Source organism: Vigna angularis, chromosome 4, assembly GCF_016808095.1.
Source record: "Vigna angularis cultivar LongXiaoDou No.4 chromosome 4, ASM1680809v1, whole genome shotgun sequence".
In the NCBI taxonomy this organism is placed as follows: domain Eukaryota; kingdom Viridiplantae; phylum Streptophyta; class Magnoliopsida; order Fabales; family Fabaceae; genus Vigna; species Vigna angularis.
The window spans coordinates 34,965,400-35,066,958 of NC_068973.1; the positions used below are offsets into that span (position 1 = coordinate 34,965,400).

Here is a 101,559-nt window from a genome sequence, read left to right on the forward strand (position 1 = left end):
CAATTGATGTTCTTCCTCTCCAACAAATGTTCGAAGGTTGTTCTTTCTTTACATATGAATATATTTCGTGCTTTTGAAAAGAAACCAAATTCATTTATATAATAAAAACATAATACTGACAATTTTAATCCATTAGAAAAAACTTAATAAATTAAAACAGAGAGTTAACTTCCTGATTTGCAATTTTAATAAATTTAACAATATTGATAATTTTAATCAATTAAAAAAATATGTTAATAAATTAAAACATGGTTTATTGATTTGAATATTTAACAAATTTAACAATCAGAATACATGCATTTTAACAGTTAAGAAACATTTAAACATCATCAAAAACAAATTAATCAGGAGCATCACGAAAAATGTTTAGCTCATTCGGTTATACTATATAAGTAAATAAAAACACATTTTATTAAGAAAAGAATCTATATTAAAATAAATCGTAAAATAAAATTTATATTTATATTTATAAATATATAATATTAATAAAATAATAAATAAAAATATTTAATCATATTAACATATAAACAATATTGTATGATAATAAATAATTAAATAAATAAACGCAACTTGGAAAATAGGATAAACTAGTTCCCACCATTTTGTTCTATGACAAATTATATAGGTTGGATCTAAATGAATTTACAAATTTAAATGTTTAGTTTACAATACACTTATTTACATCATTCTACATATTAGACTATGTTTTTGCATATAATAACTAAAATATAATTGTCCGTCATGGGTTATATATTGAGTTGTATTTGTCTTTTTTAATAGAAAGTGTATAACAAAAATATTGTCTATATATTTTAAAAAACATGTTAGAAAATATAAATAGTTATAGCCAACAATTATTAAAACATTAGATCATATTTTTTAAAATTTTGGACAGGGTAGTTTACACCATATATTTAAGGTTGTGGATAAAACTTCATTAATAATTTGATTCTATATTTAGACTTATAATTTAATTTAGTTTTATACATTTTTTACTCACTTGATTTTAATATTTTTTATTTTATTAAGTCTCAATATTAGTTAAATAGAATCAATAGGTGAGTGTTCTTGGAAATTAAATTGTGGTGTTTGAATTATTATATTTTAAATTATAAATAATTATATTCTGATCACCAATTATAGTTTTTAAACACTTCAAATTTGGTTCTAGTAAAAGTAATTATGTTATGGTTTTTTTAATCTTTGTTTACAACATTTATTTTTTTATAGACAAGTTGCATGATTTTATCAAAATTATGTTCTTATTTTGATGTGTCTAGTAAGAACGAAACGATGAGGTTGACATAGAAAGAATATTTAAACAAGAGCAAAAAAATTTTCCTACAATAATATTCACAAGGTAGGTGATGGAGGTTTTGGCTATAATGTATAATCCAAATCAAGAACTTTTTAATTCATTTTGGTTCATGTTTTTTTTCAAGTTCGATTCAAACACAATTCTCTCTTCCAAATTAATGGTTGGATGCAATGACTTAATATTTTTATAGTATTTGGTTTTTCCCTTTTGTGAAAATTCTAAAAAATAAAAATGTCTATTGTATTTTATGTGTTTGTGAATAGTGAAATTTGGATTTTGGGATTGTTTTAGGAAAGGAATTGGATGATGGTGTGACGAAGGAAAAACAAGGAAACAAAGAAATAAATAAAACTTAGAAAAAAATAAATAACTAAAAAATAAAATACTCACACCCAACAAACAAGGTCGATTTAATAGAAAAGTCAATATTGTATGATTTTAACCAAAATTAAAACATAATTAAGTAAAAAATATAAAAAATAATTAAATATTTATCATTAATATTAGAATCAAAATACTAATTAAAAAAAATTATAAATTTAATTTCTTAAATAATTTATTTAAAGTTTTGAAGTAGTTTTAGGCATTCAATAATTATTGTTTATTTGGTTTAAAAAATGTAAGATTCATGAAAAAAAAAAAAGATATATATATATATATATATAGTAGTAAATTTTAGTATTTTATTATTAATAATAATTTTAATGGATAGAAAATTGTAAATTTTGGATATAAAATTATAGTAATTTTAGAAGGAGAGGTTCAAATTTTTGGTAACTTATTTAGTAAATTTTTTTAAATTGAATAGTAAAAAGTAAATAGTAAATAGTAAAAAGTAAATAGTAAAAATAAATTTTCAGCATTAAGATTTCTTAGCATGGAAGAAAGTAGTAGGTAGAAATTAGGATCAGATTTGGTGAGAAAATGATTGAAATATTATTTTTAAATAATATTAAAATAATAAATAATATTAAAATATTAATGAATAGTAAAATTTTTTTACTATAAATAGCCATGGGAGGGAAGGGTATTCTGCACCAAGAGAAGAGAAATCAAGTGAGAGAAAGTTAGAGAGAAATTTTTAGTTGCAAGAAGGGTAGAGGTTCTGAAAGGTTTCGGAGAAATAAATTCAGAGCAAGAGACGCCTGGAATAGAGGTAGGGGAGCTAACCTTTCTATGTTTTTTTTTTTATGATTTAATAGTTCTATGCTTTTATATTATGATTTAGTATTATTTTATTACTATTCATATATTGAAATTCTGTGTGAATATTGTTAATGTTTACTGTATGTTTATCTATGTTGAAATTCGGTATAAATATTATATGCTGTTGTTTTGAATCTGTAAATAAGAAATTTGTTAAAAACTAGTTGAGGAACACTTTGGCTAAGGAAAGACTTGGTACTTAAGTTGTCCATTGTGACGCACCTCTCTTTCCTGGAAGTCTACTCGACAAGTTTTTAACTTAAATCCTATTGAACAGATTGAGTACTGTTAAATTATTATGCAATATATTGAGTTTGTGTGATTATGTGATGATTGTATTTTATTATATTGCATTTGAATTTATGCATCTGAACATGTTATGAGTATTATGGGGAGATTTTGTAGGGGTATAATGTGAGTTGAGGAATATGAGTATGGCATGAGTCTCGTGGAGAGATTCAGTAATATTATGGTATTTGTGTATATGTTGATGTTGAGGGTCCCGTAGTTGGAGGTTATCCTGATACTCTAATAATCATCTAGTCTCAAGTAGAGAGGGATGAATTATGTGGTGAGAGGAGCAGGAGGTCCTGGTCTATGTGCCGGTTTTGGACATAGTGAGGGGACTAACCTTGTGAATGGTATGAAGTATTTTGGAAGTGTATTTGTAAGAAGAAGTAGAAGTCATTCCAAGTGCATAACCTCCCGTGACCGCTCATCAACGTATCATCCGGATGAGTGTCTATTGGGTATTGTGGCGTCTATTGGGTATTGTGAGACGAGTGTCTAATAGGAATTGTGGTATGAGGGTGTCGAACATAATTATTATATGATGTTTATATCAAGGTAATTATACATGTTTTAAATGATTTGTTGCATGTTAACTCACCCTACTTGTTTGTGTTTGTTTTGTGTTTGGGTATGTGCGATGATCGTATAATTCGTTATACGGGAGCAGATGAAGGATTGTCGTCTGATCCAATGCCAATGAAGAGAGAGACAGAAGAATAAGTTAGAAGAATTCGAATTATATTTATGAGTTTATAGTTGAAATCTGAGTTTAAAACATGTGTAGATATATATTAACTATGAATTTATAAGTGTGAGATTACGGGATATTACCGTAAATGTAATGTTACAATATATAAATTATGAATTATCCAGCGTGAGATATTGAGATGTTACAAAAAAACACACTTTTTTTTTTAAATAAAAGAAAGAGTGAAGAAAAAAAAAAGGTTATTTGGGTAGGATGAAGTAGTATGAGAATATTTACTTGTATGTGTTATCTTTTATGTTTTTTTGTGAACGAAAACTAGACGGACAGTGTTTATCCATAATCTTACTCATTTGTTATTTTTTTAAAATATATTTATAAATATTTTAAAACATACATAAATATATTTATAAACCAAAAATAGTTTCAAATCGTTTGTATAAACACACAATTTAGTTCATTCAATTTATGTCATCGATTCAACAGTAATCAAAATATTTTTTTTACTTAATTTAAACACATAACCCATTAATGACCCAAGACCGACTCCATCAAACACCTATATATAGGTAAACATAAGACTATAAAAAAGGGACCAAAACACAAATAATTGCTCATAAATAGGCCAACTTGACACAAAATCTAGTCAATAACTGGGTACATAGGAAGACAGGGCTAATGTGAGAAATTAGAGAAAAACCAAAATTCTTGGACTTTCTAAATAATTAATATTAAAATAAGTACGCATTTCTTTTAGAAGAGTAACACTATCTTCACATCCACTTTTAAAATATTTTCATTTGATATCATTGCTTTTATAATATTTAATAAAGTTATCGGTAAATTTAGAATCTCAGTGTGTAAATGTTGTCACCTCTGTGTCAAAATAATACTCCCCTTTTACAAATAGATATACGTGATTATTATTATTATATTATTATTGTTTGATTAAAACATATAACTTAAGGTATTTATATTATAAGAAAAAATAGTATCTTATATATAAAAGAAAATTTCCTTACTTTCATCAATATATTTTTTTTTCAATTTTATTCTTTAAAATAAACTATTTTAAATTAAAATAAATATTTTATCAATTTTATTCTTTAAGTTATCATTTCTTTAAATTTAATCGATTTTTAAAATTTTGACTGCTTTTAAACTTAATCATTATTTTAGATTATAAAACTACCTACAAAATAAATAAAAATTATTTATATTTAATTTTATAATTATAACAATATACAATAGCAATAATAATAATTTTATTATCATAAAAAAATAACACACACATATATATTTTTAATATATCAAAATATTCAACAAGACCTTAATTATACAGTTTTCAACTCAAAATCTTAAAATATTTTTTTGAAATTTTTTTAACTTTTTTTATTTTTATTTAATGTAAAATTTAGACTCTACTCATACTTTTTTTCTTTCATTGTTGAATCTCTTTCATATCAGTAAACTCGTTATCAAATTAAAACATTTTCAACAATAACTTTCTTATACTACTGTTTTAAACTCCAAAGATTTTTAAACCTTTAATCTTAAATTTAAATGCGAGTCAATAATATCATAATTCTACTAGGAGAGATTTATTTATTTCAAACGAATTATTATAATATATATATTTTTTCTTCTTTCTTTTTGGTAACTTTTTTAAAAAGAAACACTTATGAATTGGTTGGAATTACTAAACTATAAAATTAATAATGAATAGTTTTATCAAATAATAGTAATGTTTTAAATTATATTGTGGTCCATTACTTTTTTTTACGATCAGTTTTTTACCGAACAGCCCAAACAATTAGTTTTAATAAAAAATAAATATATTTTCTATCTAGAAAATCCAAATTGTAAGAATCCATCTATAAAGTATGGAAGTCTAGTTTCTTTCAATGTATTTAATCAATTATATTGTTACACGCACATTTACTAACTATGTAGCCATCACAAATTGACACATAACCCCCATTGTTCCTCTATTAAATTTCGGTGCAGTTGTTTGTTATCTGATATATCTTAATACTATCATTTAAAGTCAACACAATCCAATCACGTGTTTCAATATGTGGCATCGGATCAAATTTAAATACTTTTTACTTTCAAAAAATATATTTAAAAAAAATGTATACTAATTAATAAATATTTTATCACATAAATTTAGTAAAAACACTTCCAACTTTTCCTAATTATTTTTATGCTTTTTCATTATATATAGTTTTATATTACTTCTCTTAACTATATGTAAGCATATAGCTGGAAAAATAGTTTTAAAAACTAAAAGAAAAACATTGCCTTGAGATGAATATAGTAAGTTTTCTTAATTGTTACTACAATTAATCATCTTCAAAGACATAAATTTTCAAGCGTATAATTTCATAATAAGAAATGATATCAGGGATAGCAAATAAATTTGCACCAGCAGATATTTGGGATAAAATCTGCGACGGACAGTTGGTACCCACGAATATTTATTATCCATGGATTACGGATAGCGAGTTTTCTAATATCTGCTTATAAACGGGTTGGGTGTGGATAGTATATTATCCGTACCTGCGTTACTACTGCACAAAATAAAAATTTAATTTATATTTTATTAAGTTAAATTTAATTAAAATTAACATTAATTTATATTTTATAAGGTTAAATATAATTAAAATTAAATTTTAATTAATATTTAATTTAATATATATTATATTTTATATACCTTTTGTAATTTTATTTAAGTTTTATTATAATATTTTATAAAAATATATATTTTTTAAATATTTGTGGGTATCTACGGGTATTCATGGATATCGACGAATATTTTTTAAACGGATATCCGTGCGAATAGCGGGTCGGATAGCGGGTGAATTTTTTTTTCAGGTCAAATTGTGGGTAAACATTATTCGTACTGGACCCGACCCGACCCGTTTTCATCCTAGACATTACCATTCTTGCTAAAAGCTTGTTTTAAACTAAAATTAAAATTATAAATATGAGCATATACGACAAATGCAAATTAAAATAAAAATAAAAATATAAAATAGATGAGTTTTACAAAAAACAACTGTTGCATATATCAAGTTACAAAATAGGTACACATCACATTTATGGTGGTCTTTGTTGGTGTCTTCAATTTGCACCATTATTTGTTTATAGGGCAAAAGATGGCTATCATAAAATTCAAACACACGTGACATCGAGTAAATTAATAGATAATTTTCTAAAAATTTCAGCACTATAAAAGAAATATCAAAGTTTTCAGATTTCATCTCATCAAATACTCAACTTCATATTTCATTTTAGTTAATTTCCAATTTATTTATAATAGTCACAAAAGTATCACATAATATATGCATTCAAATGAAAATAAAAGAGACTGGAACAATTTGTAAACGATTAAATATATTGTTATTCTTTAGATTTGAATTCTTTAAATTTTAAAAATAAATTAATATAACCTTTTTAACTTATTAACGCTTATTTTTTTTTGAGTTTATTAAAAAATATTTTAGATTCAAATTTAACTTAAAATATATCAAAATAATTTAAACAACTTAAACATCATCTTATAATTTGTTTAATATGTAAAAATTTTTTAGAAAAATTATATTAAAATAACTATATTCATTAATTTTTAAAGTTAAATTTAAAAACTAAAATGTATCAAATTTTATATCTAAATTTAAAAATTAAAAATATATTTAACCCAATCATAAATATTAAAATCATCCTAAAGTTATCATTTTTGTTTTTGGTGATCAAAATTTTTTATATATGATTTTTTTTACTTGCACCTAATTAAAATAATTCATTGAATGCATGATGTATTCAACTTTGTACATACAAATATTTAATCTACGTGAAATCAAATCATGTACAATGAAAATAAGTAGAACTATAAGTATTGAGTTAAAACTCAACATTTATAGAAATGTTTTAAAAAATAAATAGAGAAAATGCAGAAATAAAAAGAGAAGTTATTATGATTCAGTTGTAATTAACTTTTCAACTTGTGTTAGAAAATAACATACCACCCAAACGTTGTAAAGGATACAATTAATGAAAAATCCGGAACTTTGCTTTTCTAAGAATGGACCATATGAAAACTTCTTTTTTTGTTAAAACTTATTTATCTGAAGTAATTTCATACACCATAATCATCAAAACATACTACTAAAGATTTTGATATTAATTACACATATCCCTACGAAACACCTTAGGAAATAATTAATATTCCACCAATAGGGTTACTTTTCTAAGAATGAACCATATCAAAACGTTTTTTTAAAACTTATTTATTTTAAGTAATTTCATAGACCATAACCAAAACATACTATTAAAGATATCGATATAGCTTAATTACACATGTCCTTAATATTCCACTAATACTTATATATTAGCTGTATTTTAAAAAATTACAATCGGGAAAAAAGTAGTAAATACCACATTACTTCTGGCTCAGAGTAAAATCGACTTTTAATAAATATTTCGTAAATTAATAAATTGTAAAAAGTTCCTCTATTAATTTTTTTCAGGCTAACTTTTTGTTGTTGTTGTTGTATGTATAAATATATTTTATCTTATGAAAAATTACTTATTTATAATTTTATCTCGAAAAATACTAATAATATATCTTATTTGTATATAACATGATGAACTTATGTTAATTATAATTATGCTGAAACCATGAAAGTATACATGAATACACATACATAGTAGTATGATTAGGTCAAGTGTAGCACAGAAAAAATTGAAAAGAGTCCTACAGGGTACCCATATTCTTCCATCTACTTCTTTAAAGACACATTGTGACAGTCCACACCATGGAAGCAGGGGCAGTTGAAGTACATTAAATATTGCATGATAATGTTGGTGGTAAGTTCATATTTAAGGAACCCTTTCTAGAACCTATTCTTAATTAATTACTATAACTGTGTATTTATGCATATAAATATACTCTTAGCCAACCCTCTCCAAACAACACACTTCTCTCCATCTTTGCTTACATTCACCACAGTTTTTCTCTTTCAGATACCAAGCTCAACATGGAAAATCTTCTCCTTCCCGTTTTTGCTTTACTCAGTGTAAGCTTCAACATCCAAATATATATATATAACTTCCTGCATATTATATCAGCATCACTACTACTCTCTCTCTCCTTCTCTTTCTCTCTCTCTATATATGCATGTATCTATATGTTTAATTATGAAAACTTATGAGGTTATTTCTACATACACCATCACTTGCAGCTTGCTCTGGTGGCAACCCATGGTGCTTTGCCTCCTGAAGTTTACTGGAAGTCGGTGCTTCCCAATACACCAATTCCAAAAGCTGTCACTGATATTCTTCATCCTGGTTAGTTCATAATCTTCTCAGTAGTAATCTTACATATGCATTTTGAAACACTGTTACTCTTTAATATGTACTACTATCTTTTTCATTGTCATTTATAAATATTAATGAAGAGATTAATAAAGGGATTGTAACTGCTAGATAACCCTTTTTTTATATATACATTTATCTCTATTAATATAAACTATTTTATTAATCATTCTACCTTTTAAATTTCATAAATACTTTTTATAATTATTTCTTGAAAATATATTTTTATAAATTTAATAATAAAAATTATTTTAGTAATTTTTATTTATATCATAATCTGAAAGTGTTTCACTGTGTCTTTTACAATTATGGCTGTAATTTATTCTGGGTCGTTATTACATTTGTAAAAAACCTATGTGGGTCCTATGCATGTAAGTACGTGTTATTAAATGCCACTTTTTCAGTCTTCTCATAACTTAGATTTCTTTGCACTCTTTACCAACATAATCTGCTCTCTTTTGTTTTTTCTGCCAGAATTAATTATATGAGTGATGATATATTTATACTCAATCTTTTACTCTGCACCTACTCAAGATCAATAATTTTTTTATATTTTAAAATATAAAAATATTTTAGAGGATTTAAATAAATAATATAAAAGAATAGTTTTTTTATTAAGTATTTAATTGAAGTAGAAAAATTGAAAGGTGCACCACTATATTGGTTAAACTCAAATGTTTTGAATAAATTCTTAAAATTTTCAAGTCTGGTGGTAAGCATGCTTGGTTGAAAAGAGGAACTTCACTACAGTAATCAATCGATTTTCTTATAAAAGATAATTATAGAAAAAGTTAATATTGAATTTCTGGCATGTTTATTAAGAGATTTCTTTTTCTAATAACATAGTATAAGTCATAATTGTAATTTCATAACTTCAAATAAACTTTAATGTATATGTGTGTTAAAAAGTGGTACTCTATGTATAGTATTAAAAAACCATAATTTATCTTTCGCTTTTTTTTCTCTTATTTTTTATATCATCTGTGATAAAAAAAAAAGTCACTTATTTGTTACATATGAATTTTTTTTCCTCTTTTGTTTTTGTATCTATGTCTTTCTCTTTAGCTATGTATGATTTTTAGTATATTTCTTTGAATAAGTATGATGGGAGTCAGAAAGTGGGTCAATCCATCAACTGAAGGTGAGATGGAAAATAAAACCAACTCTCCTTAAAGAAGGGTTGGTGAGTTGCACCAAAAGTTGATAGTTTGACATACTAAAATTTGCTAAAAAAAATTAAATGGAAAATTAAGATAGTATTAAATAATATGATTCATTCTGAATATAACTCTTATTTTATATATATGAATCCAAATAACATCTACTTTCTTAATTGTATTAAACTATAATTAAATAAAATTTATATGGTAAATAGTGATACATTTTTAACTTTATTTATATTAATTGAGAAATTTTAATTTTTTACATTGACCATCGTGGAACGTGTTAATGATATTTAGATTAGTATTTGGAAATGATTTTTTTTTTCTGAATATAAACAGTTTTTATTTTTTTGTTATGTATAATTGGATAGTGAAACATATAATATAGATTATTAATTACGGATACAAAGTTGTTGTGGTTTTGAAGTATAATTAAAAATGAAATAGAAAAAATAGTCTATTTACACTAAATAAAATATCTCATTATATATGGTTGTACATATAATATAATAAGTAATGAAAACACACCCATAACTATCTACTGCCTTAATTTTCACAATTATTAAATAACAAATTAAAAACATTAGTTTTTGCGTAGAAAACTCCATAAAGTTGGTTACGGGGAGAAATCAGACTTAACTAGTACTGTCGAAACATGAAGTTATGCAGAAAGACAGCAGTAAAGTTATACAGAAAGAAAGTAACAACGTTATGCAGAAAGGAAGTAATGCGATTGCACAAGAATAAGTGGGTTGTAAATTGCAGAAACTGGTGTGGCTTGTGATAAACTAAGAACAGTGCATTCACGATTTTGCAGATTGGGTTGAAGAGAAAAGCACAGCAGTGAACGTTGGAAAGGGAGGGGTAAACGTGCACACAGGAAAGGGAGGTGGCACCAATGTCAACGTTGGAGGAAAAGGTAGAGGAGTTTCAGTGAATACAGGTCACAAGGGAAAGCCAGTGTATGTTACTGTTGGACCAAAATCGCCATTTTCATACAATTACGCTGCCACAGAGACCCAATTACACGATGACACCACAGTGGCACTCTTCTTCAAGGAAAATGACTTGCATTATGGAAAAAAATTGAACCTGCACTTCACTGCAAGTTCCAACCAAGCCACCTTCTTGCCACGCCAAGTTGCAGATTCAATACCCTTTTCATCCAGAAAGGTGGACGATGTCTTCACCAAGTTTTCCATCAAACCCGAGTCAGAGGAGGCTAATGTCGTGAAGAACACTCTTAGTGAATGTGAAGATACCGGTATCAAGGGTGAGGAAAAGTACTGTGCCACTTCACTCGAGTCCATGGTTGATTTCAGCACTTCCAAGCTTGGAAAAAACCTTGTGGTTTTGTCCACAGAAGTGGACCAAGAAACGGGGTTGCAGCAATACACCATAGCACCCGGAGTGAAGAAGATATCAGGGGATAAAGCTGTTGTGTGCCACAAGCAGAATTACCCTTATGCTGTTTTTTACTGCCACAAAACTGAGACCACCAGAACTTACTCTGTGCCTTTGGAGGGTGCTAACGGGATCAGAGTTAAAGCTGTGGCAGTGTGCCACACTGACACATCGCAATGGAACCCCAAACATTTGGCCTTTCAAGTGCTCAAGGTTAAACCAGGAACTGTTCCTGTCTGCCACTTTCTTCCTGAGGATCATGTGGTTTGGGTTCAAAAGTAGATTTGCGTCGAAGTTCTTTTATCATCTTCCAGAATAACTAGTTTCAGTAGCATCTGCTACTTGCTCCATGCATGCATGTATTGTACTATGTAGTTTTCTTCATATGCATAATTTTCTCTTGTTTGTTTAGATACTTTAAGTGGCTTATGTATAAACTATGATGATGCACTGTGTGTTTTAATAGTGAATTGATATAGATGCCTTCTCTTACTGGTTGATCGTTGTTATTCAATTTCTTTTTTCAAAATTACTTTTAAAATGTTTGGTGATAAATTTATATTTACCTAAAATATAACATAGTTCACTGAAAGATATCTTATTTGACTATTACGACAGGTCACTAAAAAATACTTTGGCAAATACCTAAAATTACTTATTTTATTAGGAATTCCTATACATTTATAAATAAACTTGTTATTTATGTGTTTATTCATTATTATCTCCAATATTTAATAATTTTTATATTGACATAATTATTTATTAAATTAATTTTAGTATTTGCTGAATTATTTTTTTGTTTTTATGTAATTCAAACTAAAAAAGTATTTAATATTATAAATTGAAGTAATCAATATTTTATCACATGATGTTTCTGTGAAAAATTAAACTCAATAAATATTACAAAATATAAATTTAATGTAACAGTAGTTTTAAATAACAAATAAAAAAATAATTTTTAAAAGAAAAAAAAAAGTTGATTAATTAGACGTATCTTTTCCATTAAAACAGATAAACTTTTGTTATAAGCTTGCCTGTAAATAATTTTGTACTTCTCTTATTTAATATGTGCATAAACAATGAAAGTTCAATTGTTGCTCTCCTTTCTATCTAAGTTGAAGCTTATTAATCTATCACTATCGTTATCACATAGAAAGAAACCAGTAAAAACTAGTTTCTTGATATTATAATTTTGTATTCAATTGCATAGTTTATAATTTTATAGCAAAAAGCTTAGAAAAATTATGAAACTCCTAATTATGTCCTAATTATGAAAAAAAAAAACTACGAATGATTTAAAAGAAGACATCAGGAACCCACACCTATGCCTATTGTAAATTTAAACAACTTTAATTATGTATATAAGCTAAATATAAAAGAGGCAGGTAGATAATAATTCAAGCTCGGTTCACCTGATACTAGTATTTTGAGGACGATTATTTTGCACATTGTATTTTGATTCCAAAACCAACCGATATCTAGATGAATTAAAAAGGAATTTTTTTTACTTTTGTTTTGAACCAAAACATAAACTTTTATATTACATTTTGGTTGCCTTCACAACTTAAAAATAAAACAATAAAAAAGAGATAAAAAACCACTATTATAAAATTTGTGAATAGACAACGCTCTTTTTTACTAGTAGACAATGCTTTGTTTATTAAAACGTTTATAAAACAGCATTATATAATATTTAATACACATAGCTTGTTTGTAAAAGTGTTGTCTATTGACATTTCAAAAGAGAATATTTTCTACATAAGTGTTCTCTATCAAGTTAGTAACAGACAACGCTTATATTTCCAAACGCTCTCTATATGTGATTAAAATAGACAACACTTCTTACAAAACGTGTTCTCTGAGTATGAACTACACTTTAATATACAACGATTATTTGAAAAAATATTGTCTATTAATTCAATTTTTCTTTTATAATTTATTTAATTTTTCGTTTAACGTCCTTAGATTTCATAAATAACAATTGTTTACAAAAAATATAAAATTAGGAAGAATATGAAAAAAACAAAGATCACAAAAAGAATTTTTGGTGTATCACATCAGAACAATATTTTGAAATACATCAAAATAAACAAAACATAGGAAAATAGAAAACAATAAATGGCAAGGCTAATAGGTATAACTTTCTAACATGTTGCCAATAAGTCCTTATTTTTAACATGTTGATAGTATATAGGTTGCACAATGCCATCAAAAAATGTAGTTTAAACCACTCATAATCTAGTGCTTATCATAACTTCATTGCTAAATTCGCTAAGCCCAATGCCTTTTTATAAAGCAATATGCAAGCATTAAAATGAAATGTATATATATTCAAAATCAGCATGAGCAATGACATAGTTTTATAGACAATATACAAACATAATATACTAACCTATAATAAGCATTTACTAATCCAATTTTTCCTAACTTCACTGATTTGATTGTAAATTTTGAAGATACCATATGTGTAATAAAAGTTCACAACTTAAATACAATTAGTAAAAATGAAAGGACTAGTTAAATAAATTTCAAAAGAAGCACAGAACCTAAAGAAGCACACTGCTCCTAAATGAGACTTTTAAAATTTCACTAATTTCAGAGCAATAAACTTAAGAGCCTTAGACCCATATGACAAGACTTTCCATTCATTTTATAGCTGTCACTGAAAACTATCATTGGTTAAGTCCAAAATGTCTTTAACCACAACACCAAGACCATTACTTGAGTGATATTTCTAAAAATGCATTCACTGTGTTGTTTATATGTGGACCATTGATAATCTGATTATGTTTCATTTACTATTTCATCACATAAGACAAAAGTCATCACAACATATATGCCCCTGCATAACATGTTTGGACTGCACAGAACAATAAGCAAAGTCTCTAACTTCGACTATGTTGGATTCGCGTGAAATGGAGAATAGAAAATTCAGATACAAAGAAGAAAGAATAAAAGAATAACAGATAGAGAGAAAAATGATCTGAATAATACTTCGAGATTGAATTAATTCCAAAACGCAAAGACAGACTACAATATATACTCAATCCAAACGACTGAAACAAACATAACAGAAAGATCGAGCGGTCATCAACAGTAGAGGCCGAACATAGGCCGAGTACAGCAAGGACCGAACAGCACAACCAAAGTCAGAACCGAAAGCACATGACCGAACGGTCACAATGAGATCGAGCGGTCAAAACCGAAAACGACTAATAGAAGAGCCTAATCTACAAATCTCCACCTAGACTCGACTATTACAAGAAAGAACACACCGAACGATACACGATTATAGACCGAACAGTATAGAACCAATCCTGGATAAACACTTCAAAAACTTCTCTTTAGCGAGCGGCTTAGTCAGCATATCTGCAAGGTTATCTTCAGATGCAATTTTGCAGATTTGGACATCACCGGATTCAACAATGCTCCGAACAAAATGCAGCTTGACATCAATGAACCCGGACAGATTTTTGTTCTAAAATGGTAAATCTGATGGTTGGCCAAATGTATGACGCTCTGACTGCCACAATGAACTCGGACAAACTTTTGATCAATACCCAATTCTCGAATCAAGCTTTTTAACCACAATGCCTCCTTTACCCCTTCAGCAAGCGCACAATATTCAACTTCAGTGGTTGAAAGGGCAACAACTGATTGCAATGTAGACTTTCAGCTCACAGCAATTCCGAACAATGTAAACACATATCCCGAACGGGATTTCCTTGTGTCCATGCACCCGGCAAAGTCTGAATCAACAAAACCTTCAATATAACCTCCACCTTGAAATTCCTTGCAGAAAGTGAAGTCTTGATGCCTTGAAGTGTCTCCTGAACGTCTCCTCAAGTTCTCCAGTATTTTTCGTGCTTTGTTTGTGTGTCAGAAGATAGTTTATGTCACGTCTTTTTAAGCCACTTAACTTCATTAATTTGCTCAGCGCACATGTGTGTATGCGTTGTGTGAATTTTCTTAACGGCTGAACTTCAACTGATGTTATTCGCTCAGCGCACAAGTACTGGTGCGCTATGAAATGTCCTCCTTTTGGCAGTACGAATTTTGGCTTGTGCTTAGCGATAATTGGCTGACAATAGTCCAAATAATACAACATGTCCTGTACAATGTTTTGCATAACATATACTTCCTATTACAACTTTCACTAAGGAACAACATGAAAAATAATTACCAGATTGAGTTCATTTATAAGTGTAAAAACAACTCTTTTTCATACTTAACAACTCCCCCAAACTTGAACTATTTCATGCCCTCATGAAATCACAGAAGAAAATGAACAACACAACAGACATTTGACATTTTGATAAAATGACTTTGCACATCAGAAAAAATCACATGCATTCCCAAAGACTTCAAACAAATATGACATGGTGTATCACTCATAAAATCACTTGTGCATAGAATATGAACAACCAGATCAGCATTTATCATTACTCACCACTTAAGTGTTTGTCCTCACATGACAGTAGAATTGTCATAGAACTTCATCAGCTTTTGCATTTCATTTGATTCACACACTTCACACACTATTGGTTAAGTCAAAAGGTCTTTTCAGGTTATGGCTTGGCTTGGCTAGAAAAAAATCATGGTTTTTCTTGGATTCAAGGACACCTATTAAGAAGAGAACACTAATATAAGCTTCAATTCCTAATCCAGTACTCAAATCCCAAAATATATCATTCATTACATACCATTTATTTTATTTTATTATTGATCTTTTCTTCCCCAAACTTGAATTCAACCTTAACCTCATTTAAATAATTGTACGTGTTCTCTTCTAAGGTGTAAGGTAGGATAACATAATAGGCTCAAGGTGGAAGAAAGAAATCAAGGCTCAAAGATGATTCACAAATGTAGCACAATGTATCAAGGTTGGCTATCTGGCCAAGTAGCTGTATAATCAATAACAAACAAGGCCTTTTTCATCCTTAACCAAAAGGTGTGTGTAAGTACGTAGAATCAAAATCATGCAAAAGTCAATTCCATATCTAGACAACTCATAATATCTCTCAATCAACACATGCTCTCAACACTCGCAAATCTGGTCATATTCATACACATATAAAAATTCTGAAGCACATAGCAACCACAAACATACATGTCAACATCTTCAAAAATCACATCACTTAATCCAGATAATGCATAACCATTAAATCACAAAGTCACATGTCTTCACATTTAACACATTAAACATAATTCAACCAAACATAGTTCCACATAAAAATAACTGAAATCAAATAACAAAATCACAATAAACATAAATCAACAGGAGTCTCTGTCCATCTGCTCTACCAAGAGTCATCTGGTCTTGATCTCCACTAGCTCTCCTGTGTCTGGTGACTCTTCTGTGTCCATATGGGATCAGGCTCCTCTTCCTCCTCATCACTGGCCATCATATCCTCCTCCTGGTGTTGCTATGTAAGCACTCCCCCACCTAGACTCTGGCCTGCCCTAAGGCCATGGAATAGCGCTGCAAACTGTGCCCCAATCATCAGGGTATCTGCAGGGAAGCCAAGTGAAAGGTTATACATGCTCTCCTGTAAGGACACTTGACCTTGCCTCATACTAGTGCACCAGTCACAGATGTCGTCCTGTCTAGCCAGACTATGCTACATGTATGTTGAAGGAACGGAGGGAGGTCTGGCTACTCTACTATTGCAGCAGGGAGGGGAACTGGAGGAGGGGTGTTCATAGCAGACAACTCTCCCTTGTTGGTGCAAATTCGGTCAAAAAATTTCTTGTTTAGGGGGGTTGCAGTTTCATAATGATATCTGACACTCCAGCTACTCCATTCGCCGTACACAAGGCTATCACCAGAGCTGGAAACCCAAGCTTGCAATAATCATTATCAGCTATCAAGGCTATCTCCTGGGAAATATAAACGCCCACATCCATATCAATGCCTGTTATGATACCATATACCAATGCCTGTTATGATACCATATACCATGTATGAACGTTCCAGGTTGATGTCTGAAGTGTGAGAGTTGGGACTGATGTTGGTGAAGGTGCTCCAAATTGTTGCCAGTGAATTCAGATGTTTCCTTAAAATTCTCATCGGCGTCCCATTAGTCCCTAGTTGATAACCATATCTTGGGAGGCATAAGGTGGATGCAATCACGTCATGATCAGGACAGCTGGACATGAAAGTGCCTAGAGGGCACTGCTGAAAAGTAAGTGTATATAGCATCTTGTTCAGAGAACGTTGATCAAAGCGTATCAGCTTGCCCCTAACCTTGGAGACTCTAGAGCGAGTTTGGGAGTGATCGAGTTCCCAGGCATTTGCATAAAATTCGTTGACCAAAACCTCATCAATTTCATCTGGGAGGTTGGCTAAGACAAAATGTCATTTCCTTCTCTCAAGTTCTTCCTGGATGTGATCATATTCCCCTGGTTTCAGCTTAATCTTCCTCTTAGGTAAAAGTCTCCTGCCCATAATGTTCTGATGGAACCTATCTGATGCTGCCTCTGAAACAAAACGGTCTTGATCATAGTTTAGGACCAGGCTTCTGTAGGTTGGGATCTAGAAGAATTTGGTGGTCTTCCTCTTCTTTTCTTGAGTGTTCTTTGGAGGAGTCATATCTGCAAAAGATTAGCTACACAAGAAGCATGGAACACAGTGTAATAAATCAAGCAATTAACAGTGCATAATTGCTGCCAAGTGGATTCGTTATGCGCACAGATGCGTTGTGCGAATTGTTCTTGACAACAGCCACTGAATCAATATATTCGCATAGCACACACTTGCGCATAGCGAATCCACTTAGCAGTTTTTATGCACTGTTAATTGCTTGACTGCTTACACTGTGTTCCATGCTTCTTGTGTAGCTAATCTTTTGTAGATATGGCTCCTCCAAAGAATACTCAAGGAAAGAAGAGGAAGACCACCAGAGGATCTTCTTCTAGATCCCAACCTACAAAAGAACAAGAAGAGAACCTGGTCCTAAACTATGATCAAGACCGTTTTGTTTCAAAGACAACATCAGATAGGTTCCATCAGAACATTATGGGCAGGGACTTTTACCTGAGAGGAGGATTGAGCTGAAACCAGGGGAATATAATCACATCCAGGAAGAACTTGAGAGGAGGAAATGACATTTTGTCTTAGCCAACCTCCTAGATGAAATTGATGAGATTTTGGTTAGCGAATTTTATGCAAATGCCTGGGAACCCGATCACTCCCAAACTCGCTCTAGAGTCTCCAAGGTTAGGGGCAAGCTGATACGCTTTGAACGACGTTCTCTGAACAGGATGCTATATACACTTACTTTTCAACAGTGCCCTCTAGACAATTTCATGTCCAGTTATCCTGATCATGACCTGATTGCATCCACCTTGTGCCTCCCAAGATATGGTTAGTTAGGGACTAATGGGATGCCGATGAGAATTTTAAGGAAACATCTGAATTCATTGGCAACAATTTGGAGCACCTTCACCAACATCAGTCCCAACTCTCACACTTCAGACATCAACCTGGAACGTTCATACATGGTATATGGTATCATAACAGGCATTGATATGGATGTGGGAGCTTATATTTCCCAGGAGATAACCCTTATAGCTGATAATGATTCTTGCAAGCTTGGGTTTCCAGCTCTGGTGAGAGCCTTGTGTAAGGCGAATGGAGTAGCTGGAGTGTCAGATATCATTCTGAAACTACAACCCCCCTAAACAAGAAATTTTTTGACTGAAATTGCACCAACAGGGGGAGTTGTCTGCTATGAACGCCCCTCCTCCAGTTCCCCCACCCCGCCACAATATTAGAGCAGCCAGACCTCCCTCAGTTCCCTCCGTTCTCCGTTCCTTCAGTAGAGATGTTCACTAGCTACATGCAGCATAGTCTGGCTAGACAAGGTGACATCCGTGACTAGAGCACCAGTATGAGGCAGGGTTAGGTGTCCTTACAAGAGAGCATGTATAACCTTTCACTTAGCATCCCTGCCTTCCCTGCAGATACCCTGATGACTGGGGCCTAGTTTGCAGCGCATATTCCATGGCCTCTGTTGTATGAGCATCAGACGCTCATCAATGAATTCTCCTTTAATTTCTCCTTCTTTATCAGTCACCTCAGTGTTAAGGAAGCGAGACAAATGATCAGCAATAACATTCTCGCTCCCCTTTTTGTCTTTAATTTCAAGATCAAACTCGTGTAACATTAAAATCCATCTTATGAGACGTGGCTTTGAATCAGACTTTTCCAGTAAGTATTTTATAGCTGAAAGGTCAGTATAAATGATTACTTTATACCCTATAAGATAAGGCCTAAACTTTTCAAGAGCATACACAATTGCTAAAAATTCTTTTTCAGTTGTGGCATAATTCAATTGTGCACCATTCAGAACTTTACTGGCATAGTGAATAACGTGAAAAACTTTGCCACATCTTTGTCCCAAAACAACCCCAATGGCATAATCACTAGCATCGCACATTAACTCAAAATCTTGAGTCCAATTTGGTGCGACTACAACAGGGGTTGAGACTAGCTTCTCTTTCAAAAATTCAAAAGCTTTCAGACACTCATCATCAAACTCAAACTGAATGTCTTTCACTAACAAATTGCAAAGGGGTTTAGCAATTTTGGAGAAATCTTTTATAAATCTCCTGTAAAATCCAACATGTCCAAGAAAACTTCTTACCCCTTTGACATTTGTAAGAGGTGGTAGTTTTTCTATCACATCAACCTTAGCTTGATCTACACCTATCCCCCTGGATGAGATCTTATGTCCTAAGACAATCCCCTCACGAACCATAAAATGACATTTTTCCCAATTCAACACAAGGTTCGTGGCAATGCATAAACCATATGATTTGCCAAAAACTGAGAAATCATCCACGAAAACTTCTATGCAATTCTCTACAAGATCAGCAAAAATGGCTAGCATGCAACGTTGGGAAGTGGCACGAGTGATGCAGCTGTCGCGGCCCATCAAATTTGATTGCATAAAATAATGCAATACAGTGCTAAGAAGTGACTCCTAGGTCGTCTCACAAGGACCAATTGTGGTTCAGCTTCAGGTCAACACGTAGGGGGGGTTTGAAAAATCGTTTTGGTTGCGGATGAAATTAAAAATCGTTGAAATAAAATTCAAAACAGTAAAACGAAATTAAAACAGTGAAAACAAAATCAGTACAATAAAAAGGAAATTACAGCAACATGAAATAGTAAAAACAAATCTGGAACAGAAAACAAAAATACAGTAAACAGTAAAAACAAAAAACAGTAAAATTCAAATATGGAAGCAGAATTAAAATTACATCAGCAAATTACAACAAACAACAATACAAGAAATCATTTCAACATATGATATAAAATATTTTAAAGCAAAAGAAATGAAAGACAGTAAAACTTCTCTATTATTAACTGTGACCAATTCATCTACCAAAAGAAATTGAAAATTGTAAATGCTTTAAAGAAAGAAACCACTCCTTGGCCGTGACATTATTCAATTCCCTTTTAAAAAATTAAACAAGTGAAATGCTTCACTTGGATCCTCTTGGTCGTGACATCATTGGCAAGCAAAGAAAAAATATCAAAACAATTTGGTTGCCTCTTCCTTCCAGACGTGAAATTCCATCTTCTACACACATGGTCCACTCACTTTGCAAAAGGAATTAAAAGCAAATTAAATTGGAAGCTATCTACTACTCCATCTAGTCTACAATTCTCAAAGGAATAAAGAAATGCAATCAAGGGGCCACGGGCTAATTCTTCTTCACATTAAAAGAAACACTCTTCGCGGCTCCACCCACCTTTGCTTTCTATCTAAAATTGATTACCTCTTCTCCACATGGCAGCTGCACTCTTGCATAAATAATTCCATTTTGTCTCCTAGCTAAATAAAGGATGTGCTTCCTTTCTACTATAAACCGACGCACTTCTTCAGCAAATTTGTTGCTGGACCATTCACTTAAACACCTTGCTATTCTCCACCAAAATTCATTTCTCCTCTTCACAACCGTAACAACCCTTCTCTTCAATATAGTAAACTAAATTCTTCTCCTCCTCTCCGTGTGCTTACCTCCAGCAAAGCGAATTGGCGTGTGTGGTGTCTTCTCCATCTAGCAAAGGTAAATCAACACCTCCAAGGTTGCACATGGTTCTCTTCTTCTCTACATCGTGAGCTCCTTCCTCCAAGTCAACAATTTTTTTGTGTTTTTCTTAGACGGCAGTTTCCTAACATGAAAGGTGAATCAACTCTACACGTGCTACTCTACTGCTAAAGCAAAATAAATGAACTTGTTCTTTGGTTCTACACAAAGCCGTGAATCACTTTCCAAAAGGTTACAAAATGCTAGAAGAGATTGTATAAAGGTGCAGAAAACCAAATGGAAGATGCAATCAGAATTCAAGAAAAGGAGTAAACTTCAGCATGAAAAACGTTCCAGTTCTCTTTAAAGAAAGACATTCAAAGTAAAAGGAAACAAACAAGTGGTGACTGGCTGCCTCTTGGTCTTGTGCCTCCTTCCAGAACGTGAATTTCCAGTGTCTCAATAATCAAACACGCATGCTTCCTTCATTCTCAATCCATGCTGGGTATAACCCCTTGTCTATTCTCTATGAGAAGAAAAGAAAAGGATGGATCCCCAAAACTGCCGAGAGGAAGGAGTTAAGAGTTTTTCCAATCAGCATGTGTGTTGTCTCCTTGAGACCATAGAGTAGCGGCTGGTCTCCCCCCTAGCAGCTAGCTTCTTCATTTTCTTCAAATCAATCCTCACTTTTCTACCTCCTGCTCCCTAACGTGTTGTGTGCTTGGACGTTTTCAGCCAGCTGGACGCACGGATGTCTGCTGCCACATATGTTGTGCATAGATGTAGCACTTCAATTTAAGTTGACGTGGTGTTTATTGTTGCTGTGTGCACCCAAAATTCAATTCGTGCATCTCCCTTACAAATTTTCAATTGGAAATTAATATTTGTCGGCTTCTTTCCCTGTGCAAAATAAAATTCATTTTTGTTTCTCATTTTAGTTTAAAATAAAATTGCTGAGAAATTTATCTTTCAGTCCTAAAATTATCCAATAATTTTCCTGCACTCAATAATGTAAATAATTAGTTTCAGACAATTCAAATTAATTAAAATAAGAATTTCTGATCAAATTAAGCACAATTTAGAAAAAATGGGAAAATACTGGATATTTGAGCACACTTTCCTGATTAACTCTAGTACAATAAACTAAGTTAAGTGAAGAAAATAATGACTCATCAAAATAGACCACACTTAGTCTTTTGCACTCCTGAGCAAAATCAAGACAAAAAATAGGAAACTACTCAAACATCAGGAAGGTGACACAGACTCGACAGACAAATAACAATGACTCCAAAACAGAAACAAAATTGCATAAATCTCAAAATCTGTATAGTAAAAGGTATAAGCAGAATCCCACACAGAGTCAATGAAAGCAAATACTCAAATAATCATCCAAACAGTTCAGTACAAGGGAAACAGTCAATCAGTTCAAGAGATGAGTCAAAAGCAACAGAGCCTCACAGATGCACACAATCAATGTTTCTCTCAAGTGTTTAAGGTAAATCAATTTTCACTCAATGCACTCAAGAAAGCAAACACAAATAGGTTTGACAAGCCTCTAATATCAACACTCAAGCACATACGCATGTTCAAATCAAAAGGTCTTTGCATGGTTGTAATGGGGTCAAGGACAAGGGAGGATATATCTGGATAAGAAGCTACAAACCATAAGGAATAGATGAGCAATGAGAAACAAGTATAAACACATTCAAACACACCCACAACCTCTAATTTCATCCTCTAGTTGACTTCATTATTCACAATTTTTTTTTATCTTGTCTCTTTTCTTTACTCTGTTCAACACACAATTTCAAGGAACAAGATACACCACATATTTACAAAAACACGATAAGAAGAGGACTCACTAGCCAATTCATCTGAAACTCCCAAAAGACCACACTTATTCTCAAAACAATTCCAAAGCTCCAAAATTAAATTCCCTAAGGCTAAGGTATTAATGGTTTTTCACTTAGGGCTGGTGTATGAGCTTCAAAACAAAGAAATGGGGGCAAAGCATAGGCTCAAAAGGGTTATCAATGGATCAAAACAGGGTAGGCTCATCTGGCTATAGAGGCTCAACAACAAAATGCCTTTATCACTTTCGAACATGCGTATTAGTCAAGAATCATCAAAAAGAGTCAAGCCAAGACATATGTGCAAGCAATCAAGAGACATATCACACACAAGAAAGATCATCAAATGGCTCAAATCTCACACAGGTAATATGGTCACCATCAATTCAACTCTCAAACATCATGATCATCTTCCAAGTAAAGAAAAGCAAGGAATCCAACAAATCAGAGTATCAATGAAGTGAAGGAAAACTGACAACCTAATCACAATCCAAAATTCACGAAAAGCATGCAAAACTGTATACAAGACACAACAAACTACATAAAAACTGAAACATGAACAAAGAAACAACCTCCCCTAATAGACCACACTTAAACGGCACAATGTCCTCAGTGTGTCACAATCAGCAGATCTAACCATCAGAACAGTCATCAGATATCGACAAAGTGCAATAAAAGTGAGGAGGGAAGGAGAAAAGAACTCCCTGAGTCAGATGGGAGGGTAGGTGGGGTGGACCAAAGACGTCTCCTCCACCACTACATCCAACAAAGAAGGATTGTTGAGGAAAGGCTTCAGTCTATGCCCGTTCACCTTGAAGCTTTTAGCTGCAGATGGACCTTGGATCTCTACTGCACCATAAGGATAAACATTAGTCACAACAAAAGGTCCAGTCCACTTTGATGTCAACTTACCACCCATGAGGCCGAGTCTAGAGTTATACAACAAAACCTGTTGGCCAACCTCGAAGTCTTTTCTAACGATGGAGCTATCATGGAACCTCTTAGTCCTTTCCTTGTAGAACTTCGAGTTCTCATAGGCTGCCAATCGGATCTCATCCAATCCATTCAGTTGCAACTTTCTTTCCTCTCCAGCTTGGTCCATGGAGAAGTTGCAAGACTTCACAGCCCAGTATGCCCGATGCTCAATCTCAACCGGTAGATGACATGCTTTTCCAAAGACAACCCTGTAAAGAGACATCCCTATTGGTGCTTTGTAGGCAGTCCTGTGGGTCCAAAGATCATCGTCCAACCTATTACTCCAATATTTCCTGTTAGGCTGGACAATCTTTTCCAAAATCCTCTTAATCTCCCTATTGGAGATCTCAGCCTGCCCATTTGTTTGGGGGTGGTAACGTGTAGAAACTCTGTGTGTCACCCCATATTTCTTGAGCAAACCTTGCATTGATCTGTTGCAAAAATGGGTTCCCTGATCACTAACAATTGCTCTAGGCACGCCAAACCTGCAAAAGAGGTGAGATATAACAAAATCTACCACAACCCTAGCATCATTAGTCCTGGTGGCTTTAGCTTCCACCCATTTTGAAACATAATCCACAGCAAGGAGAATATAAGAGAAACCAAAAGAAACAGGAAAAGGACCCATGAAATCTATACCCCAGACATCAAACACCTCACAGAACAGCATAGGCTGTTGAGGCATCTCTTGTCTCTGTGAAATTGATCCTCCTGCTTTCTGACAAGGCTCACAGGTGCTGCAAATCCTCTCCGCATCTTTGAAGATAGAAGGCCAATAGAAACCACAGTCAAGCACCCTGCGAGCTGTTCTCTGTATCCCCAGATGACCACCAGGTGAGGAGGCATGACAAAATTGCAGGACCGAGTCAATCTCATGGTCCAAAATGCATCTCTTAGTAACCTGGTCACTGCACAACTTCCACAGATATGGGTCATCCCAAATATAATACTTAGCATCACTCTTAATTTTAGCAATCTGAGCACGTGATGCTAAGGGAGGAAAAACAGAAGCAACCAAAAAATTTACAATGTGTGCAAACCAAGGAGTGGGGTGAGAAGAAGAAATCATCAACAAACTCTCATCAGGAAAGTTATCATGGATGGGTAACACATCAACTTCATTCCCAACTCTCTCAATCCGACTGAGGTGGTCTGCAACCAAATTCTGTGCTCCACTCCGGTCTTTAATCTGCAAGTCAAACTCTTGGAGCAATAGCATCCACCTGATTAATCTAGGCTTTGACTCAGTCTTTTTCAACAGAAACTTTAGAGCTGCATGGTCAGTATACACAATAACAGGTGATCCAAGCAAATATGACCTGAACTTATCAAAGGCAAAAACAATTGCCAACAACTCTTTTTCAGTGGTGGTATAATTTGCTTGGGCAACATCCAAAGTGCGTGAAGCGTAGTAGATCACTCTCGGCAGCTTGTCAATTTTCTGTGTCAAGACAGCCCCCAATGCATAATTAGACGCATCACACATGAGCTCAAATGGGACTGTCCAATCTGGTGCCTGAATGATAGGGGTGGTGGTAAAAGCTTCCTTTAGGCAATCAAACGCCTGCTTGCACCTGTCATCAAAAGCAAAGTCAATATCCTTCTGCAGCAGTCTGGACAAGGGGAGCGCCTTCTTGCTGAAAGCTTTGATAAAGCGCCTGTAGAAACCTGCATGTCCAAGGAAAGATCGCACCTCTCGCACGCAAGAGGGGTAAGGCAACTGCGAAATCACAAATATCTTAGCAGGGTCTACCTCTATTCCCTTTTCAGAAATGATATGCCCTAGAACCAAACCTTGTTCAACCATGAAGTGACATTTCTCAAAATTGAGAACAAGATTTGTTTCTATGCATCTTTTCAAAACTTTTTCCAGACTGTCTAAACATGCATCAAAAAAGGATCCATACACAATAAAATCATCCATAAACACCTCTAGGCAACTCTCAAGAAAGTCGCTAAAAATACTAAGCATGCACAGTTGGAAGGTACCAGGGGCGTTGCATAGACCAAAGGGCATCCTCCTATAGGCAAAAGTGCCAAAGGGGCAGGTGAATGTGGTTTTCTCTTGATCCTCAAGCGCAATATTTATTTGAAAGTAACAAGAAAAACCATCAAGAAAACAATAATGAGATTTACCTGTCAGGCGCTCCAGCATCTGATCAATGAATGGCAGAGGAAAATGATCTTTCCTGGTTGCTTGGTTGAGCCTCCTATAGTCAATGCAGACTCTCCAGCTGTTCTGCACTCTAGTTGGGATAAGTTCATCCTTCTCATTCTTCACCACAGTGAGGCCAGTTTTCTTGGGCACAACATGGATGGGGCTCACCCACTGACTGTCTGAAATAGGGTAGATGATCCCAGCCTGCAAAAGCTTGGTCACCTCCTTCTTGATGACGTCCATGATCACGGGGTTTTTCCTTCTTTGCGACTGTTTCACTGGCTTTGCCTCATCTTCCAAAAGAATTCTATGCATGCATGTGGATGGGCTAATACCAGGTATGTCAGCCAAACTCCAACCAATGGCTTTCTTGTGCTTCCTCAGCACACCAAGCAACTTCTCCTCTTGAACAGAATCAAGGGAGGTAGAAATGATCACCGGTTTCTTCTCATCATCCTCCAAGTAAGCATACTTGAGGTTATCTGAAAGTTGTTTCAACTCAGGAGTGGGTGCCTGCAAGTCAGATTCAAGTGTACTTCCTGCAACGTGGTTATTGCATTCTGACTCTAAAGAGTGTACAAGTAAAGGCAAAACACTCATCTCATCAGAATCCAAATCAATGTCCATCACAGATATGTCAACATCATCAATATCATGCATAGCATCAATATCCTGGACATCACAATCCTCATCAAAATCCACAACATTATCAACATCATTCTCAAATCCTGATTCGAATCCAGATTCAATGCATGAATGCAAAGAAGATAGAAAAGAATGCTTCTTCTCATGCACAGAATGAAAGTCGTCAACAACAAATTCATCAATAATGTCATCCAATGCATCGATCCTAAATAGAGAATGGTCCTCAGCTGGAAATTTCATTACATCAAGGATATTAAAATGAATAACAATATCAGCAAATTCCATAGACAAAGTTCCAGCATACACATCAATCTTAGTTCGGGCAGTTTTCAAGAATGGCCTGCCTAAGATAACGGGAGCGGATCCATGAGAGAATCCCTCCTCCATTTCCAAAACATAAAAGTCAGCAGGAAAAATCAATTCACCAACCCTAACCAAGACATCTTCTATGAAACCTGTTGGGTGGGTAACACTCCTATTAGCCAACTGAATGACCACACCCGTAGTTTGCAAATGACCCAGAGACAAAGATTTATATATGGACAAAGGCATGACATTAATAGAAGCACCCAAATCAAGCATGGCATTCTCAAATTTATTGTTTCCAATCATACAAGGAATGCAAAATATACCTGGGTCCTTGCACTTTTCAGGAACATGCGGAACCGACTTACCAATAAGCGCAGATACATTCCTTCCCATGTTAATCCTCTCATTTCCCTTCATCTTCCTCTTGTGTGTGCACAGCTCATTCAAGAATTTGGCATACTTCGGTATCTGCTTGATGGCATCGAGTAGAGGTATGTTCACCTCTACCTTCCTAAAGGTCTCCAGAATTTCTTTATCCACCTCTTCCATCTTTTTGCTAGGAAGTGCCCGTGAAGGGAATGGTAGAGGGATAGGTCGGTCAACCAATGGAGAAGGTGCGACAGCGGTGGTGGTGGAAAAAGGAGAAGATCCTCCTGAAGAAGAACCACCGGCTGGAGAAGAAGATCCACCCACCTCAAATGTCCTGCGTGGACCGTCATGGTCGTCCTCTCTAGGACAAGTGGCAGGCACGGGTGTAGGTGTAGAAGCGGGCTCTGAAGGTACAACAATCTGCTTCCCTGATCTGAGGGTTATGGAACTCACATTCCTTGGATTCTGCACAGTCTGGGATAGTAACTTATCAGAATTCTGAGACTGCGCCTGGTTTATCTGAGTCGCCATCTGACTCATCTGGTTAGTGAGACTCTGTATGGAAGCTCTAGTCTCCCGCTGGAATTGCATGTTATCTTTCTGAAACTGCAGGTTTTGCATAGTCATCTGTCTCACCAACTCTTCCAATGAAGGTTCAGACGAAGTGGAAGGTTGGGCAGCTGGTTGGGCAGGTGTCTCTTGTTGTTGTTGTTGCCTCTGGTGTTGTTGCATAGGTGGAGGCACATATATGTTAGGTGCTCCAGCATTCTGGAAAGGTGGCGCCTGCTGATGCTGTGGCGCATTGTTCCATCTAAGATTGGGGTGATTCCTCCACCCTGGGTTGTACCTGTTGCTGGACAAGTCATGATTTTGCTGTTGTGGATGCCTATTGTTATAGATATTCGTAGCATAAGCCTGAGGCGCATCAGAGGCAGTAGGGTGCTGCAAAGAAGGACATGCATCTGTATAATGGTCATTGGAAGGACAAATAGCACATAGTCGTGCAACAGATGCAGATGGAGCTGCAGATCTCTGATTGGTAGTCCACTGTGTCACCAACTTCGCAAGAGAGTCAATCTTGCTTTCCAACTTGCTCTCAATAGCTGATAAAGACTGGGCAACAATATCATGTACGCCCCTCACCACAATGGCATCATTCCTGGCGCTAAACTGCTGGGAGTTGGAGGCCATCTTCTCAATCAATTGCCTGGCCTCAACAGGTGTGGTGTCTCCAAGAGCTCCACCACTGGCAGCATCAATCATACCCCGATCCATGTTGTTCAAACCCTCATAGAAATACTGGATAAGGAGTTGTTCAGGTATCTGATGGTGGGGGCAGCTAGCACAAAGTGTCTTGAATCTCTCCCAATACTCATACAGGTTCTCTCCACCAAGCTGCCTAATCCCAGTTATGTCTTTTCTGATAGCTGTGGTCCGGGATGCTGGGAAAAATTTATCCAAGAACAGCCTCTTCAAATCATCCCAGCTAGTGACGGATCTAGGTGCCAAACCATACAACCAATCCTTAGCAACATTTTCCAATGAATGAGGGAATGCCTTGAAGAAGATGTGCTCTTCAGGAACACCATGTGGTTTCATACTGGAACAGACAATGTGGAATTCCTTCAAATGCTTATGTGGACTTTCACCTGCAAGACCATGAAACTTGGGCAACAAATGGATCAGTCCAGTGTTGAGAACAAATGGAACGTCCTCATCAGGATATTGGATGCACAAGCTTTCAATATCGAAATCAGGTGCAGCCATCTCCCTAAAAGTCCTCTCACGAGGTGGAGGTTGTGCCATATTGTTCTCAGTGTGAAAAACAATAGAATCAGAATCAGGATTAAGTGCAGATGCAACAGATGCAGTAGATGCAGTATGCACAAAGTACTCAACAGTGGGATACACAATATCTAATGGAACAGGCTCAAAAACAGATTCTAAAAACAAATTCGTAGAATGCCCAATTAACCTATGAAACGTCCTATCAATCTCAGGATCAAAATGTGATATGTATCCAGGATTTCCTCTTGTCGTGCACTAAATCACAACACCCTGTAATCATGAAACAATAGCACAAAAAATTCAAACCACAGAAATAAACACAAGATAGCAAAACGACATTATCACAAACACAACACAAATCACACAACACAGACAAAAGAATCAAAACTGAACCGTTGGTCCCCGGCAACGACGCCAAAATTTGATGCAGCTGTCGTGGCCCATCAAATTTGATTGCATAAAATAATGCAGAAGTACAGTGCTAGGAAGTGACTCCTAGGACGTTTCACCAGCTTCATGTCAACACGTAGGGGGGGTTTGAAAAATCGTTTTGGTTGCGGATGAAATTAAAAATCGTTGAAATAAAATTCAAAATAGTAAAACGAAATTAAAATAGTGAAAACGAAATTGGTACAGTAAAAACGAAATTACAGCAACATGAAACAGTAAAAACAAATCTGGAACAGAAAATAAAAATACAGAAAACGAAAATACAGTAAACAGTAAAAATAGAAAACAGTAAAATTCAAATATGGAAGCAGAATTAAATTACATCAGCAAATTACAACAAACAAAAATACAAGAAATCATTTCAACATGATATAAAATATTTTAAAGCAAAAGAAATGAAAGACATTAAAACTTCTCTACTATTAACTGTGACCAATTCATCTACCAAAAGAAATTGAAAATTGCAAATGCTTTAAAGAAAGAAACCACTCCTTGGCCGTGACATTACTTAGTTCCCTTTTAAAAAATTAAACAAGTGAAATGCTTCACTTGGATCCTCTTGACCGTGACATCATTGGCAAGCAAAGAAAAAATATCAAAACAATTTGGTTGCCTCTTCCTTCCGGACGTGAAATTCCATCTTCTACACACATGGTCCACTCACTTTGCAAAAGGAATTAAAAGCAAATTAAATTGGAAGCTATCTACTACTCCATCTAGTCAACAATTCTCAAAGGAATAAAGAAATGCAATCAAGGGGCCATGGGCCAACTCTTCTTCACGTGAAAAGAAACACTCTTCACGGCTCCACCCACCTTTGCTTTCTATCTAAAATTGATTACCTCTTCTCCATATGGCAGCTGCACTCTTGCATAAATAATTCCATTTTGTCTCCTAGCTAAATGAAAGATGTGCTTCCTTTCTACTATAAACCGACGCACTTCTTTAGCAAATTTGCTGCTGGACCATTCACTTAAACACCTTGCTATTCTCCACCAAAATTCATTTCTCCTCTTCTCAACCGTAACAACCCTTCTCTTCAATATAGTAAACTAAATTCTTCTCCTCCTCTCCGTGTGCTTACCTCCAGCAAAGCTAATTGGCGTGTGTGGTGTCTTCTCCATCTAGCAAAGGTAAATCAACACCTCCCAGGTTGCACAGGGTTCTCTTCTTCTCTACACCGTGAGCTCCTTCCTCCAAGTCAACAATTTTTTTGTGTTTTTCTTAGACGGCAATTTCCTAACATGAAAGGTGAATCAACTCTACACGTGCTACTTTACTGCTAAAGCAAAATAAATGAACTTGTTCTTTGGTTCTACACAAAGCCGTGAATCACTTTCCAAAAGGTTACAAAATGCTAGAAGAGATTGTATAAAGGTGCAGAAAACCAAATGGAAGATGCAATCAGAATTCAAGAAAAGGAGTAAACTTCAGCATGAAAAACGTTCCAGTTCTCTTTAAAGAAAGACATTCAAAGTAAAAGGAAACAAACAAGTGGTGACTGGCTGCCTCTTGGTCTTGTGCCTCCTTCCAGAACGTGAATTTCCAGTGTCTCAATAATCAAACACGCATGCTTCCTTCATTCTCAATCCATGCTGGGTATAACCCCCTGTCTATTCTCTATGAGAAGAAAAGAAAAGGATGGATCACCAAAACTGCCGAGAAGAAGGAGTTAAGAGTTTTTCCAATCAGCATGTGTGTTGTCTCCTTGTGACCATAGAGTAGCGGCTGGTTTCCCCCCAAGCAGCTAGCTTCTTCATTTTCTTCAAATCAATCCCCACTTTTCTGCCTCCTGCTCCCTAACGTGTTGTGTGCTTGGACGTTTTCAGCCAGCTGGACGCACGCATGTCTGCTGCCACATATGTTGTGCATGGATGTAGCACTTCAATTTAAGTTGACGTGGTGTTTGTTGTTGCTGTGTGCACCCAAAATTCAATTGGTGGATCTCCCTTACAAATTTTCAATTGGAAATTAATATTTGCCAGCTTCTTATCTATGCAAAATAAAATTCATTTTTGTTTCTCATTTTAGTTTAAAATGAAATTGCTGAGAAAATTATCTTTCAGTCCTAAAATTATCCAATAATTTCCCTGCACTCAATAATGTAAATAATTAGTTTCAGACAATTCAAATTAATTAAAATAAGAATTTCTGATCGAATTAAGCACAATTCAGAAAAAATGGGAAAATACTGGATATTTGAGCACACTTTCCTGATTAACTCTAGTACAATAAACTAAGTGAAGTGAAAAAAATAATGACTCATCAAAGAGCATTACATAGACCGAATGACATCCTTCGGTATGCAAACACACCAAAGGGACAAGTGAAAGCAGGTTTTTCTTGTTCTTCAGGATTCACTACTATTTGGTTGTACTCGGAATAGTTATCCAGGAAACAATAGTAGGCTTGTCCTGCCAACCTTTTCAACATTTGATCCATAAAAGGGAGAGGGAAATGGTCTTTTCTGGTGGCTTGATTTAATTTCCTATTGTGAAAATGGTATTGTATTGAATGAAAATGGTTCTCTTACATTTACATCCCTTCACTTAATCCTATACTTATAGGAGTAAGTGAGTGGTACACACCTCACACACACTCACATACAAGCACACTCACAACTCACATCTAAATACAAATACAATAATTCTAACACTCCCCCTCAAGCTAGAGCATACATATTGTATGTACTAAGCTTGGAATAGATGAACTCGGTGTTGAACTAGATGATTTGTCTTCAAGAGTGTGAGGCAAACATAGATGGACAACAGCAGCTTGTGAAACTTCAACTTCAAAAGTGGATGAAGGAAAGCATTGGTGTCCAATGACAAACTGCAAGGACTGATTCTCCAATCAATGATGGATGAGTGACGGGATCAACAGTGGTAGCTGAAAGCTAAGAGCTACAAAACTGCAGGGACTACACTAAATCCTCATCAATGATGGCTGGGTGACGGGATCAACAGTAGTAGCTGAAATCTACAAAACTGCAGGGACTACACCCATATACATGTGACTTGCAGTGTCTTGGAAACGTATTCCCCCTTAGTGTGAACGACGGAAATGTGGAATATCACGGTTGCTGGACCACTAAAACAAAACACAAGATTAAGCTACAATGCTGAAACAGAGGCATCAAAGATCCAAATTGAAGGTCCAAAATTCTTTGTTGGACAACTCCTAAGTGGTGATACGTTGCAGTGTATCACAAGAAGATCGGGCTAACTCTAGCACCGAACAACGGCTGTGCCGAACAGCAGCAAATAGTGCAAGAAGATCGGGCTAACTCTAGCACCGAACAGCGGCAAACTGTGCTAACTCTAGCACCAAACAGCAGCCAACTTCGCTTGGACAACGGCAAAACGGTGCCGGACAGCGGAAACGGCGCCGGACAGTGGAAACGGCACCTGGACAGCGGCAGACGGCGCGGACAGAGGCAAACAGTGGCTGGACAGCGGAAAACGGTACCCGGACAGCAGCAACCGGCGCCTGGACAACGGAGAAACGGCGCCAGACAGCAGAAATGGCGCAGGACAGCAGAAATGGCGCGGGACATCAACGGTGGAGACGAAGATGGCAGCAATGGCTGCTCTGATGGTCGAAACAGAGAGAGGGAGCTTCGACGACGGTTATGGAGGTGTCGCGGTGAAACTCCGGCAGCGGGAAGGCGGCGCGTGCAGAACACGCGGCCGAGACTGGCCGAGAAGAAGCGGCGCGTGACAGCTGGTGCGGAGGTTTCGGTCGCCGGCACCGGTGGGGTTGGTCGTCGCGTGAAGAGGCGAACCAGATCCAGTGGTCGCTGGTCGGAACGGTGACGGTGGCCGGCGACAAGGCGGCGCGTGGCTATACGCGTCCGAGATCTGCCGGAAAGAGGAGGCGCGTGGAGGCGCGTTCAGAGGAATCTGGTGTTGTCTCCGGCGGGGTTGGCCGTCGCTCGAGGAGACGCTCTAGATCCGATGGTCACCGGTCGAAACGGTGACGGCCGCCGGCGGCCGGCGGCGGACTAGCCGGAAAGAAGAGCTCCCTGGCGGCGCGTTCGGAGGATTCTGGTCCTGTCTCCGGCAGGGGTGGCCGTCGCTCAAGGAGACGGTCCAGATCCGCTGGTCACCCGTCGAAACTGTGACGGTGACCGGCGGCAGCGACGGCGGCGACGGAGTCAGCAGCGATGGCAGCGGAAAGTGGCGGCGACTGCAGTGGCACACTCAGTCTGGACTGGTGCACAGAGAAGAAGAGAAAATGGAATTTGAGGGCTGTCACCGGAAACTGTAGGGGCTGCCGGCGGCCATGACGATCGGCCGCCGGCAAACAGCAGAGACCCTAGAGGTAGATCAGAGAACCTGCTCTGATACCATGTGAAAATGGTATTGTATTGAATGAAAATGGTTCTCTTACATTTACATCCCTTCACTTAATCCTATACTTATAGGAGTAAGTGAGTGGTACACACCTCACACACACTCACATACAAGCACACTCACAACTCACATCTAAATACAAATACAATAATTCTAACACCTATAATCAATACACATTCTCCACCCTGTGACTGTTCTTGTAGGAATCAATTCATTCTTATCATTCTGAACAACAGTCATACCCATTTTTTAGGAACAACATGCACAGGACTCACCCAAGCACTATCAGAGATAGGATATATCATTTTTGCTTCAAACAATTTAAGTGCTTCCTTTCTCACCACCTCTTTCAAAGTTGGATTCAATCTCCTATGTGGTTGTGCTATGGGTTTATAGTCCTCTTCCATCATAATCTTATGCATGCAATAAGTTGGACTTATACCTTTCAGATCAGAAATATGCCAAGCTATTGCCTTTTTGTTCTCTTTTAAGATTTCAACCAATTTTACTTCATCATTCTTTGACAGAGAATTGCTAATGATAACTGGCTTCTTGGAATTTTCCTCTAAAAACACATACTTAAGATGCTCAGGCAATATTTTCAATTCCATCTTTTCTTGATCATCTAAGTTAGCCTTTTCTAATTTTTCCACTTTCACATCAGTGGATTTCTCTTCTTTCAATCTTTCTAGATGTTGTGAAATCTCCTCTACTTTAGATTCCTCTTCTAAAGTAAGTTCCTCACATGAATTTATCAAAACACGCTCTAAAGAAGATTTCACATACATCTAACTCTTTACCTTCTCAACAACATCATCCAAAACTTCTACTCTGAAACAATTTCCTCTATCTCTTGGGTGTTGCATTGCTTCCACAATCTTTCACCCCACTGTTAATCTTTTTTTCCTCATCTAATAGAAAGAGTCTTCAACTTAAACCCCTTATATTAAAAGAGAAAACACAAAAAAAAAAATAATTTGTCCTTGTCATTTTGTCTTTGAAGGGCAGAATCAATGCAAGTTGCTGCTAGATTCTAGTTTCTTGATTGGTGTTATTTTCTTTAGACTTTTTGCTCTGGTAGGCTAAAATGGGAAGACATAAAAAAGGGGTTAGAGTTTGCAAAAAAATGGCATCACAATGAAAAAGTGCGAAGTGAAGGGAGTGATGATAGAATAGAGCAAGTGAGGAAGATGCAGTGAAATCTTAACACAGCGGCAAAAGCAGATTGATTCCAACCAATGTGAATGAAGGGAAGCAGATTGATTCCTCTTTTATAACAAACAACAATTTCTCTTAAATCCGCCAACAAAGTGGAACCAATTTGCACACACACATATATATACTTCTGCAACATGAGACTTGAATCAATGATGTTCCTAAGAGATTTGTGTTCTTGCACGACTTCAACCACAAGTCTCATGATCAATATGTGCTATCTATTAGAGAGATTGGTGGGACAACAATCCATGTTTCAAATACCACTAATATACATGAAACTAATAATTAAGATGCTATGTAGTGTAAGAATTTAAAGCAGCAAATGCCACGCAGAAGCAGAATTATCAAGCAAGAACCAATTGCAAAGAATCTAAAAACCACAATTAACTAGGGTGAAAATGGACTATACTAAGCATAAAACCAAATAATTGCAAATTGAAGGATTGTCAAGGTAACGAAAGCAACTAAAAGATTGGAAAATCTGTGAAAATAAAGTGCAGATTTGGAAACCTTAAAATATGTGTACCACATAAGAATGGTACAGATAATATACTTTACCTGAAAATTCGATCTAGGTCATCAAAACTTCCTATGTTATCCCATGCAAAGTTGGCAAATTCACCTTGCTTTTCTACGTCCTTGTCTAACTGCGTAGTCTCTTCTGTCACACATATAACTACATATAATTAGAAATGATAAACTATAACAACATACTTTACTGTTTTTCATGTAATGATGGTGGAACATGACCAGATACAACTGCACACAACAAATACACTGATAGACATGCCATCTAGTCTACTCCAAATTCCAACAATATGTAATTTTACCACCTCTTTACTGAAATAAATTTGCTAATTTCAATACTTCAGCATCCCAAAAACCCTGATCTGTTTTAGGATAAAGACAAGGAAGGCCATGAGTTTGTGCCTGATTCTGATGCGGGCCTTGTTAAATTAGTTCTTAATGATACAAGTGTTTTATTTGGATGAGAGTTAAGGTCCCAATCCATGCAAGCATGTTGCATGTCAAATAGGTTAAATTCTGAAGTATTCCTTGAAACAAGTAATGAAAGCTAGTTGTTCTGATATATATTTGGCACCTAATGTAGGTTTTACTGCATTCCTAATTAATCCTCCAGTCTTGAACACAACCACAGGATAAATTTATTATCCACAGTAAATTAAGTCTCTTTTAGTTGAATTATAAGTTAAACATAAACATGGCTACATGATTATAAAAATACAACACGACAGTGACAGAGACTAGCATTTGCAAATTTCATTGAAGCTAAAATTCAGAAAAGTAAAAAAACATAGTAGATTTAGATTACCTTCACTTAAATCTGGAAATTGGAAAACTAACGCTTGTTTTTTTGTTCCCAAAAGTAAAGAGAAGAATAATCTTAGCACAAAAGGAAAAGTGAAACTAACGGAGAGAAAATTGTTCGAGGATTGAGAAGAGAGAAGACTCACCAGAGGAGTGTCGTTGGATTGAACGGAGTTTGGGACTGAGGAAGAACGTTGAGATTAAAGAACCCTAAAATTAACTATTGGAAAGAGAAAGAAGAAAAGAGGAACAAATCATTGTGTTTTCCCTCAGTGTTTGTCCCCTGCAAAGATGCTATTACGAACAAACAGGTTCCTAAAACCAATGCACGAACAGGGATCCTAAGCCCAGTACACGAACGGAACTCGAAAACCAGTGCTTGAGGCTTGCGAACAATGACAGAACGGTGCCGTGATGGATGCAGACGAACAGGGTGCGCGAAACATCTTTAGAGCACGCTGATGAAAAAAGACGAAGGACTAAGAGAGAAGAGAAGGAGGAAACATGAAGGGGGCGTGAAAAGTTATTTTAAATTTTTTTAATAAACAATACACAACCCTGTGTATTCATATCCCAATAAATAACATTTAATTAAAAAAACGTTTTTTAATGGTTCATCTCAAATTATTAATTTTAAAAAATATAAATCATTTAAATATAAATAGTATTTTGTATAATCATTTTAAGTGGTTATATATAAAATATTGTCTTTTAATTCTTATTTCAGTTTAGAATCTTAATTAAATAAGTCTTGTCTAAATGATGTTGTTTATTCATATTTTTTTAGTAGTGAATAAAATAAACAGAGGAAATAACTTCGATTTTATTAAGTTTTCTTTTTTAACAGAATTGAAACTTAATTTTTCTTTTTAGGTTTTGGTTTTGATAATAACTAATGTAAACATTTTTTTTAAATAATTTTTTCTTAATTATAAATCCTAAACTATTAACCAATGTTTGACTTTGAATGTTTGACGTTGAGTGGAAGCGGCACAAAGTAGAGATGCTGAAGAAATGGAGTTAACGACTAAGGGTGAAGGCCCTCAAGAACTTTTGTTCAATGGCAACAATAAACACTAGGGACGTGATGAACGTCGAATTCAATGAAGATGAACAGCGAAGATTGCTCAATGATGGAGGAAGAAGAAGAAAGTTACTGTATTTTAAAGTTGGATTTAACAACATAAAAAGAAGAAAGGAATAACAATAGTGGACGAACAATGTTTGTAGTTGAAGAGTGATATATGTCATTCTACTCTTTATTTCTTAATCTAAAAGGAATTTTAAAGTTAATTATTATATTTATAAATCATACTTTTATAACTTTTTATTAAATTTGTTGCATTTTGTATGCTACATTTTCTATTTAATCTTTTAGTTTTATATTATCAAAGTTGCTTTATCCATCCATGCTCTTTTAACTACTTGTTTAGTCATTTTATTAAACCTAATACTTGATTTTTTTATTTTTACCTTTTATTTCACAATAGAATTTACAATTTTATTTTATTATATTCAATCAGTTTTTCATATTTAATCATATATCACCTTTACACCTACGTGGTTCACCACCACATTTAAGACATTACAATCATTCAATCATTCTAGAATTAACACCTATATTACACTCAATTTTTCATTAACATTTTCAACATTAGTTTTGTGTGCATTCAATTTTAGGTGTTCATTCAAATATTGCTAAGCATCTTCATCTATTTATGGTTCTTGTTTTCAATTTAATCGAACATTTTAGAACTTGGTATTTTCATTCAGTTTTGTGATTTCTTTCAATTTCTTATAATTATTATAAATTGATGCATTTTCGTTTTAAATTGGTTGAAGCACTCAGATCTCTTTATTTAAAAAAATTATAGTTATTTAAATTTTCATTATTTTGTTCCAATTTATTTTATCATTCTCTTATTTTATAATTATTAATCCATTATCAAACAAACTCATTTTCTTTACTGTCCTTTTTTAAAGAAAATGACGATCTTAACAAGTACATTCTTACAATTGCATTCTTGTGAGATTCAACATGGGTTAGCTAACTTTTAAATTTTATCAACAATTTGTCCGACCAAAATATTGTTTTCAAATGGAGCCACCCTCGGGAACACAACTGCGTTAGGTTACATTGTTTAACATCAATTTCTTTTTCTCTTTAATTTTTTTCATTTGCTTCTTTCTCTTTATTTTTAATATATATATATATATATATATATATATATATATAAATATAAAGAAAAAGTAAAAAAAATTATAAAATGTTTTGTTGCGTGTTTGCCTTTAACCATTCTTGCATAAATTTTTGGGCCCAATTTGGTAGTGTAACGGGGCATGTCTAAAAGAGTTTTGGCTTTGAAAAACTTGATACTTAACATGTTTATTAGTGTCTCATATCTCTTTCTTGGGATTCCACCTGGTCTACTTGTTCAAAGTCTACCATTATTTGGTGGTGCATGACCAGATCTTGAAAGGGTGAACTACAATTATATAATCCTAAAATTGAGAACACCTTCAAGAGACTAAGATTGTAAAAAAAAGGGAGAGTAGTAATTAGAGAATCCAATGTGATCTAAGATTCTATACAAAGTTCTTTTTCTACTACACAAATATCTTAGATGGTTGCTAACCGAGAAAAAAATTTGAAGGAACTTGCCGCATAAGATATATCTAACTAGTTGATCTATATCCAACTTCCTTAATTAAAGGAAGAAGCTACAGGATTTGAACTGAGGTTTGAATTGATTCATCTCCTACCAAAAATTCCATGGATTACCTGGTGAATATCCTAACAAACATTTGAGCAGTTCCATGTAGTATGCTTTATGATGAAGCCAATTGGGGTGGAAGAAGATTATGCCAAATTGAAGACATTTCCTTTCTTATTAAGTGATGCAACAAAGGATTGGTTATACCTTTAGCTGACACCAGTCACTACTTTGACCGACTTGAAGAAAAAATTCTTGGAAAAATTCTTTTGAGCATCAAGGACAATTGTAATCAGGAAAGAAATTAATGGTATTTGACAACTGTAATAAGAGTCTTTATATGATTCAACAATGTGTGATGAGTGCATATTTATGTCCACATTTATGCTTTAAAATTCAAATTTTTGATGGGATAATTGTGCTTGAATGATTGATTTAAAGAGGATTTGTAATGATTTGATATATTGTGTTTGGAATTAAAAGGGACTTAAAAAGTGATTTTAATTGCATAAATTATTCTTGGAAATTCTTACGTTTATTTGTGCAGCTGAAATTATAAGTTCTATTGGTTCAAATGGCATTTCAAAGCCTAAAATCAGGTTTTATTTGGAAAATAATGTACAGATGGGCCAAACAGGTAGACTTTACCTTTGCACCCCCTAAAATCCCTACATACACTCCTATTTATGAAACCAACGACCAAGCCCAAACACTAAGTCATTTCTACTACACCTCCCTAAGTTTCCTATACACACCCCTCCTAAACTAGACTCCACCAGTCATGCCACATGGCAATCTAATACCCACACATCTGACCATCAAGAAGTTGTCATGTCATTAATCCTCTGCACACCAAATTAACCAATCAGTTGGTGCCACATCACCACCCTTGACACATCATCATCTTCTCCAAACAGAAACCCTAATTTCATCATCCTAACCTAACCCTAGCCGCCATTGTCGTGCCGCCGCCGTGAAGCCGCCACGCACTCCCCCTCCTTCATCGTGAGTTCTTCATCAGGCCGCCACGATCTTCATCTTCCTCGCCATCAACCGCGAAACCGCTCCTCCCCACCATTAACACGCACCTGCAAGCAGCAAACTTAGAAAAACCACAGCGGCGGAACCGGAAACGCAGGGGCAAGCCCTTTCCCCTAATCTGAACCCTAATTTTGGGTAGGGAGGAGCCTGACACGTGTCAAGATCCCATTGGTGCGTCATTATTGAGTCAAATCTGGTCAAGGTTGGTCAATAGGGGTTTTTGTGCAATTTTGGAGAATTCTGAAGGGGCTAAAGTGCAGATAGAGGAAATTTAAGGGCATTTGTGCAATTTTGAAAAGTCAGAAAAGTTAAAAGATAAAATTCAGTTGTTGAATTAATGTAATTTGGGAATATCAACAAGAAAATATCTTCCAAATAATGTTATAATTATCTAAATCTTTTAGTTATTTGGAAGATATAAGATAAAAGATTTTGTCAACTAAATATTCAGAGTCCAAACCCAATCAAGCCCTATATAAAGAGATCCAGGGGAGACTTCACTAAAATTCATTCATTCTCTCATACTCCTCTCACTTTTCTTTCATCTTGTATTCAACTCCATTCATGGAGAGCTAAGCATCTAGGGCTATTCTGCTGTAATTCCATGACGGATTCTGAGGTTACGTTCAGTTAATGCAGTTGTTTACTTTGATTATTGATTTAAGTTGTTCTTTCTTTGTATTTCATCTCTCTATCTTGTTAAAAGTAAAGATTTTTGCATCATAATGTGTTTGAATCTATATGCATATTGATTATATGAGTTCTAGGGTTTCTAGGTTTAATTGAGAATTTCCTTTGATTTAATTTAGGAACTTTCATATGATTAAATGGTTTTTACTATCAATTGAGAATTTACTTTGATTGATTAGCTTTTAATTTGGTTAGGAGATTTAAGAATAGACATGATTAAACACAATAGAATTTGATTGAGAATGTACTTTGGTTGAATTTATTGTGAATAATTTAGTAAGGTTTTGCATTTGATTGAGAATTTACTTTGGTTAAGCGCATGATCGCCCTCAAAGTAATTAAGAATGTACTTTAATTAATTTGAAACTTAAATAATAATTAATTGAACAATTATCTGTGAATAACCGATGATGAATTTATCTTGGAAAAACAGTGAAATTAGCCTATTTCATCATAACTGTTTTTAAGTTTCTTATTTATTCTTTATTCACAACCATTACTTTTATTCATAAGCATTGCATAACATTCATAAGATTCAGATAATCGAAAGCAATTCCGTGTTCGTAGGGGAGATGACTTAGGATTACGTTAACCCTATCTACTTTCTTAAATACTACTTGGCAATATTGAAGTTGCCTTGAAAAGTAGTATTAATTTGATAGCCTCAATGACAACGTATCAATGTGCCACTTGCCCAAATCATTATATCAACGAGTAATTATTGATACAATACATTTATGAAGAATTGATGTCTGTGGATAGAAACATGATGGATGCAACAAATAGGGGCACTTTAATATAAGACACTTACAGCTGCTTGGGTCTTAATTTCCAACATGGCAGAGAATTCTCAACAATTCAATAATGCTCAAATGACTGCCAAGCAGTTCCATGTAATAAAACTAAGCGTTCCATGGTCGTCAAAGAGCTCGACCTTATAGTCACCATATTTGATGAGCTCGATGATAAGTGTGAAAAAACAGATGTTTTGACACTTATAAAGGATCTCAATTTTGTAATTATTCATGTTATTACTCAGTGAAAAGTCGTAATAGGAAGTAGATTGTGTTGTAAATTATTGTACAGGAAAGGATGTATAATTGGAACTCTGTCAGCCAGTTCTCGCATAGCGCAAGCCAAAACTCGCACTGCCAGGATATATAAATTCGCATAGCGCACCATTACCTGTGCGCTGTGCGAATAACATCAGTTGAGAGGCAACAGTTACGTGAAATTCGCATAGCGCACACACACCTATGCGCTGTGCGAATTAATGAAGTTATTGGTTTTTAAAGACGTGACAGAAAGGAAAAAGGCATCTTGGGTCACACGAAAAGAGGGAGAAAAGACTGGAGAACTGCTCTGGAGAACGAAGAGACCTCTCTGAAGACATCAAGACTGCACATCATGCAAGGAATTGCGGAAATGAGTATGTTTGTGATGTCTAAGATAGGCTAAACTTTTATTCGTTGGAATTGACTGTAATGGCTGACATTTGATGTAATATTTCATGTTCAATATAAATTGTGTTCATATGCTTTTCTTGTTTACTTTTTATTTTATTTTACGGAAGTAAAACATACTTGTTTTAATACTCAAATTTACTTCCCAGTACAATTTGAATATAAAAACAAGTATGTTTTACTTCCGTAAAATAAAATAAAAAGTAAACAAGAAAAGCATATGAACACAATTTATATTGAACAGGAAATATTACATCAAATGTCAGCCATTACAGTCAATTCCAACGAATAAAAGTTTAGCCTATCTTAGACATCACAAACATACTCATTTCCACAATTCCTTGCATGATGTGCAGTCTTGATGTCTTCAGAGAGGTCTCTTCGTTCTCCAGAGCAGTTCTCCAGTCTTTTCTCCCTCTTTTCGTGTGACCCAAGATGCCTTTTTCCTTTCTGTCACGTCTTTAAAAACCAATAACTTCATTAATTCGCACAGCGCACGGGTGTGTGTGCGCTATGCGAATTTCACGTAACTGTTGCCTCTCAACTGATGTTATTCGCACAGTGCACAGGTAATGGTGCGCTATGCGAATTTATATATCCTGGCAGTGCGAGTTTTGGCTTGCGCTATGCGAGAATTGGCTGACAGAGTTCCAATTATACATCCTTTCCTGTACAATAATTTACAACACAATCTACTTCCTATTACGACTTTTCACTGAGTAATAACATGAATAATTACAAAATTGAGATCCTTTATAAGTGTCAAAACATCTGTTTTTTCACACTTATCAACTCCCCCAAACTTGAACTATTTCATGCCCTCAGGAAATAACAGAAACATATGAACAACACATAACACAACTTTGACGTTTTGATAGAATGACTTTACACATCAGACAAATCACATGCATTCCTAAAGATTCAAACAGGTATGGCATAGTACAATACTCAAAAATTCACCTGTGTATAGAATATGTACAACCAGATCAACATTTATCATTCTCACCACTCATAGTGTTTGTCCTCATAGCAGAATTGTCCTAGAACTTCATCAGCTTTTGCATTTCATTTGATTCACACACTTCACACACTATTGGTTAAGTCCAAAGGTCTTTTCAGGTTAAGGCTTGGCTTGGCTAGAAAAAGAATCATGGTTTTTCTTGGATTCAAAGACACCTATTAAGAAGAGAACAACTTCAATTCCCAATCCAGTACTCAAATCCCAAATATATCATTCATCACATACCATTTTCTTTCACAACTCAACCTTTTCTTTCATTTTGAGCTTCTTCTTTTTTTTTATGATATTTTTTTATTGATCTTTTCTTTCCACAAACCTTAACCTCTTTTAAAACATAATACATGTTTTCTTCTAAGGTGTAAGGTAGGATATCATCTAATAGGCTCAAGGTGGAAGGAAAAAAATTTTCAAGGCTCAAAAGGGTTCACAAATGTATCACAGTGTCTAAAGGTAGGCTATCTGGCCAAGTAGCTATATAATCAATAATAAACAGGGCCTACCTCATGGCTCAGTCTAATTCTAAGAGCTCAACCTGATAGGCCATTAAGGAGCTCGACCTCCAGGCTCGTCAACCTCTAAGAGCTCAACCAAATGGCCAAGGAGCTTGACTTTAGGGTCAATCTACTTCATAAGCTCAACTGGATTAACCACTCGAAAGGATCAGCCTCAACAACAAGCTGGATAAGCATCTACATGAACAATCCTAATAGGATAAGCACGAGCTCACATGGCCAAATGAGTAAAGATCAACCTCCATGACCAAGTGCACACTGAATAAGCCCAACGTTAACGACCAATGCAAATTGAACAAACACGACCCCAAGGTCCATCCACCTACAAGCATGGTTTGTCCATCTACAAGCCATACAAGTAGGCTTAAGGTTTGATAAAACTTTATACACAAACCAATCTCCCGAGAGTCGGGGGACTTTATGTTCATACCCGATCCAATAGAATATTAAAGAGTTCGGCTAAATAAGACCTTTTAAGTCTCTTCATTATAGAGCATCTTAATATACACCTATTTGGGTCATATTATTATATTATAACTAAAAGTTAGTAGTTTGACATGATAGTTATTATTTATCAATCTTTTGCTATTTATTATATTGTTATCATCTCAAGTAAATATAATTCTAATAGAAAAGTAGATCCTCGACTGATAATGATCCTATAAATATAACTAGTGTTTATGAGAGAATACTCATTTCATAAACAATTACCATTATTTTATTTTAAAATATCATAATTCTATTAGTGGCTTGAAACCATCAGATAATCTTTCACAACCGAATCTTCCTTTTCTCAATAGAACCATTTCCATAAAAAAAACGATAAAATCACAATTAGAATCACTCAAAACAAATACAATTAATGAAAAATACATAACTTTGCTTTTCTAAGAATGGGTCACACATGAAACTTTTTTTTTTGTTAAAACTTATTTATGTTAAATAATTTCATATACTGTCATCATCATCAAAACATACTACTAAAGATTTGGATATAGCTTAATTACACTTATCCACACGAAACACCTTACGAAATATACATAATTAATATTCCACTAAAGCGTTACATTTTTAAGAAGGAACCATGTCAAAAAAAATTCTTAAAACTTCTTTATTTTAAGTAATTTCATAGACCATAAGCATCAAAACATACTGAAGATTTTGACATAGCTTAATTACGGTACATATCCTCACGAAACACGAAACACCTTACGAAATATACATAATTAATATTCCACTAATAACGTTACTTTTCTAAGAATGAACCATATAAAAACCTTTTTTTGTTAAAACTTATTTATTTTAAGTAATTTCATAGACCATAACCAAAACATACTATTAAAGATATTGATATAGCTTAATTACACATGTCCATAATATTCCACTAATACTTTTTTTTATGTATAGATTAATTTATCTTATGAAAAATTACTTATTATTTATTTTATCTCTAAAAACATTTAGAATTTTCTTGTGAAAATATTTTTTTAATATATCTTATTTGTATAACATGATCAACTTGTGTTATAATTATGCTGAAACCATGAGAATATACATGAATACATACATAATAATATGATTAAGTTAAGTGTAGCACATAAAAATAAATTAAAAATAGTACGGCAGGGTATCATATTCCTCCATCTACTTCTTTAAAGAAACATTAATGATTGTCACCAGTGTAGTGAATGAATATGACAATGATTACTTTTAATAATCGGTAACAATTCTATAACCGAGACAAGAGACAAATTAAGACGGGGTAAAATATAAATGATTTTTTACTTTATTTATGAAGCAAAATGGTCCACATTTTTTTTCAGTAAAAAAAGTCCAAAGTACTAAAAAAAACGATTTTTGGCATTGATTCTGAAAAGAACTTAGACTATATTAAAATAATTAATTAATTTAAAGGATTTTAGGTCTCCATTTTAACGACAATTTGTTGTCATACAGCTTTAAAATTAGATAATTATTTCAAATCGGATAAAGTTTATGGTCCTATGTTATTTTTATAACTACTATCAAAAGCTTTCTTTTACCTCGGTTGTAGTTACCATCCATGATCTATATGATTTAAAATAATTATTTAATTTTAGTTGTCTTTAGCCTCTGTTGCAACCATAATTAACGCCGATTTTCTGCTTCAATTTTCTCAATAACTAAAGTTGAAAGTGTTTTTTTTTAAACCCCTTTAGTTGTTCTGTTTATGTGGTTTTTTCTAGTTTGATTTCCGTTTTTCTAAATTCTCCAATTGAGTCCTAAATAGTGTTAATTTGAATCAATTGGACCCCTGCCGTTAAATTAGCTTAACGAAGTTAAATTTTTGCTGAAGTTTGAAGTTGATGTGTCAATTTTTTAAAATGTAGTATTCTGAGACCTTTATACGTGACATTTCATAAAAAAAAAATTAAAAACAGGGTTTCTAAAATCCGAACAAGAACATGGCATCTCTCTCCGCATAGACCTCACCTGAAGGGAAGTCAGTCGTGTAAACATTTCCCTGTCCTCCGACACCTATGAAATAAATAATGGTTCGTTTGGTTTAGAATAATTATTTTTTTTTTCAGTAAAGTTATCTTCTATAATGAGATAGGTGAAGGAGAACAAATACATAAACTATCACCACCGTAAAAACTCATCCTTTACCAGCCTCTAAAGAATTCAGAGACTGATCGGTCCAGAGGGGAATTCGAGAGTTGCTCTTTATTGTTCAACATAATAGCTCTGAATTCCTCATGGCAGCAGATAAAAGCATTCAGGAGCTTCCTTATCCAATTAATTGAGAGCAATTCATCATCAGTGGCCCTGAACAAGTCCTCAAAACAACCAGTAACCTGTTTTTGGAATGATTCAAGCTTCGAATCCCTGGTACTGGATTTGTGATTCTCTTCCAAAGAATGAACCTATTCTTGCTTGAGACGATATGTAGAGCGGCGGCCAAAGGAAGAAATTTGTGAGGCCTGTGATTATTATCAGTAGAGGACATTGTCAAACGTCACAACTCTTCACAAAAATTTCCCTCCAGAAAAACAGTGGACAAACACCTTAGATCACATAAAACCAATCAAACTTTGAATTCTCTTATCTTAGCCAAACACAAATTTTGTGTCTTGTTTTTCCTAGGTTGGTGTAATTTAGGAATGGCCATTGAAACAAAATAGGGGAAGGACTTCATTTTCAGGTCCAAGCTTCCTGATATATACATCCCCAAACCCCTTCCCCTCCACGCCTACTGCTTCTAAAATTTGTCAGACCACGCCTCACAATTTGCCAGACCACGCCTCCACAGATTGGGCGTGCGACAGGGCGAGGTCATCATGATCCTTCTCCCCAACTGCCCCAAGTTCGTCTTTACATTTCTCGGGGAGTCTCATCGTGGCGTCGTGGCCACTACAACCAACCCCTTCTTCACCCCGACGAATCTCCTTCAGGCCGCCATCAATGTCTGGTCTTATACCATTTTCGAACCCTAACCGCAGACCAAAGAGACGAGGTCAAATCGCGAGCAAATTTTGTTCTCTCGCAAGAATCGCAAAACGCAACAACCCTCCAATAGTGACTTCTTCGCAAATCATCGCTGTCAGCAGCCATAACAATTCGCCGTTGTTCGAATCATCTTCCTCAAGAACCACCTCCATGAAACCTGCACACAACAAAACTCAGAAATTCGACCACCAAACCCTAATTTTAAAATGTTTAATGTTATGAAATTCAACTTATAAATATGTGAAGGCCACGTACTACAAACTTACCACGTCAAGGTGTCAGGTCATAAAAAACTTAACCCCGTTAACCTAATTTAACAGTAAGGGCCCAATTGATTCAAATTAGCACTATTTAGTACTCAACTGAAGATTTTAAAAAACGGGGATCGAGTTGGGAAAAACCTACATAAATAGAGACAACTAAAGGGGTTTAACCTTTTTTTTAATTTTTTTTTAAAATTGATATTTAGCTTCAATTATAGTCTAAACCAAAGCCAAATACTCCTTTTTGCTACAATTTTTGCCACAATTGATGCCTAATGTATGCTTCTTTTTTTTGAAATAACTTTCTTGTTTCCGTAACATCCTACATCATAAAAACATATGTGCATATAAAAACTAGTAACCATAGAACAGGAACAAACCATAATATATTTTTCAAATAAAAACAAAATTATAAGCCAAAATCAATGTAATTGTACAAATTATGATATCTTAATGTACAAATTATTATATCCTAACAATTACATATTAATTTGCATTTCTATCACACATTTTGCGCAAGCTTTCTTTATTTAGTGAATGGACTTATCGAGAATTGGAAGAGGAGTCATGAATTTTTGCACAAAACGCAATGATTTAAATTAGTGTATATGATTTCCAAATAATGAAAAAAAAAATTGATTCAATGCAAATATTAGTAACTAGATATGAGTAACTAGATAAATTAATTTTATATAAAGAATGGTTCAGAGGCTTACATCATTCATAACTGAATTAGGGTAATATTCATTTTTTTTGTCCTCAACACAAGCTCTGAGACATCTTACTTATATAAGTACAATGAGATGTTAGCTTCTCTCCCAAGTATAGTAGAATCTCGTGGAATCGCCATCGGCTACTCGATTATGATGTCTGCAAGTTGGTGTAATGCACCAAAAGGGCCATCCGTAGATAAATTAATCTTCTTGTGGGTAGGACTTCCCTCGCCACATGTCTACTATTACATGGAAAAGCATCTAAGTATAAGCATGAATAACATGTAAAGTTAAAAATTGAGAAGTGTATAATGGGATTCCATACGCCGGTTAGAAATAGAACCAACCAAATCACTAGACCAAGCGAGAAAAGATTGAAATGTCATTGTCATCTGATATGACAATTTCCTTTACCGTGACTTTGACCTCATTGTCTGATAGCTCCATACCATGAAGAACTATGGTTGCTTCAAATATTGTTCCACGAGCCACTAGTGTCCTCTCGGTATCATCTAAAACATATAGCTAACATGGATAAGTGTCGTCCATATCATCCCCTAGTACAATTGGAGTTGAACAACTACATTTTTCGCTTCTATCTATCATAGATAATGTTATATTATTAAAGAATAATTATTGAATTCATAACTTTGCACAAAATGATTGTGAATTTTACCTATGGAAAGCACAACATGTTCTAGTGGAGGAGATATTTGCAGATAGATGTCATAACTATCAAATTGTTGTAGAAATTAGTGCATAACCCTTTTAGTTACTTTCGAAATGATTTCATCATAAAGTTTCACTTTGATCTTCTTACTAAAATTCTGCATCACCTTTCTTCATACTTACTGTGTGTATGAAGTTTGACGATAGATAAGAGTCCCCAAAATAATGATGAATGCCACGATAAATAGTTTGTCTTGATAATCCACCTTCTAAAAATCAACTAGAGTCATATCTGATTCATCAATTTTCACCACTCTTATTATAAAACCAGTTTCATTTGAACATTGGAATAACAAACATAATATAATTAACCTCTCATATCTCTTCTATTATACCATATGTCATTGATCCAAATACAAGATTTTGATCTTTGGATGTGGAAAATTGTAGTGACTCAGCTTCGAGACTAACTCCACTATTTTATATTGTGCTTTTATCATCTAAAGACTTCGTATAAAATGTGCAATTTTTAACTTCGTAACTTGTACAACATACAACATCAAACTTTAGTTCATTTGCTAGCCACAACAAAGTCTTCGAAGAATGTGAATATTTCAAAACCTCTAATTTAAAACAGGCCATGAATGTTTTGTTATATATGCTCCATCAATTGTCATTTCCCTTATTCTCTTGGATTGTTTTGTGTGCAGATAGAAAAGAGATCACCTCATTTGTGTTGCTCAATTTGTATAGATGTATTACAACAATTCTTCTCGATCTTTAGTCACCACATTCACACCTCAAGATGATAACGATCTCATATTAAAGTTCATATAACTGCACAAGATCAATGACTTTACTATAAATTGAAGAGAAAAAAAGAACAGAAATGAACTATAGTTTGTCTAATATTTTTGAGTAAAATTCTACGAATAGCCACCGGTAACCATTATTACATTAAGATGTGACAATCGTGAGACTTCATGCCAACGAACTTCAAGTCATGCATCGACACTAAACTTTTAATATTTGAAAAATGTCCTTATGGTTTCTTGACACTCTTTAGACAGACAAAAACTTATCTTCTCTTGTACATGGTGTAACATGTGAAGGTTAAATAAGTATGTTTACCAACCTCCCTTGGTGTCAAGTCTTTTCGGATCTTCATTTCAACTAAATCCAAACAAGCATTGACTTCATCTTTTATCTTTTCTCGAATGTTGAGTAGTGTACATATCATATCACACACATTTTTCTTGATGTGCATCACATATATGCAATGTGTAACCTTTAACTTTGATTAATATGGAAGATCAAATAATATCGATTCTTCTTCTACGGGCTTGTTGCATATGACTTTTTGGATATTTTCCCATATATATGATGTACTTTATTAACTTTTTCATGGATTTGAAGGCAAATCAGTGGAATAGGTGCATCGTTATTCTCTTGATGTCCATTGAATGTTTTTTTTAACCTTCAATATGAATAATTAGATTGTGAAAATCTCTGATGGTGCCTATATATATTGTCTTCATTTCGTGTTTTAATTTATGAGGTGCAATGTTTTCTTCATATATAAGACATGCTTTGTAACCCTTGACATTGTACCTTGACAAATTACCGTAAGTTGGAAAATCATTAATTGTACCAAATAAAATTGTTTGCATTACAAAAGTTTTAGAACTGAAAGGCATCAAATATTTCAACCTCATCAACCCACGACAACTTTTACGTCTTCAATAGTGGACTAAAATAAACATCTATGTCATTAGGTTGTCGTAGACCAGATATCATTATAGAGAATATCTTGTACTTTCTCTTCGTGCACAATATAATGGGCCAAAAATTGTTGTTGATACTTAAATTACCAAATGGGTTCATTCCATTGGCAGTTAAACCAAATTGAAGATTTATATATTCTTGACCAAACTGGAGAAATTCATGATCAATATTTTTCCATTACATTGAATTAATTGGATGTCGAAGCAGTTCGTTAATTGTTCTTTCATCTACATGTCATCCATGGTTTTTAGCATATTTTGGATTCACGAACAACACTTAAGTTTGGCCACGATTGAAAGATACCAAACTACTTTCAAAACGTGAAAGTGTGAAAGGTACACAATCCCACCATATCCTTATAAATTTTAAGGATAAGAACCTTGAAACACGGAAGGTGTGAAAGGATAACTTAAGAGCGTGAAAGACGAACAACAATAAAGAATGATGGAACTACCTGTGTTTTTTAGAAAGTATACAATCCCACCACAAAAATACAGTACTCGAACACAAGTATAAATAACATATTAGTCTTAGGATTGAATGCAAGCACAAAAACCTATTAAAAATGAAGAAATTCGCGCTTACTACGATGTAGAAGATAAACACCAAAAGCGAAGAATGAACATGTGGCATGATGGCTACAACAAGGAACAAAAGGTGCAGCGGCATTGGAGCAGCGACTGTAATGTTCACATTTGGAGATTACGAGAGACGACGTGGTGCAGTGGGCTGGTTTGTATAGGTGAAAAGAAAATGGTAAAATTGGTTCCTCTATTTCTTTCATGAAATTTTAACCCTCAAAAAACATATGATCTCGGTTATTCAAATAACCAAAGCAATAAAACCTTTATGACATGATTTTTTGTAAAACAATGTTTAAAAGCGGTTAAAAAAATTATAATTTTCAATAACAATATATTGAAATTTTCATTAAATGTTTGACCTTTCTTCACAAAATTGAAATGGAAAGATTCTATAGCATCAATTATGCAAACACCCAAAGCCATGAGAGTTATTCTGAAAAAGAAATATTTTTAAAATGGTAATTTTGAAACTTTCAACATCCTTTTGCCTTCGGTTATACAAAGCATCTATGACATCTGTTTTGCATCAAACCGAGACCAAATGTACATATGGCTTTGTTCTTTAAAAACCGAAGTTTGTAAGATTTGAAAAAATGTTACCACATCATTTTGTTACAATTTCACCAACACCTATTACGTGCTTTAGAAGGCCTAGCACGTCCATTGGAACCAGGGACAGTTGAAGTATATTAAATATTGCGTAATAATATTAGTGGAAAGTTCATATTCAAGGAACCCTTTCTAGAACCTATTCTTAATTAATTACTATAACTGTGTATTTATGCATATAAATATACTCTTAGCCAACTCTCCCCAAACAACACATTCTCTCCACCTTTGCTTACATTCACCACAGTTTTTCTCTTTGAGATACCAAGCTCAACATGGAAAATCTTCTTCTTCCCATTTTTTCTTTACTCAGTGTAAGCTTCAACATCCAAATATATATATATATATATATAACTTCCTGCATATATTATATCAGCATCACTACTACTCTCTCTCTCTCCTTCTCTTTCTCTCTCTCTATATATATGTATCTATATGTTTAATTATGAAAACTTATGAGGTTATTTCTGCATACATCATCACTTGCAGCTTGCAGTGGTGGCAACCCATGGTGCATTGCCTGCTGAAGTTTACTGGAACTCGGTGCTTCCTAATACACCAATTCCAAAAGCTGTCACTGATATTCTTCATCCTGGTTAGTTCATATTCTTCTGAGTAGCAATGTTACATATACATTTTGAAACACTGTTACTCTTTAATATGTAATACTATCTTTTACATTGTCATTGATAAATATTAATAAAGTGATTAATAAAGGAATTGTAACTGCTAGATAACCCTTTTTTTATGTTTCCCAATGTTACTCTATTAATATAAACTATTTTATTAATCATTTTACCTTTTAAATTTCCTAAATACATTTTATAATTATTTCTTGAAAATATATTTAATAAAAAATATTTTAATAATTTTTATTTATATCATAATCTAAAAGTTTTTCACTGTGTCTTTTACAATTATTAATTAATTCTGGGTCATTAATTATTACATTTATGAAAAAACATATGTGGGTCCTATGCATGTAAGTATTTGTTATTAAATGTCACTTTTTCGGTTTTTACATTAAACTAGGCATATTTGCCTTCAATATTACCGAAATTACGAAAATGGAGAAGTCGTGGGGTCCAAACGACTTCAAATGAAGAAGTCATGCCTCCCTGCACGACTTCACACTATTCATATGTGCAGTGGTGAAGTCGTGCACCTCAAAAACGACTTCTGGTGTCTGTAATCGATTACAATGTAATGGTAATCGATTACATAATGTGGTTATTGTGATCCCCCTGCACGACTTCAAATGGGTAGGCCAAAAACGTACTGGTAATCGATTACAGAAACCCTGTAATCGATTACCAGCCTATTTGGTAATGGATTACAACAAATCCTGTAATCCCTTACAGGGAGTATCTGGTAATCGATTACAGGGTTTGTGTAATCGATTACCAGTATCTAGAGGAACAAATTTTGATTTATTTTTTGCTTTAGTATTGATTGAATGCATCATCTATTAAAATTGATTTATATATAAAGTTGTTTTGACATGATGTGCAATAATAACGTAAGAGGATAACAGTTTATAATGATATAAATTTTATTGATTAATTAAAAAATTAGAGACAAATTACATATTTATAAATAATAAACGCAAGCAATCTATCTATGTCCTCCAGTCCTACACGTTGGTCTTCCTCGTGGTCATTGGCCTCTTGCAAAATCATTTTCAATATTACCAATACATAACATATGTAAAATGCAAAATCATTTTCAAAAACCAACCAAAAATACACTGGTAATCGATTACAAGTAGATTGTAATCGTTTACCAGAGTGGTTCTTGTACCACAAAAACACTGGTAATCGATTACAGAAGTGTCGTAATCGATTACCAGTACGTTTTCTGCCTACTCATTTGAAGTCGTGCAGGGGGGTCACGGTTTCAACACTCTGTAGTTTTTGGGGTGCACGACTTCAACACTGAACAAATGAACAGTGTGAAGTCGTGCAGGGGGCACAACTTCTTCATTTGAAGTCGTTTTGGCCCCCACGACTTCACTTTATGTCAAAATTTGCTCATTTTGGTAATATTGAAGGCATATTTGCCTACTTTGATGCAAAAACCCACTTTTTCAGTCCTCTCAAAACTTAGATTTCTCTGCATTTTTACCAACATAATTAATCTGCCCTCTTTTGTTTTTTTTATGCCAGAATTAATTATGAGTAATGATATATTTATATTCAATCTTTTACTCCACACCTAGTACTCAAGATCAATAAAATATTGTTTATTTTAAAATATAAAATAATTTAAGAAGAATTAAATAAAAATTATAAAAGAATAGCTTTTATTAAATATTTAATAAAAAAACTGGGAGAAATCAGACTGAAAAAGTGGGAGAAAATCTCTAATTTTTGCGTAGAAAACTCCATAAAGTTGGTTTACTGAGTATCAGACTTAACCAGTACTGTTGAACCGATAACATAAAGTTATGCAGAAAGAAAAGTAACAAAGTTATGCAGAAAGAAAGTAATACGATTGCACAAGAATAAGTGGGTTGTAAGTTGCAGAAACTGGTGTGGCTTGTGATAAACTAAGAACAGTGCATTCAAGATTTTGCAGATTGGGTTGAAGAGAAAAGCACAGCAGTGAACGTTGGAAAGGGAGGGGCAAACGTGCAAACAGGAAGAGGAGGTGGCACCAATGTCACCATTGGAGGAAAAGGTGGAGGAGTTTCAGTGAATGTTACTGTTGGACCATCGCCATTTGTATACAATTACGCTGCCACAGCGACCCAATTACACGATGACACCACAGTGGCACTCTTCTTCAAGGAAAATGACTTGCATTATGGAAAAAAATTGAACCTGCACTTCACTGCAAGTTCCAACCAAGCCACCTTCTTGCCACGCCAAGTTGCAGATTCAATACCCTTTTCATCCAGAAAGGTGGACGATGTCTTCACCAAGTTTTCCATCAAACCCGAGTCAGAGGAGGCTAATGTCGTGAAGAACACTCTTAGTGAATGTGAAGATACCGGTATCAAGGGTGAGGAAAAGTACTGTGCCACTTCACTCGAGTCCATGGTTGATTTCAGCACTTCCAAGCTTGGAAAAAACCTTGTGGTTTTGTCCACAGAAGTGGACCAAGAAACGGGGTTGCAGCAATACACCATAGCACCCGGAGTGAAGAAGATATCAGGGGATAAAGCTGTTGTGTGCCACAAGCAGAATTACCCTTATGCTGTTTTTTACTGCCACAAAACTGAGACCACCAGAACTTACTCTGTGCCTTTGGAGGGTGCTAACGGGATCAGAGTTAAAGCTGTGGCAGTGTGCCACACTGACACATCGCAATGGAACCCCAAACATTTGGCCTTTCAAGTGCTCAAGGTTAAACCAGGAACTGTTCCTGTCTGCCACTTTCTTCCTGAGGATCATGTGGTTTGGGTTCAAAAGTAGATTTGCGTCGAAGTTCTTTTATCATCTTCCAGAATAACTGGTTTCAGTAGCATCTGCTACGTGGTCCATGCATGAATGTATGTACTATGTTGTTTTCTTCCTATGCATAATTTTCTCTTGTTTGTTTAGATACTTTAAGTGGCTATGTATAAACTATGATGATGTGTGTTTTAATTTGTGTGAAATAATAAGGACCCTCCGCAACATTTCGTTTGAGTTAAATAACAAAAAGTCTCACTTTTTTATTATTAGTTCTCTTATTAATATATTTTACATTTTCTAATTAATTTTTTAGTTTTATATTGTTAAAGTTGATTTATTCGTCTATATTATTGGTCTAATTTCCTTTAATTACTTGTTTAACCATTTAATTTAAATATAGTATTTGATTTTTATTTTATTTTATCTTTTATTTCACAATTGCATCATGATTTTATTTTATCTTTTAATCATATATCATTTTTATACTCACGTCATTCACCATAATCTTTAATATATTGCAGTCATTACAAAATTAACATATAATTTATTTATTTTATTTATTTAATTTTACACTCACTTTACGGTTAATATTTCCAATATTAATCTTGTATACATTCAATTTTTCTCATAATTGGGTTTAAATAAATTTTCAACTTAATTTAAGTTTATATTTATTTCATATTTTTTGGACGTTCATTCATATACTTTCTGGCATCTTCATTTATTTATGATTCTTTTATTTTCAATTTAATTAAACATTTTAAAACTTTTTATTTTCATTCACTTTTACGATTTCTTTCAATTTCTCATAGTCATTATAAATTGATTCATTTTTGTTTTAAATTATTTGAATACTTGAGTTTTCTTTATTTTAAAAAATCTAGTAATTCAAATTTTCGGTTTTATTTTACCACTGTTTTGTTTTATGATTAACAATTCATTGTCAAATAAACTTATTTTCTTTGCTGTATTTTTTTTTAAGAAAATGATGTATCGAAATAGGTACATATCAACAAATGTGTCATTATGAGATTCGACACGAGTTAACTAACTTATTAAATTTTGATCAATATTTTGTACAATCAAAATGTTGTTTTCAAATAGCGTCATTGTTGGGACACCGTTGTGTTGTGTTACATTGCTTAACATCGCTTTCTTTTTTTTCTTTAATTTCTTTTCATTTTCTTCTTTCTCTCTAATTTTTTAAAAGATTATATATATATAAACAAAAACTAAAATAAAAATAGTGATAATATGTTGTTTTGTTTTAACCATAATTGCATAAACTTTTAGATCCTACTTGGTAGTGTGACAAATGAATGTATATAAGGGTTTTGGTTAGGAAATACTTAACACTTATCATTCATCTTTCTTTTCTGGAAACCTATTTGGTGCACTTATTGACAGTCAATCATTGTTAGATGGTGCATGACCAGATATTGGAGGGTTGAATTAAGAGACTAAGAAAATTGCAAAAGGAAGGTGAGTAATCGAGAAAGAACTCTGAAAGAACTCGCCGCATAAGATATACTCACTAGCCGACTTATATTCAAGTTCCTATCCAAATTCCTTGGATTAACGGGTGAAGATGCCAACATTTAAGGGAGTTCCAAGTAGTATCCTTTACTATCACTACAAAAAGAACCAAAAATAGTGATAGATAAAATCTGTTGAAAACAACCATGTTGATAATGAATAATTTTTTACGTTTTATTGATGATATAAATTCGTCGATAATTTCATCATCGGTAACCATTACCAACGAATATTGGTTGTTGGTATTCGTCGATAATTACTGAAGAATATATCTATCAGTAAGTGTGAGACAAATATTAATGCAATTTGTATTTTATCTATCTCACATTCACATAATCATCAAACCTGCACAAAACAATAAATAATTCATACCCAAACAATCAAACAATCAGACAATCCGACATATATTGAGATACATCTTTTGTACATAATTCAAATCTAATTTTTCATATACTGATTCAATATAAGCATCTAAACTTATGTCTTGATTATGCTGAATATGTTTACAAAACCAATAAATCATTAACTCATTTTCGATATTTAGTCTTCTAGTCTCGATTGTCGACCTTGGTTGGTAAAGGTACTTGCTAGGACATTCCGACACTTAAGTTAGTATTGTGTCGATAATTTGTTATCGAATAGGTGATATAGTTCAAAGAAACTCAACCCCTTTACATAAGGTGTTTCTTTATTTATGGTATTTCTTTTGGGCTTTTAGCCTTTAGTTGATTAAATAAGGCCCAATCATTAGTTAATATGATTTAGACTTTACTTTGTATTTAATTTCCATTTAGTTATGCTAAGTGTTGATTAGTTTTTTTTACTACTGAAGCGAGAGAATGCATGGTGACATTTGAGAGGTAAAGGATATCTTTATGCTGAGGGGTTGAGATGGGCAAAGTAGTGTGGTTGAGGGGGCTCAATATTGACGGAAATGGCCCAGTAGTACATTAAGGATATGTCCATGTTGAGAGGTTGAGTAATGTCTCTGAGGTAGTAGCCAAGTGGATGAAGTAGTACATTAACAATATCTTTATATTAAGAGTCCAAGTGGTGGTCAAAGACGAAAGACGAATAATACGTTGAAAGATGGAGTGATAGTTAAGAAGATCAAATAATAGTAAAAAATACCATAAAAAACTAAGTAGTAATCAATAAGGCCGAATGATTCAATTATAATCATAACGTTAAAACTATTAATATTTTTTTAATATTAGTTAATAAACTTGTTTAAATAAAATAACTCATTCAAATAAAAGTACAAATAAAAATTTAAAAAATAATGGTTTAAATCCTCAGTTGTTCTTCATATTTGTTGAGAAATCTCAAGTGTATCCCTTCGTTGAAAACAGTCTTAATTGAATCCTAAATTTTGTAAAATCATAACAATTAAGTCATTTAAGAGATGTTGAGTTGTATTTTTTTTATAGAATGTGTCATTGTATAGTAAATGTGTTTTATAATGATGATTTCCACATGCACAACAAGCACTAGCAACAGTGCAAGATACATAAGCAATTGAGATAACCGTGGAAACAACTCCAGAAGAAGTAGCCACTGAGATTCCTGCCACGAAACAACAAGCCTATGAGGTTCCTAATCCAGGATCAACCATCGAAGAGTCAAAGAAGGAAATCACCCGCACAAAGGAGAAGCCCAAAATCGAAGAGACAGGAGGAAAGAAGCGTTGCGTTAGCGCTGGTGACGTTTCCAGCAACTCCAAGCGCCACAAATTGGTTTCACTTCGTGTCGCGACGAGGCAAACAGGCTCGCGTTTCTGGATCTTTGCTTCGTAGAGCTCAAGATGCGAAGATGGAGGTAGTGCGCGATTTGAGGGTTCTTCCTTACGATTAGGATTCATGAGTTTGGAGTTTTTTGTGGTGTGATTTTGGGGTCTTTGTATTTCTGTTTTCTCTTTGCAGGTTTCGAGGTTTGATGGAGAAGAGTGGAGATGATGGCGGGTTATGTTGAGGCGCGAAGAGCTTGAACGCTGGCCATGGTTCTGATTTGCCCTCCCAGTGGTAAGTCAATAAAGATGAAGACACGACCGACGGTGGTTGACGGTGTCGTAGATGGGCGCCAATGGGTTGAAATTAGGAAGATTGGGCTACCATGGATGGAAGGAAGAGCGTCAATGAAGGATGGAAGAGAGCTTCGAGCGACGTGGCGATGATCACCACTGTCGACAGCTGAAATCTTTCTTTCTCTAAACCCTATTCAGTTCACAAATCCCTAATCTGAAGTGCACAAAATCCCTAATTTATTATTTTAACTACAATGATCAATTACATTTTGTATGTCAAAAACTAATATACCATCTTAATTTGATTATTAATTCTACGTAATAAAACCATTAGTATTAACATTTTACTATGCAACATCAGCATCTCTTGACATCGTTTTTGACCCCTCAACAGAAAAGACTTAATTATTATGATTTTACAAAACTTAGGATCAATTGAAACCATTTTCAACAAAGAGAGATTTCTTAATAAATATGAAGACCAATAGAAAATGTAAACAATAAATAATTATAAAATATATATTTAAAAAATAATAAAAACCATTATAAAATTTAATTTATCATAAAGGGAAATTCTACTAAGAAATGTTCCCACTAAAAGGATTAACAATCACTAAAAAGCAATAGTTATAGATATAAAAATTTGAATAGTCATGCTCTGAAACCAGTCTGCTTATCACGGTAAAAAAAATAATTAGCACATAAATTAAAATTGTTCAAAATGTATATGAAAAACAAACTTTTTAAAACAGTCCAAAAATAAAACCAGAGGTTCCAATCGCATTCTTTCTCACCGATCCCCGTTAGGGTTTTGCAAAGCTACTCCGGGGTTGCGTTGTTCGGTGCTCACCGTCACCGGCCGTGTGTACTTGACGGAGGGATCCGCTCAATTGCCATACACGGTACACCATTGCAAATCTTCAACGGTCTCGATTTCTCTATAACAGAAAATCACGGCAACTGTTTACACGGGTACCGAATTTTCTCTCTTAGTTACACGACATTGATGCTGTATTTCGAAATTGAACTCACTGTGATAGGTTTTACTGATTCTCGATCATTCTCACCAATGTTTTTTTGCATTTGTATTTTACTTTTAGAACTCAGAATATGGTAGAAGCAGGGGAAGAAGTTATCGAGTTCAAGTGGGGTAATATGAGATCGGTTGGCGGGAGGAAGAAGGATGTGCGCTTTTACGATTCGTTTTTCTACGATGGTGTAGAATACTCGCTCTTCGACTCGGTGTTTCTATACAAGGAAGGCGAACCCGAGCATTACATTGGCAAAATCGTTAAAATATGGGAGACCTCTGATAAGAACAAGAGAGTCAAGGTTCTATGGTATTTTCGTCCTTCTGAGATTGGAAACTTTTTGGAAGGAAGTGACGCACTCGAGAACGAGTTGTTTCTGGCATCTGGTGAAGGTGAAGGACTTGCAAACGTCAATCCTCTGGTAATTTGTTTTTCTTAATGTTCGACTAGGGTTATACTTTACTTTTCTGATGTTGTTAAATTGCCTTGTTGAATGTAAATTTCTTCTCTCCTGTCTGTTTGATCGAAGTACGGGGGAAGAGTGACTTGGTAACTGTTTAGTGTCTAATAATTAAGCTTTATTAGCGTCATTATTGGTTCATTGTTTAAGCACGATGGAACAATTTAGAGGGTGTGCTTTAAGTTATTCCATTGTGAACTTCTAGGCCACGTGTGGTTGTTTAATGGTCATTGGAATGAAATGAAATGAGGTGGAACGAGATGAAGTGAACTGGAATGAAGTTAGCATTATATTGTTTAGAGCTATTTATATAGAAATGAAAGGGAATGGATTTTGTCAAAGGGAGGTTGTTAGGAGTTCTATATTGAGTAGAATAGATTTCTTGATTTGATATTTAAGCCTCAATTTTCATACCTTAGGAACCAGTCTTTTGGGTTGGGTTGTTCTGATTCATGTAAGTCTTGACGATTGATACTTTCATTGAGAACCAAACCTGGAAAAGGTTACTTATAGGCTAGGCTGGATTAAGGTGCAAACCAATGTCACAGGGAAAAGGGCTAGCATGTGTGAGTGTTGACCGATTGAAAACTGCCGTGGACGTCAGTTCTTACAGGTGGAGGTTAAGAGTTTCATATTTAGTAGAAAAATCACTTGATGTGGTATCAAGTCTTGGAGTTCTCCCGGTCTTTTGGGTAGGATTCTCATATGTTTAAGTCTTAACAGAGGCACAATAATTTATGAGGAGGGAGATTTGTTGCAAATTTATAATCATGTTATGACGTGTGTGTATTTGTTTGCTATTTAAAGGTGGAATCTGTGGTTCTTAAATTGTTGTTTGTATAATTTAAATTGAACTACTGCTTCTTTTTAATCTTGAAACCATTGCATGATTTTTTTTTCTTGGTCTGGAGTGGACTGGCAACATCTTAAAAACTTGCTAGATTTTTGTTCATTTCGTATATTGCATCAGGAAGCTATTGCCGGCAAATGCAATATTGTTTGCATTTCTAAGGACAGCAGGAATCCATATCCATCTGATGCAGAAGTTAAAATGGCTGAATTTGTATTCTATCGTTTTTTTGATGTTGGAAAGTGCAAGATATTGGATAAGATAGATGACAAGATTGCTGGAATTGAAGGTATGCCATCCCATCTTTTTTAAAATTATTCTAAAAATTTCCTCAGTTGTAAAATGGAATTACACTTACACCTGGGGGTATTTAGGGGAACCTCATACATCACTATACATGTCCTTTACTTAGAATGATCAGCGAAAACATAATTTTGTCCAAAAAAAATTGAGAGACAAGAAAAGACTACCACATGACACCCTCTTACTCTTACAAATTGAACTTGTACGTATTCTAATATTGACTCTAGTTAATTAGGGGGAATTCTGGAGAAATCTGCAAATATGGAGAAACTTGTAAACTGAACATTTTCCAAATGCATGTTGAACGTTTTTCTTGTTTAATGTGAATTTTTAATTATGGGATATGCTTATTTATTTGTATTTATATATATATATATATATAATAAATTGAGCCTTCAAATTATTTTGAATGTTTAATCGATAAATTACACTGTTTCTGTTGTGTAGTACTAGAAATTTCATTGATGTTGTTGATCCTAAATAATGTGCAATGAGTCTAATTCTATTTAGTTTTAAATTTTTGAATATATTGTGAATTTGTTTCTCTAATTGTTGCAGTTAAAAATATTTTTAACAATTTAGATAGTCGAAAGCATGTTGGTATTGTGAAACCCGGTTTAGAAAAGAAAGAGGTTAGCGGGAACTTCATGGCATGTAATGAAGCTGTGACTCCTTTGAGTCAAAATAACAGTCAGCCATTGATTGAAAAACCAGATGGCAAGTATTTTGACGCATTAGCTAGAGAACATGCTGTTTCTAAATCATTGTTGGGAAAAAAACCTACTTTGAGAACTGGTGTAAAGGAAGCAAGTGAACTTAATGATTCTTTGCACCTGGTTTCCAACAACAAGAATGCACCTCAAGATAAAGTTGAAGAAAAGGGAGGTCACAAGGCCTCCTTGGTTAAACAAAAATCATTTTCTAAACTATCACACGGTCCTAGAACTGATTTGAAAATGAGGGAAATGGCTAAAATGGACAATGGGCGTGGAAATGACTCTATTGAGAAGAACATTTCCACATCTAGAGTTAATTTAGGAAATGATCACGAGGATGGTGGTGTTTCGGTTGGACAATTTAATAAGGGAGTGGTGGAGGAAATGACTTCCAAGAAGGAAAATCGGGGCGGTTTTGATAAGGTTTCTAGTGCAAAGATGAACAATAATGGGAAAAGTCGAAAGCTTATTACTTATGACGATGATGACGATAATGGCGATGATGTGAAGACTGTAGCTCCATCTTCATCAAAGGATAAATATAAGCTTCAACGCGAAGTGGATTCTTTTGATGTGGAGGAGCTTCCTTCCAAGAGGTTAAAGATTGACAAGACAACGAAACTCACTGGTGACAAGTTGTGCAAAGACTCTTCAATGATTTCATTGAATGTGGAACACGAGAGAGATTTTCGTCCAACGGAAGTTACTCGAAGACCTGATGATGTAAGTTGCATCGCAAGCCCTTTCTCTTTGTCTTCATAGTTATTGTTCTCTTGGCACTTCTTACCCTACTACTTCACCACATAACCAAGTGAACAAGATAGTCTTCAAGCTATGAACACTGACCAACCTCTAATGGTGGCATTTAGCCCAATTGTGCTTTTAATGCGTGGGTTAGACAACGATTTGATTGGGCTAATATCATATTACTTTAGAGCCAATTTATTTAATTGGTAATACAAAGGGGTTGTGTTGCTTGATTTGTAAAATCCCTTTCCATTTTCTCCTCTAGGGCTTGGTGCTTCGCGATAAAGAGTGATGCATTTCTAGGGTAATTCTATTGTATGCACACTAGATTAACATGAAAAATTTCCATATCACACTAAATTCTTAGGCATTTTAAATGGATAGCTTCTAGTGTCACACTAATAAGTTCATTTTACCATCAAACTACTAATGGAGGCAAAGAATTCTAAAATTATTCTGAAGAGTTATATAAAACATTTATTATTTTGAACTTTTGGCCCCGTTTTTTACTTAAATGCCAAACTCAAGTAATTAAAAAGTTGTTGTGATAATAGACCAAAATTAGTTTGGTTTTGTTTATGGGTTGGGTTTAGATTCCAACTATTGGGTTATCTCATAATGTTTAAATTTATTGATACTTATTTATGGTGGATTATATTTTTGTGATATAGTTGTGGCTATCAATTAACATTTGAAGGTCAAAAACTTATTTTCTTCAATGATTTATGCATGAGGTTATTTTACAATTTTAAGATATAGAAATTTGATTTGCTTTGTTATCAAGTTATTATATTTACTTTGTAGTTGTTTGAGATTTTTTTTTCTTTTCTTATAATCTTCCTTGTTTTTCTTTAAGATATAGCAACTTGTTTCTCATAGAATGTAAGGTGAGGATTCCCTAGCCTTATAAGGACTACATTGACCATACCAATAGTTGATGCTAAATTTCAGCCCACTAAGAGTTGACATCATGGTGTTCCACGGTAAAACTCTTAAACTTTTTTAATCAGCCCCTCACATATAGATCTCTCATTATATATGTTAACTAGGTGTGATTGCAATTAAGACAATTTTCCAACACCCCTTTTCATGTTGAGGGCGCTAGGCATAGACTGGGGCAATGTTAATGGCACAACATGTTTGTGACATTTTCTAATACAATCCCATAAAATTGCTTGTGTGGTGAGAATTGTTCAAGCCTTATAAGAAACATTTTAGTTATATTTTTGGTCATTATGAGATCTTGACTTGTTAAGAGCTAAAATCCTTGTCGTTTCACACTATAGTGCTTCACATAGATTTTGGGCCTGCCTTGAAGAGAAGAAATTGCTTCAATCAATCGTATTTTGGGTTAGAACACATTAGTCAATATCGCGTGTTAATGTCTTTATGATGTTTATGTGAAGTGGAGCAACATCACTTTGTGGTAGAAAGGTCATGTAACACATTGGCTTTGTGCCCATATGTTGTGTGTTATGTCCAAATTCAAAGAGATCTCTTTGTTTCTGTGATATTTTGTGTTGAAATCTTGGTTTGACCTATGGTGCCAATTATGACCCAAAAGGTGTCATACTTTTGGGTGTTATTTTCATTAAGTATAAAAGGGTAATTTTATCTTTTGAACTATAATCTATGTTTTTCACCCTATTATTTCACTATCCCTCATATGTAATTCACTCCCTTCCTCTTTTATTTTTTCTCTCGAGTTCTATTGACATTTTCAGTAACCTGTCATGACGTTTCCATTGAGGCTTGCTCCTTTCTTTCTTTGTTTAGCTACAACAATGATTCATGTCATATACACCAACTTAGGGATAAAAATAACTATTGTCTAGGTATAATGGTTTTGGATGGTGGTCGCTTTGCATTGCTATTTGCTACTAACTCTTGTGGGTTATAACATTTGTATCTTATGTATATAAGATTTGTGAAAGAGAGCTAACCCAACTCACATGGGTTTAGCTAAAAGCAATTTAACTCAATTCGACTTACTTTGTGGTGTCTTAAAAAATTTTCAAGTTGGCTTGTCCCATCATTTGTTGGTGGGTGACTTGTCAAATTTTAAATTAAGCTTAATTAAGTTTCAATTCCTTGATAAATATGAACATTTTCAATTGAGTTGTGAATATAATATTCATTTTGTTTTGTAGTCTCCCAATGCTTATTCCGTAGTCCTCCAACCTTTTATTTAGGTTTTAGTTTGCCCTTACTCAACACATTTGTTTTCTTTTCCTTTCCGGTCTCAATCCAACGAGACTTTCCTTGTCGTTTTGAACCAAAAAAATAAAAGCCACCTGTTAACCACAAAACTACTTCGTCTAATATTAATGTAAAATAACATATGGAGACAAATAAGCAAGATGATTGGGCAAGATTAAAGACCCTTCACCCAGTTAATGGAAAAAATTAACAGCAAGGACCAAGATAGTCAAAATCGTGATCTTACTCAAGATTAGAACAGGAAATATAAATCGCCACTAGGTCTGTCAACTTCTTCCTCGCTGTAGGGAGGGATTGCATTCTAAGACTCTGCGCTCCCATGCGAGTTGTGATTTCCAATACCGATCCAAGTCAATCCTCTAAAAATGCAACTTTCAGGTAATGTGAGATTGGGGAAGGAGAAGAAGATTGAGAAGACTCACAATCTTAAAATTTGAAACACAATTTTTACTAATAGGACTGAGACTTAAATGAAAATTATACAAATTTTTAGTACAAAATAAACCACAAAAATTTAATAAGAACTCAATTGAAAATATCCAAATTTATGAGAAACTCGAGATAAGCCTAAAAAATGTGATTTTCTTAATCTTTCTTGATATGTGAAACTTCTCCATATTTGTTTTCATTATGAAAATGGGCCAACTTGTCTCAAATTAGTTTAGGTCATAGGTTATGAGTTGGATTGATTTTGACTTAGTTTTTGTGTGGCTTAAGTTTTATAGCCCAACCTTGCTTGAACCTTTAGTGAGTTGGGTTGGTTTGTGGGTTATGACTCATTTTGACACCTCTAGTATTGTATACTACTTGTGTAAGATGGGTTGAACCAAAGCAAATTGGTTTGTAGTGAGGAGCCTGTTAGGGTATTTATCATCATTATTTTGTGTTTAGGGTTACCCTATTTATCATGATTATATTGTGTTTAGGGTTACCCTATTTATCATGATTATATTGTGTTTAAGGTTACCCTATTTATCATGTACTTTATATTAAACTCTTATATATAGAATGAGAGGGAGAGAGATCCTTCAAGCCCTCAAGAATTATTTTACAGTTTCAATCTCAAGTTGGTATTAGAGCGAGTCGATCCCGCTCTGGTTTCTGTCTCGTAGCATCTGTCTGGTGCCGCTGTTCGCCAACATCTGTTGCTGTTCACCGCCGTCCGCCGTCGGTCGTCCATTCCGGTCGTTGTCGTCCATCGCCGGCTGTCATCACAGTTCCGTTCGTCTAAATGCTTAGGGTTTTCTTGTTCCTCGCTGGTGCGATTCGTCTTCTTCAGAGATGGCGCCTGGTAGTACTCTTTCCTTCTCTGGAAGTCCATCAATTACCTCCAAGAAGCTAAATGGGAAAAATTATCTATCATAGTCTGCTGCCATTGAAATGTGGTTCCTTGGTCAAGGGCATTATGACCACCTTGAGCGAGATGGAGGCCATGTGCTTGCTGAAAAGCTAATTAGTGGAAACAAGCAGATTTCCAGTTGTGTGCCCTGTAATGACAATCAGTGGAACCCAAACTTCTTATATCTTTGAGGGTTTTCAAAACTTGTAACTCCTTTTGGAAGAAAGCTCAAAGCATCTATGCCAACGATATCCAACGTCTCTATGACACTGTAAACAAGCTTGCATATCTTAAAATGGCAGATCATGATATGGTGTCCTTCATGGTTAAAGCCTAATCTGCTGTTGAAGACACTTGGTTGAAACAGCCCGTATCCTTTTGCTTGGTGCCCATATTCCTGTCCATCGCTGGGGGATGCCATCTTGACTACATGTTATCTTATTAATAGGATGCCCTCCTCCTCTCTTGATAATAAAGTCCCTTTCTCCGTTATGTTTCCTAATGATCCTCTTTTTCATACATCTCCTCGAGTGTTTGGCTGTGTACGTTTTGTTCATGACATGTGATAGGTTCCTGAATTGGGAACCTAATCAAAGACTCTCTCACTCACCAAGAAGACACAAGAAAGAGAGAAAATTGAATATTATTTTAGTAAGAGTGTCTGTACAAAAAGAATTTAGAGGCTTAACCCTCTTCACAGGTCATAACCTGTCAACAATCAATGTACTAAAAAACTGGCTTCTAACTATCCAATCAATCTATTTATACAATTCCTCTGCCTTTTATCCTAATCCCCTTTCCCATTATATCCAAATACCCTATATCCTAACATGTCTCCAGGTCTAGACAAACTCTCCGCTCGCGCTCTCTAATCTGTATTCTTAGGCTATTCTCAACTCCAAAAAGGATATCGGTGTTACTCTCTTGAAACTAAGAAGTATTACATGTCTTCCAATGTCACATTCTTTGAACAAACTCCTTACTTCTCTCCATCTGTTCAGGATGTTTCTATCCTCCAGCAGGTCCTTCCTATTCTAGTGGCAGAGTCAAATAGCTCCCCTGTCTCTATCATTTCAAGTCTTGATCATAATTCTCCTGCACCCGTTTCTTCACATACTCCCACACAGGGCCTCAATGGATAATCCACCTCCCCAAGACAATGGTGAATCTCCTACTTTAGATTCTTCTCCTTCGTGACCTCCTCCCACTCCTCCTGATGAAAATGATTCAGCATGGCCTATTTCCCTCAGAAAAGGTACTTGTTCTACTCGAAACCCTCATCCCATTTATAATTTTCTTAGCTATCATCGATTGTCACCCTCCTACTTTTCTCTTTTATCCTCAGTGTCTTCTGTTGTTATACCCAATAATGTGAAAGAAGCACTTGATCATCTTGAATGGCGACAAGTTATGATTGTAGAAATGCAGGCTCTTGACCACAATAATACTTGGGAGCTGGTGCCCCTTCCCCCGGGCAAAAAGGCGGTTGGTTGTCGATGGGTGTTTGCAGTTAAAATCGGCCGGCCTTGATGGTGAAATTGATTGGCTCAAAGCTCGACTTGTTGCAAAAAGTTACACTCAGGTTTATGGTCTTGATTAGTGTGACACTTTCTCTACTGTAGCCAAGATGACTACTATTCACCTCTTCTTTGCCATGGTAGCCATTCGTCACTGGCCACTTCATTAATTGGATATCAAGAATGCCTTCCTACATGGTGATCTTGAGGAAGAAGTTTATATGGAGCAACCTCCTGGGTTTGTTGCTCAGGGGAGGTCTGGTATGGTATGCAAATTGCATCGATCTCTTTATGGCCTTAAGCAATCACCACGTGCTTGGTTTGGAAAGTTTAGCTCCATTGTTAAAAAATTTAGGCTAAAACGCAGTGAAATAGACCATTTAGTTTTTTATTGTCATTCTTCTCTTGAGAAATGTGTTTACTCAATAATATATGGTGATGATATTGTCATTACAGGAAATGATGCTGTTGGAATATCTCTAACTGAAAGACTACTTGTGTAGACATTTTCAAACCAAGGATCTTGGAAGTCTCAAATACTTAGGCATTGAACTAGCGCAATCAAAAGATGGAGTTGTAATCTCCCAAAGGAAGTATGCTCTTGATATATTACAAGAAACCGACATGATTGATTGCAGACCGGTAGACAGTCCTATGGACCCAAACCAAAAATTAAGGACAGAAGAAGGTGAATTATTCTCCGGTCCAGGGAGGAATAGGAGGCTGGTTGGAAAACTGATTTATCTCACTATTACAAGGCCAGATCTATCCTTTGCAGTTGGAGTGGTTAGTCAGTTCATGCAGGCTCCATGTGTTGACCATAGGAATGCTTTCATTCGCATTCTAAGGTATATCAAAAAGTCTCCCGGGCAAGGATTGTTATATGAAGATAAAGAAAACATTTGGGTAGATTCGCCTATTGATAGACGGTCCACTATAGGATATTGTGTTTTTCTGGGAGGAAACATTATTCCATGGATAAGTAAGAAACATAATGTAGTAGCTCGATCAACAGCTGAAGCCGGTTATAGGGCGATGGTGTCACTCACATGTGAACTTATATGGGTGAAACAATTCCTTCAAGAGCTTAACTTCTGTGACATCCATACTATGAAGATGTAATGCGATAATCAAGCTGCTCTCCACATTGCGTCAAATCCAGTGTTTCACGAGAGGACTAAACATATAGAAATTGATTGTCATTTTGTTCGTGAAAAGTTGTTGACTAAAGAAATATGTATTGAGTTTGTTGGGTCAAACGATCAACTCGCAGATGTGTTGACCAAGTCATTAAGGGGTCTTCGGATTGAGTTTATTTGTTCCAAGCTTGATGCATATAATTTGTATGCTCCAGCTTGAGAGGGAGTGTTAGAATATTTATCATCATTATATTGTGTTTAGGGTTACCCTATTTATCGTGATTATATTGTGTCTAGGGTTACCCTATTTATCATGATTATATTGTGTTTAGGGTTACCTTATTTATCATATACTTTGCATTAAACTTTCTTATATATAGAATGAGAGTGAGAGGATCCTTTAAGCCCTCAAGAATTATTTTACAGTTTCAATCTCAAGTTTTATAGCCCAACCTTGCTTGAACCTTTAGTGAGTTGGGTTAGTTTGTGGGTTATGACTTATTTTGACATCTCTAGTATTGTATAGTACTTGTGTAAGATGGGTTGAACCAAAGCAAATTGGTTTGTAGTGAGGAGCCTTTTATTTATTTAATTCCAAGCTCATAATTATGACGATTAATGTATTTCAAAGCACATAATTATGATGATTAGTATATTTCAAAGCTTGTAATGATAATTGCATCAATTATATTTATTTATGTCGGTATTGTCTAATAAATTTTATTAGGTGTTAATGTGTTTTGCTTTTGAACTTAAAATTTATCTCATTTGATTTAGTTTCATTTTAATTTGGGTGTTGTATGCTGAGTTATGACATCTATTAGTGAAGTTTATTTTTTGAACTATGAATTTATAAGTTTTACGTTATTTTTTTTTGTATGATTTTTCCTCTCTAGGACATTAGAATTAAAATCATATTATTAATTATCACTGGTTTAACTATGGTCAGATCATTGAACTTTGAATTTCTATCTTCACTTGTTTAGTTACTGTTTCAAAATTAAAAACATAGGTCAAAACAGGTTAGGTTTTCAGTGCATCAATAAATTTAACTGGGCGGCCAAAGCAGGTTTAAATTCCATGATTTCCTCCTAAAACCTTAAAATGATATTTTTTAGGGTCAAAGTGGGCTTTATACACGCTGATGCAGTAGCAGCAACAGCTCGGATTTTGTGCATGTCTTTAGGGATGACAAGGAGTTGCAACTCGGTGGCCTTCAACATGATGGCCTATAGCTGCAAAGATGCAATCCTTCTACCATAGTGATGAACTGACAAATATGAATGCAATTTAGTACTATTGATAGGATTTGCATGTTTTTGATTCCAATAGTTTTTTTCTTTACCAATTCTCATTAACACAATACAAATCCTATCTTGTTAAAGGAGGGTTGATTAATTGGAACACCCATGACCATTTTTCATCAATGACTCAGTTAAATACATAATCTAATCAATTCTCATTAGTGACATAATAAATAAACTACAACTGTTAATGATAAGGAATTGATGAAACTCTTTTGAGCACATCCTATGTGATTTCCTGTTTGAGGTTTATTTCAGTGGGCAATCCTGTTGGAATGTTTTTCGTAAGGGAATTAATATATTTTAAGAAATTTTCATTTTAAAATTTGGTAAATAATGGCATGTTTTGATGTCAATTGTTTGTAATTTAATTGTTTAGTTGATTTTGCTGTGTGTTTCTTGTTGACATCAATTCAAATAGTTTGTACTTTGGTGGTTTGCTTATTCAATTTCCCCCTCCATTTTGTCACAGGATAGACGCAAATGGTTTAAGGAAATTGTAAGTTCTTTTTTCTTTTTATTTTCTCGAGTTGCCTTTCTTTAACTGAATTTACTTGTAGGATGCAATGCAATGAACTATGTGGTATCTATGATTTTGCTTGTTTTGGCTGACGTTTTTGACTGAGATATAGTGAAATAAAGCTTGAGACATTATGGATGATTTATATTATTTTCAGCCTTGGGAAGAAAAACTGAAAACTGCTTTTGAGCAACGAAAACTTGTGCTTCTTCAAAACTTGGATCCATCTTTATCTTCATCAGAGGTACAGGTAATAATCATTCCCAATTTATGTATTCTTATTCATTAGGTGGAGAACTAGAATACAGATCCTACAACCCATAAAAGTACCATTTAAAGCTAGCATGTTGAATCCTGTTATTGAAAAGGTTCATTTGATTTGGAATATAAGCTGATTTTCTTGCCTGTACACAAATTGAACTATTGATTTTGCAGGCTTTGAGATGATGCATTCACTTGACTTTATAGGTCTTTTCATTAAATCTTTCTAATTCTTTATCTATCTATTCACAGGTGACATTCACTTTATAGGTGTTCTAACTCTTTTCTAATTGATGCATTGACTCCTTTACTTGCCTATATGCAAAATCAACTATCAATTTTTGCGTATTTTGAATTGATGCATTTACTTGAATTCATAGATTTTTCCTTATATTTCCTGTGGTGATTAGAGAACAATTTTTTATTACTCTTAAGTTGATTCTTATGGTGGCTGTTTCCTTACATTTTGTTTAAAGCATTAAACAAAGCCATAGATGACAATTGTCATGATTTCAGTTGAAGACTATGTGTTGGATTGAGCTCGTATAATCAAGGAATAATCTATAGCTTATATTCAAGGAATAATTCCTATTTAAGAATGTAGCAATTAAAGTGTCATAACTCAATTGGGACTTAGTCCATTTGATTTTTGTCAAAGAATGATTGATGCGACTTACAACAATCACCTTTCAATCATTATGTTGTCGGAAATCAAGTTTGTAACCTTGGCTTTGATATCAAATGTTAGATCAAGCGGTTACAACTAGGCCAAAAACTATGACTTATAGTAAGTGTGCAACTCTTTCTATTTAAAGAGCATAACAACTCAATCATTTCATTGGGACTTAGCTCACTTGCAAGGAAGTAAAAATCTAGATCTTAACTCAAGATCAGAAAGGGAAATATAAATCATAAATTGGAAGATTGTAACATGGATCGTAAGGTCCTACAAATTTAAAATTTTATTGAACTTATATTCACACATAAAATCATTATATGCCACTCAAAATTCTTAATAATAAACTTATATTCACACATAAAATCATTATATCCTTTTGCCGCCAATTTAGCTTTATATCTTTCTATTGTCCCATTTGCCTTATGTTTCACTGTGAATATCCATCTACACCTTACTACCTTCTTGTCTCTTGGCTTCTCAACAATCTCCCAAGTTGAATTTCTTTCTAATGCATCATTCATCTCTTCTTTCATGGCTTGATTCCAATGTTCAAGTTTCATGGCCTCTTGGATTTAGGTAGGAATTTCTGTGGCATCAATGGCAGTAATAAAGCTTTTGTGTTTATTAGAGAGATTGTTAGTGCAAACATACTGAGAAATAGGATATTTATCACATGATCTTCTTTCTTTTCTCAATGCAATTGGTAAATCCTTAGTAATTCTTACTTCCTCAATTATATCTTTAGGGATGCTCACCTTCGGATTAGATAATTTTTCTTGCTCGAGAGTCAAAGTGGGTTGTTTTCTTTCATGTTTTTTGTCAAAAAATTTGTCTTTGTGATTACAACTCATGTTCCTACAAAACTTCGGATAATAGATATTTTTACAAAAGGGCTCCCTCCAGGTAGATTTCAAGATCTTATAGGCAAGTTGGAAATGATTGACATTCATTTATCAACTTGAAGGGAAGGGTTGTAATTAGAGGTATGAGAAATAAAGAAGATTGGGAGAAAATATCCCTTATGTGTTTAGACTACACATAGGGTAGTTTATTTATATTGTAAGATATGGGCCAATGCCCTTAATACAGAATAGACTAAGCCCAAATAACAGAAACACACATCTTAACATCTAACACTCCCCCTCAAGCTGGAGTATATAAATCATATGTTCCAAGCTTGTTACAAAGATAATCAATTCTAGGTCCTCGTAAGGACTTAGTGAATATGTCTGCCAACTGGTTGCTTGAGTTAACAAACTCAGTCTTGATATCTCCGGATATGATTTTTTCTCGAATGAAATGACAATCAACTTCAATATGTTTGGTTCTCTCATGGAAGACAGGATTAGAGCTAATATGGAGAGCAGCTTGATTATCACATATAAGTATCATGTGAGTGACATCTCCAAATTTCAATTCACTAAGCAATTGTTTAAGCCACACAAGCTCGCAAGTAGCTGATGCCATAGCTCTATATTCTGCTTCTGCACTCGACCTTGCCACAACACTTTGCTTCTTACTTTTCCAAGATATCAAGTTGCTACCAATAGAGACACAATATCTAGAAGTAGACCTCCTATCAGAAGGGGAACCAGCCCAATCAGCATCTGAATAGCAAACGATCTTTGTATCGTTGTTAGGGCCATATAGCAAACCTTTTCCAGGTGATCTTTTAATATACTTCAGTATACGAACAGCTGCATCTCAATGGTCTTCACATGGGGAGTTTAGAGATTGACTCACCACACTAACTGCGAAGGAAATGTCAGGACGCGTAACAGTAAGATAGTTTAATTTACCAACTAGTCTTCTATACCGTTCAGGATCTGAGAAAGGCTCCCCCTGATTTGGTAGGAGTTTGATGTTAGGGTCCATAGGTGTCTCAACAGATTTACAGTTCATTAACCCTGTTTCCTCCAAGATGTCTAACGCATACTTCCTCTGAGATATGACAATACCATCATTGGATTGTGCTACTTCAATACCCAAAAAGTACCGGAGTTTGCCAAGATCTTTGGTTTGAAAATGATGACAAAGGTGTTGTTTCATCTGAGAGATGCCAAGATAGTCGCTTCCTGTGAGAACAATATCATCGACATACACTATTAAATAGATACATCCAGCACTCGAGTGGCGATAGAACACTGAATGATCCGCTTCACTGCGAGACATACCAAATTGTTGAACAACACAACTGAATTTACCAAACCAGGCTCGAGGAGACTGTTTTAGGCCATACAAGGATTTGCGAAGACGACATACCAATCCAGATGACTCCCCCTGAGCAACAAAGCCAGGCGGTTGCTCCATATAAATTTCTTCCTGCAAATCACCATTGAGAAAAGCATTTTTGACATCAAGTTGGTAAAGAGGCCATTGTCGAAGAGCGGCCATGGCAATGAAAAGGCGAACAGAGGTCATTTTTGCCACTGGAGAAAAAGTATCACCATAATCCAAACCAAAAATCTGAGTGTAGCCTTTGGCAACCAGTCGAGCTTTCAAACTATCAATTGTGCCATCAGGACCAACCTTGATAGCATACACCCACCTGCAACCAACAACAGACTTTCCAGATGGTAATTGGACAAGCTCCCAAGTTCCACTCTCCTGTAAAGCACTTAATTCATCCATCATAGCTTGACGCCAACCAGGATGAGTTAAGGCATCACCCACAGATTTGGGAATTGACACAGAAGAAATAGATGAGAGACAAGTATAAAAAGATGGAGATAATCTGTGGTAATTAAGAACAGTATAATGGGGGGAAGGGTTACGGGTAGAGCGTATACCTTTACGGAGGGCAATAGGCAAGTCAGACTCAGTTGCTGGAGCCGGAGGAGACACATGAGGCGGCACCGAAAGTGAGTCATGAGGGAGACAATTACGACGACTATAAACCTGAAGGGGTGGAGGTGAAGGATGATCCTGTGGTGAATGAGAGTCTAAAGAAGGAGAAGACAAAATGGGTGGAGCATCACCAGGAGGATCACAGATAAGAGGAATATCAACAGTAACAGGGAGAGGTACAAAACTAGAAGATAGATGTGAAAAGTAAAAAGAAGACTCATCAAAAGTGACATCAGCAGAGATAAAATGACGATTGAGGGAAGGGGAAAAACACTTATAGCCCTTTTGTGACCGTGGAAATCCTAAGAAGACACATTTGTGAGACCTAGGAGATAACTTATCAAGATCAAGACTAAAATCATGAACAAAACATGTAGACCCAAAAACTCGAAGAGGTAATGGATGCAGAGGGTCTTGAGGAAATAAGATAGAATGAGGGATTTTGTTATCTAGGACGGAAGATGGCATGCGGTTGATAAGATAACATGCTGTGAGAACTGCATCACCCCAAAAACGTGAGGGTACTTGACCATGAATAAAAAGTGTACGAGTTGTTTCAATAAGGTGTCTATTCTTACGCTCAGCCACCCCATTTTGTTGAGGGGTATAAGCACATGAGGTTTGGTGAAGAATGCCATAAGAAGCCATAAACTGTTTAAACGGTTGAGAAAGGTATTCACGGCCATTATCACTACGTAAATTTCGAATAGACACCCCAAACTGTGTTTTTATTTCATTGAAAAAAGATTGAAAAATAGAAAACAACTCAGAACGATTCTTCATTAAAAACAATCAAGTACATCTGGAATAGTCATCAATAAAGGTAACAAAATACTGAAAACCTAAAATGGACTTAACACGACTAGGTCCCCAAATGTCAGAATGAACCAATGAAAAGGGGGACGACGCCCGTTGTGAGACACTACGAGGAAAGGAACTAGGAGTATGCTTCCCTAACTGACAAGACTCACACGACAAACTTGATAATGTGGACAACCTCGGGACAAGTTGTTGTAGTTTGGCAAGACTAGGATGGCCGAACTGAGCATGAAGAAGGGATGGTGACTCCATGACTACGCCAACATGTGGAGAAAGGTGGAGATGATAAAGGCCATGAGACTCACATCCTGTGCCAATCATGTGTTTCGAACTCCGGTCCTGCAACCAAACAGAATCTTTAGTAAAGGAAATAACACAATTAAGAGTACGAGTTAAACGACTAATGGACAATAAGTTGAAGGGAGACCCAGGGACATAAAGTACATGATCAATGGATATGGATGGAAAAATATTAACAGTACCAATACCATGAGATGAGACTCTAGACCCATCAGCCATTGTTACCGAGGGTAAATTAGCCGGACATGACAAGGAAGAAAACAAGGACTTGTTACCAGTGATATGATCGGTGGCGCCTGAGTCAAGGACCCAAGGTCCAAGGGAGTGAGTTAGACCAACAAAAGGTGTACCTGTACGTGCAACAGATGCAGATGTAGTGGAACCAGAGTGCTGATGATCCTCATACCATCTGAGAAATTCGTTAAAGATTGCAGGTTTGTCTACGATATTAGATGAAGTAGGATGGTCTGCAAACGGTGATCGGGGAGGTGGATCAGAATTTTCCACTGCTACAGGTCGAGGAGGACGTCCATGGAGAGCATAACATCTATCAATCTTGTGGCCTAACTTGCCACAATGGTCACATTTTGGACGTCCTTTACTTGCCTTGCGAGACCGACTTCGATCATCACGTTGAGCAGCCATAACAGAGGAATCATCAGTACGAGGAGATGTCTCAGTGACGGGTTTGCTCAGTATACGCAAAAGAGCAAAACAAGTAGAAGTAAAGTTGGGTATGACAGGAGAACCCAAAATCTGATCACGGACATGAGAAACATCATCAGAGAGTCCGTATAATGCCAACAACATGAAGAACTTTGATCGTTGTTCCAATTCTTCAGCAGGAGTGGAAGCAAGAGGTAATATATCATTAAAGTCATGAAGAAGGGCATGAATTTTACCCAAATATTCTGCCATGGGACCAGGATTGCGCGGACCAATAACAGTTAATAGGTCCTGACAAACACCATAAAGACGCTGAGTGTCATTTGTGTATAACAACTTCGCTTGTGCCCATACTTCTGAACATGTCTCATAGGATCGAAACATTTGTTTCAGTGAGGAGTGTGAATGGTGGACTTTATAACAATGCATAACTGAGCATCAATTTTCATCCAGCGGGAAGTGTCATCTATGAGAGCAGTAGTCACATTTTGAGTAAGATGATCTAAGTACCCCTGACTCTTCAACCAAAGTTTGATGTCGGACGCCCAGGTTGCATAATTTGTGCCATCTAACTTGTCAATGGACAAGTGTACATTCACATAATTAGTATATATTGAGGGATCAGAAGATGAGCCACCAATAGAGGTGTTTGTAGACGAGGAAGACGCCATGGAGAGGGAGAAACCCTAAAAATTCAAAGTGCTCCGATTGACGCAACGACCACAGATCCAGAAAGAGGGCGAGGAGGCGATCACGGCGGTGCTGATCGGCGACGGAAAGCTCCGGCGACGCGCCGGCACGCGCGGCGGCAGCGGCGACTCCTGCGGCGGCGCGTGGAGGCGCGTGAGAGCTCCGATCGCGGCGATCTTCGTGCGACGGTGGTCGCCCGGCCGAGACGCTTCCGATGGTGTGGTCGCCGGTCGATTCTGGAGCTCCGGCAACGGTGGCGACGGCGTCGACGGCGGCGGCGAACAACAGCAGTGATGGGTGCCGGAGACCGTGGAGTTGACTGGAATTATTCCTGTGCTCTAGATACCATATGAGAAATAAAGAAGATTGGGAGAAAATATCCCTTATGTGTTTAGACTACACATAGGGTAGTTTATTTATATTGTAAGATATGGGCCAATACCCTTAATACAGAATAGACTAAGCCCAAATAACAGAAACACACATCTTAACATCGAACAAGAGGAAATATCTATAGCATATTCTTAATTAGAGAAAATATCGATAGAATCTTCCTAATTAGAGAAAATAGATGTATGATCTTCTAGATTATTTTGCAGTATATTGTTTCCCGACTTCTTTCTCGAGCGATTTCTGGTGCTTGGCGACTTCTTTCCCGAAGCGATTTCTGATGTTGTGTTTGCCGGAGTTGGGTGTACCTTTCTGCCCTATCAACGATCCCAACCGACTACAATGGCAACTACGATGGTCGGACAACGACGGTGGTGGCTACTGATGTAGCGGAAACAGAGCTCCCAAGATCGGGAGTTTTGATACCAACTTGAAAAAGAAAATGATTTTATTATTTTCATTCATGTCAATTACATTCTCTTTACCTCTATGTGTAGCAATCTAATATTCTAAAATAGGAAAATAAGGAAACAATATATTGAAAAATAATTTTGAAGATTCTATAGATATTTTCTCTAATTAAGAAGATTTTATAGATATTTTTTCTAATTAAGAAGATTCTGTATATATTTTTTCTAATTAAGAAGATTCTATAGATATTTTCTCTAATTACAACAGGAATGTTACAATTATGAGATGTGATTTGATAGGAAAACATGTTGTCAAATCTTTCCCATTACCATATATTGATTTTGGTTTTTAATATTGTATCCCTTCTTCATTATAAATAAGAACACTCATGTGTTTATCCAACACATAATTTATTATATTCCTTCTCGATTTCTCTCTCCTTGAGATGGTACTAGAACGGTTCCATCTTTCGTGACTTGTTTTGTCACTAATCCTTTCAATGGATTTTGTTAGGATATTTATCCTATTTTATCATCATTATAGTGTGTCAAGGATTACCCTATTTATCATGATTATATTGTGTCTAGGATTATCCTATTTATCATGATTATATTGTGTCTAGGGTTATCCTATTTATCATGTACTTTTGTATCAATTTATTCTTATAAATAGAAGATTGTGAGAGGGATCAATTAAGCCCTCTAGAATTATTTTATAGTTTAATTCTCAGTGATTTAACCACAGGGAAAGTGCAATGTGGTTGTATTGTAGACAACGGAAAGAAATGCCTATGAATATAAAAATGATGTTATGCATAGTTTTTAGCTTTAAAATTAATGGTTGCATGGATGTCAATTTATGGCATTAGTAATAGTGTGCCACAGGTGGGAATATTCGGAATGGTTTTCTCAAGGCTTTTTTCCTAAGAGGGAAAAATTATCTTTGGGGGCAGTATGGACATTTTGGTTAGGAAAAAGACGATTTACATTACCTAATACTGGTTTAAGTTTTTGGGAAACTAAATGATGAATGGAGATCTATTCTTGATTTCTCTGACTTACGATTTCAGGATTATAAAACTTGTTTTAGGAACCAGGGGGAATGTATGTGTTAACACTTATTCGGGGAAACTTAAGGTTACAAATTGATTTCTTTTTGGTAAGAAGCATTGATAAAAGAGTTTGTAAGGATTATAAGGTGATTCCGGGAGAGTCTTAGTTGGCAACATGGAAGTGAGATGATAGTTTTTTATAGGGACAAATTATTGGATGAAAGTAATTGGGAATTAAATGGTAGTCCCAAATTCATTTGGGCTTGGTATTTAAAAATTCTTGGTGGACTAAAATTGTTCAAGACAGGGTGATAAATAACTATATGGATGCACCAAATCATTTGGGCTAGGGATTTTAAGGCCTTATAATATGGATACAATAATGATATGAATTTGCATAACATATCAAAATGACAGAGAAAGCTATTAATGAGGCACAACCCAAATCTATTTAAGAGCTTAAGAAAAATCTTGGAATAAGAATAAAGATCATAAGATTTGCAAGCTTGGCAACAAATAGAGAAAGGAACACCATGAAAGCAACGATGAACACAACATAAAGGCTTTTGTTTTACCAAAAATCTTGCGACAAAAGCTTGTGAAAAGTATATAAAGGTTGACAGATTTGTATCAAGTAAGATGCATTAAGCACGAAAAAGAGAAAGCTTTTGTTACATATTTCAATATCAAAGAGAGATTGGAGAATTATATATATATATATATATATATATATATATATATATATATATATATATAGACTTGTAATGACGAACAGGGATTGACTTATAACATTAAAGAGTAGAATTTCAAGGGGATGAACAAGGTCTTACTACCGCATAATTCATGTTTAGTTGTGAAAAAAACCCTTAAGAGAATGGGTAATTGTAAAGTTGTTAGTCAAAATGGAATTTCTATTGAATTTTGGGAAATTCATAGTTTAATAAAGTATCATTTAGTTTTTAAGAGATTTTTAAATCCAAGGTAACACAAGTTATTGTGTTAATTTAGAGGTTTTGGCACCTTGAATTTTCTTTTGTCAAGTAGTCTTTGGAGGTCATCTAGAAGAGTAGTTCACTAACTTGGGTCTTTTTGGTGTTCTTCCAAAGGTCTTTTTATAGGGATTGCCTTTGGTGGGATAATCAAAGTCATATTCATTCTTAATAAATTTTCTTCTTTCCTTGGTTTTGTTTTTGACAGTGTTGTCGAATAACTTATAATAGCTGTGCCCTGGTGGTATATGGTGACAATTTTTCAACCAGGCACCTTTTTGCTTACAGTTTGTGTTACAATTTATGTGTCTATTCATTTTGTATTTTTACCTTAATCTTCTCCTTGCTGGAAGCAGAGTAAATAGCTTTTGATTTTACTATTTTATTCGTGGCAGTTAGTCTTTCTATCAGTTTGTTGTTACTCAGTATGCTTCCTGTCGCCAATTTCATTGAGTAATTGCTTTTTGCTCTAAATAACAGAATATTATTTGGACTGGTTTTAAAGAACGTTGCACTGCAAAGGTGATCCAGAAAAATGACTACACTAGCCCTCATTCTGGTTGGAACTAGAGTCTTTGTTCTTTTCTTTCAAACCTTGTTAAAACCCCTTCTTTCGTTAATCAGCTTGAATATAACAATGGCGTAATATTGGTTATTATGCAGGTCAAGCTTTTGCTATATTTAAGAAAATGGAAACAGCAGCAAAGGTTGTTAGAGAACTAGATGAGGGCTGCTTCTTATTGTCAAATGGACTGTATGTACTCAACCCCATGTTGTATGATAACTGCATTTATAATGAGTTCTTTTTCATTATTAGTGACTTTTTTTTGTCTTTGGTCATTCTATTTTGAAATATAATGAGATCTTATTCAACATTAGTGTCTTTTTTGTTTTGACTTTGGTCATTCATGGTAAGTTTTAGTGGTCTATACTTGCCCCGTTTTAATGATCTTTTTTGTTTTGACTTTGGTCCCCTGCAACTTGAACAACTCCTTCCAGAATAAACTCAGAAATAGTGGGTCGCGGTCACTAACTACAAATATTGGCACCTCATGCAATATAACCACCTCCTTGACGAAAATCTCTGCTATTGTTCGAGCTGTGAATGGATGTTTTAAGGGGATAAAGTGTCCATATTTGCTCAAGCGGTCGACCACCACTAATATTGCATCATGACCTTGCGATTCCATGCTCACTTCTTCCCAAATGGCTTGTGGTATTGGCAAAGGCTGTATCAAGCCTTGAGGAGAAGATGCCAAATACTTGTGCTGCTGACAAACCAAGCAACTGGCCATAAAATCGGTGACAAACTTTTTCATCCCCACCCAATACAAGGACTGAGCCACCTTGCGATATGTCCTATAAACACCTGAATGTCCCCTAGTGTTTGTTGTATGGAACTCGACTATAAGTTTGGGATCCATACTGATTGGGCTGGCAACACCAGCCTCCCCTTGTAGTGAAGCTTGCTATTCTCTAGAGTAAACGCAAGGTGCGAATTGGGATCTGTTTTTACTTCCTCCATTATTTCTTAAGAGTCTCATCCTCCTCCACTTCCCTCATAACCTCCTGGAAATCTTGCCAATAAGGCCTTGGTACCACCCTCATCTCCATCTCCTCTTCTTCCCTATCCTCTCCCTTTCACGATAGAGCATCGACCACCCTATTAGTAATCCCAAATTTGTAAACAATGTCAAAATCATACCCCAGAAGCTTTGCTAACCAGTTCTTCTGATTATGGATGGTGATTGTTTGCTCTAAAAGATATCTGAGACTCCTCTGGTCACTATTTACTATGAATTTTTGACCAAGGAGATAGGGCCTCCAATGTTGGATGGCTATCACCAAGGCCATGAGCTCTTTTCCATAAATGGATTTACTTAAAGATCCCTCGACAATGCCTTGCTGAAGAAAGCAACATGCCTTTTATTTTGTGTGAGAACTGCTCCTACTCCTCCCCCATGAGTTGCACTCAATATGAAATTGTTGAGTGAAGTCTGGCAGGGCTAAAACTGGCGCTGTAGTAATAGCTTCCTTTAATCTCGCCATTGCCTGACTTGCTTGAGTGACCAAACAAATTGTCCTTTCTTTAATAATTTTGTTAAGGGCTGAGCCATCTTCCCATAATCCTTCATAAATCTTCTATAGTACCCTGTGAGACCCAAGAACCCCCTCAAAGCTTTTAGGGTCCTGGGTTTTGTCCACCCTGAAATTGCTATCACCTTCTTGTCCATTTCCACCTCTGCCTCTGAAATCAGATGTCCTAGATCTCTGTCTCCATCTTCCCAAACTCACATTTCTTTCTATTAGCCACCCATTGATGTTGTCTTAGGGTACTCAACACTTGACCAATGTGCTCCGTATGCTCCCCCACGATCTACTGGAGATCAAAATGTCAACAAAGAACACTAACACGAACCTCCTCAGATAGGGCTTCAACAGACTATTCATCATACTCTGAAACGTAGTTGGTGCATTGATAAGGCCAAATGGCATGACTAAGAACTCATAGTGTGCTTGATGAGTTCTAAAGGCTGTTTTCTGGATATCTTCCTCCCCAATACGAATCTGGTGATACCCAGCTTTTAAATCCACTTTGGAAAAGTATCTCGCGCCCCTTAGTTTGTCTAGTAGCTCTTTTATCACTGGAATCGGAAATTTATCTAGTATGGTAGCTCTGTTCAGTGCCTTGTAGTCGATATAGAAACGCAAGCTGTCGTCCTTCTTCTTAACCAGTGTCAGAGGACTTGAATATGGGCTTGTACTAGGTCTTATTGTCCCTGTTCTCAGCATATCAGCAACATGGTTTTCTATCTCCTCCTTCATCAGATGTGGATATCTCCTTCATCAGATGTGGATATCTGTAGGGCTGAACATTCATTGGGTCATCTCCTTCCTTGAGGGATATCCTGTGTACCATATTGCGGGCTGGAGGCAGGCCCCTGGGCTCTTTGAATACCTCTTTGAATTGTGCCAACACCTGCTCTAACTCTTCCTTCTACCCCGTCGTCAGTACCTGGTCCGTATCATCCTCTTCACTCATCTCTGTCCGCCCCAAACTCCACACCAAGGTAATAGCCTCTACCTCCTTCATTTTCAACGTTTCTGGTGCTACTATTTTCTTTGCCAGAGTGGGATCCCCTCTAATCATCATTGTCTTCTCCCCCTACCTAAAGACCATCTTCAACTCTCCACAGTTAATGGTAACCTCCCCCAATTTAGCCAACCAATCTATCCCCAATATCAAGTCTACCCCTCCATTTCAAATAGGTAGAACTACTCCACTATCTTTGTTTCATCTACTTTCACTAAAACCTCCCTACAACACCCTTGTGTCCTCTTCTGTTCATCGCCTAGACACACTTGGTAAGGCGGTGGTCCTCCACTGACATTCCCAATTCCTCCAACAGTTCCTTAGCTATGAAGTTGTGGCTAGCGCCACTCTTAATCAAGATCAACACCTTCCTTCCTCTTACCCATCTTTGCAATTTCATAGTCCTGGGTTGGGTGAGACCTCCCATTGAGAACGAAGACAATTCCATCGGTCTTTGGTCCACTTCCTCTCTGTCTTCCCCCGTTATCACCACTCTCAAGCTCCTTTCTGGGCATCTGGGCTATAAGGCCCGTCGCAGTAGAAACACCTCCCTTCCTCCCTTTGTTTGATGTATTCCGGGTAGGGTAGGTTTCTCACTCCTCTGCCGCAAGCGTCACTTACCACGTATCTTCTCGCCTTGGACGCTGCTGGACCCAGCGTGTCCTCGATGTGCCAGCGTTCTCCGTAACTCCCTATCACCCCTGACCGTCTCTGAAAGGTTCCGACCTAGCGACAGTCCTCGTGCCTCCTTGGTATCTTCCCAATATTGATTACTCTTGGTCATCGTACCTACAGTCGTTCGTGAACCTCGATTCGCCTCTTCCACATCTCGCATGACTTCCTTGCTGGCCAGTAACTCCTTAGTTATGTGGGCAGATTTGACTCCTTATGTCGCCTTGTAGGCCGGGAAAAAATACCCTAAGAGTTGGTCCTTAATCACCCCCTTCGTCTGCACCACCAACATCTCAAATTCCTGGATGTATTCGTCCACCGCACCTCTTTGTTTTATCACAGCCAGTCTTTCGAACACCGCCCCCCTGTCCCGGTCTCCAAACCTCCTCACCAGAGTCTCCCTCAATTCTTCCCAAGATGGATTCTTGGCCTTGGCTTTTCAGAATCGTAACCAATAACTAGCGCTCCTCTCCATACAAATGTAAGCCAGTTGGAGCCTTTCTCTCCCCGTCACATTTTGAATCTCGAAGAACTTCTCCGCTCTGGAAACCTAGCCTAGTGGGTCGATTCCTTCAAAGGTGGGTAACTTTACCCTCTTCACCCAATTGGGTTAAACCTCGCTCCGGTCGTAGTCCAATTCTTCATAGGAACACTCCCTTCTCCCCCTTCTTTTTTTGTTCACAGAAACTTGACTCCCCTTAGAATTGTGATCAAGATTCCGTGCTCGCCCTCCAAGAACTCATGTGACTTCTCTAATTTCTTGATGTAACGCCATCATTTCGGCTTTCAACCCATCCATCATGGTTTCCATCGCCTCCATTTGATCGTCGAATACGTTCATCCTTCCCTCCATTCTTCCACTAAAGCGCTCAACTTTCCCTCCATTTTGCTCCTCTCACCATATTATTTGGCAGGTCTGACCAATTGATAGGTTTCTGGGTATGAAACCTACCTGAACTCTTCACTATCACACACCAAACCAGAAGAAAGATAGTGAAACAGAGTAATTCTGTTATTAATTCCTTCAATTTTGTACAACCAAATCCTCCAAGGGAGCCAAGAAATGCTTCTTATCTATACAAAGAATCAAATTCAAAAAATGAACCAGGACAACAATACACCAGCTCTTTATAAGAGCTCTTTTCCCGCCCCCAACTGCTATTACAGTTATGCCTCATTAACTCTCCTAACTTCCTCATTCCCTCTTCTTTTTCTCTCATAAACTCTCCATATCCTATCAGTTGTAATCTACATTGTCTAGTGCCTCAAGAAGGGCCCAGTGCAAGGATTAAAGAAAAATGATAGCAAATACCAAATTTCTAGGTGTTGCGATGCCTATTTAGCAATCTTCTACATATAGGTGTTCCACTATTGGGTATTGTGTATTTATTTGAGGCAATATTATTTACTAGAAGAGCAAGAAACAAAATGCAATTGCTGCGATATAAATCACACGTGAACATGTGTGGATGAATTAACTTCTCCAAGAATTGGAATTTTGTGACATTCAATAAATGATATTGTATTGTGACAATCTATCTACACTTAACACTGCCTTTAATTCTTGGTTCCATGAACAAACCAAACACAAGATGATTGTCATTTTGTTTGAGAGTTGTTAAGAGGAATTAGTACCGAATTTATCAGCTCCAATGATCATGTTGGAGATGTTCTATCAAGTCTTTAAGGTGACCTCAAATTGAGTTCATATGTTCCATGCTTATCTATGTCCTTTAACTTGAGGGTGGAGGGTTAGAAAAAGTGATACTTGCCTTGATCAGAAAACAGAGAAGTTCCAAGAAAGCGTGTGTAGAACCCATTTACACTAACTAATCCACAAGTAATCTATTCAACAATCATTTACAAAGGAAACACTCTTCCTTTCATAGGGCTTCCCTGTTTACAAAACTACAGTCCTCCCTAGTCCCCCTTATCCCCGTCCCCCAAGGGATAAGACTATATATAGACTTTGCAAATGTCTCAGCCCCATAGTAGCTAACTATGGTTATTCTTAAATTTCTTTGTATAGTTTATTACTGTCTTCTCAAATATCTCGAAAAGTTATTTCTTGTACTTTTCAATCAAATTGGGTCCTAGGGAGTAGCTTTTCTTATCAACCTTTTTGTATTTGAGATTGCATTATTAAAATATAATCAGCAGAGAAAGAACTCTCAATTTTCATTTTTCTCCAAAACTCCTTATTCTCAAATGTCCTCAAGGATTAGGTCAAGGCAATGAGCTGCGCAACACAAGGGGACTACATTCTCCTCCCCACTTCCTTCCACCATATTTTCCTACAATTCAACATTAATTTGCCATCTATCGATAAAGACTTCAAAAAAATCTCCCACTTGGACTATTAATTAACAAGAAAATTAGTAAGTAGTCTCCCTTTCTCTTTCATCTGACTATCACATATCAAGGTGTATCACCATTTCTAAAAAGCTCTTATATTTCTATGAACCATTTTGGGTGTTATCAATTGATTTGTTCAAGAAGGGAACACTTTTGTAGTACTACCGTTTAATCTCTACCTCCTTTTGGCTTGAGCCGTTCTTCAGCAGAATAAGCCATCATACAACATCTAAAAACCTGTAAATATCACATAAACAGGGTTCCAAAATCAACACTTCAACATACGAAAAGAGAGAACACAAACAGTTAGTCACGCAATTTTTTTGTCAAATGAAGAGTAGAGCTCCATTGTAGAAATGAAATTAGAAGAAATGAAGAGGAGAAGAAAATTATGAAAGAAGATAGACGAGGTGTGCAGTAGATGGTTTGGGGGGGCCCACTAAATTTGCTCTTGTTGGGGGAATAAGATTGGCAATCTAGGAATAAAAAATAATTCACATTGTCAGAGTCATGGATGGTATTGAATCATATCGTTTATCCCACGATGCCTACTACACTGACATGAAGTCCTTTGTTTGGGCAGCTATTATTGACAAATTACTACGATTGTTTAGTTTTACAGTCTTTTCGGAAAATTATGTTACCATTCATGTTATGATCCCCCTTCCAATTCCATGTGAGATCTCAATGTTCACAACATTGGAAAAGATGGAAACATTTGTTGCAGCAGATGCAAGAGTGTGACACCTTATATAGTAAATGAACTTTGGCTGTTACATAGACTAATTTACCATGTTGATTAGTCACTACATAGAACTTTGTGAGCTTAAAAATTTTAGTCAGTGTACGAGTTATTGTTTTTGTTAAAAACATTTAATTTTGTTACTTGTTAGACCCCTTGTTGGAAGCTTTGGAATTCCTGTCTTTCCAGAAAAGAAGCCAGTATTCTATGGGCATCATGTTGTTGATCAACTTAGAATGATGCAGATGCAACGAGAAATGGTACATGATCTATCTTTTTTGTTCATATCTTAGGCCAATTTTTCAAATATTGGTTAAATAGTTGGTTCATTTTCATTTATTTGTCAGTATGATTTTGGTTGTACAGAGAGATGCTGTATCTACTTCACATTGTTCTCAGCCCAACAATATTGAATATGACATGGCCATAGAGTGGTGCTTACTGCAAGAAAGAGCAAACAAATCATGGAGAATGTTATATAAGGTATATAATCTTTCAGTTATGTCCCATAAATCATATTCATTTATTTCTTTTATTCCATCTTGATTTTTTTTATCATGTTTTCATTCCTTAAGCAACAAGGCGAGCAGTTGAGAAAACTCAAAGCTAAGCTGAAGTCTAAAACTTAACTGACATCCATTGACCATATACACATTTTTAGTGGTAAGTTCTCCTTAGAAGAAATTTTTTCTTCCTTAAATCTTCTTTTACTATTGCTTTAGAGTGCTGGATTTTTTTATATCACTTTCTTGCAGTGACCAAATTCTTGGCTCTTCTGGAACTAATGAATATGTTGTTTGTTTCCTCTTCTAGTACTGAATGAATATGTTGTTTGTTTCCTATTCAGTAAAATCCTCTTTGGTTTCTGTTCTGTTTGTCACCCATACTTTAATAGTTTGATCAACTAGGTTGTTTTTAATATTAAATTATGCTAGACATTTTTCTCTCTTATGCGGGTAAATAGAAATTAAAGTGGTTAGAGAGGGAGTGTAAGCATAACTCATTCTCACAAAATCAGTGTACAAGGTTAAGATTGTCTTGACTTATAAACTAATATTGACTTATCTGTAATTGATGTGGGATTTTCAACACATCTTTCATGTCGGAACATATAATCTTGTGTATGAGACTACTGCAGTCTGATTGTGGGTGATAGATATTAGGATGTGAGAATGGGCCTAACTCATCCTTACAAAATAAGTTTGTAAGGTGATTATTGCCATCACTTATAAACTATATACACTAACATTATCACTAGTTGATGTAAGATTTTTAAGACCGGTAGTTAGGGATGGCAACTGGTTTTATTACCCATACCCATGCCTAAAGAAAAAATTCATTCCATCCCCGTACTCATACTCAACTGGTATAACAGTTTTATCTCATCCCCATTCCTACTTGGTAATGAGTATACCCACTTTCTTTCTATTTTAATATCAATTAATTAATTTTTATAACAAATTATAAAATCATGACATGAGAAAGTTGATATTATTAAATATTCAATATCAAAGGGATGTATTATTTTTTTAATATCAAATTTTTTTAAAAAAATTATAATTGTATACATTTCAAATAAAATTACCTAATAAAATTTCATTGGAATCAAAATATTTATTAAATTTATATGCAAACTTGCAAACGTATGAAACAAAGTTGGTAAAATTAAAATATATTTTTAACTTTTTTTTTAAAAAAGAACTATCGAAGTCTAAAAGTGTTTTAAATGTTTCTTTATTTTCTTTCTTTAAATTCTAATGAAATCTTTTTATACACTAATAAAAAAATATGATATACCGCTTAAACGAAATCACACAAAAAATAAAGATTAAATTAATAATAATTGAAATTTATCATAGATCTTTCATTTTTTTCAATGTTGATGATGATGAACAGATTCATAACAAATACATTAAGTTATTATATTATAGTAAATAAGATTTACGATGATAAAATTTCAGTTATGATAACCAATTAGAAAATAAAAATAATTATATAAAAAATCATTAAAAGAATATTCTAAATGATAAAATTAAACAACAAATAAAAATATTAAAAAGTGAAAATGATCATGTGTGTCTTAGAAACAATTTGATATACTATTCAACGAAATAGCATGAAGGAAAACAAATGCATAATTAAAAGTATTATAAGGTGAAAAAGAAAATTTTTTATGTTATCAAAATAGTCTAACTGAAAAATTATGGATGAATGAAAAAGATAAGTTTTTTATATTAGCTACTAAATGATTGAACACTTGAAATTGAGAGTGATATTTTATGTGACAAAAATAGTATATTAAAAATATTAAAAAGAAGTAGAAATATTCAAATGTAAGACATAAAAATGATTTGATTTACTGTAATTGATTATACATTATTTGAACATAACCACATAAAGGTTATGATAAAAGAGAAAGTACCTTGGATATGAGTGAATTTTATAGATATAAAATAAGCCAAACAATTTTAAAATAGGTGAAAAAGTGTGTAGTTTAAGGTTATAAAACTAAAGACTACGAATATTAGGTTACCTATAAAATCGTGGGTACTTTAATTTTAACGAGACGAGCTGGAGCTGAATATTAGGGTGCGAATGAGAACGGGGATGAATTGGATATGTATATCTTTGTCTTCATACCCAACTGAATGAATCGGGTATTATCCATATCCGTACTTGTATCGAGTGAATGTGGAATTCTCTGTCAAAACAGGGACGGGTTCAGATAATACTCACGAGGATGAGTTTATTTGCCATCTTTACTTGTAGTACTATTGTTATCACTTTAAACTGCTCGGATTGTCTCAGCCGTGATTATTAAACTTTTTAAAAATTGTGAAAAATATGTTGTTCTATATATACACAATTGAAAGAATTAGGTATGCTTTGATTAAGCATTTTCTTTTTTTTAATTCTATTATAGCTATTCTTTGTATCCCTCCAAAAAGAGATCCTTTTCAGGTTTTTTTTAGTTAGAACAAAAAGTATTTAATTTTTTGTAAGTTCGCCGAAATTTGTTTTAAAGTTTGTCCGAAAATACACTTAAGGCTACGTTGAATGGAGGGCTTGATATTTACATTTTTCCCTGTGATTTTTTTAATTTGAAGAACTGTTTTTTGAGAACCCTGTACCGTAGGTGTTTTTCTAGTATGGTTTTTCAAACTAATATGTCATGAATATTTGATTCACAGTGACTGGGAGTGACTTGTTCATTGAGGCAGTGACTTGCATACACTTTGGTTTGGCTGTTGTAAATACTACTTCTATTCTATGGGGTTTGGGCGTTTATAGGAGCACACTTCATTGCAACTCCCTGCCGATCAAGGTGGTTCTCGGTGTTAGCTGTTTGGTCTTTTGGTTGGAGATGTGAAAAGTTTGGCTATATATTAGTTTTGCCTTCATTTGTTATTGAAAGGCCAAAAACACCATCCGATGTCAAGGCTGCTTAGCTATGAGCGATCGTAGATGTATATCTATTGAAAGACCATGCTTAGCTAATGTGTCCGTTGTTAAATTGAATTCTTTGTATACATGATTCCAGGATATTTGGTGGGCTTGGTAAGTGATTTTTTTTTTCTGTAACTAATGGCTTGCCATGACCAAGGCAGCCTCTAAGCCTAAAAAAATGTTAATTGAAGTACTTGCTTAGGTAGTTACAGGATAAGGCATTTCTATGATCACTGAATGGCTGGCTACCTTCACTCGCTTGAGTGTGTCGTGGCTACCCATCTTTCTACCTTGATAATTGGCATTTGGTTGTTCTAAGACAGTGGTCGAGTTCCATTCCATGACTTATTTTCTAACACCTTTGCATTCTATATATTCTAACACGATGCTGACCACTTACTGTATTTGTTATACGAAAGATGATCCTTACTATCAAGATTATTTGTTTTCCTTTGTCCATGGACCTGGTTTATCTTTATTTTTGAAGTTCCCTTAGCCTAATCTGACTTGACTGAGAGTTATTTGTCTTTTTAATTTTGTCAGTGATCAAACTGGAATGGATTATTTGAGTTACTCTATATGTAGACCACCCACGTTACACTTATTCTTTGGCATATAACTTTTTGTCCTCACTAACTACAAAATTTTGTACTACTCCTGCTGCTGCAAATATTATGACAATAGTTACTATTTAGGCTATTCCATGCCTTACGTTTTCATAAGCTGTTTTTATTTTGGTAATGCGTACTTATCATATGGACTGGGTTTTCTTCAATAAACTGTATCAAAGAATCAATCTTTTTCTTGTTGAGCTCATGACGATAATTGAATATGATAGTTTTTTTCGTAAAATGAACGTACTTTTAGTGTTTTTTGAAAAACAAGGTTTTTATTTTTCAAAATGAAAATGTATAAACAGGCTTAATTTTGAAGGTTGCTAAGATTTTTTATTTAGGTTGAATCCTTATGTTTGGAATTTTAACTTAGAAACACTTTAAAATTGAACCGGTCTAATAATTGGCAAACAGAATTTTTTTTTATGAAAACTGATAAATGTTTGATAAAATAAAAATTTTGTTCATAGCTTTCAATGAAATATATGGTTTTTCGGAAAACAAGTTCAATATAATTTCTAATAGTCTTAATCTTTTTTTTTCCTAAATGATCTAAAATATTCGTTATTTAATTTTTTATTCTAGATTTAAACTTATTAGTTCAAAATATTATTGTTCGTTGTTCAAATGTATGTATTACACGTACTTTGAATATAAATATTCAGAAATGTATTGTTTTTAGTATTATCGATTTATGATATTATATTTCACTAATTTTGTTTTATATATTGTTTAAGTATATTTACTATTTTATGAATATCAATCTTCAATCAATACCTTTATGCATGAAACAATATTCAAACATTCACTTAAAGTAAGATAATTTCAATAATTTTTAAACACACGTTGAGTTTTTTGCTATATTTTTAATGAGATTTTATGTATTATTAATTAAGTATTGTTATTTTGCGTTAATTCAATATTTTAATAAATTGTATTAAATCTTATATAAATAAACTTATTTTCAATCATGAATCAAAAACTTAAATGGTTGGATGATATATATTTTTAATTTCTAAAAATAACTTTAATGTTATTTATATATATTTTTACATATGTATTAAACCATTTATAAAGTACAAATAATTGAATTATATATTTTAAAGATATAAAATATCATATTTACTAAATTTTAGATAAAAACTTAAAAATATAAAAATAAATGTTTGATTAACATGTGTCAAATATTTAATTTGATCTTACAAGAAAACAATTTTCTTATAATTAATCATTCAGTTGTCCTTTACTAAAAATCATTATTTCCTATTTTAAATTTTAAATTTTCATAAGTTTAATAGGAAAGTTCTAATGAATTTTATTTTTAAATGAAAAGAAAGAATGTTAGAGACATTTTATTAAAAATATAAGAGAAATAAGTGTCATTTATATATATATATATATATATATATATATATATATATATATATATATATATATATATATATATATATATATTAAAATAATTTAAAATAATTTTATTAAAAATATACATTCTTATATAAATATCATTTAGATCCTCGCAAGAAGGTAGTGAAAATTTCCATTTCTTTAAAATATGTTTATATATGTTTGTTAAACTGTATTTGAAAAACTTAGAAGAAGATGTTAATACATTTTTCTAAAGAAGGGGTAATATGTTAACTATGTTAACATCATTTAAAAAACACCGATATTACAATTAAAATAATATTATTTTAATTATAGTTATTTTATTTATTAATTTAATTTTTGAATATATATTATTAAAGGAGATTATTAACTGGGTTATTTTTTAAAAAGATATTAAAGTATTATTTTTCTTTTCAACGTTCAAAAGTCAAAAGTTGATATGTTATGATATATTTAGTAGAAGTATAACTTCACTGACAATAATTTTAATTTTAATAAAAATGTTATATAATAATCTCTCAGCATAATGATGGTACTATTTGCTAGTTTAGAATATATGTTTAATAGTAATTTTTTTATATTTGTTGAAATCTACTATTTATATAAAATGTTGTTAATATTAATCTTTTATATTGATTAAAATTTATCAATTATAAAATGTGTCGTGAAAGTATTGTAAATATTATATTTGTTGTATTGTATAAAAAATGAAAAAATATACAAGTTGTAATAATAAGTTATAAAGATTTATACATAAAAATTATATATAAAATTGTAATAAATTATAAAGATGTTATATAAGTCTTCGTTTCTGCATGATCCAAGTCTTCACCTCTTTAGCTTGGTAATGGTTGACTTTCCCTTCTTTGTCCGTTCCACTCTGTTTTTTTAGTTCTCCCGTTCACTTCCACACATTAATATGAAAACTTCTGAAAGCAACTTCTTCGTTGACTTCTATGTTCAAATTTTTCTACTTTTCATTTTCTGCTGTTTACTTAGTGTGTGTGGTTTCTTTAGCAGAGTAGTGTTTTGGGAAAGGTTATTGGGGTTTCCAGAATTGGGTTGTCAGAAAAGCCAGGTGGACATTTGAGCATTTCTGCAAAATTTGTTTCTTCCCATTTCATATGTTGAATGAACTCTTCTGCCTTTCTTCCTATGTCAATTATTCTTGCTTTGCTTTACTTTGCTTGAATGTGAGTTTTGGTTTAAGACTTCTGTATGTTTTTTTTTCTTTTTTTCGTTGCTATTGTTTACTTGGTTTGTGTGAACTTGATTAGTTACGTAAAAATAATTAATTGCCTGAAAATTACATTAAAGAAGAATATATTTTTTAAACACCCAACTTCAATTGGTGGAAGTGAGAGAGAAACTTTTGGGATGTTATTGTTTGCATGTGAGTGAGGTGAGTTCTAATAACGATATATTTATCTTCCATGCACAGTAAACAACATAATGCACATGGTACAATTTCGGGAAGATGTTTATTAAATGACACTAAAGTTTGTTTACCAAATGTAATGAGAACATTTTTTTAAATCTACACTTTTAAATTCTGAAACAACATTCTTTTTATCTACACAATTAAGTTTTTTTTCCCTTATATGTTTTTAAACAAACAACTTGTAGCAACAACACATTTAGATATCTATTTCTTAGTGAAAGTCTCTACGCAATGGGTGAGAGATATCTATTTCTAGTTGATTATGAACTTGATTAGTTACATATAAATAATTAATTGCCAGGAAATCACATTAAACGAGAATATATGTTTTTAAACAAACAACTTGTATCAACAAACACATTTAGATATCTATTTCTTAGTGGAAGTCTCTACGCAATGGGTGAGAGAGAGAAATATTTGGGATGTTATAGTGTGTTTATGTGAGTGAGGTGACACATTTAGATATCTATTTCTTAGCTTTTATGTTACAGTTTTGATCACGTTTCTCTCTAACAAGACTTGGAAGCTTCATATAAAAGTCGTCGTCTTAAATGAAAGTCAACTCTAAGACGTGAATATTATAAAGGACCTTGACAAACTATGTATGTCTATATCGGGATGTGTTAATGAAAGTTTCATACCTATTAGAGATAAGATCAAATTATAATATTTAAATGAGATGCAAACTTCATTTTATAAACTAGTTTTATAAATTGAATTAGATTTAAAGTTTACTTCTAATAATAGTGTAATTCTTCTGCTTGTCCTCTGTTTAGTTCAAACAGTTTGCTCTATCTTGCATATAAAATAGTATTAGAATGTCTCACTCCTTTCCAAGACTACTTAGTCTATTTCTTCCTTGTTTGCTTTTTTGTTGTTTTTTTTATTGTATTTTATTTTTTGTGCTTTTTCTATCTCTTTATGTTTTGTTTGGTGTGACTTTTTTGCTGTCAATTATTAATGTATTATGTTTAGTTATTGGTGTAATGCAAGCAAACTAGGTCATTTTTTAAAAATATTTGCTTTATGATTGTTTTACAAAATTTTGTAATAATTTAATGGTAAAATTAAAAAAAGAAGGAAATAAAAAGTAAAAAAGGATAACATTAAAGTAAAATATTTGTCTGTCAAAGTATATTTTTTTTAATATAATTTATGTACTCTTAGTAAAATTTTATGGTTTAGTATTTGTACCGATAAAATTCTTATTTTCTAGTTTTTAAGTTTATCAAAACTGTGTTTTAATTCTTATATCTATAAATCATATATTTTAATATTTATTGTTATTTGTCAACATCTGGTCATCATTGCATGCAAAACATAAATTATGATTTTGTGGTGGATTTTGAGGAGATGCTGGAGAGGGCGAAGAGACAGTCGTAACTGATAGTGTTGCATCCTCTGAGTGCCCTTTTGTATTTGTAAGTTCAAAGAATATAAACACTTTGTAAGCCCTTCTCACCATAACCGCCACCCTCCTTTCCACAACTATGAAAGACACAATCAAGTTTTGATAGATGGATCCAATAAGTAGAAGGAGTGAAGTTTTAATTTTGTGGTTATTATTCAGAAGCATTGAGTTCAGCAAAGAGGAACTCCTGAAGACATTTTTATGTATTTTGGTTTTATACTTGAGCTATTTTTGAGAGAATATTATGATGATAAGTTCCTTTCAATACCTTATATAAGAGTAGATTTGTTCTTCCTTGACAACAAACTTTTTTTTTTTCACAACCTCTTCCATTTCCTACATCAGACAATAATATTCCCTTGTTTATTCAATTTATCATTGGATTATCTTGTGTTTAGGTTTATGGAATTGAGGTTAAGTTTCTTACACAAATAATCTCTAAACTCCAAGCTTAAGTTAAAGTTCCAGTCTTCGATCACTCTGATGCTAAAGTTAGTGTTTATCCGAACACTTCAAAAATAAGTACGTAATAAAAGTAACCAACTACTTGGATATCAATCCTATATTTACATATTTTGGGATGAGCTTCTGATTATTGTCGGCTTAACTTTTCTTACAATTATCAAATTGGATCGTAATTATGACTCGTTTCTCTTACCAAGAGAGAGCGTGAATTGGTATTCAATAAAAACGCTTTCTTATTAAATCTTTTTGGAAACTTTAGATGATCTTTAAACTGCACAATACAATTATGAAAATAAATACAATAGAGAGATTAAGGATATAAAACAAACACAATCTTTTTATCCTGATTCGGCCTCAATACCTACGTCCAGTCTCTTTCAATCAATCTTAGATTGAAAGACTTTCCATCAACCTTAGATTGAAAGATTTTCTACTATAAAGATTTGAGTTTTTACAATAAGGCTTTACAGAGACCAATTCTCAAATGTAAATCTCCTCTCTAACTCACCAATCTAATATAGCAAACACACCCTGTAGAAGAACAATCATCTTCACTGCAGTAACCCTTTGAGACCCTTCTCAAAGTGACAAGAACTCTACGTTCTTCAACTTGGCACACGCACTACAACCTCTTGATTGCAAAACAAAATTCTTGATCAGATAAGAAAACACCTTAATTGTGCAATAGTAGATAAACCAGTAAACGTTCAATGCTAGCCTTCAAGAATTCTTCAAATTCTACGAATTCGTTGTATCTTGATTCTTGGAGCACTAGGCACACCTGCAATCTTTGTTCTTGACTCACTGATATCATATATGAAATTTCTCAATTGATCAAAGTCGTAAAAGTTGTTAATAACACATTATTATATAGATTTTCTCATATCAAACGCACTTTGATCGATTATGAAAATAATGTAATCGGTTATGCTTATAACATAGTTATATCAGGATTACATCGAAACAAATTTAATTGATTAAATATTTAATGTAATCAATTGCATGTTAACAATAAGTCAAAACATTTAAAAATATGACCATTGAGATAGTTTGAACATATCATGAAAACAATTTTCAATGTATAACAGACTTAACCGATTAAGTAAACCATGTAATCGGTTAAGTATTACACTTAGTCACTTTTGAAAACATTTTCACCTCAAGGCTCATCACAACACATTTATAACAGGTGTTAACAAAGACACAAGTTTTAATCAATTATATATTTAATGTAATCGGTTAAAACTTTGTTGTTTGTTATATTAATCAATTATATATTTAATGTAATCGGTTAAAACTTTGTTGTTTGCTATATGATGAACTTAATTAATTACTAAACCAGTGTAATCGATTACTTCATCCAGATATGCATTGTGCAAGTGGTTTTAATACATGAAAACATAAGTATGCATACAATAGATGTAAACAAGTGTATGACCATAATGAGTATGCAGACCAATCAGTTTAACAACATATGTGTAAAACATAAAAACACATTTATGTTGTTGTCATGGAAAGATATATGTGTTGTCATCATAAAAAACGAAACACATAACATAAAGGATTGTGTTACATTGCTCCTCCTATCAACAATATGATCGAGATTGGGTTAACATGATTATTTTTATTGCTAATCTTGTTTGTGGTCTAACCGTCTGTCAGACTGAACATTTTGCAATGGATCAAGGGGTGTTGATCACTCGGTTTGTGGTTGATCGAGTGGTCATACTGTACGTTTTGCAATAAACATCAAAAGATCCACAATAATTAACATCATTATTAGATTATTAGTATAAAGACATTTCAGCTTTTTACATTATTGTCTCTACCAAAGTGTGAAATTCATTGAATTTTTTAGTGCATAATCCTTTCTCGGAAATACATAGGCTCTAGTTGTTTTAGAATAATCATAAATAAAAGTACCAAAGTGCATCACTAATGATTTTATCTTCAATAAACCATAAACAACATAATGTACCCGTTCAAGCAATATTGACAACTTCTTTGTGGGAAGATGTTTTTAAATGATAATCAAATATGTTTATCAAATTATGCAATGAGAATATTTTTTCAACTCTGCACTTTTCAGTCCCGAAAACACATTCCTTTTATATACACAATTATGTCATTTTTCACTTATATGATAAAGTTTACAAAGATGTCTCCGTATACATTACATCTGCATTGTCTTTAGCAATAAAACATTTTGTCTAATAAAATTTAGAATTTGTTTCTATGCTCTCATAATAACCAAATTATCTTTAATGAGTTTCTATATAACTGAACCAAAATTATTGTCATAACTATTATTATCATGCAAATGCATAAGGTTCATATTAAAACGAATATTTAATTTAAACATGTTATTGTATGCTCACGTTCATCTTATCAACACATTATAATGATATTTTTAAGAAGAAATTTTTGGGATGGATCTAAAAGCTTTGATGTCGGAAAGTCAATGGTAATTTTTTTTGTTGATTTTTCAAACAGAGTATGCAGTATAAAATCTGCCATAATATTCCTCTCTATCAGATTATTTGATAGTTTCATCATTTTAGTTCTGGTTTTGGTTTTTGGAATCTAACTGACTTTAATTTCTTTCATTTTTGTCTGTTTAGATCAGTAAAATGATGAACACGGATGATGTTGTGATCCATGTTAAAGAAATGCTGGAGAGAGCAAGCAGACCAATAACTGAAGAGTGTTGCATTTACAGAGTACCTCTACTTATTCGCCAACTCAACCAAGAAGCTTATACTCCAAAGGTCGTTTCCATAGGCCCTTATCACCATAATAGTCTCCATCTTCAGAATATGGAAAGACACAAAGTTATGTATTTGAAGTCATTTCTTAAACGAACCAATACAAGTATGGAAAGCTGGATCCACTATATAGCATCTAAGGAGCCCCTAATTCGTCACTGTTATTCAGACGCACTTCAATTCACCCCTAACAACCTCGTAGAGATAATCTGTGTCGATTCAGGTTTTATACTTGAACTCTTTTGGACATTTAACCATGGGACAGATGACATGTATCTTACAACACCATGGTTTGGAAATGCAATATTTTATGATTTGTTGTTACTTGAGAACCAACTTCCTTTCTTTGTTCTTCACGATCTCTTCCGTTTGTCTATTGGTAATTTTGGAAATAATGACATCCCTCCATTCATCCTATTTACCTTTGGATACTTTCAGTCTCTCAATATGTCCAATTTGTCTCCTAATTTTATTACATGTCATCACTTCACCGATCTGTTACGAACTTTTCACTTATATGAAAGAAATCAAACTACAAGAACCAACCAATGGCCGCATATTCCTAGTGTTACTAAGTTATCAGAAGCAGGAATAAATTTTGCAAGCACAGAAAGTAAGTGCTTACTAAACTTAAGCTTTTCAAGAAGGGTTCTTAAAATCCCAAAATTTAGAGTGTCTGATGCTACTGAAGAGTTGTTTCGCAACATGGTGGTTTTGGAGCAGTTTCACTATCCTGATGAGGGATACATTACAGAGTATGCTCTTGTTCTGCAATACTTAATGAACACGGGAAAGGATGTGGATATTCTCGTTAGAGATGGAATTGTGGAAAACTTATTAGGTGACAGTGATGCTGCAGCTGAAAGGACCAAGCGTCTCTGCAGAAATATTGTTTTCTCAAAATTCAGTTCTGATTATGTTTCTCTCTGGCAAGAGTTGGATGCTTCGTATAAAAGCCGTCGTCTTAAATTGAAGTCAACTCTAAGACGTGATTACTGTAAAGGACCATGGCAAACTGCTGCTACCATTGCTGCAATTTTTCTACTTTGTCTCTCTTTAGTTCAAACAGTTTGCTCTATCTGGCAGATAAAATAGTATTAGAATATCTCACCGGAAGACCATGTCAATTAATCTATTTCTTCCATGTTTGTTTTTTATGTTTTTTTTTTGTTGTATTTTATTTTTTGTGCTTTTCCTAGTTTCTCACTTGGCAGTAACCCTGCTCTCTATGTTTTGTTTGGTGTGCCTTTAGTTTAGTTTTTAATTTTTAGTTTTTAAGTTTATCAAAAGTGTGTTTTAATTCTTATATCTATAAATTATGTATTTTAATCGTTGTTGTTATTTGTCAACATTTGATCATCATTGCATATAGAACATAAAGTATGATTTTGAGGAGATGCTGGAGGGCGAAGAGACACCCGTAAATGGTGAATGTTGCATCTACTGAGTGCCCTTTTATATTTTTGTAAACTCTACGGATATAAATACTTTGTAGGCCCTTTTCACCATAACCGCCACCCTCGTCTCAAGATGATAAGTTTCTTTCAATACCTTATATAAGAGTAGATTCGTTCTTACTTGATAACTAACTTCTTTTTTACAACCTCTTTAATCCCCATTTCCTACATCAGACAATAATATTCCCTTGTTTATTCATTTGGTTATTTTGCAATACACATCAATGGATCAACATTTCAGCTTCTTGCATCATTATCTCACAATCAAAGCATGAACTTTTTGATGCATAATCCTTTCTGTGCAGTACATAGACTTTACTTTTTTAAGAACAATCGTAAATAACAATAACAAAGTAAAGTATATTATTAAACGAGTATACCTTCAATGGATCATAAACAACGTAATGCACTAATTTATGCAACACTCACGACTTTTTTGTGAAAATATACTTATTAAAAGATATTCTAATTTGTTTACCAAAATATTTTTTTAACCCTGCACTTTTCAACGTCAAAAAAACATTCTTTTTATTTATTTATTTATGAAATTAAATCTTTTTTCACTTATATAATCAAGTCATTCGTGTTACAAAGATGTCCCATATACGTAAATTCACATTGTCTTTAACAACAAAAAATTTAGTCTAATACAATTTATAATTGTTTCCCTCTTTTCACATAACCAAGTTATCTTAAATAAGTTTTCATTTAATGAAATCAAAGTGATTTGTTCACGGATTTAAGTAGTATAAATGTAGTATTAGATAACTTATTCCTATAGATTGATTAAGATTATGCTTGTTCTCCTTCTTTTCTGCATCTGTATTTCTTGTCAATGTTTCGTTCACTGTTTTATTTAACTCTTTGCATAGGTTGTCATTGTTGAAAGTTGTAGTCACGGTGGTTAGATGAAACTTGATGAAACTGTTGTTTGCTAGTTGTCATTGGTTCAAGTTCTCACCATCGTGAGTGAGTCAGTGGCCAGATGGAGGGA

General features: G+C 34.4%; 5 protein-coding genes and 1 non-coding gene across 14 annotated transcripts; 5 read left to right on the forward strand and 1 right to left on the reverse strand.

Annotated features, from left to right (window-relative positions):
* The first annotated feature begins 8,438 nt into the window (after positions 1–8,438).
* Positions 8,439–11,965, forward strand: LOC108321804 (BURP domain protein RD22). Its single transcript, XM_017553663.2, has 3 exons — positions 8,439–8,602; positions 8,768–8,873; positions 10,881–11,965. The coding sequence occupies exons 1-3, from the start codon at positions 8,564–8,566 to the stop codon at positions 11,747–11,749; spliced, it is 1,014 nt and encodes a 337-aa protein (XP_017409152.1). The 5' UTR covers positions 8,439–8,563; the 3' UTR covers positions 11,750–11,965.
* A 9,742-nt stretch (positions 11,966–21,707) lies between these two features.
* On the reverse strand, positions 21,708–37,493 carry LOC108321837 (uncharacterized). 6 transcript variants are annotated; one of them, XR_008248328.1, is made up of 4 exons: positions 37,101–37,493; positions 36,184–36,286; positions 23,931–29,872; positions 21,708–22,408 (listed from the first exon to the last, which is right to left on the reverse strand). XR_008248328.1 is itself a non-coding variant. In XM_052876154.1 (3 exons), the coding sequence occupies exon 3, from the start codon at positions 29,618–29,620 to the stop codon at positions 24,068–24,070; it is 5,553 nt and encodes a 1,850-aa protein (XP_052732114.1). In that variant the 5' UTR covers positions 29,621–29,872; positions 36,184–36,283; positions 37,101–37,493; the 3' UTR covers positions 21,708–24,067. The 6 variants fall into 6 exon arrangements, 5 of the variants coding, with proteins under 5 accessions (XP_052732114.1, XP_052732115.1, XP_017409195.2 ...); XM_052876154.1 differs by having other exon boundaries at positions 21,708–29,872; positions 36,184–36,283; XM_052876155.1 differs by having other exon boundaries at positions 21,708–32,001; positions 36,184–36,283.
* On the forward strand, positions 29,136–29,243 carry LOC128196416 (small nucleolar RNA R71). Its single transcript, XR_008248701.1, has one exon. It is a non-coding gene; the product is annotated as a small nucleolar RNA R71 (small nucleolar RNA).
* A 14,439-nt stretch (positions 37,494–51,932) lies between the features above and the next one.
* Positions 51,933–56,093, forward strand: LOC108321820 (BURP domain protein RD22). The gene is made up of 3 exons (XM_052876532.1): positions 51,933–52,046; positions 52,997–53,102; positions 55,085–56,093. The coding sequence occupies exons 1-3, from the start codon at positions 51,933–51,935 to the stop codon at positions 55,921–55,923; spliced, it is 1,059 nt and encodes a 352-aa protein (XP_052732492.1). The 3' UTR covers positions 55,924–56,093.
* A 4,106-nt stretch (positions 56,094–60,199) lies between these two features.
* LOC108321841 (protein ANTI-SILENCING 1) lies at positions 60,200–91,482 on the forward strand. Of its 4 annotated transcripts, none has more exons than XM_052876132.1 (12): positions 60,200–60,436; positions 60,565–60,916; positions 61,926–62,094; positions 62,667–63,547; positions 71,563–71,589; positions 71,768–71,860; positions 81,194–81,272; positions 81,377–81,467; positions 87,728–87,836; positions 87,943–88,059; positions 88,152–88,239; positions 90,768–91,482. In XM_052876132.1, the coding sequence occupies exons 2-11, from the start codon at positions 60,575–60,577 to the stop codon at positions 88,203–88,205; spliced, it is 1,962 nt and encodes a 653-aa protein (XP_052732092.1). In that variant the 5' UTR covers positions 60,200–60,436; positions 60,565–60,574; the 3' UTR covers positions 88,206–88,239; positions 90,768–91,482. The 4 variants fall into 4 exon arrangements, with proteins under 4 accessions (XP_052732092.1, XP_052732094.1, XP_052732093.1 ...); XM_052876134.1 differs by having other exon boundaries at positions 71,768–71,854; XM_052876133.1 differs by having other exon boundaries at positions 60,572–60,916.
* Positions 91,483–98,973: 7,491 nt separating this feature from the next.
* Positions 98,974–100,203, forward strand: LOC108321796 (UPF0481 protein At3g47200-like). The gene has a single exon (XM_017553654.2). The coding sequence runs from the start codon at positions 98,974–98,976 to the stop codon at positions 100,201–100,203; it is 1,230 nt and encodes a 409-aa protein (XP_017409143.2).
* Positions 100,204–101,559: the final 1,356 nt, after the last annotated feature.

Excerpts from the sequence above, each read along its gene's own strand:
- LOC108321804 (XM_017553663.2), top strand. The coding sequence starts at position 8,564 with ATGGAAAATCTTCTCCTTCCCGTTTTTGCTTTACTCAGT. Across the intron at positions 8,603-8,767 it reads CCGTTTTTGCTTTACTCAGT|CTTGCTCTGGTGGCAACCCA; the intron begins GTAAGCTTCAAC and ends CATCACTTGCAG. Across the intron at positions 8,874-10,880 it reads CACTGATATTCTTCATCCTG|ATTGGGTTGAAGAGAAAAGC; the intron begins GTTAGTTCATAA and ends ACGATTTTGCAG.
- LOC108321837 (XM_052876154.1), bottom strand. The coding sequence starts at position 29,620 with ATGGCACAACCTCCACCTCGTGAGAGGACTTTTAGGGAGATGGCTGCA.
- LOC108321820 (XM_052876532.1), top strand. The coding sequence starts at position 51,933 with ATGAACATGTGGCATGATGGCTACAACAAGGAACAAAAGGTGCAGCGG. Across the intron at positions 52,047-52,996 it reads CGACGTGGTGCAGTGGGCTG|CTTGCAGTGGTGGCAACCCA; the intron begins GTTTGTATAGGT and ends CATCACTTGCAG. Across the intron at positions 53,103-55,084 it reads CACTGATATTCTTCATCCTG|ATTGGGTTGAAGAGAAAAGC; the intron begins GTTAGTTCATAT and ends AAGATTTTGCAG.
- LOC108321841 (XM_052876132.1), top strand. The coding sequence starts at position 60,575 with ATGGTAGAAGCAGGGGAAGAAGTTATCGAGTTCAAGTGGGGTAATATG. Across the intron at positions 63,548-71,562 it reads TTACTCGAAGACCTGATGAT|GATAGACGCAAATGGTTTAA; the intron begins GTAAGTTGCATC and ends ATTTTGTCACAG. Across the intron at positions 71,861-81,193 it reads TATCTTCATCAGAGGTACAG|AATATTATTTGGACTGGTTT; the intron begins GTAATAATCATT and ends TCTAAATAACAG.
- LOC108321796 (XM_017553654.2), top strand. The coding sequence starts at position 98,974 with ATGATGAACACGGATGATGTTGTGATCCATGTTAAAGAAATGCTGGAG.